This window comes from Leopardus geoffroyi, chromosome C2 (assembly GCF_018350155.1).
Source record: "Leopardus geoffroyi isolate Oge1 chromosome C2, O.geoffroyi_Oge1_pat1.0, whole genome shotgun sequence".
In the NCBI taxonomy this organism is placed as follows: Eukaryota; Metazoa; Chordata; class Mammalia; order Carnivora; family Felidae; genus Leopardus; species Leopardus geoffroyi.
Genome location: NC_059333.1, coordinates 143082638 through 143226816, shown reverse-complemented (window position 1 = coordinate 143226816; position 144179 = coordinate 143082638). Strand labels below are relative to the sequence as shown.

Sequence of the window (144179 nt, the reverse complement as noted above, 5' to 3'; positions counted from 1 at the left end):
CTGGGGTTGGATTGTTGAGGGCATATAAAACCAAAGTAATAAAATTCAACTTTATTTCCTAAACCAAAAGAAGAAGACAGGACTTATGCACACACAATCCATGACCTCCATTAATGGAGAAGCCTCCAGAATGATAGGCCCTTGTCTCTTGGTTTCACTGAAGGAACTGACAAAGAAGGCAATGATTTGTCTGGGTCCACACTGCTAATTAGTAGTTGTAAGTAGGACCCAGATCCTCTGATTCCTGGTCTTGCTTGTATTATGCTCTTCACGTTACTTCCCAAATGCCTAAGGGTTTGCAGCTAAATTTGATTGAGAAGCAATATGTCCTAACATAGCTGGATCTTGGCTCCTCACCATCATGTCTGTTTACTTAAAGGGCTGTCATCACCACATGATGTCCCCTCGACGCTTTGGTTGGCAGTGTCCTGGGCCAGCACTTTAAGAGACCCAGTTGGGTATGGTGTATTTGATGACACAGTTTGTCATTAATATAAAGAAACTACTCCATATTGGGGGAGCAAGAATTCTGGGTTTTTTGAAACAACAATTTCCGAGGCTGCAATCACTTCTGCTGGTTTGAAAGAGGACTTACGTGGTCTGAAATGTGTTGGGCTCTTCCATTTCCTCTGGGGCTCTTGTCCCATTGTTCACTCCATCTAGTGGTGTATCTCCTTCAACAAGGACTGAAAAATGGAGTTTACTGAAATCTCAATCCAAGACCTTCAGGCAGAACTTAGAAATAGTGATGAGACATAGGCATCTAGCTAAAACAATGTAACACAATCACAAAATTTTCTCCCTGGGAGAGAAAAGTCAATCATTTTTAAGCAGTGCAAGAATTCTGTCGTATAACTTAAGGCTTGTGTAGGTGTTAGCTTCAGTGAGTCTAGTGTAGAGAAACCATGAATGAAGTCCATATGGAAAGGATCACATAGTAGTCTTTTAGAAGAACACCTCCTATCAGTGACCAGAAGGAATGGTGATAAAGAGCTAGATATGAGTGGGGAAAATATGGAACCAGGGAAGGAGAGCAGAGGGTGGCTTACTGTTGATTCTGCAGCCATATAGAACCCAGATATCACTTGGGACCTTTCTTCCATCAGAGATTTTGAAAAATGTGTCTCTGCTTGAAATGTCTGCAGATTTCCAGTCACAATTCCTTCTGGTCCCTGCACTTTGACCTGCTCTGTTCAATTTAGACACTGCTGAATTCTAGCTTGTTCACTTCTATCCTCTGCCTATCCTCAAAGCTTCTTGGAGGAAGACAACTATGCTTAGTAGAATCTTGTAGAATCCTAGGAGAAGGAGGGACCATCTCACAATACCCAACTCATGAACCTCCCTGCTGAATGTGTGGCCCATTCAACCTCCATATATCCTACTTACCCTCTTATCATCTATGAGCTTCCCTTTCCAGGAGATAATGGAGTCCACAGCAGTGCTTAGTTGTAAGTAATGGGATGGTACACTGGATATAAAACACAAGAAACTGCCTTTTTAAACAATGGACCCAAATTTTAGCTTCATTTTATTTGATGTACAATGTTTACCCTATCTCTCCCCTATTTATCTTCAGGAAAGATCACTCTTTAGTGATAGTCAGTGACCTCACTTAGTCATTTCTATGCAGTGATTTACCCCCAAAGCAAATTATTAAACAGGTAAAACATTACCTTTCTATATTGTTTAAGTGTTTTTAAGCTGCTTTAGAATCATTTCTGAAATGAAAAATGATACAAATGAATAAAAGAATGAATGAAAGCCAAAACATGAGTACTTCATCTCTCCTCCTTTACCTAACACGTGAATTTAAATATACAAAGTATTATTTAAAAATATTTTTAAAAATTTTTATTTATTTTGAGAGTCAGAGAGAGAGAGAGAGAGAGAGAGAGAGAATCAGCAAGCAGGGGAGGGCTAGGGAGAGAGGGAGAGAGAGAATCCCAAGCAGTCTTCACACACCATTAGCACAAAGCCCAACGCGGGGTTCAATCCCACAACCATGAGATCATGACCTGAGCCAAAATCAAGGGTCAGGCTCTTAAACAATCGAGACACGCAGGCGACCCTATTTAAAAAGATAATTTTAAAGTGAAGTCAGTGTAACATACCTTTTTATTTCTACTGTCTTTCTACCTCCCCCACTTCCAAAAGCACCATGACATGTATGATGAATGTTGATACACTCAATATAGGGCAGTTAGTTCCAACAAGAATCCTGGCTAATATTTTCCATTTGTTATTCATCTGTGGTTGTATATATTTTCTGTCAACACTATTTTGAGAGTTTTAATCCTTTTAATACTAACATTTTACCCATAATTCTGGGTGCAAAAAGAAAAAAAAAGTTTTCCTTGGTGTTTTAAACCCTTGAGGTGTTGATACAATTCAAATTTTAAATAAGCTTCTAGGGGCGCCTGGGTGGCTCCGTCGGTTGAGCGTCCGACTTCGGCTCAGGTCATGATCTCAGTCCGTGAGTCCGAGCCCCGCGTCAGGCTCTGGGCTGACAGCTCGGAGCCTGGAGCCTGCTTCAGATTCTGTGTCTCCCTCTCTCTCTGCCCCTCCCCCACTTGTGCTCTGTCTCTGTCTCTCTCTCAAAAATAAACATTAAAAAAATTAAAAATAAATAATAAAATAAATAAGCTTCTATTTTAAGAAGCCACCAGAAGGTAACTGCTCCTTCTTCATATATTGGAGACCATATCCCACCTATGGACTCTACGTCGGGGACAGATTTTGCAAGGTGTGGAGGGTCTTGCTTTACAAGGCTTTGGGTGTCTTCGAGGAATTGCTCCTGATATGGACCTAAGACCACCATAGCTAATTTCACTGCCACCGGGGGGCTGCTCCAGTTTGGATTTATGTGAACGCTGTCCTCTTTATTCCTTCACAATAGAATGAGTCCCAGTAAGTATCCCCTCAACAAATATTTATTCATTTTTAAAATACACATTTATTCCCAGCCTGGTTTGAGCCAGACTCTGAGGTTAGCACTGAGGACCTAAGAATAAGAGTAGGTCTTATAGGATTAATAGGGATTCATGAGGAGAAAGGAAGGAACAACGTCTTGAAGTGGCTGGACCAGTGAATTTAGCATCACTTCCACTGGGACCAGGATACAATTATTCTCTCTTGCAAAGTTTCCTTCTATCATTCAGGAACATATTTGACTACGGACATGCCTTCTGGAGGAAAGGTATGTTTTGTTCTTTCTCCCAAAGATGTTTGCTTTGTAAGCTTTGTCTCTTTGGAACACCTTTGTCCACTATGACAGGATTTTCAACCAATAGGCACAGATTTCAAGGTACTTATGTCAAGGCGCTGAGACCCTTTCCAAACTTCTTTCAATTACATACCATAAAGGAACTGGTCATCTTTCCTCTGGTACCACAGGACATGGGTCCAGGAAAGAAAATCTCATAGCCTAGTGAATAATTTTTACCTATTTTGGGATCCAAGCTTTCTAATAAAGAGTCTAGCTTGTCTTTGCATACATTCTTGGGTACTTTTCATACATTTTCCCCCTGTTTCTTTTTTGGTGTTTAAGCTTTTTGAAACCAGTATGTTTATCTAGAATGGAAGCAAGCACAAACCTCCAGTGGAAAACAGTGTGTTTTTATACCTGCTAAGTGCAATCAGTCACATTGATGACCAAGAAGGCTTTGGTTGTTTTTAAATATCACTTCAATAATTTGCAGGTTTGTTTTTGGTAAAGTTTATGTTGTTGCTAATACTTTAAGAAAGAATATTCTTAACTAGAAAAAGTATTTAATTGTTCAACAAATCCTTCTTAGGTGCTACAGAGAATTTTTTTTTTTTTTTTTTTAGTTTTTCCCTAAAGCTTTCATTGCTCCTTTTGTCTACTATACTTACATTAGTTTTCCTTTGGAATTCACTTCTTTCAAATTCTGAGGAATGTAATTTGGATAAATTTGGTCATACCAAATTCCAGAAAGATTGGCTTAAGCCCTACAGCATATCCCAGCCCACTGCTCATAATGTATTTGTTCACAGATGGGCAAGTGACTGAAACAGGGAAGAAGATTATTCCTGGGGCTTCTGGATACAAATGTTTTTTTCTCTTTCCCAAGAAACATTCTCTCCTCTTCAGAATGCTCTATGTTAGGGTAGGAGGTATAGAATTATTGCACTCTTTCTATACCCTAATTGGAATTTAAACTTAACCAGTAAAGGCAGAGTGAACAGACAGAAAGAAACTAGGTACTTGAAGAACTCTTTCTTGCTTCTGAATCAAGCTTCACCCGCAGCTACACTTATGTCTAGATTATGAAAACTTCTTTTATTGTTTATGCCAATTTGAATTGCATTTTTCACCACTTGCTACATTAAAAAAAAAGCCTAACTCACGTTCATGTCCCTTAATAATGGGAATGGGGCCACATAGACAAACATGACATAGTCTTTGACTTCAAATAATGAACAACTATTTGAAGGAGAAAGAAAAAGCATAGGGTGATATTTACAATACTATGTGGTAAGTGCTGCTGTAAAATTAATGTGTAGCATTAAGACTAAGCCAGTCAACATATTTAACTGACAAGAATAATTCCTTTCAACATGGTTCGGCATAGAGGGAGGTTGGCTGTAACTTGACCCTGAATTGAGCTATAGTTTTGGGGGAAGTTGACTACAAGGACCAAATTCCATTGCCATGGATCTTTCTGGAGCTGACCACTTATGTTGCCTGGTGGACAACCTCTAGTTGAGTTATAACAATCTCCATCCTTTGGCCACCTACTCATTCTCTCAGAAGAATGCTGTAGAATTCCAAAAACCTCTCAACTGAAAGCCATTTGTCCTTAAGAGGGCATTATTTCTACAAGATTATGACAATTGTTGTAGGTATTTTCCTTTCAAGAGAAAGTAGATCAATCTTTGTTCCCCCCCCCCACACTTTTAAAATGATAAAAATCATCTACAAGCTGGGCCATTGACTAGATGTTTTGCAGATAAAAATAGAAAACTCCCCCCCCACCGCCCAGTCACCAGTTTCCATTTCCCCCCTTCATCTCCAGATCCAAAGAAGCTGAGAAGTCTTGAAGCATCCTATAACCCAAATGCCACATTCCATTGCAAGGGAGACGGGATTGCATGAAAAGAAGCTGTCTCTTTGAAAATTCAGAAAACACACACACACACACACACACACACACACACAACATATTTCTCTAGAAGTTTCATATGGTATATGTGCTAGGGTGGCTCTGCACAGAGAAGCAAAAGGGAAAAAGGAAGGAGAGGCTGATAAAAGAGAGACCACAGAGAGAGGCTGAAAATAGAAAAAGATAATGAAAAGCACACAGAAGGGAAGTAATAGGGTAAGATAGGCAATTATAGGCATAAAACAAACTTTCAGATTGTGTGCACATGCTATTACTGTGATGGCTACTATTCCTTGATCTTCTTTTTAATGCAGCAACACTTTTAAGCAGGATAAAAAGACTTTAAATCATGTAGTGTGTTAGGCATCTTGATGGAAAGACCTGCGTTTTGAGAAGGCAGCAAAACATTATGTGGCAGAGAAAAGCTTTTATGAAAGGTTCCCTTTGTGTTGATTGAGGTTTTGCAAATCTGCCCCTAACAAGAGGATTTGCAGTTGGATTAGCCAGATCAACTTGCTGAGCCAAGGAATGGTTTCTTCTTCTAGCCTGATTTTTTTTTTAAACCTGCTGTTTAAGCCCAAATCCTAGAACGTTCAAGTAGAATTTGTTGACTGGTGATTTAAAGGAGAAAAATTCAATGACTTGAACTCAAATCTGGGCTTCAGGAAGAATTTTTTTTTAAAGGCTGGCAGATGGGTGAAGGGTTCACTATTAATTCTTAGTGCAAATGGGACTGTTTCCAGAATCAAAGGACAGCGATTTTAAGGAAAGTAATTTTTTACAAATGGTCCTTAGCATCACTAGAAACGCACATGTAATAATAATGAGAAATAAAATGAAATAGGAAATCATTAGGAAGCCGAACCTGGGCTTCACTTTCGTGGAATGAGTGAAGTATAAAAATGACAAGAAGGACATTAAAGTTTAAAATCCTTTCCCTTTTGAGTTAGCAAAGATGCTATTTATAAGACAAGATGTTTTAGAAATCTGAGAAAACTTGGCTCTCCCTCCTCATCCGGGCCGGCACCAATTCTCGTCCACTCTGGAGCCCGCTGGGTGGGGGAATTTCAGCTCTGGTTATCTGGTGAGATTCACCAGGCCTGTCACGAACTAAAGGGGCGAATTTCCACAAGCTGTGCCCTCACCATTCCACTGGAGGGAGAGCAGGAAAGGCTCCTAGTCCCCATTTCATGGCAATGAGGCCCACCGGGTAGTCCCATAGTCTGGGCTAGGGCCGTGTGTCTGATTTTCCAGAATCATTGGGTGGCTTCACACAGATGACAGCATTTAGAGGTGCCTGTGAAACCCCAGGATATTTCACAGTCTATTCTAATGTCTTCCAACCATCTTCCACACACCGCCATCTTGCAGTCAGCTGACCCAGGTGGGACCCACCACGTTTCCAAAGCTTTATTTTGCCTCCTATATTTTATTTCTCAGCCCCATTTTTTTCTTCAGTTTTACTTGTCATTCCTCAATCATTGCAGTCTCCTCCTGTCAGTTATTGTAGCTGTCCCCCGGGACATTTTACTCTCAAGGCTCTTGGAGACTCCTATCAATTGTACCCCACTCTCTAGGTGAGACTTAGAGCACACTCAGACCCTGCTTCTTTTTAGATGTGTAGCTTTATAGCCAGAAGACGGTCTAAGAAACCTGAGGGCATCTTACAATTGTTCTTTTCTCCTGGGGCGCCTGGGTGGCACAGTTGGTTAAGCGAACGTCTTCAGCTCAGGTCATGATCTCGTGGTTCGTGGGTTCGAGCCCCGCACTGGGCTCTGTGCTGACAGCTCGGAGCCTGGAGCCTGTTTCAGATTCTGTCTCTCTCGCTCTTGGCCTCTCTCTCTCTCTCAAAAATAAATAAACATTAAAAGAAATTGTACTTGTCTCCTGAACATCATCCTGTGCTCCCTACCCATAGCCATGATCTTCCCTATATCCTTCCCAAAAAAGTGTCATCCAGCACCAGCTTGACGGCCCCCGGCAGGTGGGGGACTCACTAAGGGGAGTGGACGCTCAAAACATGTGCGGTGTGGTCTTTTCTGAACAATGTATTCCCCTGTGGGGCCGCTCTTTTCCAAGCCAGACCTGCCTCCGACGAAGTGACACCCAGTGGCCCTGGGACACCTTTCCAGAGTCCTACAAAAGTGGTTCCAACCCACTCCTGAATAAACACTTCCTGTATTTGAAAACCATAGCACAGCTTCCCCTGGGCTCCCCTCTTTTCCAAATTTAACCTTATTTGTAGATTTGTTCTAATGGCAGCCTCCTAAAGATCTGTGTTTTGTCAGTGTTTCTCTTAAAATCTTTGTCCCAGAGATGAACATGCTCCAGATGAAAATCGACCAGTGAAGAAGAGGTGGACAAATCTGGCTTTGGCTCTAGACTCTATATTTCATTTTGCAGCTGGTTGCATTAGTTATAACTTCCTCACTGCTAGATTGTAAATTCCTTAAGGCCAGACACCCTGTCTGATTTTCTGCATGCATAGAGTCTAGTGCTGTACTAGACCTAAGTTTTTTAAATAATATTATGAATAAGTGGCCGCAACGTTGCCATATTTAGACTTAATACACTCTTGCATTCAGCTATTATATGTACATCTTTTACATTTATTAATCCTGTTATATCAAATCTCCCCACCCTACACTTGTGCAATTGATTTCTTGGACCTAAGGTGTGGAATATTCTAGGTATTGTATTAGAGTTTATAATTTTAGATTGGGTCCTATGCACTGTGTGTCTTTTGGATCCAAATCCTTTAACCCCTTTTATTGGCTGGGCAAGTGTGGACTAGCTATTCTATGGTGTCCCTGTTCACATAGTTCTATTGAAGGAAGGAGAACATGGCCTGGAATGTGTTCCTGGGAAGATTTGACAGCTAGAGGACCATGAATTGACTTTGAATTTCTGTTTTATCAGCCACATCTCCACCCTTGAGGGTCTTGCCCTTTCCTTCTGTTTCCCGTGTGCACTTACAAACACCTATTTTTTTTTTTAAGTTCATTTATTTTGAGAGAGAAAGAGACAGCAGAAGAGGGGCAGAGAGAGAGGGAGAGAGAGAGAATCCCAAGCAGGCTCTGCACCAGCAGCCCTGAGCCACACATGGGGCTCGAACTCACAAACCATGAGATCATGACGGGAGCCGAAGCCAAGAGTGAGACACTTAACTGACTAAGCCACCCAGGCACCCCACGAATACCTTCTTAAAGATGATTTCCAAACTCATTGCTAAGAGCCTGCACAGTCATTTAAAAAGAAAAAAGTTGCTCTATTGACCACAGAATAACTAGCACAAGTGGGACCTAAATGCAGGGACCCACAGGCCACAAAATTGTGGCACCTTGTAGCTCTTGCAAGCAGGGGCTTTAGACCTGATTATGCAAGTGTGTGGTATTGAGAGGGGACACGATTTTCCCCCAGTTTTATTGAGCTTTAACTGACACATAATTTTGTAACAACGTGTGCGACGTAATGATCTGGTAATGTATATATTATGCAATGGTGAGATTTTGTTTTTGTTTCTCTCTCATCATTGGTGGGAGAAAAAGGGGCTTCTCCCTTTTTCTGACTAGACAGTTGCTGACTAGTACACATGCCCCCTGGTGGCTTTCTGACAAGAAAATAGACTAAAGCCTTGCTTCTCTGAGTGTCTTCCGTGGGCCGGCATCATCAACATTACCTGGGAGCTTGTTAGAAACACAGAATCATGGGCCATCGCCCAGACCTGCTGAGTCTGTGTCTTCATTTTATCAGCATCCACAGGTGATTTCTCTGCATATTAAACCGTGGGAAGCAATGGAGCTATAGGAGTGGGACTTGTAATAACCCAAGAAACTTAAAAAAAAAAAATACTGATGCCTGTATTCCTCCCCTATACAATTCTGATTGAATCAGTCTGACCTGTGACCTGGGTGGTGGCATTTAAAAAAACAATTCCCCAGGTGGTTCTGACATGTGGCTCAGTTTGAAGACCATTGCCATCAGTGGCATAGTTTCTGTAGGTCTGCTTGTTGCTACAGAGGCTTCCCCAAACTCTCAAGCTTCTGAGGAATTGAATCTGTGCTACCTGGGAGCTTCCTGATGTGAAAATGCACCAGAGATGTGATTCACGGTGGTGGGTTCACACTGGAATCACCTGGACTGACGCCTGGGTCTCACCCATCGAGATGCTGAGTTAACTGGTCCCACCCATCAAGATGCGTGAACATCAGGACTTCTAAAGTTCCCCCAGGTGATTCTAATCCTGCAGCCGAGATCAGGACTCCCTGAGTTAGATTCTAAAGGCCACTGAGCCCACAACGTTTTGTCTTAGCCACTCTTCCCTTCCTCCCATTTACCCACTTCCATTCCCTGTGGGATTGCCCGCAGGTGCCGACAAGGCAGACCTGCTACGGAGACTTTTCTCCATTTGGAGTAAGGTGAGCACCCATTCTCTGGGTTTCAGGCTCCTGGGGCCTGACGCAAGGCACTGGCTGCTTGGGCGGGGTTTTCCATTCGCTATTTGACTTGCTGGTCATCCTACACACCAGGCCTACTTTGATTCTTCTCTATTTGCTTTTTCACACTGACGGTCAGTTCTGTAACTGAAAACATAACTGTTAACCGCAGAAGAAACTCCTTCCCCCTCCCTTCCTCCTGCCCCCAGGTTGGTCCTCTAGCTATGATTTGTGGGAAGAGATGTTGGCAGGTTGGAAGAAATCAATCTTTCTGTGTTTTCCACCGGGTAGTTGGTCTCAAATAGAAGCTTCTCCCTACCTAGTGCTGGAGTTGAGGGTGCTGTTTCTGCCCACTGGTGATCAGGAAGTAAGGGAATACCTTCTCTACTCAGTGGATCCCAAAGAGGGCTTAAAAATTCCTTAACTGAAGGGGCTGAGGGAACTGAAGGAGTAGAGAGCTGAGGTAGGGAGATGGGTGCATGGCCACCCACCCTGTAGCCAGTTGTAGGTAATATACATGAAACAGGTAATAAATACCTACCAGCGACGGACCTTCCTGTTAATTGTTTGTTTTTGTTTTCTTCCCACTTCCTAAAGTGTTCCCCCTTCACACTTTTTCATTCAAGTGTCTCCACTGTCCTTTTTTTTTCTTTTGGGAACCAACAGATTTGCCAAGAATATGATCAAGAATCTTAGTCTCCGTCTGTCGCTCCTAATGTCCTGTATAGCTTACATTCTTGAAAATTGGTTGACAATGTTTTTTATCCTCTAACTGCCATTGCTCTGGTCTTGGCATCCAAGGCTCCCACAGTGAGGGGGGCTGAGCCTACCTCCCAGGCGCTCAGGGTGGGGAAGTTGGGAAGAGAGAATGTTTTATTTCAAGCAATGGATGGTTCTCTATAGGAATATCTAAATTCAATCCCGTCACAATACTGCAAAGTTGAATTTCCTTCCTGGATTCTCAAGTCTGGACAACTTGAGAAAAGCTATTCCTCATATTAATTTAACTTTGACTTTCTTTCTTACAAACTAATAGCTTGGCCTTATAATGACTAAGAAAGCATTCATCACTTTCCCTGAGTTATATAAAAAAAAAAAGCATCTCACATTTCCATGACAATGAGACTTTCTAAATCCAAATCACAAATCCCTAAACCCTGAAAAGGCTCAGTCAGTGCCACACAATGTTAGTCATCTCAAGTTTCTAGCTAAAGAGAGGAATTATACACTTCAGACTTTTTGGAAATTGTGAGATATTGAGGCAAATTCATCAGACATAAACAGATAACATTGTCAGTTTGGTTTAAAAATGAAGTCTCCGGGGGCGCCTGGGTGGCACAGTCGGTTAAGCGTCCGACTTCAACCAGGTCACGATCTCGCGGTCCGTGAGTTCGAGCCCCGCATCAGGCTCTGGGCTGATGGCTCAGAGCCTGGAGCCTGTTTCCGATTCTGTGTCTCCCTCTCTCTCTGCCCCTCCCCCGTTCATGCTCTGTCTCTCTCTGTCCCAAAAATAAATAAAAACGTTGAAAAAAAATTTAAAACAAATAAATAAATACATAAAAACATGAAGCCTCTGTTTCAAAATAAAACTAGAGAACAGTGTATGTGTGTGTGCGTGTGTCTGTGTGTGTATTAAAAATTGGTACACAGAAGCTATTTGTATCAGCCATAAAACATTTTAAAAATATCAGTAAGTGGCTTGTATCTTTCCTATCTTCAATGGAGTTAGGACAGTTTCTCAAAATGTAAAAACATATTTTATTCTGAAGGTTAACGAATCTTTTTAGGTTGCTAATGTGATTTGTCCATTAATCCAGGCTTTTAAGACTATATTTCAACTTCTGATTCTAATATTTTGACATGGAACCACACCCCCAGAGTAGGAGAGAAAGAATTTGGCTTTAAGTCTTTTTCTAAAAGCACGACTCCTGGTTTTCTATTTCTATAATGGGATTTTTTTTTTTGCCCGTTTGAAAGGTACCATTATTTTTTTTTAGTGATCGTATTTTATGTCACATTTCAACTTCTGTGCCTCAGATATTTGTCACCTCAACATTGCTTTGTCAAGTCTTCGTTACACCATGGCTCCCTTTTTAGTTTGCACATGATGAAAAAGAACATCAAGGGAAAACTGACACTTGTCGAGTTTATCCTGAGGTAGGGCTTCGTTTCCACTGTATCAACGATATTTTAGTATCACACCGAGTACACTACATTTCACAGATGAGAATGTGCAAAGCTGATGATGTTGCCCTTCGATAGAAAGCTAAATGGGATAACACTGCCCTCTCTTTTCACAAGCAATCCTTTGATTTAATTGGTATACTTGGAGCATGACCATTTGTTTTCAAAGCTGGCGAGCATTTCCTGCAGCATAACATGTCCCTATTCATCCACATTTTTGCTCTTCTTTCTGAAAAATAAGTTGCAAGAAACACGGAAGGAAAGCATGGGCTTCTGTTCATCCAGCTCCACTCCCAGTTGACTTGACTCCTTATTGACTACTGAGCTCAGCTTTCCACCTTCCTCACCAAGCCATCAACAGCTCCTCCTTCCCACACGGAATTCCTCCTTGCTCTTTGATTCCGGGTTTTGTCTCCTCAAATATACTGCAGTCTCCGTAAGCCTAGGGACCATATTTTATAATCCTTACACTCTTACTATGTGCTAGGTGCACAGTGAATTCATCTGACTTTAGCATTCATTCATCGAATCGATAATTCATTCAACGCATGTTTGTTGCAAGCCCTTTAAATGTGAGTCATCACAGTGGGGCGCCTGGGTGACTCAGGCAGTTAAGCATCTGACTCTTGGTTTCCTCTTGGGTCATGATCTCACGGATTGAGCCCCCTATGGGGCTCTGTGCCGAAAGTGCAGAGCCTACTTGGGATTCTGTCTCCCTCTCTCTCTGCCCCTCCCCCACTGGCTCTCTCTCTCTCTCAAAAGAAGTAAATAAACTAAAAAAAAATAATAATAAATGTGAAGCCTCACACCAAGGGCTATGAAGGCAGCAGGGACTATCACTACATCTTATCTAGTATAATGGTTGAACTCTTAGGAAGCAGTGACAGTCATCTCCCAGGAGGCTGAGACACAGCCAACGACTCTGACATGTCTGTGGATCATCCCCTGAGTTCACCATGGGGCCAGACCCCTTAGACATGTTGAGAGGATCATAGTGACTATGAAGCCTAACTTTTTATTCCTTTTTCTTTCTTATATGGGCCACACGGAGCAGGAATCATATAGGCCAAAGACCCCTTGGTTTCTTCCCAGCCCTGATCCTCACTCCTCTCCCTTGGTTTCCGTATCCAAACGTCAGCTCTGGGTAACAAAAGACAGAGGATGGCCACCGCTCTCCTTCGAGAAAAAATTAGTTAAAAAAGGTTCCTAAAAGGCTGGAGAGCAACCTTAAGGTTTGTTTTTCTTGAAAATTAACTACATCATTTACCATTTGTTATTTGCAGTGTGTTAGATATTTGTTTTGATGGTCTCTTCACCACATTGTTTTTTTTTTATTTTTTTTTAACGTTTATTTATTTTTGAGACAGAGAGAGACAGAGCATGAACGGGGGAGGGGCAGAGAGAGAGAGGCAGACACAGAACTGGAAGCAGGCTCCAGGCTCTGAGCCATCAGCCCAGAGCCTGACGCGGGGCTCAAACTCACGGAGTGTGAGATCGTGACCTGAGCTGAAGTCGGATGCTTAACCGACTGAGCCACCCAGGCGCCCCTCTTCACCACATTGTTAAGAGAGAGATTCCTGTGCTATAGGGATGGCCAAACACAAAACAGTCAACACTGAACAGACAAAGTTGACAGCTGCTTATTAATCACATATCCTCACACCCAGGGGAGGAGAACACTGCATGCCATGCAAGGTTACACAATGTTGTGCTTAGGGACAGAGTGAAAAACCAGAGATCGTCAGAGGCAGGTTTTAAATATCAAGCAAGTGAGGTGCCCCTGATTCCCATGGGAGGAAGTGATGGGTTGCTTGAATAATTCTGTGGGCTGGCAGGAAACTGTAGCTCACTGTTTAGGGTAAGCAAGGACTGTGTCCTGTCCCTGTGATAAGAAGTGTTATTTGGCTAGGTGATCTTGCCCATGCGAGTGGAGTGGTGGAGAGAAGAGCTGGCACTTGGGCCATTCATGTCCCTCCCCGTTTCACCAGATGTCAAAGCAGCACGCAATATTGAGCCTTAATCTTAGGTCTTATGTCTAGATATCTTGACACAATAGATCTCATTTCACCCTTCTAATAAGCCCAGTAGATAGTTATTATGATTTCTCACTTTACAGTCCAAGAACCTGAAGTTCTTACTATTTAAGTCACCAGGGGTGACTCCCAGGAAATGGAAAATTCAGGATTCGAAGCTGGTTCTAGCTCACTCTACAGCTGTGACATATGCAGTGACTCAGCTTCCGAGGGACACTTTGCAAATCCTAAGAGGCCATACTTCCAATTAACATTGAATTTTGACACCAGGATGTGAATAGGAAAGTGAGGTGGAAATTCTTGATTCTCCTGCCACATACTTCTCTTCTCAATGAGCTGCAGCTCCGCTGATGGGAAGCCCTTGGGGACAGTGAGCACCTTGGTCCTCAAGCGAAGTGCTAATTATCTTGCAAAACCTCAACACAATCCATTCCCCATGGGTTACATGTCCTTTGAGTTTTATGACTTGTTCAGGCCCATCTCAGGGAGACAGTTTAGAATAAAACGTAGATGCCTGATTTGCCACGGTTCTAATCAATCTTATATACTGTGATTTCGGGAAATAAGCAAAACGTTTCCTGATAGTCATGCCTACCGTCATTGGCTTTTGTGTGAGAATCAGATGGACACATGAAGGTGGGATTTTGGTATTGATGAAGGATTTGCCCAAAGAAATTTTACAAAGGAAGGGTGTGGATTTTTTTCTATGCACGTCACACATAGAGTGCATTTCCTCTTAAAATAAAGCATGCCTTCCAGGCTTAAAATGCAGTAACACTGATCTATTTCTCCCCATTGATGTTGGGGGCCATTCACTTACAGCAGTAGGCAGAATCCTTGAGGGCACTTTTTGCTCATCCCTTTACCTTTAGGTGTACTTTAAGGGTATTTCCTATGGATTGTAGTGGTCAGCTATGGCTGCATCAGACTGTATACCAAAGAAACTAAGCATCTTAATGAATCAAAGGAGTGTTATGGAATGAATTGTGTCCCCTTAAAATCCATATGTTGGAAGCTCTACCCCCCCAGTGTGATGGTAGTGGGAGGTAGGGCTTTGGGGAGCTAATTAAGATCGGATGAGATCATGATGGAAAGTCCTCATGGACAGGGTTGGTACTTTCATACGAATCCTGAGAGAATGTGCTTCTTTCTGCTCTCTGCTATGCACAACCAGAAGATGGCCATCTATGAACCAGGAAGTGGGTTCTTACCAGACACCCCATCTGTTGGCACCTCGATCTTGGACTTCCCAGACTCCAGAGCTACAAGAAATAAATGTTTGTTGTTTAAGCCAACCAGTCTGTGGTCTTTTTGTTACAGCAGCCCACACGGACTGAGACAAAGAGGAAACATTTTTATTTTTCTTGCTCAAGGTTCTGGAAGTCAGCAGGGGTGACCCTGCTTCAACCAACCAGATGATCTATTTTGGGAAGTTCAGGGAGCTTGTTTCATGGGCCTATCTGCGCCTTAGCCCAGTGGCTGAGATATGCTTTTGTCATGGCAAGTAGCAGAGGCGTAAGAAGATGAGCGGAAGCATTCGATGCCTCTTTGAGGCATAGGCTCTGAATCGGCACACTGCTACCTCTGCCCAGAAAGAGGTCCTGCAAGTCACTTGGGACTAGATAAGATGTGCTGGGGGCATGGCCCAATCTATTACGGGAGTACTTGTTTTCCTCCTACTGGCTTTTGAAATTGCACCTTCTAATTCATATAATTTATACAAAGGCACTTCAAAATGTCATTTAGGGGTACTTGGGTGGTGCAGCCAGTTAAGCGTCTGACTTTAGCTCAGGTCATGATCTCGCAGTTGGTGAGCTTGAGCCCCTCATTGGGCTCTCTGCTGTCAGCACAGAGCCCACTTTGGAACCCCTGTCCCCCTGTCTCTCTGTCCCTCCCCTGCTCATTCTCTCCTCCATTCTCTCTCTCAAAATAAATCAATAAATAAAGAAATGTCATTTAATTGAGGCAGGGCTAAAACCCTCGGAGGAAAAAAAAAAAAGGACTAAAATCACGTAAGATTACTTCATCCCCAAAGCTGCTATTTTTCTTCTGATTTTTTTCAGATGAATCACAAAATTGTGTTTTGGAGACATCTATCATGTTTAAGGAAAAAAAAAAAGTCATGCTTAAGAATAATTTACTGCATTCTTTCCCAAAGAGAAGAGTGTATGTTATGGTTAAAGCACCCAACCTGTCATAGAGAAGAACAAAATTGGAACATTCATGAATTAGACTCAGCAGCTACCCATAATGGAATACATTACAATTTATTGTCTTAACTAAGACCCTTTACCTTGACTGTGGCTGTTAACTCTTAACACGGTTGGTAGCTTCTCAGCACTGGCAGTATACCGTAAGATGGGTGAAAAACAGACATTCATGTAGGTATTAAATTGTGTAGTCTATTACATATGATGACTAAGAGTGATTAAAGAAAGGCAGCTTGGGGGCGCCTGGGTGGCGCAGTCGGTTAAGCGTCCGACTTCAGCCAGGTCACGATCTCGCGGTCCGGGAGTTCGAGCCCCGCATCAGGCTCTGGGCTGATGGCTCAGAGCCTGGAGCCTGTTTCCGATTCTGTGTCTCCCTCTCTCTCTGCCCCTCCCCCGTTCATGCTCTGTCTCTCTCTGTCCCAAAAATAAATAAACATTGAAAAAAAAAATTAAAAAAAAAAAAAAAAAAAAAAAAAAAAAGAAAGGCAGCTTGGCTAAAACATACAAATGATTAACTTTGATGAAATCCAGCGTCCCTTATTTTGAAAGATGGCTAGCTCCACCTCCCCATGTTATTTGGTAGCTAACAACCAGGCGTGACAGCACTGAAGACTTGGAATAGGATAGGGGATGCTGACCACCAGGAGGTTCACTGCAGCAGTCCTCTGTGTGTCGGAAAACTGAGTTCATGGTCCCTGTTCTCCCTTACTAACTCGGGGACCCTGATCAGTCACTGAAGGTTCTTTTGGTGTACATTCTTATAGCATGAGGATAATAATGATCCATAATGTTCTTGGGCTTAAGTGAATTAACCCAAGAGTTAACTATCATGATGATGAAACCGTGGACCGTGTCCTCCTGGTATAGAGCAACATGGGGAGGCTACCACTTAGCTGTGTGGTCTCTGGTGTGGGATTGGGGGCACTGACCTTCCTGTTATATGAGGACCTGACCTTCCTGAAGGCATGAGCTCATGTGAATTCATCGTCCAGTTTACTCATCTGTACAATGTGAAGCGTAACAGTATCTGCTTTAGAAGGTTGCTCTGAAGAGTAACCGAGCGAGAAAGTCATGAAAAGTGCTAAGCGTGACACCTGGCACACAATGCTTGCTTAATACATGTTATCAGCTGAAATGGTTGTTTTCATTATTTTGTGGCATTATGTGTTACATTTCTGCAACGCAAAAGGATCCCAGAGAGTATTTTATCATCCTGAGTTTTTAAACACAATATACTTCCTCTTAGTTTTGACAACTAGACATTGATCCTTTATAATGTAACATTTTTGATTGGCCTTTTGAACTCCATGATGTGACCTTTGAGTGGCAAGGGGAAAGCATATATTCCAGTTGTTTCCCTCCACTCTTTGAGAACATCTCCTTTTATGAGCTCAAGGTACAAGCACCTCACACCCTAATCTCCTGAATAAAAGCGCAGAGATTTCCCAGGCCTCCCAAAGGACAGTTCCGTGGAGATGTGGCAGGAGCTAGAAGGCAGAGATTCCAGGTGATTATGATTCTCAGGTCAAGGATTAGACCAGAAATTTAATAAACTGCATTAACATGAGCTGAGTCATTTCCCTGCAAGGTGGTAAGCGTTCGCAGTGTTTAATTTAAAGCCTTTATTAAAAGAGGTCTTCAAATAAAATGAACTTTATCCTTTTCTGACAACCAGAGGAAAAGATGGATGATCATTTAATCTGTGATGCAGCTGAAATCTGACCTATTTTGGGCTACATGAGGTTGAGCTCAACAGTGAAACCATGTCTCCTGGCTACAACAATTAGGCTGGTTTTTTGAAGCTTCAGTGATTCCATGTACTTTCCTTGATGCCGTTATTGTCAGGTATAATCATTAAACCCTAGGGATGGAGCCCAAATATAGCAATAGCAACCACCTTGGTGGTGGTGAGGATGAGGAGGAGGAGGAGGAGGAGGGAAGGAGGAGGAGGAGGAGGTGGAAGAAGAGGAAGAGGATGACAGCATTTACCTCGTGCCCGAATGCCTCTCCCAAACATGTCCTTGGATCCATCTGCTTTCTGTCTCCACTGCCACAATTCCTGCCCAGGAGAATAGCTTTTGTTTTAAATCTGAATTTAGTGCCACAAATACCTGGGTTCCTCATCTCTGATCATCCTGTGGCTCCAGGCAATTCCTGCTGACCACATCTGCTACTTAGCTTCCAGAAATGGAAGGCTGATCACGCTCTCGTAGCAGCTGTGAACTCTTCAAGGAGTCTCATGAGAGGCAGAGGCAGTTTCCAGGAATTCATGACGGGAGAGGCAGGAACCTAACAGATTCGAGGGGTGGAGGCAAGAGATCATGCTGGAAAACTGGACAAGACTGGTCAAGAAGGGCTATGTTAGCATTAAGGGGTTTGGCCTGGGCATTACTGTAGGGGAAAACCATGAGCCATGGTGTCTGAAGAATGTGCATTGGATGTCCCTTTTATATAAAATTTTGTATGTGTATGTACAGAGAGAGACGTCCAGAAGAAAGTTCAAAATGTGAAGAGCCATTACTTCTGAGTGCTGAGATTTGGAGTGGTTTATACATTTCTTTGTGTTCTTTAAATTACTCTCATTTTCTACATGATTCTGTATTCTCAGGTTTTTAAACATTATGGTTATTTTCATCATGCAAACAAAATAAAACGAGTCCTTTTTTTTTTTTTCTAACCACACTACAAGGCCGATTAAAACACTGGGTTAATCGGGCCCCTCCGCGCTGTAGGCTCTCACAGTAGCTGAATCTGTGGCGTGAGAACCTGTGTTCTAATAGGCTTCCCACAGTCGTTGGCTTCTAAGTTTCTTGCCTACAGAAGTCTTTTGAGTCTCTTACTAGCTGAACCATGGTCTCTGCTAGGTGAGGGGAGCCAGCTGTGTGCAGCAGCTGCTAAATGACAAGCCAATGCCAATTACAATGTTTTTATTGCTCTTTGAAAGGCGAGAGGCAAGGGTCCTCGTCTGCCACGTTGGTCAAAGTTTTCAGAGCCCCTAACCAGAGAAGTGATCGTTGGATTGTAAACTGATCTCCTCTACTGAGAAATTGCTGTCAAGGAATGGATAAAGCCTCCCATTTTTTAGCCCCTGCTCTTATGGACAACCATCGTAAAGGAAGAGTTGAGATTTTTTGCTCTGAAAAAAAATTTCCTAATGAAGCTGGGGCAGGGGGTGGAGTAGGGATTTGGCTGCAATTAAATATAGGGCTCACAGATAATTATATCATTCTTCCAATTAAGATGGTTTATTACCTATGGCCATTTCCCCCTTTAAAATAGTCTTCGTTATCTGGAAATGAAGCACTATCTGATCATTTATTCATTTTGTCTCTTTTGTTCTCATATATCTGCATGAAAGTCCTCATTTCTCAGAGTTATTATGCTTACTCTTCAGTATGGAGCATTTCCAGAGCAAAGAGGCAGATCCCTTTCAAAAGCAAAATTGTCTCTGAAAACTAAGGGCAACACAGAAAGATCTGGATACGGGATGGCATTGATTAATTAGTTGCATTTTCTAAAATTTTCTTACGTTGCCTCCTAAGAAAACCTTCCAAAATACTCCCTAGAAATCAAGGGTTAATAAAACGTATTAGTCTACTAGGGCTGCTATAACAAAATACCACAGACTGGGTACCTTAAACAATGTATATTTATTTTCTCTCAGTTCTGGAAGTCAAAGATCAAGGTGTCAGCAGGTTTGGTTTCTTCTGAGGCCTCTCTCCGTGGCCTGCAGAGGGCCACCTTCTTGTTGTGTCCTCACATGGCCTTTCCTGTGGGCACCGGCATCTCTGATGTGTCTCTATGTGTCCTATTCTCGTCTCCTTATAAGGACACCAGTCAGGTTGGATGAGGGCCCATCCTCAAGACCTCATTTTAACTTAATCATTTCTCTAAAATCCCCATGTCCAAGTACAGTCACATTCTGAGATATTGAGATTAGGACTTCAACATACAACGCCTGAGGGGGCACAATTCATGCGATAGCATGTGGCGTCCATTGAAAAGAATAAATGGAGAAAGAAACCCAATGAAGGACTAAAATATTGCTGGTGGTTTTATAACATCAGCAACAATGACAATATCATCTGCCAACTTTGAATAGAGATGAATATGAGATTTTTTTTATCCCAAAAAACAAGTGTCCTGTGGCACCAGATAATTACCCTTCTCCTTATAATTACCTGAGGCCTCCCCAAAACTCTTCATGCCTCCAAAGTGAGAAATGGATAGAGCATGAACTTTAGTGTCAAGAGAACTTCTTGGAAGTCTGAACTCTTTCACTTATTACCTTCTTGGGCAGTCATTTAGCATTTCTGGGTCTCAATTCCCACATTTGGAAAATGATGCTATTATATACTCTACCTCCCTCTTTCCATGGTGGTTGAGGGGATCACATGAGCCAGAGGCCATTGAGGGGTTGTGAGATTCTGGGCTTTGAACTTGTGTTAGATCCTGAATCTTGTTGATTAGGCATAGGTTCATAGCAAAGGATGACTGGATATCAAATATTTTGGGCACATAAAAGCAAAGGGAAACACATGATAAAAAAAAATCAGAAATTAAGCAGTCCTGAATAGGAAATGAGTCAGAAACAATCTATAAATTTGAGGGGAATGTAAAAGGCAGAAAATAAACATAAATGCGTTCCCTGTTTCATTACATGAAGGGTTTGAGGGGTCTTAAAGAATACTTATAGGGGCGCCTGCGTGGCTCAGTCGGTTGAGCGTCTGACTCAGGTCATGATCTCACAGCTCCTGGGTTCGAGCCCCACATCAGGATCTGTGCTGACAGCTCAGAGCCTGGAGGCTCTTCGGCTTCTGTGTCTCCCTCTCTCTCAGCCCCTCCCCCACTCACACTCTGTCTCTCTCTCTCTCAAAATAAATAAACATTAAAAAAATAAAAAAAAAGAATACTTATAGTAAAATAGAAACATGCATATGATACATTTAAAACAATCAGAATAGCTAATTACTTACATGTGACCGCAGGTCCAAAGTAGAGAAAACTAAACTGTAGCTAGATGGACTATGAGATCAGATATGGTTACTAAATTAGAAGTGTAGACTTTTTTTCCCTCTTAATTGTCTGGCACGGGAGGCAAACAAGGGAAATTTTATAAAGGATTCACATGACATTCATTCTCCATGAGGGGATAGCTGTTCACGTTTTTATGGCAGCAAAGCACAACGTCTGAGAAGAAATTTCTAGTGCAGAATGTCCTCTAGGTCAGAGTTACTACCCTGACTGGCCACCCTAGATCTCTCAGGAAGAGAGGAACCATCAGCACATTCAGAGGCCACAGCCCAACCCTCAAGGTTTCCAGTTCAGCTGGTCTGAGTGCGTAAGTATTTTGCAAAGCGTTGATGGGGGGTATTCAGGGATCTTAGTTTAGGTTTTTCCGACAAGCAGGCAGTGAGACAAGGATTTGAATGCAAAGTGTTTATGCGGGAGGTGAAGGAGGCACAGATAGGGTAGTGGAGAAATGAGACAACGGAGGAAAGGCAGCGAAAGTAGCACCTCGCCAAGCCCATTAGCCCAGTGGTCTAGCACAGCTCCATCCTGCTGGGGTAACAGTAACACAGAGTAGGACACATGCTTCTGAGAGTGAAGGAGCTGGGTGTTTATACACGAAGTGCCTAGCGGTCGTGGGTTGAGGGCTGCTCCCAGCAGACGGCAATTCCCTGGTGTCCCTAACCCTCACGACCCTCCTGGGAACAAGTGACCAAGGGTCATTCATCAACCCCACGACCCAGAGCTATATTCGCATCTTCCCTGTGCAACAGCATGGTTTACTTTATGCATACGTGGGGCTTCAGAGCCGGGCACAGAGGGATGGGTGTAAGATGGGAATGGACCGCTGCAGTCCCCGAACACCAGGCCCGGCCCACTGGCTGCGTCAGCTAACCTCATTTCTCTCCTGTGCAAATTAAGAAAATTGACTTGCCCTCTCTTCATTTATTACCACGGGACTTAAGACAAGACTTCATGTAACGACAGGGTGAAGCGTAACTAGGCAGTGCAGCTTAGGTAGAGCAAAGGACGTGGAGGAGAGCTACACCTGGCTCCACTCTGGCACATTCGCTGTGGGAACTTGGGCAGAATACATTCTGAGCCTTAGTTTCCTCATCCGTAAAATGGGAACAATGATAATATCTACTGGGCAGGGATGTTGTAAGAACCAGGGAAGGTAGAAACAGAGCCTCGTACTCTGCCAAGTAAATGATAAGTGCTGTTAAGGAAGGGAGAACTGTTGAACAAAAGGTTCTTTTGTAGGATAAAAGGTTCTTCATCTGTGACTTATACACAGGGATTCCTCAGTTCATGTTTCAATGGGAAGATAGAAGGTCTTGTCCGTGGTAACGTGCGGACAATGTCAGTTTAGGTCCGTCGTGTTTGTTCCCCCAGAGCCTTCCTCCAGGTAGCGCTCTCCCTGGTTTTTCTCCTTCGTTCTTCATCTTACATTCTCCTCTTGTCAGTGCAGCTTGCTCCACAGAGAGTCAGGGAATTGGCAAGACAGTCTGTGAGGATGAAAAACTTTGAGAGCGTCTTTCATATATCTTCCTTCCAGAAGGAATGTGGACAAGCCCAAGGAAGCTGGATCTGTGTAAATTAGCCCCATCCCACTCCCTGTGGGCCATTTTATTTTAAAATCTATTCAACAATCAATGCCATTAGCTCAACAGATGGCTTATTAATCTTCAGACCAACAGCCAGATTTTAAATTGCCTTCCATTTTGCAAACCCGTCTCTGAAGAAAAAAGTACATGAAATATAAAAGGAAAAAAAAATAGAATTTCAGTCCCAATCCCAGGGAGACCTACAATGTATTCATTTCAGGCCTGGTTTTTAAGGTCAGATTCGGCAAACTTTTGTCAGTCGGATGCTCGTATGTCTACAGGCAAAGAAAGTAAATGCATTGATTTGTTTTTGAAAATAGTGAGCAAAATGCAAAACATTTGTCAGCCAAAGAAAGCACACAGCTCCCCAACCTGATTAACTCAGTTGCCATTAGTGATAAGCATAAATATTTTCTCTGAACTTGGGGATAGCCTTGAAAATACATCTAATAATTTCCCTGGAAATCCCAAACTTAGGCCATCCCTAGACCAGATAACCGAAATACTTTGTTTTCGGTGATCTCACTATCTCTTTTCCTGGTGTTTTTAGGGGCCAATTCCCCACTGTATTACCACAATGTGCACAACACACACACACACACACACACACACACACACACACACACACACTTCTTAATTCACACTAGCTTCTGGTTCTATGTTAAATAAGTTAGAGCCATAAACAGAGGTGGGTTTTCTTTTACGGTCTCCCACCCATGATACCATGGGACTGTATATCCATACGTCTCATAGTCGCAAGATCATAATTTCCCTGAGTTGGCATTAGAGTCTTGGACCTTAAGGGGTGTCCCCTGCTTATTCACTTGGGGCATTTGGGGCCATCCATCTATGGGCAAATGTGGGATGAGGAATCCAGGTCTTTCTTTTCCCTAAGTTTCTATTTAGATTTGGATTTGGAAAAGGGTTGGGGAGGGCATTTACACATGTGTGGTTAAAGACTTGGCCTTTGGTTTGCTCTATCGGGGTCAGACCAGCCAACTTGATGAATCAGTGACATCACATTGGAAGCAAGACTGACAAGAGCTCTGGAATTGGAGACCATAGGGTTAAAGGCGGTGACTCCCCGCTCCCCCCTGCCCTCCGCCAGCAAGGCTGTATTTGACCACACAGGGTTTAGGCAGCAACTCAAGGAAACAAATGCTCATCAACCCTCCCTCCCCAGGAAGCTGCATCAAGATCATTTTCTCCATCTCTCCCCTGGGAAGCCAGATCATGCATAGTGTTGAGCATGTTATCTGGGGGTTGTTTGTGAAAGGAAAATTGATGACCTCAGTCTATCTTGGGGGAACAAGAAGCTTTTTAGAATCACAGATACTCTTCATTACAACTCTGTGACAATGTAGGAGCCGCGACTGCCTTCTGACTCCTCAGAGAAACTGCTACTGATTGCTGGGGCATCTTCGTGGTGTATATTGTTACATTGTTTTGTTTCTTTGAAGACTGGGGGATGGTTCATCAGGAGAGGCACTTGGTGCCCTGTGAAGGACACTGGGTGAAGAATATGGACACATGCACGCTAATGTCCACGTCTGAAGGGTTTCCATTTCAGCACCTGTCAAATCAGTGGGTGAGATCATCTCCAGAACTCTCCCAGCCCTGAAATTCTAGGAGTTTGCCTATTTCTAGTAACTTGAACATTTCATTAGGCAGAATTTTCCATTCTCTAGCTGTGCCAGATAGATGAGAAAACTTACTGAATGAATTGAAAGTCTCGAGCCAGTAAGGAAAACCTACCCACATCTCAGACTGCCTTATGCTTGTTGATGTCAGAACATGAATTATTGTGGGTAATCATCGAAGGACGTAAAAAAGAACAACACGTACCTGGCAGAATTTGTATACCAGTGCATTACAATTTGCCAAAGTGTTCTTGAAAGTTAAATCTTCCCTTACATAACTTTTTTATCACTTTCCTTAAAAATGTTCCAGTTGGGCTGGCACGTTTTATGATTTGCCTTGCTTCAGAGATAAGCACATTGTCAATGATTAGACACAACTTCCCAGGTACTTTTGAACTGCAAAGGTTGAGGTCGGGTGAGTGATAGCAAAGGAGAGGGTTGAGCACAGAAGCTGTCAATTAAAATATTTAAAAAGCAAGATGGTGTGTATGTGCCTCAGATGATAAGATGATAGTGCATTTCAAAAACCCTACAGTTCTAAAAGAGGTAGCTCTCCTTGTATATATACATTTACGAGAGTCCAGAAACTTTAGCATGCTGGGGTTGAAACTGACGCATGCATTTTGGGGCTTTTCCTGTACAGCCAGCCACGGGCCTCAAAAAGCCACTCACTGGCCTCGTTCACTGTTGGCCCAGCGGGGTGTAACATCCCTACAAGCGGATGGGAAGTGTGTTTCCTTCCAGTTCTGGTCACGAAGGGGCCTGATAGCCTGGTATCTGGTGTTGTTTTTGTTTTTGTTTTATTTAAAAAAAAATTTTTTTTAATGTTTATTTATTTTTGAGACAGAGAGAGACAGAGCATGAACGGGTGAGGGTCAGAGAGAGAGAGGGAGACACAGAATCTGAAACGGGCTCCAGGCTCTGAGCTGCCAGCACAGAGCCCGACGCGGGGCTTGAACTCACGAACCGCGAGATCATGACCTGAGCCGAAGTCGGACGCTTAGCCGACTGAGCCACCCAGGCTCCCCTGTTTTTGTTTTTTAAAGAATTAATTTTCTCCTCCAGTGGCTTAACTACTCCAATCACAGAAACCTAACTTAAAGTTGTTGTTTTAAAGCACTCACACTTATAGCCTGTTAGCTGAAAATCTATACACAGAATCTAGGCAGGGGAATGATTATTAACCTAGGGTGCACCTCTTAACTCTGTGTACACAGAGAACTACAAACCCAAATGTGGGAATTCAATGTTGCCACATCTGAACCAGCCTGCCACTGTGCTGCAACACTCTTCAGAGATTTTTTTTTTTATACGTACTCACACTTGACCAATGCAATCGGCCATTAGGAAAATAAACTCTTATTAGCAAGAAATATGAAAAGGCTATTTGGGAAGCAGCAACCTGAAGTGGATTCTGTGATTTGTGAAAGCTTTTCTAAAATGAATGTGACTCACCCACTCAAATAAACGCAATTAATTTTTTAAGGCTTATCCTTTGCAATGGCTGGACTTTCCTACTCTTTAGTTGGCGTGGGGTGGGGGGAAGGTGCATTCAGTTAGGCATCTCTCTGTGGTAGTACTTACAGAGATATATTATCATGTTGTCCTCCAGGGGGCGTTAAATCTTCAGCAAAGCTCCAATTCCTCTGGAAGGCGCTCAAACCCAGTTCGCAAAAGCAGACAGTCTGGCTTCTTTCTCACTGGGATGCAGAAGTACTGGGGCCCATATTCTGAATTTCACCTCTCAGACTTGTGGACTAGGTCTTGCATTTTTTTTTTTTTTTTTAGTAAGGCTAGGAGGGGTGTGACAATCCCATTGCCCCGGGGTATATGCCAGTGTGGCCTTGCCACATTGTTCTGAATGCTCTACTACAGGTATCAGAGTGGCTGACCCTCATGACCCATGTCAGGAACCTCTTAAGAGACTATTGATATGGACAGGAACTGTGGTGCTTTCCAAGGGCAGAAATGTGATTCCTGGAGGCCCAAAGTTAACCTAATGTGGGTTGGAGAAGGCTCTGTGGGTCAAAATTGCAAAGGACCCAACCTTCCTATTTAAGCCCTGCAAAAAGCCACTGTTGCTCATTACTGTGTTAATGAGACCATCACTTGGGAATCTGCAAGCCTCTTGGTCTGGGGAACCAGCAACTTCAACAGTAAAGTGAACGTAAAGCAATGCAGTACATTGGTTAAGAGGTCCGTGGGTTCTAAAATTGACTGGATTTCAGTATCTGCTGTACTTCTTATAAGGCCTAGTTTTCTGAATTAATTACTTACACTCTTGTGTCTCTGATACCTCATTCACAAAAGACTATCTCATAGGGTAATTACAAGGACTAATTAATACAACCCAAAGAAAGTACTTGGTGCGTTGTAAGTGCTCCATAAATTCTATTAGTCATTCTTACTCCGGAGTCCAGAATTGAGATCCCCATGATAGGGCTCCAGCTTTGTCTTGCACTTCTCCCCGACACAGATTCCTTCATCCCAAACACCACCCTGCATTTTTACCGCTTTCCTCCCCCTGCTTCATCTACCTTCCTTGCCTGTATCACCATCTGATGAGATCCCACCCAAGTTCCAAGGGTTATCTGTAATGGCACCTTAAAACCAAAACGAAAACCAAAAACCAAACCCACAATTCCCTGCTCCAAGAACTGAATTAGCTTTCTCCTATCTCAGAGCAGTTTAGGGACACAATATCTTGATATACTGGTACATACATCTGTCAAAACTTATGGAACTGTACCCTTAACATGGCCAATTTTCTGGCATGTAAATCATACCTCTCCAAACCAACCCAGCAGGAACATAATGAGAATGTCTCAGCCTTTGGAGAGAGGAACACTTGGTTCAAAGTCAAGTTCTAATACTTTCTACCTGGCACTTCGTTGGCCTTCTTTCACCTCAGTTTCCTCTTATGTAAATGGGGCAGTTGTTACATTCTCCTTTTGCAGTGAAGGTTTAGAGACTTAATGATGGTATAAAAATGCCTCGCACACTGTTGATGCTGTATTACAGTTAGGACTTTCCTTTTCAGCATAGCTATTTCTATGTTTGTCACCTACACCTGCCCACCAAAAGGTGATCTTCAGGACAGAATATGTGCTGTCCTTTTCTTGTCCATGTATCTGGCATAGAGTAAAAGCAGTGTGTTTAGCTAGATATAATATAATATAATATAATTAATATAACAGCTAAACACACCAACTTTTAGATAGCGAACATCTAGCGGCATCCCAGCTGAAGCCTCTGCAGGATGCCGGACTGTGTATTATCACTCGGGTTTGCTAAGGCTCAGTATTTTAAAGTCTGACAGACACTTTCCTTGGTCGATCATTCAGCTATGGCTTCCCCGTGTCCAGTAGGACTTAATAACACATCTTTCACTATATAATTCTTTAGGCTCATAAGGGTTGTCGATTTCTCTTGAAAGCAACGGAATGACTGTACTGTTTTCTGGACCAATAAGTCACTCTGTTTTCCATGGTTCAAAGTTAAGCTTTTATTTGGTTTTAAATTAAAAAAATAAATTTCATTATTAAATAGTGAGATGGATCTAACTTATGTCCAGATAGTAGCTTACTCAGGAATATACCACTGGGGGTACAATTAAGGGGTGGGACACCTAAACTAAAATTATCTGTTATGTTGTCATGTTTGTTAAAAGCTCGACAGTGGCATAATTCAAAAGAAAGGGAGATACAAAGTTTTAGATGTTTACAACGGATGGGAAAAGTAAACCACTTAATTCTATTGCAACTGCAAACGAATTTCTTTCTCGGTGCCAGTCTGTTTGGACGCTATACCACAGTGCTAATGTCATCGGGCTCATCTGCTTTCTTCTGCCTGCTGGGCAGGGATTTCAAGTATTCAAGGTGTCTCCGGGCATCCTCCTGATTTTGCCTCACGTAATACACCACATATGAGATCACCATGGTGAACCAGCCAAACATGGTGACCAGCATGGCATAATCGGTAGTCTTTTTGGGGAGGTTACAAAGGTCAGCATCATTGGCAGCATTGAGGAATGGTCTCCCGGCGTGCTCATCCAACACAGAAGTCTTACAGATCACATTGTGGGCTGTCTCGTGGTTGGATGCCATGCTCCTCAGAACTTGCTGGAGAGTACAGTCGCAGTGCCAGGGGTTGTTGGCGATTCTGGCCCTGGCCTTCAGGTTATTGAAGGCATTTTTGTGCACGCTTTGAATCCGGTTGTCAGACAAGTCCAGAGTCTGCAAAGTTTCCGCTACTCCTTTGAAAGCATGCTCATCGATAAACTCAATGCCGTTTTTGGACAAGTTGAGAACTCTTAGTTGATGGAGGTCCTTAAAAATCTCATTGGGGATAGATGTGATCTGATTGGAGTCCAGATACAATAAGACTGTTTCAGGAGGAAGATCTCTAGGTATTTCCTTGAGATTTGCATTGCTACAGGTGACATTTAAACCCCCAGAGGAAGAACAGAGACAGCCCTTGGGACACATACTGGCTGAATGAAAGCACAGTATCATAAGAACAAAACTTTGTAGGAGGAGACACATGGAGAGGGAACGGGTTAACCACAGGTCTACCAGATTCATGCTGGAATGTCAGCATAATCACAAGCCCATTCCTCATTCACTCCGACAAGCAAGCGTGGCAACGGTTCCAGCCTTGTCCACACTGCTGATTTCCTTCTTGCTTATTTCAAAAGGTTGCAGCTAACACATGTGTCTCTTCATTATTCCTGTCCTTGCTTGGGTACCTAAAGGAAAGGGAAGCAGAGACAATTAGCTTTTTTTGCAGAGAGAGCAATTAAAAGTGCTCTCAGGCGTCTGGCATTCTATGTGGGCAGGAGAGGTAATTTCCATTGATACCACTGGGAGATGTCTGCATAATGGGAGTCTCCTGCTCAAATCCCAGGTGCGTGGGGAAAGGTCTGTCAATAAATGACATTTCCGAATCATGCTGCCTTGTTTTTAGTTGTGCAGAATTACGGCAAACAGCCTAGAATTCTGTCATCTCTACATCCTGAACCCCTTCTAAATTATATAGCAATAAAATTTAATTATGCCTTTCCTCCTTTCTACAGTTGCAGATGCATGAATGCAGTTTAGACCTCCTCTTGAGCAGCAATGAGAAATAACACTGATATTTCATGGTTAATGACCATAGATAGCAATAATTGTCATGGCTCCTGAATGGATGCTCAATTGGAATATTTTCTCTAAAGAAACATCTTGCTTGAATTAAGAAATGAATAAATGCATTCCAACCTTTACAACAAAATGTTGCTAGGGACTGATAGAACAGAATCCCCAAAAGGGTTGTCTCCCTGATTCTCTCTGTTTTCTAAACAACCTATCCCGTCCCCAATAGGTCTTCAAATATGACACACACCTCCAAGACTTTTTAAAATATAAGGACTAAAAAATATTAGCCTCTAAGACTTTCCCAATAGCTTATTTTTTTCTTTCCAATCATTATATGTATATACTATTGCTGAAATGTATATATATACATATACATGATAAATTATATATATAATAAATTACATATATAATAAATACACAGTAAAACCTTGGATTGCAAGTGACTTGCTCTCCGAGTGTTCTGCAAGATGAACAAACATTTCTCATAAATTTTAACTTGATAAACGAGTGATGTCTTGCAATACCAGTGGTAAATGACACCGAATGTCACATGATCACAACGGAGGCAACGGTTCTTGAAATTCACTTTGATATACAAGTGCTTTGGATTACATGTATGTTTCCAGAATGAATTATGCTTGAAAACCAAGGTTTTACTGTATATATATAATATTGTTGGAAGGGGCTTCTGAAATGTAATTAAGTAATATTTTAATATTAAGTAATATAAGTAAGGATACAAGCTTACTCAGGAACAGAAATTAGAGTATTAAGTGAACCCTCCAAACTCTTTTCTCATATAGAGAGGACAGGCATCTTTGGGACCAGTTCACAGAGGAAGCGAGTGGATTTTGGAGAGATTATGTGATTCGCCCAAGGTTATAGCTCGTAGGTGGCAGAGACAGGACTCAGCCAAAGGCTTTATTCTGACTTATTAATCTCCTAACACTCTCTACTACCCCTACAATGCTCTCCCAACATTATCTGCTCTATAAAGACAGTTGGGATCAAGGAAGCATTGCTTGTTGTGACTTCTGATGCTGTTATGTCGAAGCTCAACCCCAAATTCAGTACCCCATGGAGCTCGATGTCTGATTTCAAAGTGTCCTCTCTCAGGATGTGAGAAACAAGGGGAATATTCCTTCCTCTTACCACAGTGAGTAATAAATGACTTTCTGCATGAGCAACAAATGAGTCTCTGCAAACTTATCTTTTCTAAAGATCCCAGATGGATAAATACAGGGGGAAATGACTCCAAATGTTACCAAACTCACAGAAGAGAAGATTAATGTGAGCTGAAAACATAATGAATGGGGTTGTTAATCATGGAAAAAATGAGATTAGCACTAGCAGAATGGAGTGGATGTGCTTTTGGAATCCTGAGTCCCTTAAATGCCAGAGAATGCTAAAGAAGGACCTCTAGGCTTACTGAGCCATCCATCAATAGCTCATTTCATTTGCAGTGAGTTTCCCTCCCTTCCATGTTTTCCTTGAAAACTGCATTGCACGACATTTGGGACTCTAGTGATTGTCTAGATGGGAGAGAGGAAAAAATAAGCAGGTGTGGAGGGGAGGGCATTCAGAGAGAAAGGAGGGTGGCAGAAGGATAAGATAAAGGATGTTAGGAGGAAGGCATGAGAAGGACACAGGAGATGGGGGACATGAACATGATTAGAGAACACGAAAAAAGTCTATGCGATCAACCAACCCCCATCAACTGAGGCTGTGCAACCAGCCTAAATCCTGCTGAAAGGTGGGAAGGCTTCTCTGGCAGACCCTCCACATCTCTCCAGAGACTGATTAAGAGTCTACCTGAAGAAAAGTGTTCACCAAGTTAGACCGTAAGTTCCATGAGGGCAGGGGCTTGTTTCCGCCTCATGCGGAAACAACAGCAAACAATTAAAAAGTGCAAAGTGCAATTAAAAAGTATACTGGCGTGTATCCCAGCTTTAATCCTTATTAGCAATGTGTTCCTGGGCAAGTTATTTAACCTCTCTAAGCCTTATTTTCCTTATCTTTGAATAGAAATGATAAAAGAACACAATTACAAAGTTGATTTGAGAATTATGTGGGATAATCCACATAAAGCATTTAACCCAATGTCTAATAGGTAGTAAGAGCTCCATACTTGTTAGCTATGGTTACTGCTATTATCCCAGATACGTTCCCAAATGCTAGCATAGTGCTTGACATGTAGTAAGGGCTATACAAACATCTATTGTATGAATGATCAAATAACATATTGAAGCATATAGCTTTATTTTTTCTTCCCTAAGATAATTATTTTTATTTTTAATATAAATATTGGCTCTTCCAATGTCTATTGGTTTTACATGTCAACATGGTGGTCTTTGGAAAAATCATGAGCGCAGGCTCCTAGCTGATGAAAGGAAGAATGGAGCTTTTCCAGTAGGCTTCTTGAGACTTAATCTTGGTTTCTCCAGGATGATCGGCCCAATGGTCATGGTAACAGACAAGAAATGATGAGAACACATCTTGAGTTTTCAACAACAGAATGAAATACCTCTTGAGATGGAATCCAATGAAATGGTTTCACCTTGAAACCTTGAAATGGTCCACCTATACACTGAATAGAACGCCTATTAGGAATACAAATACAGAGTATCTCTTGCATTCAGAGATGCTGGGCTCAAACCAAGTATTTCATTTTCTTCCTGTCATGTTGGAGAAGAGGGAAACAAAAGCTCTGGGACTGGCTAGATTACTTGGCTGCTATGACTCAGCCTCTAGTGCTCCCATGCTCAGCCAGGACAAAGTGACAAGAGATGCAAGGAGTAGAGAATTGAGCCCTTGGATGTCTAGGAAGCAGACAGCAGGGGCCAGAGTTATTGAGTCAAGGTCATCTTCAGCAGGGAAGATGGAAGAACGGCCTCTCCACTCTAATATGCCGAATTACTATTTTCCAAATCCAGCTTGACATTGTCTTAAATTGCTGGAGAGGTCAAAAGAGGTTCTTGGAAAAGAAAGACATGGGAGGTGTGCCTCACAGTGAAAAACATAGGTATTCTTCTGACATCAGCTACCACCCAGCAGAGTATAAAGCTAAGGAGCAGCTCAAAAACTTAAAACTCCCTCCTGCTCTATTTCCAGTCAGATCTACCCAAATATGCGAAGCAGCAAACACAATATCCTGCTAGAAAAAATAGAGTGTCTCCTTTCTAACTTCAGGAGGAGTATATAGAACACCAGAGAAGGGCTGGGGTCACACTGGTGATGGCAAGAATAGAAGCAGCATCACTGCCTGTCCTCCTGATAAGGAACAAGATCCAATAAAGGGACAGAGCAAATTAAACAGTGCCTTCTCTACCTCTTGACTCCCCCCTGCATTTCTCAACTCATCATACTACCCTATCTTCATTCCCTTTAAATATGTCTGGGGCAGTCAGGAAGCTACTGTATTTTTGGAATGTGGTATTTAGGTATGAGCTGTGCTCCCAAAGGGGGCTATTTTATCCCTGGACCCATGCCTTGCCCACATTTCCCCATCACATGGGTCTCCAAGGTCCAACAATTAATGCCCGGATTGGGTAGTAACTATCAAATGTTGTTTCCAGAAGAAAAAAAAAAAAGTGTATTTAGCAAACTGCCTGAGAAGACAGATCTTTCAGTGGTTGATTAACAACTCCATCTTGCTTCCTATTCCTTTCTTCTCATCATTAGGGGATAGATACTCAGGGACACTCAGGGCTTCAAACCCAAAGCTTTCATTAACTCTTCTAAGATCAGTGAGCACACCAATTCAAGAAGAAATAACAGACTGATTTCTCCCAATTTCTTTCCATGCAACACTGCTACCAACAAGGATTTGATTAAAGAGCACAATACAGCAACACAGGAAGGCCCTTTGATTCGGGGTAGGGGAGGTGGGTGGGTGGGTTCATTAATTTTCAAATTAATGAAAAAAGAAAAAAAAACCTCGTAAGTTTAAGTACTTAAAATTAAAACTTCCATAGGGCAAAAGTAAGACCATACACAAAGTGAAAGGGCAGATGCTAAAACAAAGGGTTGATTTCTTTAATATATAAGACATTCTTACCAAGGGATAAGAAACTGATCCAACAGAAAAATAGGACAGAAAAACAATATATACGAATGACCAAAAAAAAAACCCTATGAAAAGATCCTTGATCTCACTGACACAAGAATAAATTCAAGTGAAAGTACCTAACATCTTGGTTAAAATTAGGAAAACTAGGGTCAGTGTAAGTGTAAAAAACAAAGCACTCTCAAACTCTTGATGAGGGGATACTTGGGACACTCTTTTTGTACTAGCAATGTAGGAATATCTATTCAGATTTTAAAACATGAGAACAAGTTAGACTGACTTGTACTGATGTAAAGATCTCCAAAGATGACCTCAAAAAGCAGCTAGGAAAAAGGGGTTTATAGTATCATCCTGTTTGTGTAAAGTTTTAAAAAGAGGACACGAATGTGCAGCTATAGGTATATAACATATGTTTGCAAATGCATAGTTCGTTTCTGAAAGGATCTATATGGAAGGAAATGTATATGAAACTATTAATAGTGGTTAACTGAGGAGCAGAACTCAAGGGGCTGATGGGGAGAAAAGCAGTGGTCTTTTTATTTCATACCCTTCTAGTGGATTTAACTTTTTATGATACAAAGGTGTTTTTGTTTACATAAAATTTAAAAAAAATTAGTGCAAAAGGACCAGAACTTAACTGAAAAAAGAATCTGAACATAATGCCTCAGAAGACAACTTTTGAGCACCATGAAACAGTTGGACAATGGCGGCCAAGAGGGTTGGGTCAATAACAAGACGATAAAGTTTAAAAAGCTGAACGTGTTTCAACCTGAGAGACTGAATACACAAAGGGACAATGGTGAGACCACATATCAAAACAGAACTTCAACTCACAACCTGCTTAAACCAGCCCAGGAAGCCAAACTGCAGCCTCTGTAGCAATTGTCCCAACTCAGCCAGATCAGTAACTGCCAGCTTCCCTCATTTTCCCTCCTGCTTCCAATTTAGGGTTAACCAGGGAGAGCCAAATCTGCTCCCCTAAGCAACCACATAATGAGGTTCTGGGTCTAGTTAGCCTGCTTCCAGATTCCTCATGCCAAGAGCCACCAATCAGGGCACATCTGAAGCCTTTCATTTGTCCCACGATAAAGCTTTTACACTCCTTGCCTCCCCATGAGTCTCTGCCGAATGCGAGGGATCAGGGCTGGCTCCCTTGCTATAGAAAGCTTGGGGAAAATGGCCTCTGCTTGTTCTCATTTGGGTAGTTTTCATTTACGTCCACAAAGACTACAGTATGTGATATTTTCAATGTAATATTTCCAAAGTTAGCTTTATAACTTATAGAAATTATATAGGGATTTCTTTACATGCTCAGGTTTTCTATAAACTAAGTATTGGTTGCATAAAACATCAATGTGTATACTTCCTGACCAAAAAATGAGGGACAGTTGGGATCTGAATAATTCAGGTGAATGAACTATATAGATAATTTTGAGATGACGTTCACAGGTATGACACCTTACTTCGCATCTTCAGCATTGAGCTCTGCCATGAACTTTAGTTTTGCATTTCCACTCGCAACCACCTCTCACCAAAAGATTCCACCTGGGCTTCACAATGGGCATCCTTAAAAGTAAAATCACTTTCGCCCTTTATCCTCACCCAACTAACTACCTTCTACCATAAACTACCTATTCTTCCCTCCTGATTTCTTGGGAACCGTTTCCATTTTCATTCTCCCTGCCCGCTCTCTTATGCTTTGTGTCCCCTTTTTCTCTCTCCTGTTCAAAACACTATCCTCTTGCACCAAAAGGAAGCCAAAGCCTCCTTCCCAGCCTGCCTGTGTGCAGCTTCTGTTCTCCTTCCAATGTCAGGTGCAAGTAACACTTTGACCATGCATTTCCACTGGCCAAAAAGCTTTCACGAGCCCCTGTTGTTCATGGCAACCCTCCTTTTCCAATCCTATGTCCCACCACACTTACTCACACAGACACAGAAACCTGAGCTCAGGAAACAGAGATCCACAGTTAGAAAGCTGATGATGAAGAGCACTTCCTTCCACAAGCGTGAGATTTATCAGAGGTCATCCCAACCCTCTACAGCTTGGATTCGCTTTCCTGGTTTCAAATCCGACGATGAAGATCTGGCCCAGGAGTCATTCGGCTGGTTTATAACAAGCAACTATCATCATTTAGTTAAGGATATGAACTAATAAGGCCAACAAGTACAGGAGGAACTGAGGATCATTATATTTAGAAGGAGTTTAATCTGCTTGCAGACCCAATATGTCATAACAGGTTAAGCCAGGAAGCACCTGAAATCTCAAAATTCTTGCTTTTACAATTGAGGATATCGGTTTATTTTTGCTACCAGACCATGAGCTTTCAGAGGGTAGGGGTCAATGTCTTACTCATTTTTATATTCTTGCATCGCCCATAGTAAGAGTTTAATAAATATTTATTGAAATGAATTAGGATCCATCCTCATTTCATCATAAAACAGCTACTGTTCGCTTGGCATTTATTACATGCCAGGTATTTATTAAGTGATCAACTCATCTAACATGAGTAATGGATGGTGAAACTGAAGTTCTGATTAGGTTCCTAGTTAAATGGATATAGAATTCCAAAGTGAGGGCTCAAGGTGCCATGTGAAGGTTGGGTGACATGTTCTGTGAGTCTAACATCTCCTTGTCCACTTTGAGGGAAAAAGGTGTCAAGAGGCATCTATCTTATCACCTCCCCAAAGAGAGGAGAGAGTTATTAATAGGATTCCTGGAGCTGGGGTGGAGGTGCAGAATGTCCTAGCACAAGGTTGGCCATTGATTGGTGGTAGAGTTGGGTAATGTTTTGATGTTGGGGTGAGCCTGCACTCCCAGAGCTGTCAGACAAGGGATAGAAAACTACTCCCTATCGGTCAGATATGGCCACCCGAGGGAAGGAACTCCCCAGTGAAAAGTATCTTGGGTCCTTTCTCATGGTCCCATAGGATTCCCTGGTAGGGCCAAGGCATGTGAGCAACAAGAAACTGAAGGGCAGATGTTTGGATTCGGGGAATATAGCCATCTGGAATGTATCCACCACAGGGACCAGGGGAGTCATATTTCGGGGCATCATACAGGTGGGTAGGGGGCACAAAAGAGCTCCAGAAAGAAGCACCAAGCCCATCTCATTCTACCTTCCAATGAGCCTCTGAGGAGAGCAGCTGAAGCCCAGTTATGCTGATGGCTGGGGTGGGGTGAAAGGGCAGAGAGAAGAAACCGAGCTACCCACCATACCTTCTTTCCCTTTCCTTTATGCCTGAAACAAAGAAGAGAGGGGAATAGTTGAATATTAGATGAAATTCAGTGTATTGGCTAATCTCTTGAATTAGACGCTTACATAATCATATTCAACTTTTACTTTGGCTTAAGTCAATTGACTTTGTGACTTAAGGTAATGGTAGGACAATCCATTATCTGAGATTGGCACAGAATCACGGGGCTGACTGATGTGTTTCGTTCAGGGACTAGAGGAAGATGGTCACTTGCACAGAATAGAGATTAAAGGAGTGGCGAAAACAGAAAGTAAGTTGCCTTCTATTCTGGATACACATATGTCGCCTTGCAAAATCCTCAGGACAACCCTGAGCACTGGGGGAAGCGTTGCTGAAAAAGAAGACTAGCGAGATAGCAAGAGGGAGGGAGAAAAGGTGACACATGCTTCTGAAGGGGTTCAGAACAAGTCTCCCCAGAGAGCACCGCTCTGGCATGATGACTACTTTGAACTGAAGACGATCAAGTCCCAAAAGACTCAGGAAGAGCTTGGCACCTTCCCCTTAACTGCCTGGAAAAATTCAGACAGAGGGCCCAGTTCGGGAAGAACAGGATGGGCTAGAGGATGGCTGGAGGTCCGCAGAGCCTGTTGGTTCAGATTTCTTTCTGCATCCCATTGTCTCTGCATGGCACCACAGACATTTGTTTACTAACCGTTTGGTCTTCCCATCGTTCTGTGAGTTGGCTTCCTCCCCTTTGAAGCCTCCTATCCCTACCCCCTTCCCGTTAACTCAGAATGGCAAGCACACCTCAACTGCCTGTCAGGAAGCCTCTCATGGTCTTTGTGGGGCTCCCGCTCCATAATTAAAGTTTTTTTCTGTTAACCTGTTTTATGTCAATTTAATTAACAGACCAGCCAAACAAACCTAGAGATGTGGAGGAAAAAATTTCCTCCCTTACACCTCTAAACTGAAAGCTCTAACATGACACATTTGCCTTACGTTTGTGAACTACATTACATTAGATGCCGGCGGGGCAAGTCCATGGATATACTCTTATTTAATTATCTCTAAGCAGCCTTTTTAGGGAAACATGATAAACATCATTGGTCCTACTTTAGCACAGTAGAGGAACGCACCGAATGGAAATGGCTTAAAGTCACACCCTGGTTAGCAGAAGGACAAAATTTGGATCCTAGGTGTCCCACAGGGTAGATTCCATTCAACACTCAGTGATTTATAGAATCCTTCTACTGGCCACATTTAGATACAGAGGGTCTGCAAACACAAGTACTGAGTTTCAAATGCCAAATCAGTCCTCTGTTGACTACTTTCCACAGACTTTGGGAAGGTCAATAACGAGAAGAGAAACTCCTTTTCCTGCAAAAAATCTTCTAAGAGCTACTCATATAAAACTTTTATCAAAACGACATGATGTCCATCTGTCCCAGATCTCAGTCATTTTAGGCACTGCTTTTCTTCTTTTGAAACCTATTTCACAAAATAATTCTTTAAACAAACCCTGAACTTACTGGGGGACAAACGACTCTTATGAATACATTGCCTCCTTTCTACATGATCTAATGCCCATAGATCTCCGGAGTAGATGTAAAAATTCTTCCCACCCATAAACCTGCTTGAAAAACAAAGCAATACATAAACAAAATCCACTTTTTTTTTTTGACATAGTATCTCTCTCTCTCTGGGACGAAACACAGAATAAAGATAAGACTATGTCTTTGCTTACATCTGTATTTATTATTCAACATGCTGCAAGTTTACAGGGAGATTGAGTGGGAACCCATCTATCTCAGTTTCTTTCTGCTTCTCTATTATTATTTCTCAGCAAGTGCCTATGACATTTAACAGTGAGAGCTTTGCAAGCTCTTAACACATAATCTACATAAATGTAGGCTCCCTAAAACTCAAGAGGGTCCTGAGGCAACCTGAAAGCTGCTTTTAGAGCACACTAGCTTATGCTGAATTCAGTCGAATTTCTGAGTAGGCTGAATGACTGTTATCATTTTTTTTAAACCCTTGTTTTGTTTAACCTTATTCATTGATTTGGTGGGGAAAGTACAGGATTGAGATCCAAACCAAGGTCTAGAAACTGGATTCAAACCCTAGCTTCTGATGAATGAATTCCAGGAATTTAGCAAATCACACACACTTCTAAGCTTTATTTATCATAGACCTATAATGAATAATATTCACCTCCCTGGTCTCATAGTTATGAGGATAAACTGAAATAAATATATGTGAAATGCGCTTCAGAAGCCATCAATGGCCACTTAAAGATTATGCTGTATTGTGGGTTTCAGTATTTGGCTGTTTTGCTCGAATATCAGATCATTCTTTTTCCAGAGCCTTACGTGTCTTTTTCTTAAGCACAACCAACTAGGATGCGATTCTCACATAACCTATGATAGTATTCATTTCAAACCATATTTAACCTGAATCTAATCATGAGGAAAGGATTTGACCGATCTGAAACTTGAGGCACTTTGCAATGTGACTGATCAGGACTCTTCAAAGGGTGACTGAAGGGAAACAAAACAAAACAAAACAAACACACAAAAAACCCAAAGCAGTCTGCAGAACTCTTCCTGATTAAAGAAAAAAGATGTGATAACCAACAGCAATGCAAAAGACTGACTTCTGGCTGTAAAAAAAAAAAAAAAAAATATGCTAGCAAAGTGCATTATTGGAACAATGAGGGGAAACTCTGATTACAACCTATATTAGATATTATTGAATCAAATATAAATTTCTTGGGCTTTTCATGATTTGAGGAGGAAGGAGAGAATCCTTGTTCCTAAGAGGTACATACTGAAGTGTTTTGGGGTAAAGTGTCATGACAACTGCAAAGGGCATGCAAAATACCCAGGAAAAACAAAACTATATTTTTATGTGGAAAGAGAGAGACAAAGGGGCAAAAGATTAAGAACTGGTAAATGGAAAGTGATCACCTAGAAGTATTCATTGTACCAATTTTCCATCTTGTCTGAAAGTTTCACGTTTCTCAAAGGAACATGTGGAGGGGAGGTTCTAGGCTTAAAAAATAAACAACAGCAACGGAAAGAACTTCAAGAGAAAAAGAAATCCCTTCCTGATGAAGGAAGAGAGTTTTAGGAATACTCATTTGAATGTGGCCTATCTCCTCATAGTGACACTGAATAGAAACCAAAGGTGAAATGAGAAGGACTTCTTCAAGCTGTATTTTGTGGAGGCACCTGAGTAGGCTTAGCTGGTTAAGCACCTGACTCTTGGTTCCAACTCAGGTCACGATCTTGCGGTTCATGGGTTCGAGCCCCATGCTAGGTTCCACACCGACAGTGCAGAGCCTACTTGGGATTTTCTTTCTCTCCTTCTCTCTCTGCCCCTCTCCTGCTCATCCCCCCCCCTCTTTTTCTCCCCCCACCTCTCTCAAAATAAACAAATAAACTTAAGAAAAGAAAATTGTATTTCTTGTATGCCAGGACTACCAAAGTCCCAGCACACGGACAGACGTCACATGTGCAGCATGGGCCTGGTTTTAATTGGGCAGCATGGAGATCATGGCTTAGCCATTTACTAATTATGTATCCTCTCTTCCCCACAGTTAAACATGGGGGTATTAATAAGTTCTATCCAAGGGATTTCATGAGGATTCACTGAGGCGATACATATAAAACACTTAGAAAAGCTTCTGTTACATAAGAAACTGTCCATGAGAGTTTACTATTACTCACTCTACCACTACGATTATTGTTACTATCATTACCATCATCATCTTAACACTTTGTCTTCTCTCTGCTAGGACAATGGAGGACCAGAGTGATGTACCCTTAATGCAATAAAGGGAGTAACTCCGACAGTGGCTGACATTTCTTGGACATGTACTATGTGTAAAAACTTTACTTTGAGACGAAGAGGAATTTTGTCCCAGGATGGATCATGCCCAGAGTCTCCTCATATCTGCTTTGGATAATCTGGATGATCTGGGACTTTTGAGCTGATGATCCTCAGATGAAATTTTGGATTTTTTGAATTGATGCCATAATGGGCTGAGACCTCGGTAATGTTGGGATAAGATGGATATATTTTGCATGGGGGATGAATGTGAATCTTTGGGACCAGAAGGTAGATTGTAGGAGGCTGAAAAATGCCCCTCCCCCGCCCCCGCCCAATACCTAGGTCCTAACCCCTGGAACCCATGCATGTTACCTTTTATGGAAAAAGAGACTTTGCAGATATGATTAAGTTAGGGATCTTGAGATGGAGGGATCATCCTGGATTATCTGGGTGAACCCTAAATGTAATTATAAATGCCCTTATAAGAAGGAGGCAAAGGTGTAATTGACGTGGGAAACAAGAAGGCAATAGGACTCCCGAAGTAGAAATTGCAGTGATGTGGCTACGGGCAACATGGCAGCCCCCAGAAGCCGGAAGCAGCAAGAAACAGATGCTCCCTTAGAGCCTCTGGAGGACGTGGGCCCAGCTGACAAACTGATTCTGATCCAGCAAAACTGACTTCAAACTTCTGGCTTCCAGAACTATAGAACAGATGTGTGTTGTTTTAAGCCACAAAGTTTGTGGTAATTTGTGATAGCAGCCATAGGAAACTAGCACCACAGTAAGTGAAGAATAGAACCCACAGTCCATTCTGTCTGACTCTCCATCACACTGGATAAAGGACTTTTGCTACAACTAAATACCTGGCTTAGCTCTGAGTTTCCTGCCAAAGGAAGAAGACAAAAATGTCAAATTACAAAATGCTTGCTATCTAATGTAGTGAAAAATGACTGGCAAGCAGAGAGAAACTTTCAAATTTCATGATTAAAATTTGTTTTAGTATTTATTTATTTTTGAGAGAGAGAGAGAGAGACTGTGTGTGTGTGTGTGTGTGTGTGAGCAGGAGAGGAGCAGAGAGAGAGGGAGACACAGAATCCAAAGCAGGTTCCAGTCCCTGAGCTGTCAGCACAGAGCCTGATGTGGGGCTCGAACTCACAAGCCATCAGATCATGACCTGAGCCAAAGACAGACGCTTAACCAACTGAGCCACCCAGGAGCCCCTCAAATTTCATAGTTTTTTTTTTAATTTTTTTTTCAACGTTTATTTATTTTTTGGGGGACAGAGAGAGACAGAGCATGAACGGGGGAGGGGCAGAGAGAGAGGGAGACACAGAATCGGAAACAGGCTCCAGGCTCTGAGCCATCAGCCCAGAGCCTGATGCGGGGCTCGAACTCACGGACCGCGAGATCGTGACCTGGCTGAAGTCGGACGCTTAACCGACTGCGCCACCCAGGCGCCCCCAAATTTCATAGTTTTAAAAAGATTCTGTGAAAGGATGACCACACGACATAACGGGCAAGATCTTTACAATTGCACTAATGACGTACGCAAACTCTCTTCTGGCTCTAGGCGGAATGTGAAGTCACTGCTCTGTGAAAGGCTTCCTAAACCACAGAAAGCTAAATTCTCATGTCGGATATTTACTAGAGATGCAGGATTAAAACAGGGATGGGATAGAAAATATGATAGAACAGGAAGGTTAGCATGCCCCTTATAGTGCAGGGGTCCAAAGACTTAATCAGACAAACCAAGTCACCTCCGACAGTGAAAAGCAGTGCTGGGAACAATTGTACGGGGACAACAGGGTCAAGCAACAACTGTCCCAGAAAAATGAGACACGTGGTCATCTTGCTAATAGGCAACATCCTTCAAAGTGAGGAGACAGCCTAGCCAGATCTATACTATGCCTTTTCAAAGGCACTTTGAGACAAAAAACAGACTTTTGTTCAAAACTCACATTCTTCATGGGGCACCTGCGTGGCTCAGTCAGGTAAGCATCCAACTCTAGATTTTGGCTCACGTCATGATCTCACAGTTTGTGAGTTCGAGCCCTGCGTCAGGCTCTGCGTTGGAGCGGATCCTACTTAGGATTCTCTCTCTCTCCTCTCTCTCTGCCCTTCCCCTGCTTGTGCATACTCTCTCTCTTTCAAAAATAAATAAACACTAAAAACAACCTCACAGTCTTCCTCGACGTCCATACAAATTATCTTCTGTGAACTAGTAACTTATTGAATTTACAAATAATATTATACACCAGATATGTTTTCTAAATGAAACAGACTACCTAGAATTCAAACATCTAACAAATTAAGTATCTTATCCTTCCACGCAATTTTATAATTGCCATGTTAGCATAGGTGACAATTTTGTTTCTTTTTTTAAGATTTTAATTGTCATGTTCTTCATCATTTTAATACCAGCACAATGCCCCAGTTATACATTAGATCCCCTCAATCGTTATTCTTTTGCTAGATATTTTGATTTTCTCCCATTTTTGCTAGTAATTTATCATAAATAATATGCAATTGAAATAAATGTTTCAGGGTGATACATTTTCCTCTTGGATCATTGCCTTATGATAAATTCCTAGAGGTGAAATTTACTCAAGTCCAACTCTGCATCTGAATTCTGTTCACTGTTTCCATCACTGAAAGGGCCAATTGCATAAAATTATGGGCAAGTCTTTAAATGACAAAGCGTTGGTTACACCTGTCCATTTGTATTGAGTATGTGTCCATAGCGTCAAAACCAAAATATGTAACGTTGTTCCACAGGGCAGGTAACAGCTTCCAGAGTCTGAGTCACCCTCTCCTGGTTTTAGTCATTGTGGACCTTAGTCAGAGTGGCATTGGATAGGACCACTGGCTCAGTCCATTTGCCCTCTGGTCAGAACAGAGCTGACCAAACAAATAGAATACTGTATTTGGTCCAAAATTTGTATTTAAAGAAATGTTTATTTACAGCTCATTAACACTTCCTTGGCAATGGTCCACTATTTTTCCTAAGAGAGGTCACCGGGGAAAATGATGTTCTGCATTGTTTTTGCTTTTTGTTTTCCATTAAACATGTAACCGCGCAAAGATATAGGTATAAGATTGTTTTTTCACTGAGACACTGTTTGCTACAGCAGAATTTTTTTTTTAAAAAGAAGGAATTAGGGGTGCCTTGGTGGCTCAGTTGGGTAAGCATCTGACTTCGGCTCAGGTCATGATCTCATGGTTCGTGGGTTTGAGCCCCGCATCGGGCTCTGTGCTGACAGCTCAGAGCCTGGAGCCTGCTTCAGATTCTATGTCTCCCTCTCTCTCTGTCGTTCCCCCACTCAGCTCTCTCTATCAAAAATAAATAAAGATTAAAAAAATTTTTTTAAATAAATAAAAAAGAAGGAATTAAAAATACAACTATAAATACCTAAAAGTCCGTCACAAAAATTGATTAAATATGGTTCATAAATACAAAAGAAAGAAGCAATCTATAAATCCTGATTTTAAAAAAAGATGTCAAACATATATTCAGTGAAAAAGGTACATGTACGATCTCACCTGTGTAAAACAAAATAGAAAGATCTACACACACACATACACACATAATTAAAAAGCTACAGGAGAACAATAAAAAATGATAGTCTTACCCTCTAGGGGAAGGTTCTGGAGCTAAAAAAAATGGCGAAGAATCTTCACTTTTTATCTTATACCCTTTCCTAGTCTTGCAATTTTTTTGCCATGAGCATGATCATACCGATAAGTAGGTAATAAAGGGGTTGGCCAGGAGGCATTGACAGATCATCTCTTTTCTGTCAGGAGCTATAGGGATTACAAAAATGTGAAACATAGTGTCTCTTCTGAGCGGCTGAGTCACCACGGGCAGTCATTTAAACTTTCTGAATCCCAGGAGAGTGTACAGGAAACATTATAGGCCTGATGTTAGATAAAACCAGGTTTAACTCCCAGTTATGGCACCAGCTTCTCAGTTTCTTCCACTATAAATAAAAAAAACAACAACGCCTATTTCATGGGTTTCTGATAATGCCTGGTCCTGACAGTGTCTGTCTCAAAGCAGAGGCTTGACAAATACTATTGACCTTCAAAGGGATGAGAAAGAATCCAGTTCAGATTTCCCAAGGGTTCTGCGGAATACTAGGTATCTGAGATTTCTACCATATGAATATTCTGGAGTCACATAAGTCGGAGAAATACCTTCTTTGAGTGCCACAATGGGCGCCAGCCTGTTAAAGGTTCTGAGAACTTACATAGCAAAGTAACCGATTACCTCATAATTTCCCCAATACTTGGTCCCCCTGCCAAAGGCCTCCCCATACCCCATTATTTTTATAGCATAAACACCCACAGAATGCATTGGCTAAATTCAAATTAATTAAAGGACATTTCATTCTCCCTCCGTTACAATCACTAGTCATATATGGTCACAAGTTTTGCAAATGCGAATTCTATTTGTACTTGATCCCTCTCAGGCTGTATAATATAGAGAAAGAGCCACTGCCAACTGATGCCTATTACAGGTGGAGATGAAAAAACTATCCATAGCTATCTAGGGTGGTTTTATTTAATTAAAGAAATGCCCCTTGATTAAAACTAGTCATGCCTATAAGTAAATGAAAAATGGGTTATTATTATCTTTGAATTTATCCTCTCCTATATCTTTTTCCTCAGGCACCACTTTCATTTTTGACGAGATCATTTAATAACATGACCCCCAAAGACCTTGAAAACCTTACAGAGTGGGGGTTTCGAAGGACTTTGGAGTTAGACGTGCCTAAGTTTGCCTAAGTTTGTCATTCAACCACTTACTAGTTACTAATCAGTGCTAGTAAGTTACTAGTCGTCAGTTTGTTTTTCGGGCATGCTACTTAATATTGGGCCTCAATTTTTTTCATCTATACAGTGAGCATGATTATACTTCATTTCACGTGCTGTCGTAGCTTATTTTCAAACGGTTTCCGTTACTTCCCACCCCGTAACATCCATGTCCTTTTGCAAGGTAACCTGGAGTTCCTTCCATGAAGACATGGGGTCCATTTCTCCCTCCCTTGAATCTAGGCTGGCCTTGGAAGTCCTTTTGACTACAGACGAGGCAGAAGTGACATTATGCCAGTTTCAAGCCTACACCTCTCCAAGAGGCCATCCATGCTCTTGCTTTTGCTGTGGGAACCCTCCCCCACCGCAAGCCACCATAATCCTTGCCTAGCCTGCCGGATGATAAGCAGTCATACGAAGGAGGGGCCGCCTGGCCCACCTGGGTCACTCTAGCCTAGAGCTGGCCACACTTCCAACATGCGAGAAAGGCCAACCCAGATCGTCAGATACAACTCTCTGACCTGTAGCTGACCACAGATTCGTAAGTGAGCCAGAGTCGAGACCGGAAAAACTATCCAGCCACCCCATGAATTTGCGAATGACAAAAACGACCCTGGGTGTGGGGTGTGCTTGTGATGTAGCAAAATCCACCTGATACACGTGACTATTTTAACAATTTAAAAAGTTAACATGTTCTGTTTCTTATGACACCTGTTTGACATTTGCTTCATGCATATATACTACCAATAGAAGAACATGCTTCTTCATACAAGAATCACAGAGACCTCATTCAAGAATGTTATAACTGCTCAGTGCTAAAGGACACCAGCAGTTACATTATCAATGGAAACCAAACTATATATTTGCTGACTATGACTGTCAATAATATTCAAAATTGTTATGGTAACCTCCAAGTAGCCCAGAAAAACTGATACATAGATGGAAGACATCCATCCAGTTCCTAGGTCAAATCTGAATGAGACGCTATAATATTGTTTGCTTGCATATTCCTCGTGCCAAGCGCAGGGCCAGCATGGAGTCAGGGCTCTGCCAGTGCAGCCCGGGGTTAGGAGCAAGGGCTCAGTCTGAGTCCCAGTTCCTTCCCTAACTTTGCCTTGCCTCAGTTTCCTCACCTGTAAGTAAGGATTACAGAAGCACTTACTGCTTCTTTTGTATAAGGATTAAGTGATATTATTTAGACGACGTACCTACATGGCACATGGTACACAAGAAATGTTAGTTATTTCTCTTTGCGAGTGTTTTTTGTTTGAAACATCCTCCTGGAAACAGAGCCCGTGTGGTAGTTCTGGGTATATGTGAGTAGCCGCCCTTGGGCTTGCTGGATCTCGCAGGCTCTCAGAAGCTATCCTGCAAACACAGAGGCAAACATCAAAGAGACAACTAAAAGAAAGCGAAGTTTCTAGAGAGTCAGTGAAGAATTGAAATGTCATGTCTTAGCAATCGCGATGAAACAGAACTGAAATAGGTAACATTTTATTAATTCAGGAGCTATAGCGAGCCTGTAGACACTCTGAGGCTCTTCCCTGTTGTTTTGTCTGCAAAAGGTTTCCACCAAATGGAACCCACTCTCCATTACAGGGATCTCAGTGGATCCCTGAGGGTCCACTTCACCAATTTCATTTTGGCCATTTATCCATTAACAGGCCTGCCCAGACCTGGGACCTCGTAGACATTTTCACCGAATGACCTAGGCTGATGACCTGAGGCTAACACCTGAACTCTGATTTCAATGAAAGGTGAGCAGAGAATTTATTTGCACTCAGATTACCCTTCCTTCTAGAACCTCACAGTTTCTCCTTTCCAGAACTGCTGTTTTATCAAAGCACATAGAATTGCTACCCCTCCAATCTGTTAGCAGAAACTAAGTGGTAGATAAATCATTCCAATCTTCACGTAAATTTGCCCTTGATTTCAGATTTAGATTCTTCATTCTGTTAAGCTCTCTAATGTACACTTTCAAATTTCATCTCCTCAGTGACCACCTGGGGATCATGTAAGATAGAAATTTCTTCATTTATTTTATCCTGTGAAGTGTATTTTTCAAACAACAACAACAACAACAACAACCCTTAAGTCCTCCCTAAAGAAGAAGACAGAACAGAAAAACAAACCAGTATTTGTAGAACAATAAAGTAGTACAAAGAACTTGCCTGGATACGATGGATGGCAGTTTAATTTTAACAAGAGGATCATGGGACAGGCTGCCTACTATTTACCTAATTATGCAAATGCATGAAAGAGGCAGCCCTTTTTAGATCAATGGGTTGTATCTAGTCTAGAAATGGTCTTACTGCTTCCTGTTCTCCACCTGAGCCCTTTATCTTTTCAGTTAAACGTAAGCTTCTATCAAATGTAAAAAATCTTCTTTTCATAGTAAAAAACCAAAACAAAACAAAACTCCACAACAAAAAAGAAAAGAAAAAAAAAAAAAAGAAAATCAGAACAGAGATCTATGGTTTTTCTTTTCCATGCTGTGTAGTTCACTGAAGTTCCATAGAGAAATGCGTAGCCCTGAGTTGGCTTGATTGTCCTTTGGGAAACACCCGGAAAAATCAACAGCTACCCAGGGACTTAGCTCCTGTCAACAACAAAGCAAATCAGACTTTCCAAAGTCATTTAATTGTCTGCAGGATGTAGTAAGGCTTCCCCTATCTCCTTGCTCAGAAATAATATGCCAGTTTAAATAAAACTGAATTGGTATTCTCCATCCGAGCATTTACTCTTATCTCAGTGAACCAACCAGCCAGGTTATGATAAGTAAAAAAGGTAAGGTCAGTCCAGGTGAAGCTAAGAAAAAGTCAACCAGAAGAGAGACAGCCATTTTCAGAGAAAAAAAGATCATCTGAAATCCTATCTTGTCTCCTCTAAATGCTTGCACAATTAAAAAAAAAAAAAGGTCATCCCAATATTAACATGCAATCACAAATCTCATTGCCTATAGGATGGTTTCAGGAATCATGACCGAATAGCTACTGCTTATACATGTTTGGCTCAAAAAATGTTTGGTTAGGTCAGAAAGTATTGTTTATACCCAACCTGTTGCTTTTTGCCTTGCACGGAGCCTCAGGATATGATAACAGGAAGGGTGGTGAGGCTGGTCTGGTGTCCCTGATCCCCTGATGCAGTAAACTTGGTCTAAGCATGAGCACACAGCCCATTCACCCCCGACCCCTGGCACTCTTTTCCTTTTCTCTCTTTCCACTTCAGCAATTCTTAAAGTCACAGAGGGAAGAGCTGGACAGAGCAGAGCCAAACTCCCATGTTGTGGTGGGCCTCTGGACCATCTGAATGTCTCGACTGTGGGCATCCCCAGAGTCACGTTAGGGACAAAGACACAGGAGGTGCTCAGGACATGTTTGCTCAGTGAAGGGCCAGATGACTGACAACACACGGAAGCTTCTCACAAACCTAACCCTGACAGGGTAGGGGCTGGGGTCCCGGGGATGACCCACCCTCCCCTCACCAGTGCAGACTTTTCCACCTCTCGTCACTGTGGCAGTCCACGTGGAAATGGAAGAGGAGGGAAGGAGCCCCTAATTAAGAGCTGCTTCGTATGCAACTGGGTTCAGAATAAAAGCAGAGCTGCTGACACTGGGGACATGGGGGAGGCACCATCCAATTCATGAAATCTGACACCTAGCCAGATAAAGGAGGATGACACTTCTGCTCCCCACAAGTCACCCAGAGATGCCCATGGTCACAGGAGGTCAGGCTCTGGGAGGGCTCACCATTGTTTACCATTGTAAACAATGTAGGGATGTAGGGCTACCATTGTAGGGCTCACCATTGTAGGGCTACCTGTAGGGCTACCAGGATGTACAATGTAGGGCTCACCATTGTAGGGATGGATCCTGGTCACTGGGCCCGTGACTCTGGCCTGGCCCATGATTTTCAGAAACACATAGTCAAAACACGAAGATAAAATATTTCTGCGGTGTGAATGGCAGAAAGAGACTGTACTGATTGTACTAATGTACAGCATTTCCCTCTTTGCCTCTACTTTGCCTCAGCTCTAGAAGGGAAGCCATCATTATCAACCCTTAGGGAGATGGGGGCATCGGAAGAGTCTACACATCCTGCTTGTGTGCAGCTGCTGAGAACTCTGTGGAGTCCAGGAAAACGTGGTAGAGCTGTGGCCACCAAGTTCTGTGCAGCTGCAGAAACAGATGGCACTCCTCCAAGGATGGAGAAGCGGAGGCCTTGGTCACATGACACGCTGATTCTTCTAGTATTCAGGTATTAGATCCTTGTCATCTTGGGGATCCAGGTAGATCTGATCGAGCCAGCTAACAATTATACAGGCATACCTTGTTTTATTGCACTTCACTCTGTTGTACTTCACAGATATTGCTGGATTTTGTTTTGTTTTGTTTTTTTTATACAAATTGAAGGTTTGTGGCTGTCCTGAATCAAGAAAATCCATTGGTGCCATTTTTCCAACAGCATTTGCTCACCTCGTGCCTCTGTGTCACATTTTGGTCATTCTCACCATATTTCAAACTTTTTCATCATTCTTACATTTGTTATGGTGAACGGTGACACGTGATTACAACTCACTGAAAGTTCAGATAATGGTTAGCCTTTTTTAGCGATAAAGTATTAAAAAATTTTTTTTAACATTTATTTATTTTTGAGACAGAGACAGAGCTTGAATGGGACAGGGGCAAAGACAGAGGCAGACACAGAATCCAAAGCAGGCTCCAGGCTCCAAGCTGTCAGCACAGAGCCCGATGTGGGGCTCAAACCCATGATCTGTGAGATCATGACCTGAGCTGAAGTCAGAGGCTTAACCTACTGAGCCACCCAGGCATCCTAGCCATGAAGTACTTTTTAATTAAGGAATGCACATTGTTTTTTAGACAAAATGCTATTGCACAATTAATAGACTACAACGTAGTGTAAACATAACTTTTGCATGCAGTGGGAAACCAAAAAATTTATTCGACCTGCTTCATTGCAGTGGTCTGGAATTGAACCCACCATATCTCCAAAGTATGCCTGTATATGGCAGAGGCCATTCTTGCCCTGCTAAAGCCAGAACTAAGAGAGAGTGGTTGAAAAATATGCTCCAGGCAGTAATTACGGGGGTGGATGGGAACGGTCATTATACTTCACTGGTGCTGACAAATACTCCCCGACTAAGCTGGTCTTTTCCCCACCAGCACAGAGAAGCGGCAAGTACTATTTTTTGCTCCCTGTTCTCCTCCGCAGGCAAGCATTACTCTGATCTGCTGACCAGAGAAGGACAGACACCCAGGTGTCTGGAAAGGGCCGTGGACAGAGTTTTGAAGGTTCATCCCTTTCCTATCAACCTATGATCGTACAAAGTCCATGTTATGTCTTCCCAAGTGCACTTGTGGATACCCGAGCTTTGTCCTGAGATGACCAAGAGGAAAGCTTCGATGAGTTGCCTTTGTCGCGTCAACAAAAGAAGAATCGGACAGAAATCTTTCCAGAGGCCACTTGTGGAGCGGCTCCGCATTCAGTGGGCTCTGTTCAGCGGCCACATGAGATACAGCGGGGCGAGGGGAAGGGACCGAGGTTAATTCTTGAGTGTTCAAGGTATGGACTCTCTCAAGCCCTGGGTTCTCCCCCACTTCCATGGGCCTCCTGGGCCCCCGGTCATTTTCACTGCTCATTACCACCAGCACCAGAGGGAAGGCAGGGGAAATGAAGGCAGATGAAATTCAAATGAATCCATCCTGCCACTTGTTAGCAGCTCAGCTCACAAGTACACAAAGGGGGAGGAGGCTGCAGTTCTGTGGGTTTCAAAGCTCCCTGCTATTCTCGTCCCTCGTGCTGCCAGGCAATATCGAGTGGGCTGTATGGAAATGATCTGTGGGATGAAAGAAGAAAGGAGGGGGGAAGCAGGCTCCATCAGTCGCTTCTTCGAATAAAAGGGAAAGGAATTATATGCTCGGTGGCAGCGTGCCATGCAGAGTAGCCCAAATTTTATTAAACAAACTCGTGTTTGGAAGCATCTTATTCCCTCAGCACTGGAGGGAAAGGGATGCTGAGACCGTATTTAGAGCAATTATAATGCAGAGGATGCACTGACGGTCATAGCAGCAAAAAGAAAATGAGAAAGTATTCTTGAGAGCTGCTTCCAAGGACGGCAGAGGCAGAAACAAGCAAGGGCCATATCAAAACCTTAAAGGATAATGAAAGGCAAGAAAAATACAGTAATCCTTTAAGCCCTCTCCCCCTAACACAAATAGGCGGGCAGGGAGTGGATGGAACTGTGTTGCAGAAGGAGGTGCCCTCCTCTCTGAGCTTATGGAATAGGAAGGAGGAGGCCTGTGGTTACCACGGTCCTGTCCTGCTCTGTGGTGGACGCTGTGATACGCCATCCAAATGCCCCTCTAATGAAGGGCTTGTTCCAGCTGCTGGGAGTGCTGAGGGCAGAGAACTTTGCGCTGTCAGCTTCTTCGGGGCTTGTCTCTGTGTGGCAGAGGGTGGCTCTGCCCTCCAGGGACAGCCTACATCCAGTGACTGACCGATGTAGGAGGATAAAGGCCTGGCCTGCTCAGCCCAACCTGGGGCAGCTCCGAAGGGCCACTGGAGTGATACAGCGGGGCGAGGGGACTCAGGGCTGCCTGAGGGGTTGCCTGAGGTTGTCGTTGGGTATGCATTACAGCTCAACTTCTCTCTCCAGTCCATCCCATCCCGCCCACAAATGTTGATTCCCAGGGTACTTTTTTTTTTTTTTTTTTTTTTTTTCAGAAAGAGAGAGAGAAAGCCCATATGAGCAAGGGGGATGGGCAGAGAGAGGGAGAGAGAGAACCTTAAGCAAGCTCAGCGTGGAGTCAGACGTGGGACTCAATCCCATGACCCTGGGATGGTGACCTGAGCCAAAATCAAGAGTCAGACGCTCAAGTGATGGAGCCACCCAGGCGCTCCCCCCACCAAAGGTACTTCTTAACGAACCTCTCACATATAGAATCCCATTTCCAGAGTCTTCTACCCTGGAAGCTCAACATGCAATGGTCACTACTTTTTTCTTATCCTGCCTGGGATGTATAGCTTATCACTTTCTCTGAGCGAAAGATTTACTTTTATGTACGATGCTGGCATATACAGGAAGAAAAGTTATGAAACACATCAAAGAGAGACAGGTTGGAGAGATAGGGGATGGAGGAGAGAACAAGACCGTGAATGAACCAAACGGGAATAGAACAAAGAGACAAAAAATAGAATATTGAGCATGAAGACGTCACAACTACATCATTCAAGATAGTTGTATGGCACCCGTAACAGGTCCAAGCACTGGGGAGACCAGGGAAGGGCACAGCATGAGTTTACCTGAGCAAGGCAAGAGGCGGAGTCTGTGTGAATCCTATACCATAACTGAGTCCATCAATGGGAACATAACCTGTTTTTTGCGGTGTTTTTTGGCTAAGCCTAAGAACATGATACCTTTCATTTGGAGGAATTATTGGCAATACAGTCACAGAGAATGCTTGCCACCAGGTAAGATCATAACAGAGAGTTTGGACTAAATTATTATTATTTAAAAAATTTTAAGTTTAGGGGCGCCTAGGTAGCTCAGTCAGTTGAGCGTCCAACTTCGGCTCAGGTCATGGTCTCACGGTTTGTGAGTTCGAGTGCCGCATCGGGCTCTGTGCTGACAGCTGACAGAGCACTCCAGCTCAGAGTCTGGAGCCTGCTTCTGATTCTGTGTCTCCCTCTTTCCCTCTATTCCTCCCCCGCTCACGCTCTGTCTCTCTCGCTCTCTCAAAAGTAAATAAAAACGTTAAAAATTTAAAAATAAATAAATAAATAAATAAATAAAATAAAAAATGACTTAAATGTATATATTTTAATATTTATTTTTGAGAGAGAGCAGAGAGAGAGATGTTTATTCATTTTGTCTCTCTCAAAATGAATAAACATTAAAAAATTTAAAAAACATTTTTAAGTTTATTTATCTATTTTTGAGAGACAGAGTGAGAGGGAGAGAGAGAGATCCCAAGCAAGCTCTGCACTGTCAGCAGCAACCTCTGCAACATCAGCTCAGCACCGTTCAACCCCACACAGGGCTCGAACCCACAGACCTTGAGATCGTGACCTGAGCCGAAATCAAGAGTCAGACACTTAACAGACTGAACCACCCGGGTTTTCCTTTGGACTAAATTATTGATAGATCTGAACACACTTCCCCATTGAATGGTATTAGACACAGCCTTTAGACCCTACATCTGAGAGGAATAAAGCAGGGAATAGCTCAACAAATGGAGATTCATGAAACCAAGGTTTTCCTGAATTGTCTTATAGGAATTTTTCATCACTGGAGGAACTGCCCGAGAAAATTAAGATACAGCAAAAATAAATAAATAAATAAAATAAAATAAAATAAAATAAAATAAAATAAAATGTAACCAGTTTTAAAAACAAGGTGGATACACACATACATACACATGCACACACCCACACACATAAAGTCTACATTATTAACAACAACAACAAAAAGGCCAGTTGCATAACAGTGTGTGGTGGTGGTATAATTCCATTTGACTCAGCAAATACTTATATGGCCTCAGGTACACCTGATAATTTCACAATTCCCAGCTCACTTAACATGCCTAACCACCTTCTGGGGAATTTACAACTCTTGTCCCTATTTCCAGGTGGAGGAGTTGAAGAACAGACAAGTTAACTAATTTGCCCAAGGTCACAGAGTGAGTAAGTCATTAAGCCAGGATTTGCACCAATGCAGAATCTATGTTGACCGCCATGTTGGGCTTTCTTTTATCATGCCTGCACAAATAAAGAACATAGAGGGGTTAATTTAAAATCTCTTTCTCATCACCAAACTGAAGCTGGACCTTGCCAAGAGGAAGTATAGTGCCATCTGTATGGGTTTATCATGTGCTTTACAGAGGCTGGGCTGCCATTTCAGGGCCTCACAAAATTCTCAGTGCTCCTTCTGGAAGGTGGTAGGATTGCACTTCTCCTCCCTCTTTGAGGTTAGCTGTGCCATGTGATCACTTTGGCTAGTGAATTCCGGGCAGAACTTAGGCTCCCCTACCTCCGTCTCCATCTTCCTGGGTCAGTGAATAACTAGCAAAAGCAGATCCCCTCCCTGACCCATGTTATGTGGTGTGAATGAAAAAGAGGCTGTTGTCCCTTTATGCCACTGAGATCTGGGGATGATTACAGTTGCTTTTACCGTCCTTCCACAGACAAAGAAATTGAGGTTCAGGTACTAGTAAGATGGGAAGCAGTTTGACTGGCAGAGAGTGAGGGGCAGTATCACTTCGGGAAGGAAGACCAACTTTAGCAGCGTCGAGAAGGTAAAAAAGTATACTTCAACATCCACAAATATCCCTTCCAGTGTGTGGGGACAGAGAGCTCAGAGCAAAACTCAGAGTTCTGAATGCCAAGTGAATATCAGGTTCATTCTGAACTCATTGGATATGTTTACAGGAAGTCAGCAAGAGAGCTGGAACAAAGGACCAGAAATTGTCAGAGGAGAGAGAGAAAAGTGTAGAGCACGGATGGAGCTTACACCATCATCAAGGCCAGGACATTATCAAGATTTTGCTACAACCTGCCCAGTTCCTAACACTGCATGGTCCGTTGTTCAATGCCACGTAGATTGAGACTCTGACTTGATTGCATGGGAAGCAGCTGGACTGACCAGTTCCATGCAAATGGCTTTCACCTTTGGTTCCTTTGCTGCCATCAGAAAACGCAAAGCCAGGGGTGCCTGGGGGGCTCAGTTGGTTAAGTGGGTGACTCTTGATTTTGGTTCAGGCCATGATCTCACGGTTCATGAGTCTGAGCCCCGCATCAGGCTCTGCGCTGACAGGGTGGAGCCTGCTTGGGATTCTGTCTCCCTCGCTCTCTGCCACCCACCCCGCTCTCTCAGTCTCTCTCTCTCTCTCTCAAAATAAATAAATTAAAAAAAAAGAGAGAGAGAGAAGAAAATACAAGGGGATACAAAGTGGAAATCTAGCGAGCCTGCCCTCTTGACTCAGAAGAATGGATAACTTCTGGGTTAGCAGACTAGTGGAAGTTGTCCTGCTTTGAGTGGGCAGTATTTCAGGGATGGAATGTGGGATTCGTTTCACCGCTTCAATAGTGTAGAGTCTCAGTCACTCTCGGATCCACCTAGTCTCTGCCCTTCCGTGTTGGATCAGGCCTTTGGAAATTCCTGACCTGCAGCATATAACACCTGGTGGGGCCCTGCCATCAACTTCTCTGCTCCTTGAAATCCAACTCCCTGCATATTCCTGCCAAGTCCCTCTTCAACGTGGGGATTCCAGCTGGGTGTCAATGCATCCTCTAGAGGATGCCAGTTTTTACCAGGCCTCTAGAGGTATGATCAGAACTGCTGTCCCCTTCCCAGATGGGGTGAGGGAAGCCCCATATCTTCATTAGCTTCCCTTTCCTAGATCCTGACCTTTCCTAATCTCCTCCTATTTCCAGAAGGTGCTTCTGAAGTTCCCGCATGCCTGGTAACTAAGCATGACTAGAATACAAAAGACCTCAGAAGTGAGTTACTTGGGTTTAACTGGTATATAAAAAAAAAAAATGCAGACAGAATTGTTTTTGTGTGTCATTCTTAATACAAGCTGCAGAATGCCTGTGCAGAGAAACACAGGGTGTAAATTAGGAAATCTCAGATGTTGCATTGTTTTGGGTAAACACCATGGAAAAGTGAAATAGGAAATACAGAGCTAATTGATGTAGAGGAAGGAAAAACAGCAATCTTTTGATGCTAATGTTCTGTGGGTGAATGCCACATACAATGCGCAAGGGGAAGGGGACGCACCATCGCACTGGGGTAATAATGGCCCTGGTGTGACAGCCTTGATGTGCGGGACTGCATGGATGTCTAATGATGCTTTAAAGTGAACAACGTCACTACCAAAAGGAATGTTTAATTTTTCTCTAGACGGGGGATGGTCTTTCCAGTGGCACACAGCCAGGAAACACATTTTCCCGTCTCCATGACAGGACTTCCTGGGGGTAAATAAATAGCTCGTCCCACCAAGAACAAAAACAAAAGGAAATGTTGTTACGCGGTAAACCAGGTGACAAGAGAGCAACCAAAGAAGTTCTCTTCTTCAGCTGATCATGTGTGTGTGCACGGCAGGTGTGGCACAAAGAGAAAGGGCGAGTGAACTTGAGAGTCTGCGAGGGAGAGGTGGCAATAATGGGACACACACTATGTGTAGAGGGGTCTCAATCCTGGGCAACGTGTCAGGAGAACAAAATAAGTGTGAAATAAATGGGCTGGACAGAGAGGAGATGCCAGCTACACAATCTTTGCCAAGTCTTGAGTAGGAAGGGCTTGGGGTTCACCGTATGACTTGGCTGTACCATAAAATGGATCTGGTTAATGGCTAAATGTGGTAAACACATTTATTACGTGAAGTATTTTGTGTTTGTAAGTTTTCAGCTCAAAAGAGGCTTTGCCCATTTCAGAAACACTTTTACTCATACCAAGTTCATCAAACCATCTGGTTGCTAATCTCGTGCCAGACAGTGATTGACATTAATGATCGTATGGTGATAAGAATGATGATTATAACTGTAGCGGCTGACATTTATTTAGCCTTTACTTTGGACTACATGCTTTATACACATCGTATCATTTTATTTCACACGCAGAGCTACCCAGAAATGTGTGAGCAACTGTAGCTCCTTTTATAGATGAGGAAATCAAGGCTCAGAGAAGCTTGCTTGAGTCAGGTACACAGCCTGGATTTTGACCCAGATCTGCCAACTCAAGAGCCTGAGCTCGTAAACATTATGGAATATCATCTCTTGGTGGGCAGAACTGATGGGGTTTGTATCTATTCCTCCCTACTGGGCTGTGAGAAAGAGTTTCATGTGCTACAAATATGTTCTCATAAATATATTTAATTCAGCTTCAGTTTTCAAATATGTTCCCTGTTACAACTACGTGTTCAATATTACCCTCTCTTAAACCACAAAATCAACACCTATCATTGTGTTAACACAGCTTAGTGGGATCCCAAAGGATTGATGTTAGATTACCTAAATCTAAACAAACTTCCACGAACACAAAAGAACAACAACAACAAAAGGACAATGAGTAAATGCCCATGAGAACAGAAACCATATATTAATTATTTCACTTTCCAACCTTTCCCTAACTGCTTTCTTGCTCCCTCAACAGCTATTGTTTTAAGAGCCTGACCCAGACCACCGTATTTAAACTGTCTTGGGTAGTATGTAAGTGACAAAAAACACATTTGGGAGAACAAAAGAGTCATTTTTCCTTTCTCTGTCTAATGGTGCCTTTGGGTTTTAGCTTCCAAAAGAAAATTTGATGATTACTAATGAAATAGGAACGATAAAGCCATCTTTCTGGATTAGGATACTTGTCTGAAATATTTGGAAATCTGTGTTTTAAGATACACCAAGGTAAGTCCCCTCTCTGAGCTGAACTATATTTTGATTCTTTTAACCACAGTGAAACAAAAGATGTTGAGCCCAAGAGGGGAAACCAGCTACAGTTTCCTCTACCAATCCCAATGCCCAAACAATCTCTGCATATTACCCATAGGCTCTCTGCATTCTGTTTAAAGGTCTGAGAAGTCAGTTGTTTTGAGCAGTGCTGGGCTATAGGGTAGGAACTCCATGTTTGTGATTTGGGGTGACAGAGGAACTTCAGAAGTGCCTTATATGTGACATTTCTGGAATGATCCTCCAGCAAATGGATAGGATACAAAATCCTATTTTGTAGGCATTGGGAAATTTGCAGCCTCTGTCCATGGCATTAGACCTCATCCAGAGAAATCCTAGCAGAATCTCCTTTTATTTCATGTGTGAAAGAAGGAATGGTCAACTCCTACATAGATTAACAAGGCATATATTTAAAAAATACAACTTAGTACAATTCTTAAACATAGGAACTTCAAGAGAATTTATGCATGTAATTTTTTTTCCCTTGGGAAAGTTCTTGGAACTTTGGGACAGTAACCACAATTTATTGATCTGTTTGGATTAATATAAAAAGGAAAATCTTTGATATGGCAAGAAACAGGAGATTCAGCTTTCTAATGGAAATTTTTCCAAGGATCTCCCATCAATTTCAGTGAATACTAAAGCTCTGTGCATTCCTTTCTCAATAAAAAAAGGAAAAAACATAGGCCTAAGTATCGAGTACATTTGACATTTCTTCCATAAAAACAAAGTTGTCATCCTACCCTTGAATCTGCTAGTTATCATCTATAATTTTCAGCAAGTTACCTTATCCTTTCTGTACCTCAGTTTCCTCATCTAATTAAATGGGGACATTGATTATTCCTACTTCCGGATTGGCTTATCTACTTCCACAGTCTCATTCTACTAATTCTCAATTTGACTCTTAGGTAGAGTAGTAAGGTAGGTGATCCAAGCCTGCAGGTGAAATGGAAGAGAATCTCATACTGGCCAAGTAACCTCTGATACTTTTGCAAAGGGAGTGCTCAGAATACCCCTCTCTCAGAATAAAAAAATAATGTGCAATGAAATGGATCTTTGTAGCCTGCCCAATATAACATGGTTGTTACTTGTACTAATCTAGTAATGCAAGTTATACAAGTTACGGACTTTTATGCTGGATTGATTGTGATGGGTAGGTAGTAAACTGATGTCTGGTTTCTAAATTCCAGTTTTTAAATTATTCATAAAGTATGCCTCTGGGCTGAGCCTTGCTTCTTTCTTGCATATCTGGTTTGGGAGAGGGAGTGGTCAAGGAAGGGCTGGAAATTTCAAGTAAGGAGTCCAGGATAAGGATCCAGGCATGACTTTGTGCCTCTTGAGTTGGGGGTGAAGAAGAGAATAAACCTCTGGAGGGGACAAGGAGGCTGTAAAACCCTCCTGGAGGGAAAGAATGTGACATCCACTCTCTTGTTAGCAAAGAAGTCCCTGCGTCCTGGGAGTCCAGACTATTCTCCAGAAAATGAAATGCTCACTTTGGCAGATGGTAATGACATTCATTCACTCAACAGCTATTTACTGAGGGCCTATTATGTGCCAGGCACTGACTAAGGAGCCGTGGATGCAGAAATAAAGACAACAGAGTGAGCCTCCGCCTTCACAAGGACTCCAGACACCACGTAAGCAAGATGGGCACCGCCTGGTTGTCTGACCATGAGTTCCTGTGTCTAAATCTGAGCGACAACAGGTGCCACGGGGAAGATGAAAGAATTTGAGTCCAGGCTCGGCAGTGTGATTCTGGGAGGATGACTTAACCTGTCTAAATTTCTGTGAATGTATTTTCAAATGAAAGCAAAACCATATGGTCTCTAGTGCATCTTCCTTAATCTTTACCTGTTAATTATAAATGAAATGCAGAGAGAAGCTACTTTCTTGTTCTGGCAGGAAAATCTTCGGGAGGACTATCGATACAGAATGTTTAACACTACAGACATAGGATCCTTAACACTATCTAGCACATAATCATCATTTCCTAGAGGGGATTACCCACCAGCACACCTCACTGGCTACCCCAGGACTCTGAGATTTTCGAGAAATTATCCAGTCACGCTAGCACTGCACCAAATGTCTAACCAGACCGTCACAGTGGGTATCATTTCCACTTATCAGTAGAAACAGAGTGAAAAGGATAAATAACTCTTTATAAATTGATATCAAAATGCATTAAAGATCCACCCAAATAAAAAGCTCTTATGTTACTTTGACTCTTCAGTCAGGATGAGACACACGGAAATTGAAATTACAGAACTTGAAAAAAAAAATGTTTATTTGATTATTTTTCACCGAGAAAGAGAGAGAGAGGGATAGAGAGAGAGGAAGGACCCCCATGGGGGGCTCAAACCCACAAACCACACAAGATCATGACCTGAGCGGAAACCAAGAGTCAGAAGCTTATCTGACTGAGCCACCCAGGCATGCCCCCCAAAATTACATAACTTTTAAGGGGCAAGGAGGTCCTCGGACAAGCAAAAGAGCTTTTTTCCCCCCTTGAAATTCAAAACGACCCCTGGGAAAACACGGTTTATTTTTGTAAATAAATAAAGTCAAGAAAATGTAAATCCCAGAATTTCAGGTAGTCTGGGTTTTGTCATTTTATAGTTTCCTTGACCTTTAATAATTTTTTAAAAAAAATCAAAAATCCCATGGAATTAGATCCTCAGGAGGACTCATTCAGAGGGAATTTACCTTAAGGGCCCTGGGGGAGAAGCCGATTCCATTGGCAACTTCCTCAGGTTTTCCCTTTTGCCTTTTGCTCAAGGCCCCACCCACCTGAGGCCCACAGGTAGGGAAAGGGGTGGGTGGGGCCAGGAGAGGGGAAAGGGCCCCGGTGTGGCAGGCAGCTTTGTTACCCTTGTCCTCCCCTGGCCCACGGAGCAGCAGTAATGGCGGCACCTTCCAGATTCGTGGAAATGCAGAATCTCAGGTCCCACCCCAGACTTCCTACATTATGAGCTGCACTTTCACAAGGTCCTCACCATGGAGGAAAGTTCAGGGACCCCTTCTCCCCTGGATGTGGCGTTTCTTTGCTTTCTCCCCACCTCCAATCCCACATCACTCGCTTTCATTCGTTCATCTGGCCACTCAACAAATATTTTCTTAGAAGCCTCCTCTGTGCTAGGCACTGTCCCCTGCTGCGTTGAGGGTACGGCAGTGCACGCAGCAGACCAGGTCCCTGCCCAAACAAAGCTTGGGAGGGGGGAGGGTGGAGGAGGAGGAGGAGGAGGAGGAGTGAGATGGACAGGAGGCAAACACATAAAGAAACCATTTAATGTCAGGGAGTAGCTATGAGTCATAATAAAGTAGGACAAGAAAAGCCTGTTGTGGTGGGATGGTGCTGTTTCAGACAGGGGTTGGGGGACGCCTCTCCAAGGAGGTCACTGTTGAGCAGAGAACTGAGTGAGGAAACCATTCTGAAGGTAGTTGGGGAACAGTGTTCCAGGCAGAAGGAACAGCATGTGCCAAGACCCTGAGACATCTGCAACTTCTTTGAGGAAGAGTGAAAAGTCTAGCTTGGCTGAAGTGAGGTGGTACAGTGGCAGAAATAGGTTTGGAGAGGCCAGCAGGGGCTAGAGGTCAGCAGGTCTTCAAAGACCATAGTGGGGGGAGGGGGTTGGATTTTAATTTATGCACAATGACAAGCCACTGGAAGACTGTGAGTAGAGAAGCAAGATTGTCTGATTTATATATTGAAAAGATTACTCTGGGGGCACCTGGGTGGCTTAGTCAGTTAAGTGTCTGACTGTTGACTTTGGCTCAGGTCATGATCTCACGGTTTGTGAGATCAAGCCCCACATGGGGCTCTGCACTGACAGCGTGGAGCCTGCTTGTGATTCTCTCCCCCCCCGCCCCCACCCCTCCCCTATTGGGCTCTCTCTCTCAAAATGAATACATAAACAGGGAAGGGGAGGGGAGGGAAGGGAGAGGAGGAAAGGGAAGATTACTCCTGCTGTTGTGTTCACACCAAGGCCACCAGCCATCACCTCTTCTAAAGAAGCATCTACAATGCCACAGATTGTCCATCTCTAAGGGTTTGTACCCCCTTGTTCAAATATTTGATGACTGAGTCAAAAACTGAATGAATGATTGAATAAATGGTTCCGATTGCCCGTATTTTGGCTACCTGAAGCAAATAATCTTATGCTATGCAGTATTGATCTTTTCTCACCATATCTATGTGGATTTGCTATAGGATAACAGACACATTGTCAACAGGAAGTCCACCCAAATATTCCTTCAAGATCTGAGGTTTTTAGAGAATTCCGGATTTCACTTTGTTTCTAATGGGAAACCATGGAAAATACGCATTTCTCTCATAGGCAGACTTAAGAAGGAAATTCATAACCATTCCTCTTAGGAAGCTCGTCTTCCCCCCTTACTCTCAAAGACTTTTATAATAACCCTCAATAGAATATGAATTGCGTATTGGACGACCTTCGAAGTCACTTTTATCTCTGGTTCTATGAATCTACGATTTTGGTGAATCTTGACTGTGGTGCTTTTCCAACCTTTCTTCCAGAATAAGCATCAAGAACGCTGATCATGATTAGCATATGGCTTTGAGGGTTAGGTGCAAAATCTGGTTCCTTAGACACCAACACTGACCAACAATCTCTACTTCTGCCAGATGTTCACAGGTTTCACCAAGAAGCCCTCTCTTGTGCTTTTGTATGTATCTAAAACAACTTTTAAAAATTCTAATCTGGCCATATTGGTAGCTCAATTTTGGCTGGCAGTGAGAATGCATGACATGTGTACCTGTGTTTCTTTGGAATTACAGCGTTATTGTCCTTACATGCTCTAAATAACCTTCACATTTTTATAGCATTAGCACAGAGGTGCTTCCAGTGTCCCTCAGCCAACTGGCCCCCTAGTCAATCTGCTCTGACTCACACAGACGATCCCTTCTTTACATACAAACCCCTAGCCCCTCCAGACTGGGTCAGGACCATGGTGGACGAGCCCGTCTCCTGACAGACAGCAGTGCTAGCTCCATGACAGGTCCATTACCTAACTCCAACCACCACCCACCATTGTGATCATAGCCCATCACTAGCCAAACCTCCCTCATATTTGCCCTCGCTTGGAAGCCTATCGGAAGTGCAATCTCTGCAGCACAAAGCACTGGTGGTTAAATATTCTCGAAATCAACCTATACACATCCCCACTCCCTCAGAGGAAACTATGGCTTCCTTATATAATTAATGACTTATTTCTGCATGGTACTGTACAATTTTCAAAGTGCTTCATGCACATTTCTTTTCTTTGATTGTTCAACATCCCTGCGGGGAAGACAGACACGGTTTTTATCTTCATTTTGCACATGAGGTTAATGACTCATCTTCACGACCAGTCAGTGATGGAGCGAGACTGTGAAGCCTGCTTTCTGACCCCAAGACTAGCGCGCCCTTTTTATTCCACCATGACACCTCACCCAAGTCCAACTTTATGCTGCAACTTGGAAGCACAAACATCTCCAGTCTCCATGCCCATCCAGTCAGAGACTGCAGGGAAGCCTAGACTCCCATCCTCCAAAACCAAGCTTCCACACCAGTGTTCGTGGACGTGCAAAATTTGAAGATGAAATAAACCAAGGACTGATATAGTACGGTCGCATTTTATTGTGTCAGCTACCACCATTATTTCATAAAAGTAACATGGCCACCAGCATAATAGAAAGTAAAACATTTTAGAATAAGAGCTAGTCTTTCCTAAGAAACAACCATTAAACCATTTGCACCACTCTATTTTTAAAAATATAATTATATTTTTGGGGGCACCTGGGTGGCTCAGTCAGTTGAGAGTCCGACTTTAGCTCAGGTCATGATCTCACAGTTCGTGGGTTTGAGCCCCACGTCAGGCTCTGGGCTGACAGCTCAGAGCCTGGAGCCTGCTTCGGATTCTGTGTCTCCCCACCGCTCTCTGCCCCTCCCCTACTCGCACTCTGTCTCTCAAAAATGAATAAATGTTAAAAAATATATATTAAAAAATAATAAATAAATAAATACATATGTATAAAATTATTTTTTCAAATCTATAATTAGAAAAATGAAAACAATTTTCCTTTAACTATGCTTTATATATATTAATAATTGACACAGTTTGTCAATCTGAGTGTGTGTACATATATATGTGTATATATATTATATACATACATATATACATATATATATTTACCAATGCAAGGAAAAACAGTTATTTCAATTAACTTCATTTCTGTCAATATTACCAAACCTCCCAGTTTCACATGCTATTTGATAAAAATGGAAATAACACTCACTAGGGCTTCTTCACATAGCTTAGAATATTCTAGGCCAACTGAAAGAAGTGGGGAATCAACTGTTTCTATGCCACTGGCTTCTTTTCTGCCTCTCTCTCTCCCTGGAACTCTAGGAGGACAGTGGGTCGTTGGCAGGGTGTGCATCTGGCTGAAGGTAGCAGGTGCTGTAGGAAGGGGACTGCAGCACCTAGAGCCTCTGCTGAGACCCAGAGTTGACGGCCTGGGCCTGATTCAGAACCCTGCCACTTGCAAATCATCTTATTGGGGTATCACAGGCACTTGTGTTACAGATCTGATTTTAAGAATCACTGGCTTTATTTACATGCTATACTTGAATGTCTCCATTTTATTTTAAGAAAATAACGTAAGTCCCTACCTGTATGGCATCTATCTACCTACACAGGTATCTTCTTATATGCAACAGAAATTAGGTGGGGAAGGACTCCATAGGGAAGACATTCTACTCAAGTACAGAGAAAACAGATATCAAAGACTAGACGACAGGGGTGCCTGGGTGGCTCAGTCGGTTAAGTGTCCGACTTCAGCTCAGGTCATGATCTCATGGTTCTGGAGTTCGAGCCCTGCACCGGGCTCCGTGCTGACAGCTCAGAGCCTGGAGCCTGCTTGGGATTCTGTGTCTCCCTGTCTCTCTCTGCCTCTCCCCCACCCATGCTCTATCTCTGTCTCTGTCTCTCTCTCAAAAACAAATCAACATTAAAAACAATTTTTTTTAAAGACTAGAAAACATTAAGATAAGGATTTCTTGGTCTTTCTGCTTGCGATACCCCAGGTGTATACAATTATTTCAGATCAAGTCATTGAATGTCAACACAATAGCCCAATATAAAATGATGCTAAATCCATTTTAGATTATATTTATAAGCTCATGCTCTTTGATGGACAATCCTGATGGACAGAACTTGAAGCATGTTGACACTCAGGTCAAACCCTTTTCGTTTCACTGAGGAAGAAAATGCGAGGAGTAGGTTGTGGGTTGAAGCACATAAGGAATGGTCAAGTTTGAGCTCCTTTCTAGAAATGCTCGTTTGATGTACTTGTGGGACTTTGAGGTTATGAGGTCTCATAGGTAGCTTATAAACCATTTATAAATCATCTAAAACTATTTATTATTACAGGTGACCCTTGAACAACATAGGGGCTAAGGGTACCAACCCTCTCCCACCCCCACAGTTGAAAATCTGTGTATAACTTGGACTCTTCAAAAACTTTATGAATAGCCTACTGTTGACCCCAACCCCCACTGAAAATATAAACAGTTGATTAAGACATATTTTGTATGTTTTATGTATTATATACTTTATTCTTATGGTAAAGTAAGCTAGAGGAAAAAATGGTAAGAAAATCATAAGAAAAAGTACATGTACAGTACTGTATGGTATTTATTGAAAAAAAAAAAAAACTATGTATAAGTGGACCCATGCAGTTCAAACCCATCTTGTTCAAGGGTCAACTATATATTTAATGACTGACAAGCCCAGCATTAGGTTCTAGGGATTAAAAAAAGAACACGGGCCCTGCTTCCACAGAGACCCTACATTTTAATAGCAACCATTTCTGTGTAACTAATAAAATGCTTTTATTCTTTGAGAAATCTTGTTTTTAAATATATAACTCATTTGGAAATTTTAAAGAGCATCCTTCTTTTTCTTTTTTAAGTCATCACCACACCCAATGTGGGGCTCAAACTCACAATCCCAAGACTGAGTTGCATGCTCTACTGACTGAGCCAGCCAGGCACCTCATCTTTTTTTAAATAAGAAAACAGGAATAGAAGTCAAGTGCTGCCACATTTACATAATTCCAACATTTTACTTTTGTTATTTTGATCTGGCTAAATTAGTCAAGAGCCTACATTTTATTTCAGTCCATTTAATTTCACCTTAATATTTTTCACCTTCACGAGTAAATGTGTTTGCTTTTGTCCTATGACAATATGACAAAATATAGTTACCAAATATTCATAATTAACCTGTTGAATTGGACAGCACAACCTCCCACAGACTTCAGAAAGATCTCTATTAATTAACTTTGGGAGATGATGAAAGTCACAGCCACATTTCTGAGAGTGCCACATCATGAATCCACAAACTAACCCAACATAAACCTCTCTTGTAAACTGCAGAGTGTGCTTGCTTCAAAAATTCAGGAGGTTTAAATGTTTAAGTGACTACCATTAAATCATTGAATGGACTTAGCCCCAAATCTCATCAGCAGCAAACCTATTTATTTCTTTGCTATCGCTTTATTATTATTTGTTATTTACAATCTCCACGAGGCCCGAAGATTGGGTCTCCTGTAGCTTGCCAGCTTTCCAATGTGGTGCACAATCCAGGGGTCATCTTCTAGAACATTTGAGATGTCTCTATTTTATTTTAAGAAAACGACCTAAGTCCCCACCCGTATGGTATCTAACTACCTACGCCGGTATCTTCTTACATGACATAGACATAGTAGAGGGCAAAGTAGCCAGAGAGGAAGCAAGATAGAGAGGACAGCTTTTACTCCATCCTGTGCCAGAGAACAGCTCCCCTGGAATTCTGTCCTGTTTGTAGGCTGGGAATAGATGTGGAACAGGCAAGGACTCACTGGTAAGTGTCTGTATCCAATCCACAGGCCCCATTGCACTGTCCCATTTACTAAATGTCCCTAAAATTCTCCCTACACAGCTGAGAAAACCTTAATAGAACACATTTTCATAGTACCGTGGCTCAACTGTGGTGCCATTTTTTTTCTCCACTATCTACATAGTTTGCAATAACCCCTTGAATATCGTTGGGTTTCCATCTTGCACAAAGTGTATCTAAAGACACAGCAGTACAGTTACTGCTTGAAATGAAAACCTTAGCATAAGAGAAATAAAAGACTGCAGAAGCTAAGTTTTAGATACTTCATGTTCCCATTTTTTAAGGATTATGATTTGTACCAAGAAAAAAAGAAAGCAATCTATGAACACTTTAATTTTTCTTGGTTTGACATTTGTGCAGAAAATACTGCTCACCACTGCAACGGACCTTCTTTGGGGCTACGCAAGTGCGATCTCTAAGATTCACTTTATGAGGCAACGTTTACATTCGCCGAGGCCAGAACTGGAATCTCAAATGCTATGAAGTTGGGTGTGGTGTGGGACTTTAGAACAGTGAGTAAACCTAGTCTGCCATCCAGCATTCTTATATCATGGGCAGCCTTGCTCTAACTCACAGTCATGTGGTGTAGTCGCCTTGGTGAAAGATGATAACAAGTATCGTTAACCTTCCAAAAAGTGGCCCCTACAAAAGGTACGCTATGAAGTTGTTTCTGAATTAAGATGTTCAAAAAAGACCCGGGTGCATTCTATTCAAAATGGATTGATTTCAGAGACATGACAAGGAGGGACTATCAAATATGGTGAGTGCAAAAATCTTAAGTAGCTACTAGAGTAGCTGCTACTGTAATTTGAGCCCCAGATTTGAGGCTGAGGTTTCAGTCTCTGATGGAAACTGGATAACCAATTTGAGATTTTATGTCTAACGATAAAAATGTGAATACCAACAGCCTGACCGGGTTGGAGGTTGGGAGCAGGGACTCAGTATGAACTGCCAGTCCAGGAAATGCACGCTAAATCTAACGTTCTTTTTCAAAAGGCAGGTGACCTTCCCAGGGTAACCACCCAACTGAAGCGTCTTCTTCTTCTTTTTTAATTGTTTACAATTAGCTGAACATTGTGGGAAGATATTTCCATATACCTGTAATCACAACTAACTTTTATCAAACAGTTAAGAACTGACCTAGCAATTGAACAATGAAAATACTAAGAAATCAGGCTGAGAACTGCATGGCGTGTTGCAACAAACTTATCACCACCTCTCTCCTTCAAAATTGCTGACTGTGATTGCTAGGATAGCATATCATTAAAAGCTGTGTTCCCTCTTTCTTGATATGTCTTTGGCTCTGCCTTTTAACAAATCGAGATTATTCTCTTCAAAATGTGTTTTGTCTTCCAAAAAATGTACTCAATTTTAAATTTAAGGGTTCCATTTAAAAAGACTGGCATTGCCATATCAATGTGTATGTATGTATTATATCTTTTTATATTCAATATTTTTCTTATAAATCCAAAAAATATATGCAGAGTGACACAGTTGTTTACCCAGAAAGCAGGGTGTTTTCAGGGGACGAACATCTCAATTACTGGATAGCAATTTATTTCAAGTGGTTGAAACCTAGAGCTGGGAGGAAGGGGTGTGCCCAGAACACCATATGTTTGAAAAGTCTATAAAATGAGTTTCACAATGAACCATTGTTACTGTAGGGGCTTTTCAATTTTCTAGCAACAAAACAGATCTTGTGTTTAAAATCCACAACGTTTATATCTTGTCCTTTCTGGGAGAGTTTTCTGTTAGGGAAGGATGTCAAGCTCAAGTTTGCAAATACAGAAGAAGGAACTCTAGGACAGAATTTGAACACCTAGAATGTGGTCCTGGTTAAAATAATCTGCTTCATGTCCCTGAACTTCAGTTTCCTTTATCGGTAAAATGGGGCTAGTTTTGATCCTTTAAATATAGACATTCTTTTCGTAAGATACACGAGAAAAGGACTGTGTTCACTTCTCCCAGTGCAGATTCCACTATGATGCACCTGCCATAGGATGCAATGAACATAGCCTGAAAGGATTGAAATGCCAGAATTCTCCTTGCTATTTCTTTATATATGCTGATAAAGACATTAATGGTTACTCAACTTTTATTGTGCTCCAAGTACCACACTGAGCTCTTTATGTGAATTATTGCTTTCTATTTGCCTAATCTAATGAGGTAGTAGCTATGATTATCTCTATTTTATGCTTGGGGAAACTGAGACACAAAGAGGTCAAGTAACTTGCTCAAGGTGATACATTAGTAGGCTTGGGAATTCAATACCCAGGCTTGTTATCTCTTTGAATAATAAGGAAACAAATAAGAAACTAATGACTGTGCCTTCAGCTTTGTTAATAAAACTTTTGATTCCTGATATTTTTATAGCACTTGTGGTATTTCTTGAGATTCCCAGACAATCCTGGAATATCACGAGCTTTATTTGATAGCTTAAAAGGCCCAAAACTCAGGAAGAAGAAATAATTTGCCCAAGGATCTAAGTGGAGCAGTGAACAAGAATTCGAGCCTTCAGAATACTAATATGACGACATTCCCCTGGATAGTTCACCATGACCTTCTATCAAAAAATGGGGTAGAAGGGAGGGCACAGGACTGCGAACTAAATCCCTTCAGTTATTTTGGGAAACACAGTACTAACATGTCTCTCCATATTCTATAAAACTGCTTCGCATCTCTCACTTGTGAAAGTCAAAGTGATGAAGTGATTTCTCTTTAGAACAGAGCATCCACCAGGAAATGTACCTCCTTTCCTAAACACCCTCACTTCTCCAGTGATGAAAGAAACAGACTAATTAACAGCACCCATAGGATAAAAACAAACAGGACAAAGGAGATAAATGATGAGAATGAGGTGCTAAGCTGATGGCAAAACTCCATCAGGTATAGAAAGGACAGAAGTATTAATTCTTATCACCTAAAAGGAGAAGGCTAAGCAGGGTGGAGAGGGAGAAAGAGCATTCTATGAAGCTCAGGGAATGTGATTATATTTGGAATGTGCTAGAGTGGATGAGGAGGACTTGATTCTTCTCCTGGGGTGAGCACCCCCAAGTAACAGAACTGAACCCAAACGAACAACACCAAGCGAAACTAATGGGCTTGGAAGGGGCATCTGTGAGCACATCCTACTCATGGAAAATCCAAGAAATCACCTTTTGCTAGAGACTGTATAGCTTTAAGTCAGATTCAACTTTGGGGAAAGAAAAGTAATGAAGTGTGAAATAGTGTTTTCTTCAGAATGGCAAATAGGAAATCTTTATTTTCCAAATTACTGGGTTGCTCTCTTCAAATAGGGCAGATTTCACTAAGAGTAAATCTTAAAGAATAGGAATTAAGCAATTAGTGAAAGAAGGTTCATGACTCTCGAGGTTATCAAGGGTAAAATGGCAAAAGTCATCTCCTTATTTTACAAATGTTGGGTCACTAAAAATTTTCAGTGTACCATCAATGGTTGAGTCTTTCGACTCAACATGGCTTTGGACCTATCATTAATTGTTGCATAAACAGTGTTTTGGACCTATCATTTTCAAATAACTAGACGATGGAGACATATCTGGGTTGCAGTTAAATCCTAAAGAAAATGGATTTGCTGTCTTTATAATCTATCTTGGGAATGCATGGAATAGGGGAGCTCTCTTTTTCCCTCCATAAGTGAATTGGAGAGCCTTTGTTCCAGAGGATGTGTTCTGGGAAATGACTCGACTTTTTGAAAGAATAGTAAGCAATCAGGTTTATTAATGTAACTGTGGAAGAAGGACCTTCCAAACTATGTGAGCAATTTGCTGCTTCTCATTGAAAGGAGCAAAGTAAGAAGAGTGAAGGCAAAGGAGGTATTCTGGAAGCATGTGGCTGGCATGGACTGAAGTATGATATGGTAGAAACAGTGATGGCTCCATAAGTCAGTCATCCCTCATCACAAACACAGGGACCCCTTTGGAACATCAGTACATCGGGGGCCTACTATAAGGTAGTTGAACTTATTTAATATTCATTGACTGAAAAAATAACTAATGACAGCAAGCTACTCTAAATTCAGTAGTGCTTTTGAATGAATTTGCATTTATTAATCTCAATGAATAGCATCTTTGTATGTTTACCCTATGGTCGAACATATGTGTGTGTGTGTGTGTGTGTGTGTGTGTGTGTGTGTGACATATTAATTTGTTCAATCTATTGATAATGTTTGATAAGCGTACGGATTTGAGGACCCTTATAAGTAATTCGTGGCTCCCCAGGATTCTTCAGCTGCCAGATGGGAACTACTAAGCCCTTTCTCTTCCACTAAAGACTCCATGAACTAAAAATAGGCTTTTAGAAGGCATTCCAGCACGTTATCCTGCAAAAATTTGCAGTCTATCTGCATTGAAAAAGAGCCAGAGTATCAAACACTAAAATGGTAACAGTATTCATTGCTGGCTAGAATAGTTTAGGGAGGTTTATTTGCTTTTCTGTATTTTCCAAATTTTCAACAGTAATTATTTATTCCCTTTGTAGTAAAAACAAACAACAAAAAAGCCAAACAAAACTTAACAAAAGGTCCCCATGCCATGATTATCAGGAAGGCCCTACCTAGCAGTTCACTGTAAAGTTAAACACCCAGATTCTTGGAAAATGTCCCTAATAGCTGCTTCTACTCTTTCCTGAGGACCCATTCCTGCAAAGCAATGTGGGAAACTATGAGAATGTAAATGTGCATTCTACAACCATGACGTATCCCAAAAAACTAGGTTTCTGGCAAGAACAACTACATCTTCAGCACAAAAGAAATCCTGTTCTGCTTCTGTTTGACTTGGAGGAAAATTGCACAGCCTTCAAAGCTTTCTGATACTGCCTGCCCCTAACCTCTCTAGCTTAATGCTTAACCATGATGTTGAGTAACCAACTTGGGCTCTGTCATGGCATTTCAAAGCTATCTTGCTTACTAGTTCTTCAAAGAGTCTAGTTATTTCCCAGGACACATCCTCTGGAACAAAAGCTCTCCAATTCACTTATGGAGGGGAAAAAGAGAGCTCCCCTATTCCATGCATTCCCAAGATAGATTATAAAGACAGCAAATCCATTTTCTTTAGGATTTAACTGCAACCCAGATATGTCTCCATCGTCTAGTTATTTGAAAATGATAGGTCCAAAACACTGTTTATGCAACACTTAATGACAGGTCCAAAGCCATGTTGAGTCAAAAGACTCAACCATTGACGGTGCACCGAAAATTGTTAGTAACCCAATGATCTGTGTCTGCATCTACAGGAGGGATCATACAACATTGCTAAGTGTGGTGGAGACCACTATTTATGTCCCAACTCCCAGTATCACCTTCTTCTTTGGTAAGAGATACTCAATTTTTGCAGGTACGTGACCACCCGCAATAAAAATCATATGCCCAGCCTCCCTTGTATTTAGGACCGTTCATGTGACTAAGTTTCGGGCAAGAAGATATGAAGAGAAAGTGTTGTGCTGTACTTCCAGAAATCTTCTTATAAGGGAGAAGGCACACCCTTTTCTTGCTCCATCCCACTACATGCAATGTGGATGTGATGAACAGAGTTTTACCAGCCTTTCTGGACCAGAAGAATCAGGCCACACTCTCGGGATGATAGAATAGTGAGCTGAAGGGGGGGTTATATCCCTGAGTGAATAATTTCTTTAGCTTTGATTCCAGTTCTGTATTGCCTACTCTGAATTGTTTCTAGGTGAGAAGATAACAAATGTGTGCCTTCTTTAAGTCGCTATATTTACTGGGCTTTGTTTTGTTTTTTGTTGTGTTTTTTTTTTTCAGATCTCTGTACTTGCAGCCAAACCTTATCTTGAAGGCTATATGAAGTTTTGTATGACAAGCAGACATTTTAACAGAATGCAGAATTAGAACACTTAATAAACTTAAGTTAGGCACTATGTTCAGTAGTGAATATCAAGTGTTAGTGATCCTTAAGAATTCACTCAGAAGTTTAGCATCCTCATCAAATCTCCCAGAGGCTGAAGGGTCACGGGAATGGATATTCCGGTGTAACCTAAGGCTTGTTTCTTTCTCTCAACAGGGGGCCTTTAGAAACAGTGAAAACAAAATCACAGAGGCAACATTTCTAGAATTCAAGGAGCCCAGACATTGGTACAAAACAGTTCATTCTTAGTTTTCAATGTTGTTGCTGGCAAAAGTTCGTACTGATCCCTCTCTTTTCAGCCGAAATCTCTATCTTTGATGAAAGTGTTACAGTTGATAAATGTCTATTAAAAATAGCAATTTCAATTCTACAAATACCTAACCAGTACTCTGCAAAACTGCCAAGATCACGAAAGACAAGGAAGATTGAGAAACTGTCATGGACCAGAGGAGATGATAAGGGTAGTTTGGATACTGAATTGGATCCTGGAAAAGAAAAGCACTGTGGTGACATCCAACTAAAGTCTGGAGTTTGGTTGATAGTGATGTGCCGATATTAAGAGTTTTCATTGTGACAAAGCAGACTAACATAAGATGTAAACAATAGGGGAAAGTGACTGAGGGCATACAAAGAACTCTCTGTTCTAGCTTTACTTTTTTTGTAAATAAAATTTTTAAATGTTATTTTTTTTTTTTAATTTTTTTCTTCAACGTTTATTTATTTTTGGGACAGAGAGAGACACAGCATGAATGGGGGAAGGGCAGAGAGAGAGGGAGACACAGAATTGGAAACAGGCTCCAGGCTCTGAGCCATCAGCCCAGAGCCCGACGCGGGGCTCGAACTCACGGACCGCGAGATCGTGACCTGGCTGAAGTCGGACGCTTAACCGACTGCGCCACCCAGGTGCCCCTTAAAATGTTATTTAAAAAATGGTAATATCTTTGGTAGATTTGTTGTGTTAATAGGTTATAAAACCATGGACTTGTAGAAGGGATCCAGCAAGTGGTAATATCCTTCCTTCCAAGTAAACCCTTCATAAAATCCTTATCAACCACTTCATTATCAGACAAATTCTTTGATGTGTACTTCTGTCATGGCATAACTGAACAATCTATTCTCTTATTATGAACTTACACAAATTTGAAGATGGTTATGGGTTTTTTTGTCCTTTTCTTCACCATCAATTAACTATTTGTCATCAGCTTTTCCTCTTACACTTCTTTCTTCCATGAAGTCATTTTTCTGGTCTTTCTAAGTTTTCCACACATGACTAAATTTCAGATTCAGATCATACTAAGTGCTCTCACAAAGGCATGCTGACAGTAAGCTTTCTAAGGGCAAAAGTCCTCCTTCTCTGTGGTTCTGTCTCTTCCCTTTACACAGAGTAGGTTCTCATTATGTTTCTATTAAGTTGACTTAAAGTAATGAACAAGGAGTATAGTGAAAGAACCATTTCATGATTCTTGAGTGACTTATCACCTTTGCAAAGATTCTAGCATGATGTCAGATTTAATTACAACACTAAACTTTTAGCTCTCGCATATTTATTTCAAAGCACCAGGTTAGATAGATTTTCCACTACATCATGAGCTACTCTTGTGAACATCAGATGCCTCTGGGAGCTCCATGAACTTTTTCTAACAGCCCAGGATAAAAACTGTGGAAGGAAATCCTCTTTGAGTAAAATAAAATCATACCTAAGGTTTGACCAAAATTCTCACAATTGCCAAGATTCCTCACTTATTTCCAAAGAGCATCTAGAAAATCCACAAACTAAGCTCTAATTTTTGTTTTTGTTTAATTCTAGCTCCTTTCTTGTTGAGTTAGCCTATTTTACTGTCTGGTTGTTTATTTCTTAATGCTACACTTTTTTCTTACACTATATTTTTAGTTTGTTGCCTCAACTCTTTTCTATATTACTACACTCTACTCTTTTCTGATTAGATAATCAGAAATTTTGAAATTTGTTTTGGTACATTAAGATAAAAGAGAACATACAAAGAAGTCAGCTGGGAAGAAAAACATATCAGCAAGACAACATCCAATGGTGCTTCCAGGAAGTACTTTTGGCAGAACTTAATGAGGACAAGAAGAGAATCAACGATAAGAAGAGGAAATAGTTTAGTGAAAGTGTGATCGTCAATTACCGCAAAGTGAAATTTGATTTAGAAGTTAAATACTCACATAAGTCATCCTTCAAATTGGGATCTGGCCTTGGAGTACAAATGGGGCCAGCAGCACTCTGCCCCGGACAGCTCAAATCGTCTTGGGCATTAGTCTGGGCTCAATCCCTGAAAGGAGATGCTGTTGAAGCAATATCCTTATTCCCTTGGATCCCTTGATGATTCTGGTATGTCTTCATTGCTAGCAGCCTATATATCCACGCCCTTATTGTAGGATGACCCTCACGCTGCTGTAACTTGCTTTGCTTAAACCAGTGCTTCTCAAAATACGGTCTGCAAATCAGAAGCATCAGCACCACCTGGGAACTTGTTGAAACTGCAAATTCTTGAGCCCAACTGCAGACCCACCGAATCAGCAACTCTAGGGGTAGGGCTCAACAATCTGTATTTTAATAAGCCCTTTAGGTGATTCTGACACATGAGCAGTTTTGAGCTCCACTGACTTACATACATAGAAAGTCAAGTGACTGGGACTTTATTTTTTGGGGGAGAGGCAGTACCTGGCCAATGTTGATAGACGTGAGTGTATCGAAACCCCAGGTGCCCCACTTCTGGTGGGGACAAATCACAGGTGGGACCTAAACTGTCTCCAGAACTCTCTTGTAGAACTGAGCCAAAATTACCTTCTGTGGGACTCTCCTGAGAGCAGCCCATACTTGACCTCTTTACCTTTATATCCCTGCCTCACTGCCCTACTCCTTTACTACTTTTTCCTGGGACCAGTACCTAATAAATCATTTTCACATGAGCCTTCAGCTCAGAGTCTGCTCCTAGGGAACTACACAAGAAATATGTCCTTCAGTGAAAAAAAAAAAAAAAAAAAAAATCCACCTTCGTTGGTTATAGCCTGGTGACCCAGCATTACATTATCAATTGTTACTAGACTCCGGGCACCATATTACAGAATGGGGACAACACGAAAAATAGGAGTCTTTCTGCCCTTAGAGAACTTAGGGCTAGCAGCAATAGTGGTGGGAAGCAGGCACAAGAATGGATATTGTCAGTATAACAATAGTGAAATTCTCAACAGTGCTAGGAAAACATTTCCCCCCCAAATTCCTGAAAGGGGCAATAAGCCAAGCTAGCTGCTCAAGTGTGGATGAGGTTTAGCGAGTCAGGATAGGGAAAGTGAACAAAATATTCCAGCCCAAACCATGGACCAAAACATGAAAGCGAGCAACAGAGAAAAAAGTCATGATTTGGTGTTCGTGTGGTGTCAAGTTCAAATCGGAAAGGGGCAGGTGATGAAGCTGAAAAAAATAGGAAAGCATTGGAAGCACAGGAAGACACGTCCGTGCCCTGTAAAGTAGCATGGCCTTTTTCTGTATCTGCTGATGGCTCTGAAGCATGAGAGTAACTCTGTCAGAAGTGCATAGGAAGATCCTTCTGGCTGAATTAAGAGGGATGATCCTACCATCAGGCAGACCAAGTCAAAGACTCCAGGGATGGTTCAGGCAAGACATACCAGGGGCCCGAGCTAGAGGAGGATCTGTTAACACACGAAATATTTAGGGGGGTGAAAGTGACAAGAGTTGGACTGCATAAATGTACTGAATGACAGGGAAGAACGAGGCAAGGACAAATCCAGGTTTCTGGCTTAAGTGATGCAATTAACTTAGAGTCCTAATCATTTCCATTTTGTCAGTTCAGAATGAGGACTAAAACAGTCCTGCTGAGAACTGCTCCCCCACCTCAGGAAAGCAAGACACAACTGATATTCTACATCAACACAGTTGACGGAAAACTTCATCGGTGCCGACAGACACAAGGCGGCTCTGATTAGCACAGATACAGAATTGCCTAATCAACAAAAACACCAGGCACAATTAATACACAGGCCCTTTCAGTTAAGTGCAATTTAGGCATGATTACTTAAATGGAAAGTTTATGAAATTATCCAGTATTTCGTGAGTAATTAATACAATTCTAAGCCTTGAGAGAATCAGACGTAGAGCCATGTACAAGTTTACTAGAGAACCGGCAGTGAAGTAAAGATGTCTGTGTTGGGGTGCAGGGAGCAAATATGTAGTCACTGTAAGTGGTCAGCAAGGCAACCTGCAAAATGAAACCCTCGAATTACTATTTGGACAGGAGCAAGCACAGCACCTGACTCTGGTACGTAAATATTACCATTAAATGTGCCTCTTTTCTCAAAGCCAGAGCTTACCACCTGCACAAAGGGAGGAATTTGTAGAAATGACTGGAGGAGGGTTTACTGGTGCCTACAACACAACCCAGTCGAGCTCCATCCTCTTGCACACGATGCACTGGGAGCAAAAGTGACCGAATGGCAAAGCCAGCACAAGACCTTGGCTCCCCTTCTGTCCAAGTGTTCGAGCTCTTAGAAAGGCCCCCTGAGTAACACACATGCACGTATTCACATCTCTCCTTCCTTTCTGCTCTCTTTGACTTAAACTCCTTGGTATCCAAAATGAGGAGAAATAGCAATAGGAAAGACCAGTGTCAGGTTTCCCTGAAAATAATGGCGATGTCAATTGGCCTCATCATCCCACCATCAATCTGAGAATAGACCTCCTTTAAAGAAGTGTCTGGGTCGGGAGAGCAAGAGGCAAAGGCGAGAATCAAGTGATGTTCGTACAACCAAAATAGCTGCCTTCTTTCCAAGGAATTTATAGGCAAAGACCCCAATCCCAATTTGAATAGAGCGGAGATATGTGTCTATCTGTCTGTCTTAAGGCAAGCAGGAAACAGCAGCTACAGCAGAATTGAGAAGCTGCACGGCACAGAGATTTCAGAGGAGGGGCTGGGGTTGCCAGAACAGTAGGAGAAAGTCAGGGGTGAAGGGGGGCCTTTTAAGGGGACATAGTGGTAGAAACTATTTATTACTCAGTACTAATGCATGTCACTATTTCAATGACTGGTGTGCTGGTACCATGCGGATCAGCAGAGTATCAGTCCTAACAAACAAGAATATTGTTCTTTTATTAAACTCTCTAAATGTGAAGCACAGGTAGGGTATGGCAGAGAGTTTAAGGACAGTAATGAATTGAATTAACTATAATGATCAAGGGGGAGAAAAGATAAGGCAGGGTAGCTTTAACAGTTAGAAGAAATGACTTAAATTATCTAACTCAAGGGAAGGATAAAGAAGGGCTTTGACAAAAAGATCTGAAATGCATATTCCTTTAAAGGTGAAGTTAATGTGATTGGTTTTCTGGGATAGATAAGGGAATGCTGGGGTGACAGGTTAAGGACAGCAGCATTTCTCAAAGGAGCCTCAGGAGCCTTGGGTAATTACTAGAAGGCTCTGAGGGGTCACAGAGTTCAGAACCTATAACCCTGAGAACACGGTTATCTGAGCAAGATGAGTGACCCCTATCCATTCCAGACCTTTCTGTACCTTCCTGACCTTCCAGCCTTTAAAAGACATGGAGATGTCAGAGACTGACTTGGTCTTTGATCTTGAGCTGGGGGACTCTACAAAACATCAGGAAATACAGTGGGAGAAATTGATGGCAGTTGCATGAACCAACTTCCAACTCTAACGACTTGACATATTTGGCATATGCGGGAGACATGTGACCATTGTCACAAATGCTGCAACATCAGTATGACAGCTAAGAACTGGGAAAGCATGTGTTTTACTCTACAAACTTGGCCTGAAAACTGACAACACATCCATTCAATATGATGGTACACAGTCATTAAAATGATCTTTATAAAGACATTGCAATAATAATGTTTTTTAACATGCATAATGGAAAGGAAGGATATAAAAGTACCTGTACAGTATGACTGCAACTAACAACAAACACCTAAAGTCATTAAAAAACCCCCAAAATATTAACAATCTTTGGGTTGGGGATTGAGATTTTGAGTGGCATTTCTTCATCCTCTGAGCTGCCAGCACAGAGCCCAATGAGGGGCTTGAACCCATGAACCGTGAGATCATGACCTGAGCTGAAGTGAAGGGGTTTCTCTTAAAGATGCACACATTTCTGGGATGGCATTTCTATGGACTGGTTTGAAAGGCATTCCTAATTCATTCAGGGTGTTTTTGAAATCGTTCAAATGTCTAACACAAGTTCTTGCAGCCATTAGGGTCCCACGTGGATTAATAGTAAGTCAAAGATAAAATTATCTCAAAACTTGTCTTAACAAGTTTTATCATTTTTTAAAGAAACACATGATATTCCACACAACACATTAGTGTGGTCGCCACCACAACCCCTGAGGTGGAAACTATTATCACTCCACATAAGGGGGAGGCGGAGGCTTAGGCAAGATGAGTTAACTCACTCAGGGCCATGCAGCGAGGAAAGGAAAAAAGCAGGATCTAAACTGGGTGCTCTCTGACCTCAAGCCCTATATCTTTGACCATATCCTATACTGTCTGTATTTTTTGACTCCAGAAATACATACCTAGATAGCGTGGAAGCCAACAGTCCTCACAGACCGTCTTTCTTTGTCACTGTTTGCTCTAAAACAATACCAGAGAAAGCAAGCCATGTTCGGGAGCACACATACACATAGTAACTACTGGAGTTCAGTAACTACGGGCCACTTCTGAAATCTAAATGAACCCTATCTTAGAAGCTACACTTAAAGGAAAACGATGATGTCGTTGTCTGATGGCTCTCCTTTGATGAAATCAGCTTCAAAATGTTACCTCCTTGCACACATAAAATTCACTCTGTGAATTTGTTCTGTTTCGAATTTGCTAATTTATTTAAGAGAGCTAATCGTATCTAACACTAACATTTACTCTGAAAGACTTACCATGAGCGGCTGCCCAAAAGGAAACAATTCTGATCTGGAGAAATTGAATGAAATAGAATAACATTCTGGTTTAAAATTCACTTGCTTCAATTCCCTGACTTTCTGACCGAAACAAACAAACAAACAAACAAACAAAAAACAAAGAAAAAATTAATCTCTAATCATAATTTGTATAGTTTAATGATCAGGAGGCACCTCCATCACACTCATCCAGGAACCAGAGACATCGAAATCCTGGCCGCAGCAAACAAGAAAAGCCCCTGTGATCTTTCCTCCTGCCAATTCATATTCTCAAGTCCCCTGAATTCTTGGGCACAGGAGAGATGCAGTAATACAATTATGACCCAAGTCCTATCTTACCTCTCACTAAAACTTAGAGGGACAGAAATGGGTGCAGCTGGAACGTTAAAACTCTAAGTGACGGCTTTTGCAGAATGAGAAATATGCTGGCGCGAGACAAGGCAACAAGAAAAATCACGGGCTGAATCTGAGTGCAAAAATCTCTGGTGAAATGGATTTCATCACAAAACACCTTTCCAAACGAAGAGCTAAATGCTAGAGGCCTCAGAGAATCATTTCAATCCAGATGGGCTAACACTTCAGAGAAGAACCTGTAGGGAATATTTCACAAAATAGGAATGAATGAAATCAGCTGATGGGGCTTCTACTGGTTTTTAGCCTCTGCAGAACATTCTATTTTCAGAAGACCTAAAGAAAGCAAATCCAAAAAGACTTTTTTTTGTTGTTTTCTGTTTAAGTGTCCAGGCAAAACTAGTTCTTTCTGAGGAAGCAGCAAAAATATAAAAATAGAGACTCAGGAAACATAAGTTGGGTCTTTACCCGATGCTATTTAAAATATATACCAATGATAAATGATAACTGAATGTGTCCATCTGACCTTTGAATCTGTCTATACAGCAGTATATAATGTATATAATTTCAGTGCATTATCTGATCTCAACGTCCCAAGAATCCTGGGAGGTTGCAGGACAGCACTGGGCTCATTTCACAGGTGATGAAACGGACACAGAGAGACTAGAGGACTTCTCAAAGGACAGATGCAAATGGCAGAATCTGAACTTGAACCCTCACATCCTTGGTGTATGTGAGCCCAGGACGAGCATGATGAGAGAGTACGCTCGGCAGCCAGCCTGCTCAGATTCAAAATCTGAGCTCTGTTGAACTGGAGAATGTGCTTAATCTCTCTGTGACTCAATTTCTTTATCTATAAAAAGGAGACAAGGACAGGACTGTTGTGAGGATAAAATGAGTTAATATGAGCAAAGCTATACTTGTGGCTGTTATCATTAACTATGTACAGATATTTGGCCCCACCTCCCCTTTTAGACATAAAAACGTACTTATGAAGGTATGCCTCCAATATTTATATCTGGGTATCTCCAAACTCCCAATGTACTATGCAAAACCATTAGCAAGTTAGCATCTGATCCCAAGCCAGATCCCTAATTTTCTATGATCCCGATATTCACCCATGCTCTCATAGTTCACCATCCCTTCTGTTGGGTAATCGGTTGCAGTCAGCTCATAGCACCGCTCAGATGGAACGGGATCTGTTATCTTCCTGTTCACCGTCCGTGTAGATGCAACCTTAGCACTGGAGTGGCCTGAATTGCACAAACTCGTTCGGACCCAGAAGAGGCACTTTATAAAATACTGTAGATTAAAAAAACGTAAAAGATCCCACTTGCCTCCTGATTGCAATTTTTTTAGCTACTTTCACAATCGCAGCCTGGTTATTACTCCTTATCACAGAGACCACATCATCTGAAAATATTTTGTATAAAGAACGAGGCCTTGCAGCGCCTACCGGTTTGGCCATCTTAATCACCCTGAATTTCAACTCCCAGAAATTGAGTGTTGGAGAAAAAAATTCCTTGGAGAGCTCATTGTCATTTGCTATTTCTGATGAATGCCCATTATTCCCTTTAAATTTTAATACATTCAGAGGAAATAACCATATTGTATGGGCTAATGAAATGTACTACATGAGCAACATACTTTGAGAAAGCTGACGCTTGGAGTTTGCTTTTGGAATTATCATAACTTAATTTGACAGAGGTTTAAGAAACAGATAATAATAGTTGTATGCATTAAATATTAATGAGATGCTATGGGATGTTCCTAGCTTACAGCTGGTCAGTAAAAATGCTCCATAAATGTTCATTCCTTCCCCTTCACTGCCCCCCATCCAAAAAAAAAAACAAAAAAAAAAGGCTTGGTAAGAATGGTCTCAGCCTCATCAACTCCCCCACACTCCTCAAAATGTGGTATCTCAACCAGCAGCATTCCTGGGGAGCTTTCTAGAAATGCCAAATCCCAGGCCCCATTTCACACCCACTGCATCAGAATCTGCAGCGTAAGGGGATCCCAGGCGAGGGGCTCCGTTGGTGAAGCGTCCGACTCTTGGTTTCGTGTCAGGCCATGATCTCATGGTTCGTGAGATCAGATAGAGCCCCGTGTTGGGCTCTGTGCTGACAACGTGGAGCCTGCTCGAGATTCTGTTTCTTCTCTCTCTCTGCCCCCCACCTCCACCCCCATGTACTCTCCCTTTCTCTCTCAAAATAAATAAATAAGCTTAAAAAAAAAAAAAAGGATGATCCCAGCTGGTTCCCGTGCACGTGAAAGTCTGAGAAGCACAGGGCTACCTCTCTGCAGGACCTTTATTTGCAATTGTCTCTCTTACTGGAGGGCCCATTCAAGGAACGACACTTTGGTAGCTGTTCAGTGGGCAGGTAAAGTCAAGATTAGCCTAAATTTGATAGTACTACGATCCACCTCAGCAACCATTCTAGAACTAAAGGCAGCCAATCTCCCAGATTTTCTCTAATGTCCCTTGTTATTTACTTATGTAAGCTTGAAAAAGCAGATGTGGCCTCACCTGCAACAACCCAGAACAACAAAAGAGTGAGTCATCCCACTTTCACAACTCATAGCTGGGTGAGCCCAGGAATGAATGAAAGGCCAGGCGAACCATCCCTCTTCAAGACTCAGCTCAGAAAGCAACCTCTCACAGAATGAACTCGGTGGCTGGAATTAAGACGTTTCAAGAGATTCCAACAAGAAAAAAGAATTGGAAAAGGAAAATAACGTAATGAATCACTCTGATTTTGGCAATACTCAATGTAGGAAAGAAAGTCTGAGTCTGTTTAAGTGACTAACACCATCAATTCAGAAAAATGATTTAGCAAATAAGAAAGTTGGAATGTGATCACTTAGATAAAACACCCTCAAAGAGAGAAATGGGACCTGAATGAGCCCCCCGTTAAATCCCAGGGGAGTCAGTCACGAACTACTCTTGTACCAGCCCCCTAGTCACTCTGTCTTTGGCCAGCAAGTATATTTTAAAATTGAAGGTAACTCAGGGGTGCCTCGGTGTCTCAGTCGGTTAAGCGTCCAACTCTGAGTTTCAGCTCTGGTCGTGACCTCATGGTTTTGTGAGTTCGAGCCCCACGTCAGGCTCTGTGCTGACAGGGTGGGGCCTGCTTGGGATTCTCTCTTTCTCTCCCTCTCTCTCTCCCCCTCCCTTTCTCATGCTGTCTCTGTCTCCCTCAAAATAAATAAGTAAATAAATAACTTAAAAAAAATTAAACTTGAAAGTAATTCAGTAAGCAACAGTTGGACAGCAACTGCATACCTGGAACGTACGAATACCTGGTGGGGATTCCAAATATGGAGGTGATGCAGGGTGTTCGCTCAGGAGCCTACAGTTAGTTACTCACGGTGTGTGTTGAGAGTGAACATCTATTTCAATCTTTAGAAAAAAAAAAACATTTTCACGCATAAAGGCTCTACTTCAGCCAGGGGGGAAGGGCAAAGCACGGATCATGGGGTTCAGAAAGCAACTCCCCAGGTAATAGGCCCTTAAGCAGAAGTCCCCGATGATACCAAAAGACAAAACATTAAATGCTTTAATTATCTCCTTGACATTGAATGGTTTCTCCAACACTTTTTCATAGCCGATTCATTTGTATATGTTCGGGAAGCCTACAAAGAAGGTAAGGAGGTGCTTTTCCTCCTAACTTAACAGAAAAGGCCTTGCAGCTCACAGCTCAAATGAGTGAGTCATGCTTACATAGCTAGGAAGTGGCAGAAAAAAGAATGTGAACTTGGATTCCATATCTCAGTCTAGGTCTTTGCCTACTATTCCATGCTAAGTTGCATACAAAGCATACGCACATACCTTATTTCGCCTTAATTTTGATCTTAAATTACCCTGTGGAGTGGAAAAGCTCCAAGGGCGATTGATTCTGATTTTCAGATGAGAAACTTGCCAAGTGGCTGTTAGTAATGGGTTGTCAGGAAATGTCTGGGTTCCTAGACTGGGGAAGCTTTCCTCTGCTCCCCTGATGGGAGTATTCGGGACAATTCATTTCCTCCTCTTCTCGGAAACCTAGCTTGACGATATTTCACAGGCTTCCCTGCCATTAGGGTATCCGTGTGACTGAATTCTGGCCAATGGAATGGGTGTGCAAGGAACATACACCTCTTGTAAGGCCTGGCCTATGAAAGTATCCCATGTACATTCCTCTAAACCTCTTTGCTCCTGGCTGACTGCAATGGCAAACAACGACAACCATGCAAGCCACGCATGGTGATAACAGAGCCTCGGACAGCTGAGGTCCCTGAATGGCTACATGGAGCAAAGTCACCTTTCCCTCCCACCTTACCATCAACTTCAAACTGCCCCGGAAACTATTTGACTAAGAAATAAAACTTTTGGGGGCACCTGGGTGGTTCGGTCAGTCAAGCGTCCGACTTCGGCCCAGGTCATGATCTCACAGTCCGTGGTTTTGAGTCCCACGTTGGGCTCTATGCTGACAGCCTGGAGTCTGTTTCAGATTCTGTGTCTCCCTCTCTCTCTCTCTGCCCCTCCCTCACTGTATCTCTCTCTTTCTCTCTCTCTGTCAAAAATAAAGAAACATTAAAAAATTAAAAAAAAAAAGAAATAAAACTTTTGTTGTGTTGAGTCATGACATGATTGGGTCAATTTGTTTAAGCAGTTAGAGGATCCTGGCTATGATACACAACCAGCCTCCCTGCCTGCCAGCTCATTTGGGGCAACAGCAGCAGCGACGTGAGTCTTGCTCTGTTTCACAGAGACTGTCAAATCCCTCCCTGTGGTGATTGTTCACTGGGCTCGTAAGTCATTGAGCCAACTGGAGGCAGTGTAGAGAAGCAGATGAGATTAACTCTGTGAACAGACCTCAGTCTGGAGTCTAGCTCCGTCATTCCTCAGCTACGCAAACTCCGGCTGGCCCCTTAGTTTCAGAGTCTTGGTTTCCTCATCTATAAAAAGGTGATGATAAACAACAGTAATGTTCTGGTGAATGTTAAGCCACGTCACAATGTAAGTGACAGGCATGGCACAGGCCCTGGCCCGTAAAGGACGTCTAGTAACCAGCAGGCATTAGCGATCTTTAGCATGTGCACCGTGGGCTTTTCTGTCACCACAACACAACCAGAATGGTGGCTGAAGGTAATACAGGCAATTGGTAATAGAAAATCAGAGACATGAGCTCTCCTTCAACTTGGCATTCCAAGGAGGAGACAGCCGCAAAGGACAGTTACTTGACAACGAAAAAGATGCAGGTAGGTGCTGCCGATGCAAACAGGGCAGATGAATCGGTGAAATGAACAGAAGCGGGTTTGTCTCCAGCACTACTGGGTTTTACTCATAATCCTAGTCCTTCCTGTCGAGTAAGATCTATTTATCAGCAGAAGGCCTTAGTCATGCAATTGTAGCAGGCTCTAGATTGGATTTTACTAATAGTCTACATAAACAAAGCAGCATGTAACTCAAGATAAGGACATTATTATGTGTCTCAAAGGCTTTAAGAGAACTCCAGAGGGTTAGTAAGAATTACATTTCCTTCTCCTTTGGTCACTGGCTTTAAAGATAGGGTCGTAATGTTTGCTCTGTGACTGCAGGCTTATTTCCCTCATTACTTTCTTTGCCCAGCAGTTTCGAAACTACTTTGGAAAGTTTCCGTTTACCATAGTGCTTCGTGAATACAAAACACAGACACATATATGGACACCACAGTGTTCTCTCTGCTTCAAATCTAATCAGCCCCTCACCAAAATAAAATGTGCCCACATACAACTACAGCCATGCAGCGCACTATTTTCAAATTTCGTGACACTCCAAATTCTCATGATTCTCTTATTTGGTATTGTGTTAAAGACGACAACCACTAAATCCAACTGTATTTAGTTACAGTGTGTGTTACCAGTTAGGTTCATACACACCGAGAGCAAGGACATTCTTCCTGGGATTATCAAACCATCAGGAGCTGCCTTTTCTGCAGGCAAAATAAAAGGGGGTGATTAGATCTGAAGGAACTCTCGAAGATTCGCTGTCCTGATCTTTACCATCTTAGCCACATCCCTTGTAGGTATTTTGGCATTTGAGCTGACACGTGGCAGGCAGACTGGAGCTGCGTTCTCTGGGGGCAACACTGACAAAATGCCCATCACCCTCATGCAGAGCCAACAGGGGCCACTGGCCAAAGACCGGTGCGTCTGCCTCTGAGCGGTCTCATTTCCATTCCATCTTCTCCAGACTCATGGCCACTGCCCTGCTTGGTGCCGTTCTGTCTTTCACACCCCTTGCAAACCTTCCCTTTTCACCAAGAGGCCAGGCCTCGAAGTCGGACTCCTCGGTGGGTGAGAGTATCTATCAAGAAATGCCTTTGTTTTAGTCCTTTAGTTCTGTCTTAGTTCCTAAGGTTAAGCTTCCATTTATGAAAAGTGCTACTAGTTTTCCATTAAGGGAGTTGTGTAAGTATCAACGGAGATCCACATACATATGTATTCTTTGTAGATAATTTAAGTAAAGTAAGTCCATTTAAAGAAAAGTATTAGGAAATTGTGTGCAAAAATCATGAAGATGCAAGCTAATGACTAAAGTTGGGAGACGTCATTTAAAAGCCACACGAGCCTCCAAATGTGACGCAGAGTTAGAGTTTCTGCTTTCCCGTAGGCACTTTGTATACACCGGGGCTTTGTTCATTAAACACAAACAAACAAACAAACAAACAAAAATAAAACATCTGCAAAGAGGAGTCGGAGAGGCCTCCGGGAGCCTCTGGTTTCTGTTTAACATGCACAATGAGCAGTTTTAGGAAGCAGTCTTTTGGAGATGAGTGTGTCCGGAAGTGTGCCCTTTCGTTTCTTTCTCAGCTGAAACACAGTGGCCGGAAAGCAAGCTGCATTTGCCCGGGCTCATGCTCCACGGTGCACCGCCTCTCATGGCACCGAGGTGGCAGCCCGTCTTCAAAGGCCTTCTGGAAGAAGTGGCAGCTGCTTTTACCAAGGACAATGTGATTTTTCTCAGTTTTATTGAATGTGGAGCAACATTTTTTTTTTTAAGGTTTGCTTCTTGCGGTTTTCTTTTCTCTCTAAAATGGCCCCCTGGATGGCATGTGCACGTACAACTCAAGCTTTGAATGAAAACTTCACGTCTACCTCCGTGTCCTCACTCAAGTTGCAGCCTCACCGCCCCCTGCCTCCTACCTCACTGTCATCAGGAAGGCATTGGGTCCACAGACAAATACACAGGAGACAAGGTGCCCGGCAGGACTCGGAGAAAGAAAAGAAAGGCTTCTGCTCTCCTTTGCCATAGTTGACAGGATGCTAAGATATAACAAAATGGTGCCATTTTGTCAACAAAAATTAATTCTGCCAGCCACCGGAAGGCTTGTAACCCAGATGCCATCTGTCAATGGTTTAGGAAACGTGTTGGAGAACCACCTCCATTTTGTCACCCGTAAAGCAGGGTTCTTTTATCCGACCCCAACATCAAAGGGATATTATAAGAAACATTTATATGATATCTTTAAAGTGCTTGTGGTTCTCAGGGCACCCGAGTGGTGCTCAGTCGGTTGAGTGTCCCATTCTTGATTTCGGCTCAGATCACCATCTCAGGGTCATGGGACTGAGCCCCGCGTCGGGCTCTGCATGGAGCATGGAGCCTGCGTGAGCTTCTCTCTCTCCCTCTGCCCCTCTCACCTGCTTGTCCGCTCTCTTTCCCTCTAAAAATAAAATAAATTTTTAAAAAGGGGCTTGTGGTTCTCGAGGGGAAAAATTGGCGTTTGGGGTGAGGCTATACAATAAAGCATCCAAAAATGAATGAAAAAACAAACAAACAAACAAACAAACACCTTTTCTCTCTAATAGTTACCTCTGCCTCGAAAACTACACGTAAGATTTCATCAGCCTGGTAGTCAAACCCCCTTAATAGCATATCATGATACTCTATGATATTTTCTCCCACTGTTCCTTTACGCCTCCACGCTATAGCCAAAACCAAACAAAAACAAAAGCAAAAAATAAAAACTAACCACAAAAAAGCAACCAAGTTTGCACTGTCCCACTACATGCTTTCTTATCTCTGTGTTTGCTTATGCTGTTCCCACTGCCTGGAACACCCTCCTTACTGCCTGCCTAGGAAGCCTTCGCTATTTTCCCATCAGCATTTCTTATACTAATCTATAGTTGTGTATCAGAACCACCTGGAAGATATGTTAAACTACTGATCGTTCAGCCCCAGCCTTAGAAATTCTGATTTCATGTGTACAGAACATAGCCTGGAACTTGGCGGATTTTAGAAGCTCCCAGGAGACTCTGGCATGTAGTGAAGCTTGAAAACCATTGCTATAGATACTTACAATCCTCTCTAGGCCTCTGCTGTTGGACAGTGAACTTCTTAAGTTTGTCTCCCTTGGTACAGATGGATGTCAGTGGGAAAAGACTCAAGCATCTGGTTCAGCATGCTGAACGGATCTGGGCCTTGGCTTGCTAAAAGGTAAGGCTACCCTGGTCTCGTTCCAGGACACCTACATTTCTGATGGATTTTCGGTCTGCTTCTATAACATTATTGTGCAGGTTATTAGAAACAGACCACCAGGAACAGGAAGGCATCACAATTCAGCCAGGCTGTGGAGGGCTTCTGCATCTAGGAAATGTATCGTGCAGGCTATTTTAGGTTCTTAATTAGACATCGAAAAAATAGCCATCTGGTGCCACCAAGTATGGACACTATAAACTTCTTCTCCAATATCCACATGAACGTAACTTGCCTCTTAATAAACCAAACGCCACCCGTGAGATGAACCGCTGTTTTCAAGATGGCGTCTTTCAGTATGGCCGGGCATAACTATTTCTTGACACACACATGGGCACAGTCTGTTCTCAAAAACAAACAGTTCAGAGTGACTTTATATGAGTAACCTTATAATTCATAGTAAAATCTAATACCTGGCCCTGAGCAGTAATCAGATTGATTTAAAGGCCTAATACACCCAGCATGGTCAAGAGTTCTCAAAATCTCTGCGAGACTCAGGTTATCTTACTGTTGCTTAAGGGGCACCGTCAGCTTTCTTCTCTGTGAGTTCTTCTTTCTGACGGTTTACATGTTTCGTTTTATACTCCACCTCTCTCATCCTCCCAGAGGCTTAAATCAGTGAGAAATGGCATGTCAGTTTCTCCTAAAATATTATTAATGACAGACCAATTTCTGCAACATCTGAACTCACATGTATATCCAAGCCCATCTTTGAGAATATTTCAAATCAGTCTTTCCACCATATTTGTTACTCTGCCTGAAGAAAAATGACAGAAATTCTAGATTTCATGGAGAAACTGCCCCGATGTAGGCTGTGGCTAACACAAATTGGCCAAACTGAATGTCAGGGAGCTGCAAGTCATTTTCCTTTCATTCATTCCCTCTAATAACTTCTTCCTACCCCATTTTCCCCTTTCCCACCTATGTCTGTTGTATTTTTTTTTTTTTAATCCACTCTTTTAGGCACTTTTGCTCTCTCTTCCTTACTCTATTCCCTGAGCTGTGAGCACAGAGCCTGGTGCAGGGCTCAAACCCACCAGCCGTGAGATCATGACCTAAGCCGAAGTCGGACGCTTAACCGACTGAGCCACCCAGGAGCCCCAATCTCATTTTTTTTAATCTCACAAGCTCAGCCTCTGCTTTTGGGGTGACCTCTCCCTATGTGTGAATCTACGAGGGATGCTGTCATCCCTTCAATCTCCTCCTTGACCCTGGCCATGCCCTGCACTGGTGGCAGTGGAAGCCACAACTCCCTCCAGAAACAGATTCCATTACATTCCAGATACAGGCTTCTGCCAAAATAAAAATATGCATGCAGATGGACAAGAACTAGAAAGGGAGGAGCCCAGAAAAACTCAAAAATATTTTTTAGCATGGTGAAATTTCAGGAGATGCTCTGTTTATTTCCTGCAGTGTTGTTATAACTTTGTTATGGCAGGGTTTTAGAGCAGAAATTTAAACTTGTAATTAAAAATATATACACTTTTTAAAAAGCTGCCTTCAAGTCCCTAAAACATCTATGAATGGTTTGGGGGAAAAGTGGGGTTGAGGGGTGGGTAATTGACAGAATGAATATCATTGTGGAGGCATTCTTAGTGCATGGACACAGGAAACGGGCCCCTTCCTTGTGTGCAGTTGACTCTATGAACTCCTGGATTTCTACGCATCCTTTTCCCTGAAGACCATCTCTTTCACTCTTGCAGGGTTCGAGCTGACGTGGTTCTCCTAACCTTCTGAAGCCCTGCATTTAGTTCCCTAGCTCTTCTGTGCTATTCCCTCCGCTTCTGGCTTCCACCCCACTTCACAGCTGTGCGGTGACATCTAACACTTCCCGGCAGCATATGCTGGCAGGAGCCGATGCCAAAGCAGTGGAGACTGAGAAATGGAGAAGACCCCATGAAGGGCTGGGCTGTGCCTCCCAGGGCCCAGCTGTCCTTCCTCCTTGGGCCCGGGGACAGGGCAGACCCAGCTGATCACACTGATACTGGTCTCATTTCTAAAATTGCCTTTTTATTTTTTTTTGAGAATTCATTGAGATAATACATATTAAATGGCCTAACACGGTAAATTTTCAATATATGTTAACTGCTGATTACACATCCATCTTCTGAGTTAGGCCTACAGGGCCAAACAATGGGTAGAAAAGTTGGGGGCAATTTTCCATCAACTTCCAGTTTAGGTAAAAAAAAAAAAAAGCACTATATCTATGACCCATGTGAAAGTCTGCTCATTCTCCCTACTCAGATAAGCCCTGGAGAGAACATAAAGGAAAGGTCTCTGTAGGATGTATTATGACACTTCATTCATTCATTCATTCACCAATATTTACTGAGCCTTGATGTATGTCAGACTATCGTACAGGTGTCTAGGATATAACACTGATAAAGCAAATTTCCTGGCCCTGTGGAACTTGAGAGTAGCAGAGGACACACACACACACACACACACACACACACACACACACACGTACACACAATATATCAGTGCTCTGGAGATAAACAAACTGGAGTGGGAATAGAGAGTGGAGGCAGGGGAATGACTGCAGACTGTAGGTGGTTGATCAGTGGAACTTCTCTAATAAGGTGACATTGAGTAGAGCCTTCCATGGGGACCTCCTAGGAGACTGTCCTTCAGTAAAACAAATGCATCTGATACATAAGAATTCTTAGTATATATGACTTTTGGACTAAGTCATTTTTATCATACCCCTTCTCTATGTGAAAAAAAAATGATTTGTGGTGATGATCATGAAATGGGACAAATATATTTATTTCATGTACAAACTAAAATATGCATTCATCAAACAAAACCCTGTACTTTGAAGTATCCGATTGTTAAAAACTAACAAACAAAAACCACAAGTGGTCACAGAGGATGAAAGAATTAGATGAGAATTAGATGAGACTCAAGATCTATTCATTTTTACAATCATCATCCTCCACTGCTAATTCCAAATCTACTAATTAAATGCAAGAATACATGATCCCACAGGGGCTGGGGGCACAAGCTGTGCCTGAAACAAGGGAAGGATACAGGATCCGTTAAGTCCCTTTTGGTAAGTGGACACCTGAGGCCGTGTGGGCCATGCGGCATATTGGGATCTCTCCAAATTAACACCCGTGCATAATTCAGCATTTATTAGATAATAATAATAATGTGCTAATTTGGAGTTTACATATATTATTTTTTTTAATGTTTATTTTGTTATTTGAGAGAGAGAGAGAGAGAGAGGACAAGCAGGGGAGGGGCAGAGAGAAAGGGGGACAGAAGATCTAAAGCAGGCTCTGCACAGACAGGAGCGAGACCGATGAGAGGCTCAAACTCACAAACCGTGATATCATGACCTGAGCCGAAGTCAGATGCTCAACCGAATGAGCCATGCAGGCGCCCCTGTAGTTTACATACATTATTAAAATTTAACAGTAACCACAGCAACATATATTTTGGGGAGGAAAGAGTATTTTAGCACTGACGTTGTTTACATGTGCTAGTGTTTGGTGATAATAAGAAGAACCACTCAGCAGGTTTACGACAGGTTTAAATCCTCTGTGCACCTGCTTATTGCCTGCCCACGGGGTGTGCTACTCCCCCTGTCCCACCCTAGACAAGCCACTGATGGGATGAGCTGAGTGTCCCCACTCTCCTCACTTCCAGATCTGGTGTGATGCCATCGAGTATTCTTCATGGGCCTTTCAGGTCCCAGAATATGACAGCTCATCCCTCAGAAGTAAAGTGATATGACAAACAAAGCTTGTTTGATGAGCATAGAAATGGAGCCACCCAACCTTCATGTTTATGAGAAAGAGCATTACCTCATTCTTGATAGCAAATAACAGATACTGACCGGATATCTATAATGTGTGAGAGGGCAAGCTAGGGGTTCATAAAGTTATGAGACACAGTCTTGGAACTTAAGACATAGCTTGGATCTACACATTCAATGCAATCCCAATCAAAATTGCACCAGCATTCTTCTCGAAGCTAGAACAAGCAATCCTAAAATTCATATGGAACCACAAAAGGCCCCGAATAGCCAAAGTAATTTTGAAGAAGAAGACCAAAGCAGGAGGCATCACAATCCCAGACTTTAGCCTCTACTACAAAGCTGTAATCATCAAGACAGCATGGTATTGGCACAAAAACAGACACATAGACCAATGGAACAGAATAGAAACCCCAGAACTAGACCCACAAACGTATGGCCAACTCATCTTTGACAAAGCAGGAAAGAACATCCAATGGAAAGAAGACAGTCTCTTTAACAAATGGTGCTGGGAGAACTGGACAGCAACATGCAGAAGGTTGAAACTAGACCACTTTCTCACACCATTCACAAAAATAAACTCAAAATGGATAAAGGACCTGAATGTGAGACAGGAAACCATCAAAACCTTAGAGGAGAAAGCAGGAAAAGACCTCTCTGACCTCAGCCGTAGCAATCTCTTACTCGACACATCCCCAAAGGCAAGGGAATTAAAAGCAAAAGTGAATTACTGGGACCTTATGAAGATAAAAAGCTTCTGCACAGCAAAGGAAACAACCAACAAAACTAAAAGGCAACCAACGGAATGGGAAAAGATATTTGCAAATGACATATCAGACAAAGGGCTAGTATCCAAAATCTATAAAGAGCTCACCAAACTCCACACCCGAAAAACAAATAACCCAGTGAAGAAATGGGCAGAAAACATGAATAGACACTTCTCTAAAGAAGACATCTGGATGGCCAACAGGCACATGAAAAGATGCTCAACGTTGCTCCTCATCAGGGAAATACAAATCAAAACCACACTCAGATATCACCTCATGCCAGTCAGAGTGGCCAAAATGAACAAATCAGGAGACTATAGATGCTGGAGAGGATGTGGAGAAACGGGAACCCTCTTGCACTGTTGGTGGGAATGCAAATTCGTGCAGCCGCTCTGGAAAGCAGTGTGGAGGTTCCTCAGAAAATTAAAAATAGACCTACCCTATGACCCATTAATAGCACTGCTAGGAATTTATCCAAGGGATACAGGAGTACTGATGCATAGGGGCACTTGTACCCTAATGTTTATAGCAGCACTCTCAACAATAGCCAAATTATGGAAAGAGCCTAAATGTCCATCAACTGATGAATGGATAAAGAAATTGTGGTTTATATACACAATGGAATACTACGTGGCAATGAGAAAAAATGAAATATGGCCTTTTGTAGCAACGTGGATGGAACTGGAAAGTGTGATGCTAAGTGAAATAAGCCATACAGAGAAAGACAGATACCATATGGTTTCACTCTTATGTGGATCCTGAGAAACTTAACAGAAACCCATGGGGGAGGGGAAGGAAAAAAAAAAAAAGAGGTTAGAGTGGAAGAGAGCCAAAGCATAAGAGACTGTTAAAAACTGAGAACAAACTGAGGGTTGATGGGGGGTGGGAGGGAGGGGAGGGTGGGTGATGGGTATTGAGGAGGGCACCTTTTGGGATGAGCACTGGGTGTTGTATGGAAACCAATTTGACAATAAATTTCATATATTAAAAAAAAAAAGACATAGCTTGGGCACAGATTATAAAAGGCAAAAGCAAACAAACAAACAACCCATAGTGCAAATAAATTCAAGAGATAGAATCTTATTAAAAAGGAGAGATTACTTTAATCAGGGGTGGTCAAGGCAAATGTCTGCATTAGTGTTTGACCCAGGTCTCAAAAGGATGCAATGGCATTGGATGAGTAAAAGGAAGAGGAGAAGAGAAAATCTTCAGTGGAGACGACCTCAGGGGTGTAGAAAATGCAGAGTGTGTTAAACAGTCAAGCAACAGTTTGGATGATGTCCAACAGGAGCATGGAGATGCACCATGAAATCTATTAGGGGAAGTAGAATGGGGCCATAGGTGGGCTTGAAAGCCGGGTTAAGGGGTTTGACTTTACTGGCAGCTGAGTGTCACCAAATGCTTTAAGCAAGGGAGTAACTAAATCAAAGCGGTATTTTAGGAAAATATGAAGTCATATGAAGGACTGGGGTAAAGGAAGGGGGTAAAGAGAAGCAAATGTGGATACAGGCATAAAGTGATAAAAAGAATTTGAAGAAGTTCTCCTTCAAATACAATGGAATGGGTGACATTAGACAAAGGATCACACATCACAAAATTAAAACTCAGAGGCTGGGCTAATTTTTAACTTGGGGAATGTGAAGTATGAGACTGGGGAAGATAGTCACACAACGGGCATCTAGTAAAATGCTCTTGTATCTGCTGACATAGTATTCTAAGCTAAAGATTCTGAGCTAGATTCCCAAAGAAACAGTACAGAAAAGTCAGAGGGACAAAGACTTCTCTTTGAATGCTAGAGTTCAACTGCTGGTTTCTCCACAAAAACCAGTAGAAGCTTTCCATCCTCAAAAATAAGTTAAAAAAAAAAAAAGAATCACTTACATGAAGGTCCAATAAAATTCTGTCTGGTGGTTGGTCCTACCTGGGACAGCTGACCTTGAGTCAGACAATAGAATATGAAACCCTGAGAATCTTTTAGAAATTAAGATCTACCTTCTATTTCTAATTCTTTTCTTGGAAACGCAAGTGGCTTCAGTTGTAAACCCTAAAACAAAGAATAAAAATGAATCCTTATAACCAAGAGATCACGACCTGAGCCAACATCAAAAGCTGGATGCTTAACCAACTGAGCCACCCAGGTGCCCCATCTCTCATTTTTAAATAACTCTTCCTACAAGAAATCTTCAGCGCTCCAAAAAAGAAAAAGGCTTCACTCTCATTGGTGAGTTGTCTCAAGGGAGAGACGCAAGTTTAAGAGAGTCTAGACAGCCAGTATATTCATCTTTATCAGCAATAATTTGCTGATTTTAAGGTCTCATCCATATTATAAATTTTGTGTTGCAACCATGCATTCTTCAAATCACTCAAATTAAAAACAGTATAATTGAACTATTTTGCATCAAATATCAAAGCCCTCGTGCTATATACATTTATTTTTTTCAGTAGATCTGAGCATTTGTGTGTGTTTCTCTTGGGAGAAAAAGACTCCACATCCTAGGAGGTGAGGGCAGGATTTGGATCTTCCGGGGAGGCGGGGGAGGAGAAAACAGACTGGATATTCAGTCTCCTTTTCTGACTCAGTTTACCAAAATCCTTGCACTTTGAGAAACAGGGCGAACATCCATTTTGAGAGCTACAGGTGAAGTGATTTTTCCCAACATTTTTCAAGATTTGGTTTCAGTTTTTTAAACCAGAGGCTTCAATTTCCACTGAAACTTAAAGAAGCCCTTTGAACTGCCTGGGGAACTGGAGGGAGAACGGGGAGGGGAAAAGGCAAGCATCCCTGCAGACTGTGTCTACAAGGTGGCAGCAAGTGAGGGGTTTTCACCGCGAAATCAACATCGTTCGCTCCTTGATTCAGTCTCTATCAGGATTATTTTCACACTTCCAAAAACACATCTTTCTAAACATCATGAATAATGGATGGAGATTTCTGAAACCCCTTCCTTTCCCTCCATAATTTAAATCAAGCTCTTTCAAAGCCAACATACTACATCTTGATTGAAGCCTGAAAAGGTTATAAATAGTAAAGGTTGAAAATTTTCCACAAAGGTAGGTAGATGAAGAAGAAAAAAAAAAAGCCTTATACCATACACGGGCAAGATGTACTCAGCAGCTCATTATCAGCACTGTTCTCCTTCATCACTATGCTGCTGTCTTGAAAGAACGCGAGGAACAAAGAAGGGCCGCCGCACCATTGTGCCTGCCTCTGAGCTGAAACCTCTGCATTTATTCGTGCCTCCCCCAAACCAGGCATATGATGCCATATCCTTTACGCCAAACTTGGCACAGGGAAGCTGTGTGTAACTTGAATTCTTAATACAGTCTCCCTCTGATGCTGGCCATTGTTTGCTGCATGCTCTGTGCCCTCTAGAGGACTGAAGCTTACACCTGTAAACTGGTTGCTGGCTACCAATTTCCAAGCAGGAACTGTTTTCCTCTGTTTCAAATTCCTCTAGGTTTCATGTGAAACTCGTGCCGGGGAAGTATATCAGGAGTGAAATCGTGTGTCACAAACACCCAATCTCTACAGAAAATGCTGTACGAATGTGAAAAGGATATTTCAGGCGGAGGCACTGAGAAGGGGTGGTTCATGGATGAGGTTGGGAATTCTTCATAATACCAAGCGTCATCTGCGTAATGTGATTTAATTTCCAAAGGACTCTCAGAAACCCGAACCATCTGACCTTCAGAATAGCCCTGTGACGCTGTCCCATCTCTCAGGGAGTTTCCGGTAACTTCCATACAATAAATAATGTGCTGAGTAACCGGTGTGTGTTACAGGTGTTGTTGGTACACCCACTGGAGTCAAGGACTCTGCTCCCACGGAGCTCCGGGCTGGGAGGGAGAGACAGATAATAAACGGCAAACACAAATGAATCATCGAGATAACTTAAGACAGTGAGAGACGCCATGAAGAAAATCCATTGGGGCAGTATGTCAGAGATGGGGAGGCTGTTCTTGAGGGTGACACTCAAACTGAGAACGGCAAGGGGTAAGTGGCAAGCAAAGGGTGATCTGAGGGAGGGGCATGTCAAACAGAAGGAAGGGCGCGTTCAGCAACTTTGGTTTTGAGAGGCTGGGGGGAAGGAGAGAGAGGACCGGAGGGGTTCGAACTCATGAACCCTGAGATCACCACCTGAGCTGAAGTTGACCCCAGCGCCCCACGTTCAGCCACTCTGAAGCAGGGACCTGCTTGGCATATCCTACAAACCGTAAGAAGGCCAGCGTGACTGATGGGGGCTTTGGAGAGAATGGGAAAAGAGATGGGCTGGAAAGGTGGGGAAAGGGCCTTCCTCCTTGGAAGTACAAGACCATGCGTAAAGAAATAAGATGGAGGAGGAGGAGGAGACGGGGTTCATATTTGTCGAGTGTTTACTGTGGGCCAGACTTGGAGCCAAGTTCAGCCATAAGTGGTGGGGCTGGGACCCAAACCAGATTCTCTGACTCCAAATCCTGTGTGTCTCGTGCTATGCCATGCTGCCCGGCTCACACCCTGCCATCCGGAAGGCCAGCTTTGGTTCACCCAGGTGGAAGCGGGAAAGAGAAGGAAAAATGATATTCTGAATCCCACACAGGAGCCTTTTTACCTGCTGGCCTATGTCGTGAGCGTTTGCTTATGAGGGACATACTTTCAGCCTGAATTTTAAAAGTTGCAATTATCTCTAAGTGCGAAGCAACATCGTCTTCGTTTCCTATCTTTGGTGGCCTCTGGTCTAAAGAATCAGCTGACTGTCTCTACACTCTGAGGCAAATTCAAGCACTGAAGATAGAATATAGTTATCAGATGAAACTAAAAAGGTGACGGGAAAAGAAGTAAAGCATATTTAATGCCTCTAGGAAGTGAATCCAAATGGCTCTGGGTTGGCGTTGCGGGAAGAATGCAGCACAAGTTCCTTCTCTAAGCAAGTTTGAATACTCTCTCTGACACTGCTTTTACATGAGCTCAAATTGCTTTAGAAACCTGTCATATCGAATTAGCAAAAGAAGATAGTAATTCAGAGGGGTGCCAATGTGGCATTATTGAAAATTGCTGGCTGGAAGGCTTCCTGCAGCATTATTTGGGGACAATAACTCACTTTCATCACCATGTATCAGTACAAGCAAATGATGGGCTTTCTGTGGCTCTTGGATTAAACTTTTTCAAAAGTCCACCACACAGATGAAAATGCCCAGACATCTGCATTTAGCAACGAGAGAACGAGGACACAAGAACACATCCGAGTGTTGGCTCCATTCTGGTCAACTGGCATGAACCAAAACCAGAAACACAGACCCGTGGTAGCCCAACAGAACAGTCAGGCTTCAGAAGACGCTTGACCTTGACGTCAAACTCAAAGGCTGGGAGAACTGGGAATAAGCAGTACAGACGTGTAAAATAAAATACTCTTCCTTGTAATCTTAACGATGGGCCATCTCTTCAGAGAAACCTTCCACGACCATCCTATCTCACCCTGCCTCATCACTCTCCACCATGTTACCCTCAGAATTTTCTTTTTCTTTACAAGACAAAACAATTTCTGGAATCGCCCAATTAGTTTTCATTACTTGCCCGGCTATTCTATCCCTCCCATCCCAGAACATAACCTCCCTGAGAAGGAGAATTTTAACCACCCTCCACCAGCCCCTAGGAACAATGCCTGGAGCACAGTGGGTACTCAATAAATCCTAACTGAAAGACTTCTGACTTCACAAAAATCTCATTAGACAAGAGCAGAGGCTATTCTGTGTGCAAGAGTATTGTTTCATCAGCTGTTAACAGTGAAGCCTATGCAAGCTAGAATCTAGGCACTCATCATGAACTGTCTGCTGACCGGAGACTCATTCTATGTCTAACAGTCAGTTGCCAGAGGGAATCTTAGGTGTGCAAGAGCAGCAGGGCAATTTGGGTTCTCCTCACCAAAGTAAGCATGCCCCTGAGTAAGCTCAAAGAAAAGGTTACCCAACTCCTCAACACCTGCTTCCTGATCTACACGATGAAAATCTCACATTATCTCAGACTTCTCTACCTCAAAAAGTCTAATATTTTTCCGCGCCTTTTTCTTTTGCCAAATTTCGAGGTCTCGGCCTTCAGAAAGGGTGGGAGAATTGCACGATGGACGCTATAGACGGAGCGACTGTTAGATATTCTGTCACATTTGCTTTCCCTCTTCTTGTACATGTGAGTACGCATGTGTGAATGTGGGCACGTGCATCTGCGTGTATGCACACGCGTGCGTGCTATGTGGTACACGTAGCTACGTACATGTATGTATGGGCATTAGGTGAACATGTGAGTGTACGTGTATATTTGGCTTGAATTGAGAGTTTGTGGCAGACATTGATGTACTTCATCCCTGAATACTTCATCAGGAATCTCATTAGACCAAGAACAGTCGCCTCTACTACAGTTATCACACTCAGAAAATGTAAAATTTATAACTCTACGGTTCCCTAATAAGCAGTTGGTTTTCACAACCCTTAAACATCCCCAAATATCCTTGATAACTTATTTTCGACCCAGGGTCCAATCACGTATCACACATTATATTTAGTTGTGATCTTTCTTGAGTCTCCTTTAATCTAGAATGGTTCCCCAGCCATGTTTGTTTGTTTCTTTTTGGCCCTGTATGACACTGACATTTTTGTAGTGTCCTGGGCCAGCTTCTTAGGGAATTTCCTTCCATTTTTTTTTTTAATTTTTTTTTTCAACGTTTATTTATTTTGGGGACAGAGAGAGACAGAGCATGAACGGGGGAGGGGCAGAGAGAGAGGGAGACACAGAACCGGAAACAGGCTCCAGGCTCTGAGCCATCAGCCCAGAGCCTGACGTGGGGCTCGAACTCACGGACCGCGAGATCGTGACCTGAGCTGAAGTCGGACGCTTAACCGACTGCGCCACACAGGCGCCCTAGAATTTCCTTCCATTTTAATTGACCTGATTGTTTCCTCTAATTATATCTAGGGTGAAGTCTATCATTCTAAGTACCTGACATGACCAATGTAAAGTAGATATGAAATACCTCTGGTTCCCAAAAGAAATTTTTAGGCTGAAATAGCGAATCAGTGAAGGATAAGAACACTTCTGACATAGGCATCAGGTCTTGCCTGAGAAACAAGTCTCCTCAATTTGTTAAAATCCTCCTCAACGCAATCAGGTTAGTGCTTCCCACACATTAGTCACTCACATATGATCTTCAAGAATTTTGTTACACCCAAGTTCTACTTACATTAGCATTGATGCAATCATTTATTTTAATTCAACTTATTGAAACTGTTATCCTAAGAAATAATATCCATAACAACGGTTCTGCTGGGCTTGCTCTATTTTTCTAACACCTATCCGGTATACAAAAATACCGAAAACAAATCTGTGCACGTCTAAAACCATCTCCCATAACACAGTGGGGTTCTGGGGGAAACACTGAGTACAGTAGGGTCGCCCTGCTGTGGGCACACACGTGCGCGTGTGTGTGTAGACCGAGTTGGCATAAAAGGCCTTCTCAAGAACTAAGGAAACAAGAAGGTGCCCAGGTTGTCAGGCCAAGTCAGGGACAACATCTAAACAAATGACAAGGCCTGCATTTCCTGAGAGGCACAGCTGCTATCTCCAGTCCCCTGACGCCAGATTGATTGCTTGTCTATTCATTTCCCAGGCCCTCAACAGGCAAGATTGAAAACAGGCTCAGGAAAATGCTACTCGGGCAAACTCTGACACTGATGGAAGGAATCACTGTGTCCTCCAGAAGATCACTTTGTGGCCTATAAAATATGCATATGGATCACAGAATTCCCGAGGTTTCATCCCCTCTACATTTGCCAGAAAGAGGCAGAGGCCCGGAGACGCTGGGTGGGTTGTCCAGGGTCACACTGCTCGTTGGTGGCAAACCAGAAACTTCATCTACAATCTCAGATCCCTGAGAACAGTTCATTCCACACCCCATGCTGAGGCCTGAGCCTATACAGTTTTTGATGTATAAAACCATATATATACCATTACACATATAAAGCCATATTTATACACACACACACACACACACACACACACATAAACACACATACATGCAAAACCACATTCTGGCTTCCTGAATCCTTCCTAAATGCTCTTTCAACCACAAATGTGTTCAGCCCCAAAGGCAAGGGGCACAGGTTCATTCTCTGAACCTCACCATTGTCATTTTCGCTTCTCACCAAACAATCATCTTTCCCTGTGTCCCTTGCTCTGCGAACCATGCAGCCCCGGCCAGCCCATACGAAAATGCTTCTAGTAACTCTACCCATCCTAATTCCTGCCAGGGCATAATCATACTATAAAAACTCAGCATTTGGACCTCCATAAAATTATTTTAGGGCTAGACCTCCCACCTCCTTTACACCTCAGGTCAAAGCCTTGTGGAGCAGAAGGCCTGGGGAGCTCCGGCATGGGTTGGAGAACCCCCCACACCTGTTCCGGCAGCTGGTAGACACCCAGCTATCCATTGGCCCAGGACGCTCTCAGGGGCTCTCCCCTCTCTTTCATCCCAACAGCTGATTGGTTACTGAGTTCTGTGGCATCTGTCTCCCTAGAACTTGTCCCCTCCATTCTCTCTTCTCCTTCCCTACTGATACACCTTGGTGCAGGCCCTCATGTTCCTCCCCTACACTGTTACAAGGTCTCCCCCCTGGTATCCCTGCCTACTGCCTGCCTACCAAGCCACCCTCTACGTCAGTGGCTCTCAAAGTTTGGCCCAGGGACTCCTGGGGTCCCTGAGACCCTTACGTGAGAATGAGACTATTTCCATGATTCTGTAGACATGATTTGACTGTGAACATGATATAGACTATTTCCATAACAATACAGGTATAATATTAAAGATGCGATTTGCCTTTTCTACACTTATTCTGAGTGTACTGTGGAGTTTTCCAAAGGTTTTCTGACATGGGCTATCGGAACAGAGTGAATCCAGAAGCAGATCTGAGAATCACAGTCTTGTCTTAAGTCGGGTATTAGAGACGTGCAGAAACATAAAAGGATGTCACTCTTCTCACTGAATTTTTGTTCTGGAAAATAAGTTTTCATAAACATGTGTTCTTTACGTTAATAGGTAATGGGTTTGTTATTGTTATTTTAATGAATCAGCAATCATTTTTTTAAATTTCTCAGCCTTATTTTCTAATGGAAATTAGGGATAATATTGCCCACCTAAACGAAAACTGTTTGGGATCCTTCATACAGTAAATCCTTCATTCACGATAGCTCTGTTTCCCTGTTCACCTCATTCATACTAGGGTCTCCAGGCATCCTTCCCCTCCTCTCTCTTTCAGGCCAACCAATTTTATCTTTCCCTCAACGCATGCAGGGTCTCTAAAGCCCCTTTCAAGCCATTCTCATCAACTCACAGCCCAGGTAAGTATGACTCTTTTCTCCGTGATCTCCCTGCACCCAGAACATACACGTAGCACTCCACCTGTGATGCTTTACGAGCTCAGTTGTCCATAGATCTATCCCTCCCTCCTGTGTCCGCAAGCTCTCAGAGGTCAGAGACAGAATCTCACAATCTATATCTTTGTATCCCCAATCCCTGGAACAAATGCATATTTGTTAAATGACTTGAACACAGGGGAAGTGGAATAAACGGGACAGGGGGTTTCTAAACATCAGACATGGGGAAAGAGAATGAACGAGAAAGAGTGGGATCAAAGAATTCTGTCTGTCCAACTTGGGAGGGGTCTGCACAGAGCAGTGCTTTTTAAAGTCACTAGGCACAAGAATTACTTAAGGGGCTTGTTAAAATGAAGATTCTCAGCTCCACAGTTTCAGCTGTTCTGACTTAGCTGGTTTGGGGCAGGGCCCAGAACTCTTCAGTTCAACAAGACATAGGGTACAGAACACATTTTATGGACCACTGGCAAAAAGAATACATTGGGGCGAGGGGTAGTAGTAGATTAGGCTGTGCCAAATCACCTGGGGTGGGGAGGTAGGGACAACAAAGAAGACTTGACGAAAATGCAATTTCCTGAGCCCCACCCCAGCTCTTCAGAATCAGAATCAGAGGTGCGTCCAGTGGGGCTTACAGTCAGGAAACTTTGCTCCTGTGTTTTAAGTGCTTAGTCATAAGAACCTAGAGCAGGGGTATTAATTCTGGCCTTTGTCTAATCATCTCTACTCATCCCTGAACCTTCCATCTATGAAGCAGAGGCCATATGGGGCCCCTGGATGTAAATGGTAAATACCCACAAGGAAAGGCCCTTTGTGGGGGCGGGGGGTGGGGGGGCACGCATATAAATGGATGCAAAGGAGAAGATGGGGAGCTTTTGGAAAAATACTGGATTAACAAAAAGAACTGTTTCATAGAAAGGCCAAAACACTGGAAGGACAAGAATCTCCCAAGTTTTCCAGAGTTTAAATGTCCACACTGTGCCTATGGATCCCACTCCCATTGTTCCCCTGTATAATCGAGAGCATTCACCACCCAATGAGGTAACCACTAGTTACAGTGGCTACAGAGCACTTGAAATGTGGCTCATGTGACTGAGGAGCTAAATGTTTAATTTTACTTGTGACTAAACTTAAAACCTAATACTCCAGTCACCGGAAAACACTCAGGCATATTTGAAGCAACGTGGTTATGGGGATTTGCTTTCTCAACAGTTTTTTGAAATCTGAACACAGGTCAAGTGTTTCTGATGAAAACTCAGCGTCCAAAGGGCAATGGGCTGTGAGTATAAAATACACACTAGTGGGGCGCCTGGGTGGCGCAGTCGGTTAAGCATCCGACTTCAGCCAGGTCACGATCTCGCGGTCCGGGAGTTCGAGCCCCGCGTCAGGCTCTGGGCTGATGGCTCAGAGCCTGGAGCCTGTTTCCGATTCTGTGTCTCCCTCTCTCTCTGCCCCTCCCCCGTTCATGCTCTGTCTCTCTCTGTCCCAAAAATAAATAAACATTGAAAAAAAAAATTAAAAAAAAAAATACACACTAGATTTCATAGATTTGGTATGGAAAAAAAATCAATAAATTTTAACTTGATTATATGTGAAAAGGATAATTTTGGATATACTGAGTTAAGTAAAAAAAAATCATTAAACTTAACTTCACCTTTTTTCTTTTTACATGTTTAAAATTTCTTTGTTTAACACTTTAGTTTTGAGAGACAGAGAGAGACAGAGCATGAGCAGCGGATGGGCAGAGAGAGAGAGAGAGGGAGACACAGAATCCGAAGCAGGCTCCAGGCTCTGAGTTGTCAGCAGAGAGCCCGATGCAGGGCTCCAACTCACGAACCGTGAGATCATGACCTGAGCCAAAGTCGGACGCTTAACCCACTGAGCCACCCAGGCGCCCCTCTTTTTACATGTTTAATGTGGCTACTGGAAAATTTTAAATTCCTTAAGTAGCTAGCATTATATTTCTATCGAAGAGCGCAGTTCCATTCAAGACTATATAGAATGTGACTACTGAATGTTATTAAATATTTTGAAACCATCTTGGAACATTAGTTTATAGAGGGAAATGGCTGTTCCTCTATGAATTAGTCACCCCAGAGGACTGAAGGCTGATTCTAAGGATATTATCATTTTGGAAACTCAAATCTTTTCCAGACCTCATCCTTACTTTGCCTCCATCACAATGGATCAGATTCCAGGAGAGCTGATGAGTCCCTTCTGAAAAGAAGACTTAGAATTTTCTTTTTTTTTTTTTTGAGTTTTTTTTTTTTTCAATGTTTATTTATTTTTGGGACAGAGAGAGACAGAGCATGAACGGGGGAGGGGCAGAGAGAGAGGGAGACACAGAGTCGGAAACAGGCTCCAGGCTCTGAGGCATCAGCCCAGAGCCTGACGCGGGGCTCAAACTCACGGACCGCGAGATCGTGACCTGGCTGAAGTCGGACGCTTAACCGACTGCGCCACCCAGGCGCCCCAGAATTTTCAAGTCCCAATCTGGTGTGCACACCTGATAACCCTCTAGATTCAGCAGCCTTACTTCAAATGACTTTGGCTTATTTCAAAACACCAGACCCAACCCTAAACAGTTTAAGAATTAACAGACAAGACTATTCACAACAATATATCCCTGGCTCTCAAAGACCCCAAATGTCTATTGAATACAGGCAACAGCATCTCTCTCCAAAGAGACTAGTTACTAAACCAACCACACTCTTCAGGTCAAATTCTGGCATGTTTGTTAAATATATTACCAGGGGCACCTGGGTGGCTCAGTCGGTTAAGCGGCCGACTTCAGCTCAGGTCATGATCTCGAGGTCTGTGAGTTTGAGCCCCACGTCGGGCTCTGTGCGGACAGCTCAGAGCCTGGAGCCTGTTTCGGATTCTGTGTCTCCCTCTCTCTCTGACCCTCCCCCGTTCATGCTCTGTCTCTCTCTGTCTCAAAAATAAATAAATGTTTAAAATTTTTTTTTAAATAAATAAATACATTACCAGACAGTGACATTTTTTTCTAACTCCTTCTGTGGGTTTCATGTGTCTGAAAACTGCTTTCATTGTTATTTCCCACGTTATCAGGCATTCACTCGCACCTTGAGACAGAGGTTTTTGGGCTCCATGGTCCCCCACTGAGGCCATGGTTACAATGCAGGGGATCCACAACTATGGGAGGTCTTTTCTGATTTTTTTCCCCCACTCATCAACAACTGGAATCTGGCATTTTCTTTAATTTTAAAGACAAGCAACAGATTACAATACTGTTAATTAGTACCTGTGACATCACCAAAAAAAAAAAAAAAAAAAACCACAGCTTTTTTTTTTTTTTTTACATGGCAGCACAGTTGTTTAGAAATCCTGAAATAGGACCACCTGGGTGGCTCAGTCGATTGAGCACCTGACTCTTGATTTAGGCCCAGGTCACGATCCCAGGGTTGTGGGAAATAGCCCCTCCTCGGGATCCACGCTGAGTGTGGAGCCTGCTTAAGAGTCTCTTCCCATCTGCCCCTTTCCCCCAACTCCTACTCTCTTTCTCTCTCTCTCTCTAAAATATATATATAAAAAAATTAAATCCTGAAATATCATTTACGAATATCACAACTTTAAAATCAGGATAGTTCATTCCTCCTGACCACAGCCCCTTCTAACGTAGGGAGGGGATTACTGGTCAACTTCTCACCTGGTAGTCATTCAGCCACAAAAGGGAAAGGGTGCATCTTCTCACCCAGTGATCCAGGCGTCGAGGCTGCTTAATGGCTGTCCCTGTCGACATTTGTTTATTCTTCGTGGATAAATAGAAAGAAGTCAACCACTTAAATTATTTGTTATAGTTCTGCAAAGCCAGACAGCTTAAATGAGAAGGTTTAATTCTTCATAAGTTAGCACTGGCTTTTGGAATATGACAGGTCTGTGGACTACAAATCCAGACCAGGCAAGTTCAAACACATCTGATGGTAAAGCTAACTATCCAAATGTGTTATTTAAAGTGATTTTTTTTAAAACACTGATGACGGAGTAGGCAGTGATATAGGTCATGCATAATATTGTAAGTTCAGTGTGACAGAGATTCCCAGAATCCCTGAGAATCAGGGCATTTTGTAGGTGGTGGGGGTGGTGCTGTTCTTTGTAATTTTATGTACATAAATTTTTACATTTAAAATATTTCTAGACTTAATCTCGACAAATTTAAAATGTTAATGTTACATTTAAAAAATAAGAGAGAGGTGTAATGGTGCACATTTTCACCTGTTAAAGCCTTAGAAGCTGATGATGATGGGGAGGTTTTAGAGCTTGGGAAGCAAACAGTAACTTCCTAGTGACTCAATAAGTTACGATCAGTTTTTCTAGAAACCACTTGGCTCTTCCACCTGAATACGAAAAGTGGATTAAAACCTTGCCTGTTATTACTGAATCTATTTCCCTCAGTTAAGTACAATATGAATGTATATTTAGAAACACTGCAACACATTCCAGTTTAAAAAAAAAAGCTACGCTGGGCTTAGAAGGGTAAAACCAGGCAGGGCAGAAAGAAAGTGACGCACACCGAAGACCGGTATTTCTAGGCACTTGTTGTCCCAACATTTAGAAACACCCCGGCATCAAAACAATGCTGTCGCTTTTGAAAATTTTGTTCTTTTTCTTTCTTTCTTTTTTTTTTTTTGTAACACCAAAAGCCAGATTCAGCCCACAATTTAATATTGTCAATACATTTTCTTCATTACAGAACTGGCACCCCAACTGTTACCTAAGCACTTCACTCTTCAAATCCCACACCCACATGTTCTGAACTCATCTGCACTCAGATATGAATAAAGATGAATAGCATCTTGAGGAAATAGCTTCTCCATTCTCAAATGGCAAAAGCCATGAAGCAAACACGTCACAGTGTCTGAGGGATTTCTCAGAGGAGCAAGAAAGAACCTTAAAGCCACCATTTTGTTAGAAAAAAACCCCACATCCTTCCCTGGCAACGTGCCCACTAGGGATTTAAAGTCCAAAGGAACTTCAGAAGTTCCCATACTGAGAGGTTCTGTGATTCTCTTATGAAGAAATGACTTTTCTTTCTCCTTTTACTAAATTTCAGATAATTACATTTTGGTAGGTCAGCAGTCCAACTCAGCATCTCTTTATGGAGAATGGTTCTAGGAGACCTTGATGAAATTGCAAATGCTTGGAAATAGTCACTTGGTTGCATGCTGGGTAAATAGGAAAGCATGCTGACTGTATTTATTTTACTATCATTATGTCTCCGTGGGGTGGGCTAGTAAAAAAGTGCAGGCTGTTAACAGCTTGGTATATACATACACATACACACACCCCCCCACACACAGTATATTCTAAAAGAATTTACTTTTCCTTCATCTCAAACCGTGCCTGCAGAAAATCCCCCATACTTGCATGGTTTTCCAAATATTTGTTTATAAGTTGGATGGTTGTCACTTCGTTCATCAGTGTTCATTCGTTCAACAAGTTGTGAGTGAATGCCTACTATGTGCCAGGCTGGTGGTGAACATCACACACACTGGTACCAACACAGGCCCATCTTTGCTCAAAGGAACGTTTCACAAGGTGGCTGGGTGCCCAGACTAACCTATGGTCACCTCCTGTATCAGTCATCTCGGGCTGCCATAACCAAATACCAAAGCCAAGGTGCCAGCATGGCCAATGTCTTATGAGGAATCTCTCCTTGGGTTGCAGATGGCCACGTCCTTGCTGTATCCTCGCGTGACTGTTCTTGAGTGGGTGTGGTTGGAAAGAGAGGATGTAAACTCTCTAATATCTCTTCTTATCAGGGTGCTAATCCCGTAATGAGGGGCCCACCCTCATCACCTAATTACCTCCCCAAGGCCCCATCTCCGAACGCCATCACATTAGGGGTTAGGGCTTCAATACCTCTTTAATATCAAATGTGCTATTTCATCTGTCATGTTAATTCAATAGACCTAAGTCTTTCAAATCCATCTCAGAAGAGTGGGACTTTGGCTCCTCTGCCATTTGGCTTTCTGTAGTGGTTAGGGCTGAGGGCCTTAGACACCAACAGAGGATGAGAGCCACAGGAGCACCAGACCCCCCCCAGTCCTAAGGACGCAGGTGGTTTAGGGTTTGGAAGAAAGTAAAACAGGCTCTGAGGCTCTCAGGTCAGCATCTAAAGCAGAACTGATAAGATCTCCGCAGTGAGGTCGAAATTCAGAAATGATATGCTTTTTAAAATCCAGTATCCTTACTCCAAGGCCTGCCTCCCTCTTTGAAGTTCTCGTGATCAAGTTCAATCAGGCAGTACAGCAAAACAAATAAAAATAACACAAACTCAGAATAACAGCAAGAGTCAATGCGTTATCGTGAGGTTTTCACAAAACTGCAATCACAGAGCACTTTTCTCGGGACCTGAGGAAGTAGGGTAGGTGGGTATTCACACCCCACCCCCCAATACATTAAAGGCAACACCCACCAAGCTCAGCCCCTCCACTAGACGTCATTTGACTCTTCGAGGTTTGATCATTTCCTTAAAAGCCTGGATGATCAAAGCCAGCCTGGCACGCAAAGGGATCAAAGAGGAGAAATTACAGAAATCCAGATGCAGGTTTTGACTCTAAAACTTAGGGCAGCGGACTTCCTTTCAGACCATCCTCTGCCACCTCAAAGAAATAATCAGCACACGTCACAGAGGCTGAATGCACCTTTCGCCCTGGTCCTCGATCCATGCAGAAGCAATCGAGAACTTTTAGCTGGATCTCTGACATCCAGACTTCCAAAACGGAAGGTCAAGCTCCTTCCTGTTTCTAACAGAACGAAGGGGAAAAAGACACTCCTACATGTCTCTTCCCTCATCTAGTGTTAAAATTGAAAAAGTGGGTATCGTTGGGTGACTTAAATCGGGCTGTGCTGGATGGATGGTTCTGCCACAGCACACAGGGTCTGGGAATAATTCTAAGGCATCTCTCGTTCATTGCAAGGGCTTTTATTTCCATAGTACTAAAGGCTCCTCACAGCCACTGATGTAGGACAAGAAATATGATAGCCGTTTAACAGAAACCCGGGGCTCAGAAAGTTGAAGGGACTCTCACCTCTGGTCACACAGCTAATGGCAGAATCCTATTCAAAATCAGGAATTCCAAGGGCAGATGTTATCATCTTTACATGGGCTTGGGAACCTGGAAGTCCATTCTTCTGCAGGAGGCTGGACGTAGCCTGCGGATGTGTTTTGTATTTTGTTTTGTTCTGTTTTTAATTGAGCTGGTCCAACCATCAAACATCAGGAGGTTTCACATAAAAACCTGGATTTCTGTCTTCTGGGGGGGAAAAAAAGCTCAGATCTGTCCTCACACAGGGCAACCAAAGAACAGAGCTAAGAGGAGACTGTAGCCCGCTTTCCCATGGATAACCCAGAACCCAAACACGGTCAAAGACTCTCTCCTTCCACGGTCTCATGCTCAGCTACACAAAACCCTAACAGCTCAGGCTGTTCCCCCTTCCACGCCTGTGCTCACATGATTTCTCTCTTCCTGTGACGTCTCTGCCTGTCTTGCCAGTTTGGTATGTGTATGTGATCAGTCTTTCGGGATCCAGTTTGCGTGCCCTTGGCTCCAAAATGTCAGTTCTTGGTATCCCTGGAAGAACGAACCAGCCTCTGTTCTTGAATATTTTTTGTGTTTATTTTATTTATTTAAAAATTTTTTAAATGTTTATTTATTTTTGAGAGACACAGAGACAGAGTGCGAGCTGGGGAGTGGCAGAGAGAGAGGGAGACACAGAGTCCAAAGCAGGCTCCAGGCTCTGAGCTGTCAGCACTGAGCCCGATGCAGGGCTTGAACCCACGAATGGTGAGATGATGTCCTGAGCCAAAGTCGGATGCTTAACTGACTGAGCCACCGAGGCCTCCCTTTTTGTGTTTATTTTATTAAACGTCTTTTCATGTGTGCATATTCAGTGTTGGGCACATAGTAAGCAATCAGCTATGTTTTGATCTGTACTAAAAACAAAGAATTAAGTAGTACTTATCATGTACCAGACGCGGTTCAAAGCACCTAATACATATTAACTCATGTAAGCCTCACAACTCTCTATCCTTACATTCATCTCACCGAGAGAAAATGGATGTCTGAGGATATTTAGGCACATTAAAGGTTAGGGAATCTTCTCGGAGTCACTCACTCTGCTATTCAGTTGCAGAAGGGGAATTAGAACCGAGTCTGGCTACCTCTGGATAGATGGGTAGATGAAAAGACAGAAGGAAGGGAGAGACGGAAGAAAGGAAAAAGAGAGGAAAGGAGGGAGACCCAGTCAGGTGAACTGTTAGGAACGGGAAAAGGCACGTTCCGTGGCGGCAACTACAAGGTCCCTGGTGGGGCCAGGGCAGTGTCGTATGCTGGTAAAATGTAGCAACGGATTCTCTGCATCAAAAAAGCCCTGCTTCGCAGTGTCTGTGACTTTCTGTGGTGCCGAGAATCCTACCGTGGAGGATTTTGAGCTCTCAACGTGATATCACTGAATGCAGAGTTGGAAAGAGGAAATGGGACGAGTCAGTGGCACTACCCGGTACTAACACGTCAGCTCAGATACACCAGAGTGCAGGATGTACCTAGGAAGGCGACAGAGGAAGAGACAGGCAGGACCAGGTGAGGAAGGAACTATGAAACCCTACTGAGGATCGTCCTCAATACAACAACAAGGAGTAACCTGGAAGTTTTTAGTAGCAAGTGACACATCATACAGTTATGAAGACAGGCACAGTCAAACCTTCAGGAACCCCTCCTTCATCTTTCCTGCAACTTTCCTGAGTGACAGTTACTGCTGCAAGGAAACTTACGAATGGTTCTGCCCTTTGCCTACTCTATCCTTTTTCCCCTGTCAGCTGTCGTTCCCTCTACCAATCCCTCTGCCGACCACCACCATCCTCTTATTCTGGGCTCCTGGAAGTGCTCTGGGGGTCAACAGACCCTCAGGACTGGGGAGTCTCTGCCCATCATTACTGGTCCTCTGGTACGTCAGGGCTGGAGGGCCTAAGCAAAGAAGTGAGCTTGAACGAGCTCAACAGGAAAGCCATCATACGGAGTATTATCAGTAAAGCAAAGCCAGACACATCCTTGACATTAGAGACCACAGAGCTGGAAGGGGCTCTAGAAAGCCTCCAGTTTACCGGGGAAGTAGAGCAGAGGGCAGTCAACTTAACCAGCCCAAAGACATCATGCTGATTAAGGCCAAAGTTTGATGTAGAATGAGGTTGCCTCGTTCCCAAATACTCTACCTGCATAGAAGCAGGATGTTTTCTGAGATGTTGCTTCCCTCCTGCAAAGTCAAAGGCTTTCTTAGGAGAACTTTTTCTATTAAGCAGGTTCTACTTCACCAACTAGAACAGACAGAAACATGGTGATCTCCACGATCGGGGACATCCTGGCATCCTCCCGTGACACAGGACAGTATGAGCCATCTGTCTGGAAAACACTCCTATGACCACAGTCTCCTTTCTATCACTCATGGCCTTATTCATCAGTTTAAGAATTCAGTTCTCCAGACCCCGACCTTTCCCCCTGGGTCTCCATCTACCTGGCCTGCACTGAGGCCATTTCCTGATAAGCAGGAAATGGACAGGGAAAGGAAGTGAACCTTTAAAAGCCATTATAGCAGCTCTGCTTTGGGGAAAAAAGTGTTGGAGGGGAATTTAAAACTTTCAGCTGAAATGCACACTTCAGGTGACCAGCCAAGGCGACAGGGCACGTAGCCAAGGCAGCCAGCCATCGGGGACTGAGATACAGGCCAATGTTCACCTAGCCAGGAGCCAGATGCTGCTGCCTATTTTCTAGTTCTTACAGAGGCATCCCACAGCCTGCCTGTGCCCCTGATATGTGAGTCTCTTTCAGCTAACAGTGATTTTTATTTGCCAACGCCCGTCATTGTCTACAACCATGACCCCTAGGAATAGGGCAGGTAAGGCCAGTTCCTGGACCCGGAAAAGTGAAAATTGGTCCAGAGAGAGAGACGGAGAGAGAGAAGATCCCAGAGAGATAAAAGAAGCTGGGAGGACCCTGTTATAATCTGCCCAAGTCTGTTCCGATGTACTCCTACCGCGTTAGCTGGAGACACCGAACATGGGTCCAAGGTTTTTGGGGTCGCAGACCTCTAGGGCATTTATCAACAGAATGCAAGTGATCCATAAACTTGAACAGGGAAAAAGTCACAACTTTGTTTATGAACACTGCACTACAATTTAGTATTTCATTCCATCGTAAAGGCAGGCTACAATACTGCCTTTACGGTCTGCCACGTAGTAGAAGCACCAAAGACTTTGCCACTGACAGAAAGCAGACTTTTTCGTGTCCGAACACAGCTGCTGCAGGTGTCTCAAAGCAGCCCCGTTGCAGATCCCTACTTAGGAGAGATGGTGGCCATCTGTCCCACCAGATCTTGTTGTTACACATACATTAGGAGCTTACAATGGTGTGCGTGTGTGCGCACGCGTGTGTGTATCTAGTGTTATGATCTTCTGCGTTGCATTTGAAGCATTTAAACATGTCATTCTGCGGGTCCCTAAGTTTGGAGGACTGCCAAAGGGCCACAGGCATCAATGAGATGAAGAGCCATTGATTGGCCTGGTGGTAGAGAAGCCACATGAACAGGGGACAGGGGAATGTGGTTATGAGACCAGCCCTCTGGCTGAGCAGCCAGCTTGCCTTTCCTTTGACCTACACCTTGAGGAATTATTTGGGTACGTTATTTTTCCTTGTACACTTCTTCAGCCCTTTATCATCCCCATTAGCTTTCTGTACCTTCTTATTTTTATGCCTTTTAAATCTTATCCCTCATGTTTGGCATACTATCAAATCTCATTTAGTCTTCCTGTGCACAGAGCTGGGTTCTCTTCCTTCAGGTGGTCTGTTTTCTTTCCTGGCCTACCTCTCTCACCTCCTTTCTCTCCTTGCTGTATCCTGTTACCTCTCTCTTCGCCCCCCTGGCCCAGCTGGCTGTCAGTCCTCCCTCCTTCCTGGGTTCTGCAGCAGATGCTTCGGGCACCAAGCGCCTACAGTCCACCTTGCATTGGGGAAGGACATTTATTTTGTCTAGATGACACATTTCTAAGGAGCCACCAAAAAACAGACTGACCACCTGAATAAATGACAACCAAACGTTCCATGGGAGAAGGGTACCTGCCTTTGCCAACGCAAGCTTAAACATAATTTGTAGGAGGATGGGAAACACTCCTGCTCTGCTTGATAATCCCTGCTGACCAGATGTCTAGGGAAGGTCAGCAGACTAGACCAGGATTCTTCTCAGTGCATAAATTCCCAGAGTAGCAAAAGAGAAGTATACTGCTTAGTCACTGCTAACAGGGGGAGCCCTCTGTAAGCAGGCCTTTACCAGCACTGCTTTTCTAAATCAGAAGTGAAGAGGTTAGACTAGAGGGAAAGCCAGTGTGCCTTCATGACCTGTGTGCTTTCGCTCTGGACAAACATCCAAGTGTACTGCGCCTCCTCCCTGCCCTCACCAGGGGAAACATTTGTCCTGAAATAGCCAACTCTCCCGGCAAGGTATTGAAGGCTTACATGTAGACTGAAAACGTGTATCAATGGCCTAAAAAATGAAAGGAAGAAAGAACAAAAGGGAAGAAATAAAGAGAAGAAAGAGAAAAAAGGAAACGAATCTGCATTTGAAGACATGCTTCATTTTGTCGAGGGTTATTCTGTATTCGAGAATGGTTCACAATCTTTTATTTTTTTTTTAATGTTTCTATTTTACTTCTTATTCTAAAAAAAATGTTTATTTATTTTGAGAGAGAGAGAGAGAGCACATGCAGAGGAGGGGCAGAGAGAGAGAGGGAGAGAGAGAACCCCAAGCAGGCTCCGTGGGGCTCGATCCCACGAACGTGAGATCATGAGCTGAACTGAAACCAAGAGTCGGACGCTTAACTGACTGAGCCACCCAGGCACCTCTGTTTCCAATTTAATTCTAAGGAAAGGCACAATTCTTTTTAGAAAACTATCTGAAAGTGTAGTGACACTTACATTGGAGAGTTGTTAACATATGAAGCAGCTCAGAGAACTTGGGATAAATTGAAACCACAAATTTTATAAACTTCACTGATCTGTTCATTGATCCTCTTAAAGAAAAAAAATCCATTTTTATCAGGGTGGTTCTTTTTCAACACTTGTTCATTTATTTATTTTAAATGAATTATACTGCCCTTGCCAACAACCCATCCCCTTTGGGAAAATAGCATGTTCCAAGGCTGTTAGCTCTTGAGAAGACTGCAGACTTCATTCTCGCATAAAATTTCATACGCCATGTTACAATGTATTAATTCACTGGGCTTTTATAAGGGATATACAATTATATACTAGTATGTCAGATATAAAAGCTGCCATCATGGTTCCCAACCACTTGCAGAATAAAGCTCTCCAAAGTCACAACCTGCAGATAAAATAGTAGATTTATCGATCTTATGGAATATTCAAACTTAAGTGTAAATTAAGATAGTATATATTTATTTAAAATAAAATACACAAGGGTAAAACTTCTCAGGTTCTACTTAGTGAACCTTTTCCCCCTCCAACGTCTTCTTCAAACTCCACAGAAACTTATTATATGGCTTTTCTTGTTACTCAAAGTAGGTCAAGTTCAGATGCTCCGGTCCTTGATTATGTTTTTATTTTCAAATATCTCACCCAAACTGAGAATTTTAATTCATGCTATGTATTGCATAAATGCGTTTATTCATTGTGTTCTGAATAAAAAGGCTTCGGTTTTTTTTTTTTTTTTCCTACTCTTTTCCCCAGAACATGCTGTTTAATAGCAGTTTCTCTTCTGCCAACAAACTGATATCAGTTTATATGATTTAAGGTAGATACACGTGCAAAGAATTGTCCCAGCAGAAGTGCTGTGTGGGCCCTTTAACACTACACCACATAAAAGCCACAGTAAAACAGGTAGAAGGGATGCCAACCACGTAAACAGGATGAGGCTCCAGCTAAGTCTCCTATCATCCCTGAAAAGCTACAAATTGGGAACCAGGATGTCTGCCCAGATCAAAAAGGATTCTTCTTCCTGTGCTTCCTGAAAGAGAGACCATTTCTTTTGGATTTTGTCATACCTGATTTCAATGGTACATCTTTTCTCCTCTAACACTGCTGTGATCTCACTAGACCAGCATCTCCACTTTAATGTGAATTTTCATGGTTTCCCCTGAAGATTGGGACAGCTAGGCATATTTTGTTTTCTGACTTAACATAAAATAATATTCATTTCTAACAAATCCTCTAAAAATGTGAGTGCTCCCCTCGAGATAACAGGGGATTCTGGGATTCGGACCGGTCAACCCAACACAGATGGCAAACTGAGGTGGTGGGGAGGCGGGGAAGGGGAATGAACAGCATCGCTCAGTTCAGGCTCTCCATGGTCATTCCTGTCACCCCAAAGCCCTTTATCAGCCGACCTCCATCTACCCCCACCCCAGGTTCTTGACAGCAGTGATCCCTCACCTTCACCTTTTCCTCCTCCACCCCTAGTTACTGCCTGAGGGCTTCTGTCCTGGCTTTTCACAACATCAGGGATGCAAATCCTACCCCAGGCTACATAAAAGGCACCAAGCTTCCACCATCTGTCTGCCTGTAACTCTCACCCCTCTGTGTGGCTCTAAGAAATGGGTTTTTCCCAATCCCCCTTTCTGTTTACTCCAGCTGACTTTTTCTTGATTTGTCTCCAGGGGCAGGACCTCCTGATGCCAGTAGCTACAGAGAAAAGACATGGGATGTTCTTAGAAACCAAAATTCTGTCCTATAAGAATGGCTAGGGCTATATGACATCCCGAGGCTGCTGAAGAAGGTCCCTTTGTTATAAGGTCTCTGTGGGTAACAAAGTGTCAAAGGGCTATTTTCCCCCTCTCTGAGCCTCAGGTATATCCGCTAGAAAGATATTGTTTTGCCTCAGATTTGCAAAAGCCTAAAGTGTGACCCAACAGTCAGAAATTCAGAAGAAATCACACCAAATCACTTCACTGTATTCAAAAGAATTTTCCCCTCTGATCTACTATGCTTTCTCTTATTTTCCCAAATACTTGGGAGTGAGGCCAGACAGAGCTACTCCTCCTGACAAAAAGACTGCTACAATGATTGGGAATCCATTCAATTTTATTGAACGTCACCTAAAGGTTTGCATGGTTACTTAAACGCTGTTGATTTGAAGGCTTATAAGTATTTGGTTGCAATTTTTTGCAAATGAGACACATTTGTGATGGTGTATCCGTTATATGATAGTTATTTTTTTTCTGGTTATGCTGACTGAGGCAGTTATGAAGAATTAGAAAAATGAACTTTCTTTTAATAAGTTTTTCCCTAATTAATTTTAAGATGCTGAAAAACAGCAGTGGCCATAATCCATTTATGCATCAACATGGCTTATTTTGGCCAAGAGTCAGAAGACAGTGGTTCCAGTACTGGTTATGTTAGGAACACACAGAGTGGCCTTGAACATATCACTGAATCTCCTCCCTGCCTCTAGATTGGGGGCAGTGATATCTGAGATCCCTTTAGCTCTAATATTCTGTGGTTCAATCACTAGAAAGACACTGGCAAAACAGTTTCTACGGTTTGTGACTATAGATCTCTGCTCACGTTTGGATTCCCCCCTCTCCACTGCTCTTCATATTTTAAATGGGAAGGTCTACCAAAAGGTTCAGAAAAGAAGTCCATTGCCAGCAGCCAGTTCCCTAAATTTGCTTTCAGCACCAGGATTCCATTCTACCAAGATGTACCCCAACAGACTCTGAGAGAGGGGACATGCCCCATCAGCCTCCCACATGATACAGGCAAGGACTGGCGCTCCCACAGTATGCCTGCGGGGTTTGGAGTAAAGGGCTGGGAGACCTCACCCATACTTCCTTGTGGACAAAAGGTCTTTAGTACCAAACAGGGTCAGGGAGCTTGGGACACACCCAGTGTTCTCTACCCACAAGATTAACCAGCTTCCCCACTTGCTGGCTGCATGACAATGAACACATAACTTAAGTTCTCCACGGTTTCGTTTCCTCACCCATAAAATGGGGAAAAAAATAACTGTCCTCCAGGGTCGTTGTGAGGAGTAAAACTAACAGTTCACGCAAAATATCAAGAATAGTGCCTGGCACAGAGTAAGAGCTCAATAAACACTGGGGCGGATTATTATTACTACCTGTCTCCCCAGGATATCTCAGCAACGCGGGGGTGGGGGTGGAGGTGGGGGGAGGGCGGACGGGGACATTTTGGTGTGCAATTGAAGTCTTCCTTCAAGAGTTCCCCAGGGACATGTTCCAACCTGTTTCTCCATGCAGAGGGAAGTGGCCCGAGCGCAAACCCAGGTAATAGGCATCCGGAAAGAAATTGGCCCTGGGGTAGTTCTCGCGGGGTGAGGGACTGCATTCTGGGATCCTACCTCAGGTATCCAGGTAATTCGGCAGAAGCCAACGCTCTGTCCCCTGCGATGCCTGGCCTGTGAGGGTGTGGCCTTTGTGCTCAGGAGCCGCGGGGAGTCAGCGCTGAGGGAATCCCCGGTCCCGCTCCTCGGGGCTCTGAAGCCGGCCGCGGGGAGACTGGAGCTCGCTGCTCCAGGGGTGCCCCAGGGTGGGAGTGAGCGACCTCAGGATTCCTCCCCCGGAGCCCTGGCAAGTCGACGTCTCTTCCGGAAGGGTCTGGCCAAGGCGTGGGGCCCAGAAAAGGAGACTGCGCTGAGCTCTGCTTTCTCCCAGCTGGTTACGGGAGAGCAGCAGACTTATTATAACAGGGTAACCGCAGAGGCGGCTGTGCCCCGAAAAGCCTGCACGTGGGAGGCCTGGGCAAGGAGGGCCAGAGGGTTTTAAACAGCTCGGGACCCCAGGCAACCTCCAAATTCTTCCATGGGCCAGTGGAAACCCGGCACTGGACTCTCCAAGGTGCTGCTTGGAGAGGGGCGTGCACCTCCTCAGAGAGAGAAGGGTTAAACGAGGTGCTACCAGGCCTTTGGTAACCCACCTGGAGAAATGGAGCCCGGGGAGGGGGGGCGCCCCTTCTCTGCAACAGCAGTCTAGGCCCCCTCCCGCAAATGGTCTTCCATTCGAGACTGCTGGGGGGCAAAGGAGGAGACAGCCTCGCCTTCCCGCATCCGTTAAGGCGGCTGCAACAACCACAAGGACCTACCGAGGGGCCCAAACGTGGAAAGACCCACCTCTGCCCGGGGCCCCGGCCTGGAAGCCAAGTCTCCCCTCATCGGATGCCCACACCCCCTCGCCCTGCGTTTCCCGCACGCCCTCCGGCTCTTGGCTCCTGAGCCTGCGGGCACAGCGTGGGGCTCCCCCACTCCCTCGCTCCGCCCAGGTGCGATTTGCGGAAGGGCGGGGGGGGGGGGGGGGGGACGGACGGAAAGGTGGCTTCCCACTGCAGCCTCCGCCCCTGCGCTCTCCTCCAACCGGTTCGAACCTCTGTCTACTCGCCTGGCGCTGGGGACTCCCCCCACCGCCCCTGCCCGGCACACACGCCTCTCCTGGGGGCCAGGAATCCCCTTCCCACCCTGCGGCTGTGCAGACCTCCTTGACTCCAGAGCGCCCGGCAGGGAAGGTGGGCGTGGGTCTACGGACTCGGCTGCGGAGGTGGAAGGGTGTAGAAGCGGGTGCCGGGGAAAGGAGAGGACTCTGGTCCTCTTAGAGCCAGGAAAAGCATCCCTGGTCCATGATCTGACCACTCGGTCGCCGCCTGAGACGCCAACGCATTCACAATCTCGCCTGGAGGTTTGTTTCTCCTGGAGAGGAAGATCGCCCCGTTCCAGGCACCCAGAAGCCGGCCTTCCCAAGTACCCCCCCCCACCCCTCCACCCCCCTCCCCCCGGGCTCTGGCATTCCAGGGCTCCATTCTGCCTCTCTGCGCCTTCCCAGGTGCCCAGCCCCTCCCCCCATCTCTATTTACACACCCGGGCCAGAGCTCTCCGGACTCAAATCCTTTTTCCTCCGTGTCAGGTGACGGCTTGGACTGGCCCCTCGCCCACTTTAAAAGCGGAGCCCTTTGGTACCCTGTCAACCAGATCTACCCGAGACCCCCACCCCCACCCCTCCAGCAACATTTCTCTCCCCAAATGACTTACTTCACCCACCCGGATCTGCACTTGCTGTTCCCGCGGCACACAGCCGCAAGCCACTCCAAGGGTTTCATTACCGAGTTCGGGGTGGCATACGCAAGGGTGGACCGTGCTAGACTGAGCCCCAAGGGTGGCCGCAGCCTCCTCCCATGTCCCACCCCTCCTATTGCATTCTCTCTGCTCCTATCCCACCCTCACGAGCAGGATGAGCACTGCTGAGTCCCAAACCCTCGCCTCTCTAGCGGGAGCTGCAGGGAGTGAAAAGTCGACTAGCAAGAACACCGAAAGAGAAATGGGCAGATGCAAACGTCAGGGGTGGTAGTGGGGGAGGGCTGGGGGAAGGGCGCACGCGAGAACTAGACCTGCAACTTGCACGGCACGGGGTGAGCACCGCGCGGGGAGGGGGGGGGGCACAAAACTTTGCAGACTATTGCACAGCAGCTGGCTGCAAGCGAGCAGGGGGTCGACTTCCCCCCGCCAGGAGGGGTCTCTCCCAGGGTCTGCGCCAAGGGGACCGGAGCTTTGGACGTGGCTCTGACCTGGGGTGACAGTTCCCCTCTACTTGTTACGGGAAGGGACGGCCTAGGCACCCGGGTGGAGGGACGACACCGCGCTTTGCGAAAAGCAACAGGCGGCTGCACCTTACCTTGCGCCAGTCCCGGGCCGGGGTGGCTGCTCCATCCTCGTGGCGCAGGGAAGAGGCGTTGGATGCGTATGCCTGGGGGTGTGAGCTGCCAGAGCTGCAGCGCCCGCTCTTCCCACCCCGCTGCCAGCCGGGCTGCCCACCCCGGACCCGGCCGGCCGGGAGGGCTCGTTCCCCGCCGCGGCGGCGGCGTTAGTGCGCGGCGGCAGGAGCGCGGGACGCCGGCTGTGCGTGGCTGGCCGGCGTCCTTCGGCGCCTCCACCGAGCGAGGGTGCGGCTCCGGGCGGCCGTGCGGAGCACCGCTTGGCTCCCGCTTCTGCGGCGGCTGCTGCAGACCCTGCGCCCGGCCCCGGAGCCTTGCAGGAGGAGGAGACAAAGACGCGAGGGAGGCGAAGCGCCGCTCGCCCAGATGCGATCGTCTCAGTCACTAGAGGGGAATCGCCTCCAAACCCCGGCTGAGGATGAGGGAGGAGGGGCGAGGAGGCTGGGGACGGGAAAAGCAGCAGGGAACGAACGTGACAGTCAGAGCCCTGCCACCGCCTCTCCCGCGCTGCCCTCTCGCCTGCCGGGTGGAGGGTCCGGAACGGAGAGAGAGGGCGGGGGCTGAGCGTTTGCTGCGGGAGGAGAGGCGCCGAGGTGGGAGTATGGGCTCCCTCCGCCTCCCTCGCCTGCCTTCCTCGCACCCCGCCGGTGCAGAGCTCCTCTCTCTGGAAGCTACGGCCCCATTCTTTCTCCTGTTTATCTAACTACTGAGATCCGAGCTGAATAAAACCGGCAGAAGAAGCATAATGTGGTGATGGGTTGATTGTCCTCTAATGGGGAAAAGGCGGATGCCTAACATCTCTTCGACAAATGATGGCCTACTGGGTGCCAAGTGCTGTATGTAGTAGGCTGTTCCGGGGTAAGAGGGATAAAGTGAGCTATTCCCCGAAGGCTCTATGTTCCAATATCAGAATGATCCCCTGCGGTTCCTGAAGCACAAAGTTTTGGCCATGAGTCCTGGGCCCTGATCCCCACCCCCTACTAGTCCAGTTTCCCAAAGCAGAAGAAGGTGTTAGAATTCAATTTGCCTTCCCGTTGCAGGGATGACTTTCTACAGCCAAAACCAACACAAAACAACAACAACAACAACAACAACAACAACAACAAACGGCGTGCAGAGTATATATAGACCTTAAGAAAGTGTATGTGTGTGTGTTCATGTGTGTTTGCTAAGATTAACACAAATGACTGGTTTTAGTGGTTCTCAGTTCATGATTTAAATTATTTAGCAGATCTGCACCTAAATAAATAAATGAATCAAGAAACAAGCAATTGGGGCCAGAGGAACCAGCCTTCCCAACATCTACAAATACCACCTTCTTTTACAGCCCTGTTTCCACTCCAGCCCTCACCCCTCACTCCAGGCAGAATTACTTTTCCTCTTCTCTTTGCTATCACAAATTTGCCAATCACTTGCAGAATTCACACAGGTACAGATTTTTTTTTATAGTTTTCTATCGCATCACTCACCTGTATTACCTCCTTTTTTCTTCTTTTTTAGGATACCACTGCAACATCCAGACTTGTTTTGTGTCTAGTGGGTACTCAAGGAAAGCTTAGCCTGTTGAAAGTCATTTTCTCCTTTAAACACTGCTAAATCCCAGTGTGTCTAGAATTAAGGGAACTTGGATGATGAAATTTGGGAGGGTTTGGGGAAGGGGAGGGCACACATAGTTCTACTCCCAGCTCCTCTGACCTAGAAATGTAAAAGTATTTAATTCATTTTTTGTTTCTGGACACTTTTCTTTTCCCACTGACCAGCCTACGTCTGTTTGCTGAATTCCCATAAGCAAGGGAAACCAAGTTGTTGGGCAACTGCATAGAGCGAGTGATATGTACTCAGTTGCCCACACCTAAAGCAAACCCATTCCAGGCAGAGAATGACCAAAAAAATCTTTATCATTTCATGACCTGTGTCAAGTATGTTGACAGACTGCCAAGGTGTCCTCATTTCCAATGAGGCTCTCTTATTATAGATGCATTTTAGAATAGTTTGAAGAGTACTTCATTGCTGAGAGGTAAAAAAAAAAAAAAAAAGAAAAGAAAGTGCTATGTAGTTTAGGGATATTTAAAATTGTTCTTTATTTTCTATCCCCACTTCCTATGCATTGCAGGATGGATACCACCTAGATCGGGGATGTGCTAAGGAAAAGGTCCATAATGTGTAGGAGATTAGAAAACATGATTGCTAAGATATCTTCTATTTCTAAGATGAAACTGTGATTGGAAAGGTTGTGGTTTTTTTGTGGTTTAAGTTCTGTTTATTTATTTTGTTTTTGTTTTTTAAATGAAGTCTTAGGACTTATGGATGGCAGGTATGTAATTTGGTGTAACTTTTCTGAAGGGCAATATGATGTTACTCTTGAAAGCATAAACTTTTTGGAGGTCATTGTCCCTAAGACTGTACTTCTAGAAATTCATCATTAGGAATAAATAATGGATATTCAGTAAGATTTATATACAAGGATATTCATTGCAGTGTTGTCTACACTAGTGGAAAATTGAAAATAAACAAAACCAAATTGAAATTTCTCACAAGACTGGAATAGTGAAATGTTTTTAAATCTATAAATGGATACTGGTCAGACATTAAACTGTGGTTGTAAATGAGTTAAGTGAGTATTGTTATAAATGATAATTATAATTTTAGATGCAAAAAAATCAGATGCACAACATGAGAGACACAATAATAAAAGTTAATATCTGGAGTCAACAGATGTAGGTTTGGAGCTATACATTTCTACTTGATAGCTACGTAGAAATCTTAGACTTGAACTTCCAATTCCTTAAAGGTATAATTGGTTGATGTTAATTACCTCATAGTGTTCTGTTTTCATTGAAATTTGCAAAACACTTATTTCACAAATAAGTGCCTACTACACGGTAAAAATCTCAATATGTTTTTCTCTTGGCAATCATTACATGTATAAATGTGAATATATACATATGTTTAGGCTCGTGTCTAGAGTAATGTATACTCCAGTATTAACAGTGGTTATCCCTGTTCATACAGGGATTACAAGTATCTTTTAAAATATATAGGGTAATCAATGGGGCGCCTGGGTGACTCAGTCGGTTGAGCGTCCGACTTCGGCTCAGGTCGCGATCTCACGGTCCGTGAGTTCGAGCCCCACGTCGGGCTCCGGGCTGATGGCTCAGAGCCTGGAGCCTGCTTCCATTCTGTGTCTCCCCCTCTCTCTGCCCCTCCCCCGTTCATGCTCTGTCTCTCTCTGTCTCAAAAATAAATAAAACGTTAAAAAAAAATTAAAAAAATATATATAGGGTAATCAAAAGCAGAGGAATTTGTTTTTAAATTAGTTCTCTTTTAATTAAAACAAACAATTTCTACCTATTGACAGAGGAAACCTCTAGACTTGGGATGCTTTCTGCTCTACTTGATTCACATGCTCATCAACAAGACTTGCTGACCATTGGTGTCGCCCATGCTATAAAAAGGATAAATGACAGGGCATGGAGTTTGTCACCTCTGATATAAACTTAGATTTGTTTTGTAGCAACCAGGAGTCAAATCCAGCTCAGCAAAATATGCTGTTTAATACGAGGAGCTGATTGGTTGCTGCCCCTGACTTGTCTTGACAACCTATAAAAAAAGAGAAGAGAGGAGGTATCAGAAGCTATATTTGTAACTTGATTAGTGAATTAAGAAGGAAGCCTAGCACTGAAGGGCCACTTCATTCAATGACCTTCACATCACAGCAGCGGCCCCTCTGGCCCAGAGGGGGAGCTTTTGTAAAACTTATGGTGTGTATTACAAATATTACATTACTTACTGGTGTTTTCAGTTTAACTCTCTTTAGAAATAGGGGTAAGCAATTGTTTTAAAATCAATATATTCCAGTAATTTTGCAACTAAAGGAAACCTCTTGAAATTTTAATTGCATTTTCCATTTGGAACTCTCCAGAGAAATGGAAATGCATTTTTCCGAGCCCTTGAGTTGATTTTCTGAAATCTAAATAGTTGGGGTGACTTAAATGAATGGAATCAAGGCAAGAAGATGTTAATATCATGAATCCTTTGTGGAACGTGTTCCAGTTAAGTACTCTTCATAACAAATCACCCCAGAACTTCTTGGCTTAAAATAACAACAATCTTTTATTAGCCTGAATCTGGAATTTGGACAGGGCTCGGGGAGGAAGGCTCACTTCTGGCCCACTCAGCGTCAGCTTAGGGCCACTGGAATCAGAAGTAGAGGATTCACTTCCCAAATGGTTCCGTCACATGCCTGGCAGCGTGTGCTGGCTCTTGGCGTTCGACAGGAGCTGAGGCTCAGACCTCAGTTTCTCTCCAGATGGGCGTTCCCATGTGCATCTTTCCCATATCTCCATAGTTCCTCATGGATGTCCTCACTTTATGTCATTTGGGTTTACAAAGAGAACCCGATAAGAATCGGACCTTGCCTGGATAATGAAAATCTGAACATTATACAAACAATCTAGTCTTCGAATGGCATTGCAAGTTTTAACCCAGAACTCACTGGGCAATGTACACTCGTGAATCTAGCTCATCATTTGGAAGACTTGGGTACATGGATCAGTTTTTCTTCCATTTACTGAGATCATTTGGAACGCAAAGTAGTGCACCCACCATGGGAAACAACATGGAGATTCCTCGAAAAATTAAAAATAGAACTATTATACGATCCAGCAATTCCACTTCTGGGTATTTATCCAAAGAAAACAGAATCACCGTCTCAAAAATACGTCTGCACCCTCATGTTCATTGCAGCATTATTTACAATAGCCAAGACATGGAAACAACCTAAGTGTCTATTGATGGATGAATGGGTAATGAAAAATACATACACACACACACACACACACACACACACACACACACACACAAAATGACACTATGGAATATTATTCAGCCATAAAAACGAAGGAAATCCTGCCTTTGTAATAACATGAATGGACCTTGAGGGCATTATGCTAAGTGAAAGAAACCGGAGAGAGAGAGACAAATACTGTGTGATTTCACTTCTATGTGGAATCTAAAACAAAACAAAACAAAACAAAACACCAAAAAAAAAAAAAAAACAAAAAACAAAACTCTTCAATACAATGAACATATTGGTGGTTGCCAGAGGCAGAGGTTGGGGGAGATGGGAGAAATAGGTTTACTGTTTAATAAAAATAAAGGAATTAGAGGACTGGCCATGTATAAATGCATAGTAATTTGTGTGTGTGTGTGTGTGTGTGTGTGTGTGTGTGTATTTAATGACTGGTCCACATAGTGAAGACCAAATTCCCTATCATGGTTTTTTCATGGGCCTCTGCCATTTAACTTTCTTTCCAGCTCTGTCAGCTTCTTTTATCTTCTCATGTTTATCCATCTTATCTTGGCTTTATGTAGACTCCTATTCAGGCTAGCTGTTGACAAGTTCACCTCTCCTAGTAGACTTATCATAGGGGACTAAAGTTCCTTGAGAGCAGAGACTTTATTCCAATCAATTTATGCCCCCACAACTGTCAGTCGAGCCATGCAAGGAGTGGGTGCTTATACATGCTTATTGAAAAGATGAATAATTCAACACCCCTTGCCTTTCCAATTCAATCATTCTATCTCTAAAATGGCAATATTGCTCGTGAGCTGCTCCACAGGGGAGCTAATTAATTCTCTGAAACTGGAAAATGTTTTGAAGTTCCACAGTACTTTGGAAGCACTCAAGAACATTAATATGTGCAATAAAGACATTATTATTATTTCCCTGACACATAAATGGTGAATAATCCATTTTAATGTGTTTGTTTTGAATATACTCAACAAATTTGCAGGAAGTAATGTATTGTTGGCTCATTTCTACTAATGGACACCTTGTGTGGACTGAATAAGATGTGGCCTCTTCTGGCTCTATTGTTTGCTCATTTCTCCAGCTCTCAGAACCACTATTATACATGTTTTCTGCCAGAAAGGTACCCAGGATATGAGAATCAGCCTTCTTGGGGTTCCGTGTCTTGACAGGTCATATGGGTACCTATGGGATTCTAGGATTGCACTCTTAGTTCCCTAGCCATAAAATTATTGTGGGAAATGTCTTGTAGCTGAGAGATCCAATAGAGAATTCCTATCCGTAGGTGGAAATATCAGATTCTCTTCTTGGGAATTTTGGACAAGAAAACTGGGAAGACCGGGCTCATCTTTCTGATGACTAACATCGCAAGGTGTAACTCATAGGAGCCATGAGCAGGCATGATATCTGCCATGCAGAGAAAGCCACACTATACTGTGAGTGACAAAACTTCCACACAGGGACAAATGTGAGAGGCAGAGTGATTCCCTGTAGGGTCTGAGTCCCTGGTTCAAGCTATTTGGAAGTCCAGCCATGTCTCTGCTCTCCCCTGCTTTTATTCATCCTCTTTTTTCAAGAAATCACCTTTTTGCTTAAACTAGTTCACATTTAGTTTCTGTCTCTTGGGACCAAAAAAAAAAAAAAAGTCCAACTAATGCAACATCAAAGAAAGATTTGAGAAATGCTTCTCAGAATATGTTTGATTAAGGGTTGGAGAGAGTGCGCTTGGGGACACTTCGATATGAAGCTTATAGTTTGAGAAGTTAAAAGCCCGGTGACTAATATAAATTGAACCATATTTTTCCAGATAATAAAAATAGGATCTGACATGTAAAAGCAGGATCCCAGTGTTTTTGACTTACTGGAATGTAGGCTTCATGAGGGAGAAATCTGGATTCTTTACCACTGTTCACTGATGACTACAATACAATTCTGCACATGCTAGATAATTCTGCACATTATTTAATAAATATTTGTGGAATGAATGAATGCATTTATTTGTTGCATATCTTCCTTAGTCCTAGTCGAAATATGGAAAGTGACTCCTTATTGAATCCATACTACAAATCAGCCACTGTGCTCAGTGTCAACAAACATGTCATTTAGTTTATCACCTGACCTTGGAGCGGAAGTTGTGGGTGGGAAACGACTATGGATTCCAAGAACTTGTTCTAAGATGAGACAGTTTGTTCAAACAGTTTGCACGTAGATTCTATATGGTGGGGGTCAGGATTTGAACCCAGGAGCATCAGTCTCCAAAACGTGTGCTCTCTCTCACATACCACATTCACATATTAACATACAGGGCAGGGATCTCTTCCGGAGCAATAAACTAAAAGGGGACAAGGCTGGACTGGAATATTGCTTCATATACAACTCCAGATCTAATGATCAAGGATTTAGTGAACACAGAATTAGTCCTCACTCTACAGACAAGTAAGTGCAGGTCTATAGGGCTGCGTCCAGTATTCATCAGTCAACATCTACTCAGAAAGTCTCATTTTCAGGATGGAAGCTCTCTTCTTGTTCTCCTGGTCTCTCCCTGGAAGAGTTAGAGGACTTACTCCTTACCCCCAAGACCGATGGGAGTTGATGGATAAATACCCTACACCTTCCTCCTCTTTTGGTTTGACTCCAAGGCATGTTCCACACTGTCTCCAAGAGGTCCTCGATGTGACTGTGCCCCAATTACCCACAACACTAATTTGCTTAAAAGTATACCCTTTATTGGTTTCCTTTCCTTCCATGTCTCACTTCCCTTCACCTCTCCCCAAACCTTCCAAACAAACTACTCAAACTCTCGCCTTTATCTCAAGGTTCTGCTTCTGGGCTCACCTGAGCTAAGGAGCTAAGTCATATCTCCGGCCCCTTTATCCTCATCCTGAAGGGAGACTGTCAGATTACCTGATCGATGAGTTTGAAAGAAGAAACTGAACATTATCTATTACTTCAACTCTTTTGTAGAGGGCAAGTTCATAGGACATGCATGTTTGGACTACCCTCTGCTGTGGGCTTAAAGGCTTGCCTTCGTGGGAAGGTCTTCAGTTAGCAACTGGATGGATAAGTCAGTTTATTTCAGGAGTGATGTATTAGGACACTCACCAGATCCTTACAGATCTAAAATCATGCTCTCCAAACATCTTTATCAGCAATATTCACATGGTTCATAAAAGCCAAATGTGGAAACAACCCAAGTAAGCATCAACTGATTAATGGATAGACAAAATATGTTTATGGAATATTATTTGGCCATTAAAAGGCATGAAATATTGAGACCTGCTATAGCATAGCTGGATCTTGAAAATGTGATGGTAAGTAAAACAATACAGTCACAAAATATCACATATAATATTATTCTATTTATATGCAATGCCTAGGATTTCTGCAGAGGCATAAAATAGATTTGCCGTTGCTTAGGGCTTGGGCGTGTGGAGGGGAGTGGGGAAGGGAGGAGATAGCTGAAGGGTGTGGGGTTTCTTTTTGAGGTGATAAAAATATTCTAAACATGACTAGAGTTATCCATATCTCTTAATATACTAAAAACCATTGAAAGGTACACTTTAAATAGGTCAACTATATAGTATGTGAATTGCATGGGAACAAAGCTCTTGAAGTTGGGTCCACATTGTGATGCAAAATGTTAACATTAGGAGAGGCTGGGTAAAAGGTGTACAGGAATGGTCGGTCTGTACTATCTTGGCAATTCTTTTGCAAATGTAAACCTACTTTAAAATAAACAGTTTTTAAACTTGGGTCTAAACTTGGGAAGGTCTGAGCTTGGGAAGGGTCATAACTTCTCTGACTCAGTTTCCCTACCTTAAGGGAGAACAATACTACAATACTCATCTCGTAAAGTGGCTATAAGAATTATACACTGTCAATTGAGATAGTGTATATAACACTTACTATGTCTGGCAGATAACCTCTCTCTCTTTCTAACTAACTAACATGGGGACCTAGGTGCATAAGGCAGAATCATCAGTGCGTCTCAGGCATCCTATTTCCACCCACGATCTCCATTACCATCCTGTCTCCCTGTTACTTTTCTTTTTTTTTTTTTTTTTTTTTTTTAATTTTTTTTTTCAGCGTTTATTTATCTTTGGGACAGAGAGAGACAGAGCATGAACGGGGGAGGGGCAGAGAGAGAGGGAGACACAGAATCGGAAACAGGCTCCAGGCTCCGAGCCATCAGCCCAGAGCCCGACGCGGGGCTCGAACTCACAGACCGCGAGATCGTGACCTGGCTGAAGTCGGACGCTTAACCGAGTGCGCCACCCAGGCGCCCCTCCCTGTTACTTTTCAGATATGAGATTTGCTTTGACGAGGTTTGGTCAGAGGTTAACATTTATAATAGTACAACTTAATAGGGGTTTGGCGGGGGGGGGGGGGGGTGAAGCTGGGTGACATTAACAATTGATGCCAAAGTGGCCCTCCTTAGCAATTAGTTGTTCTTGTTTCTTTTTGCCTCCAATCATAGCTATTTTTGTTATTGTTTGTGCTTTGTGAAATGGTATCGTTCCATCAGACCCACATGTAAGCCTCAAGTTGCTGATGCAGACTTTCCTTTCCTCCTTCTGTAGCACTTATGGAAGCCGGCACAATATTTCTGCTAGCTGGTCTGGAGTCAGTTCCGTATCTAATTATGGGGTTGATTTTCTTCTTTTGTATTAAGGTTTTCTCCACCCACTGGGGGTGTTAGGGATTTGACAAGGAAGCTTTCCCTATGGTCCCTGTTTCATTGTAAGAAGCCAAGGGCGTGGGGGAAATGCCCTTGTTGGAGTAGAGGCTGGGGTTTCAATCCTTTCTTTAAATTCAAGGGACAAAGGAAGCTTCAGGCAAGCCATTTATTTCCCCAGGCTTGTGAATTGGCCTAAATCATCTCTTCTGCAACTCTTAGTTCCTCTTAGGACTGACATTCTCCAAAACACAAGCATCTTCTTGAAGCTTACTGACAAGTAGTTGCCAAACACCAGAGGAGTGCTGATATGTTGTTAGCTAATATTATCTCTCATCTGTTTGTAGCATCTTGATGGGAAATCATCCCTGGGGAGCAGCCCTCTTCTGCAGTCTGCTCTGAGAACAGATTTAGAGATCGCAGGAAGAGGGGATTATGGAGAAAATGGATCCCTCCAGCATGGACAGGGATGGTGTCATTCTGTTACCGTTTTGAAACAGATACAGACAAACCAACGGAAGGCTGGTCTCAGTGCCTGGAAAAGGAGTATTACATAAGTGCAATTTTACTTTCTGCGTTAATCTTTGCTGAGGTAATTGCTTTCATTCTATTTTCAGTGTGTTGTTGGCAATGCTGCGTGGCCTACTGACAGTTGTTCAATAAAAATAGAGATCATACCCGAGAGGAAAGGTGCAATATTCACACATGGCCAAAGTTCTTTGAGCCACAGTACTCAATTCCTCAAGAGTTACACGGCGAGAGGCACTGCTAGCGAGTTGTACCAGGAATTAAGATTGAGTTACATTTATAGGTTGTCGGGTGTATCTGGCACGCACCTTTGGACATAAGGAGTCGTGCAACAATTTCAGCGAGGGGCGCGAAGGGGCGTAAAAGAAGCTCAAAGTCCTATTCTTCTCTCTACTCACCACATAGTCACCCTTAGCCTCCCTATGCATCACCAAATAGAACTAAGTTTACCCCCTCAATATCTTGCTAATGGTCCACACCACTCTGTCAACGCCCCTCCACTGCTGGCTTGATTCAGAACATTATCATATCTCACCTGGGTACTCTATTACCCTCCGAAAAGGTCTAACTGTCCTCAACTCTGCTCTCAGCCCAGGAGCAGGAGCGATTCCTAGTCTGCAATGTGTTGGTCACACGCCTTGTTTAGAATTCTTCAGTGGTTCATAATAAAACCAGAACTTTATCACACAGCCCTATAAGTCTCATTATAATCTGTCTGCCTACTTCACTAGCCTCCTCCTCTTTGATTTCCTCTTCTTCTAGGGTCTAGCCAAGTTTAGCTGTTCATGGTTCCCCCAAATTCACTGCACTCTTGTGCTGCTTACTGGGATACTTCCCAGAAAGGATACTCCCAGGTTCTCCTTACCTTTTAGGTGTCTCTCACCAACATCCTCCCCAAATCACCTTTCCTAACTCACTAAGGACGATTTCCTTCCCATTTCCAATGCTCCCTACATACTGCCATATGGCTATAATCAAACTAGCATTTGCATGGTGAACTCAAGTGTGACCATCTAAAGGCTGAGACCATGTGTTGGATCTTCAACTCCCTAGCACCATACCAGACAAAAGGTGCTCAATAAATGTCTTAGGATGAGAAAGGAAAGAGCATTTTCTAAGCACCTAAGATACGACAGGCTCCGTGTTTGATTTGGGGGAGGTGCAGGACAGGAAGGGAAAGTAAGCAGCCTATGACTTACATCTGGGAGAGTGATAAAAATAATGAGAGCATGGGCAGAGATATTAATAATAATAAATCATGCATACCGAAAAGTCAAATAAGCCAGAAAGTCCTCAAGTCTTGGGTAAAATTTAATAAATCACGGAAAGGAAAGCAAACTAAGGGTAATATTAAGGAAATCAGAACTTTGACTCCAAATGACTCCCCCTCCCTCAGTGAATGAAAGGCCCCTGGAGTTCTCACCATTAAAGCCTCCTGGCATATTTGAGGATGGCCATGATAATCAAGCATCTAGCATAGGGGGTGGATTAGAAAATGTACATGTTCTGTAACAGGGGAATCCTAGTAATCATTTCTCATGATCTGTGGAGATATTGAAAGGAATTCTTAAGCAGATGGTTTTATACCTATAGAATTGAATCATAGGTCCCAGCAAAATCATTCTCTTATTCTCTGTAGCATTGAAGTCTGACTTTTAGTGGGTAGTGTTGGGAGGTGAAGCAGGACAAACAAGTAGCAGACAGGAAATTATAACGAAACTTGAAGACTATATTACGGAGTTAATATTTTATCAGGAACCACTAAAGAGTTTTGAACAAAGTATATCACAGTCATATTTGTAGGCTAGGAGTCTGACGCTGTATGCAGGATGGATGGGCGGTGTAGAAGGGTGGGGATAGGGAGAGCATTTAGGACTCTAGGACAATATTCAAGGTGAGAAATGTCAGTGTTTAGAATCAAGACAATAGAGGGGTGGATAGGGAGACATGTGCCTCTAGAAGGAGACAATTCTAAGGTCTAAGTTAAGTCATCTAATGCTATCTAAGTGACACATTATATGATGGACTCCAATTTCCCCTTCCACGTGCTAACTCAGTGGGGTGTCCCTAGCCCATCAAGATTTCTATGGCCAACAGAACCCCAGCCCCACTGTGACAAGTGCAGTTGGCTGCCCAACCAACTTTTCCTCCCCACCATTCTTACAACAGAGCCCATAACTCACTGTAGGAGCTGAAAACCTGCTTTCCCAGCAGACTTTGCAGTGAAGGATAACATCACACATGACTGCAGTCACTGGAAACTAAGGGGAAGCTTGGTGCCAGGAATTTTTTAGTGAAGGCCTTTTTCCCTATAAAAAAAGAATAGCAAGAGGAGAAATATCCCTCTTCTTCTACTGATCATGCCCTTTGTCATGCCTGTGTGTGATGCCTAGAACTGTGGCAACCATCCTGAGACCATGAGAGGAAAGTGTGAAGACAGAAGCCATTATGTCAAGGATCGGAGAAGAAGAATGGAAAGAACCTGGTTCTTTACTGATGTCATTTGAGCTTTTTAAACCCACCCTGAAACCACATGTCTCCAAACTTCTGTTATATGAAATAATACAAAGCCTAGTTTTAAAAGTTCTTGCTACTCAAAGGGTGGTCAGTGGACCAAGTCTCTCAATATAAACTGGAACCGGTTATAACCAGAGAATTCTGTTGTAACCACAGAATCTTGGGCACTAGCCCAGAAAACCTGAATCAGAATCTGCATTTTAACCAGATCCCCAGTGTCAGTTTAAGCTCCTTTCCATTGAGTATTGTGTTACTTTCCTTGAAGCATCCTAATTAATATATCATTACATACAGCTCCCCCTATAACTAGAAGTGATTGTGTTTTCTCCTCTTATTCCACAATGCTTGACCACCTCTCTGCCACAGCATGCCTTTTATTTTGTCATATATACGTAGTAGAGTTAGAACTGTCTGTGGCAGTCTGATCGATACAACGCCATCAATTCCTTAAGAGAAGGCCCTATATCCTACTGGCCTTTCTACTCCCCCTTCTGCCCAGCATTAAACTCCGTGAAAGCAAATATTCAAATATTTATTGAATGAAAGAATAAAAGGAGTAATAATTTCTTTGTAATTCTTCTTGCCAATGAGAATTTTAGAACCTCCAGTAGATAGACAAAATGGACTCAGAGGTATGCTCATGATCTGCCTTGGGCTATAAATGTATTTTGTTTTCTTATTCAACCATTTTTCCAGGTAGAGCCATGCTCAACAGAGCTCTTTAGAGGCAAAATGCTCCATAAATCTGGTTTTTTCCTCATGGTGGGCCACATCCTTGCCATCTTTCTAAAGCTTAATTGCCTTATTGTCATTGGAATAATGGAAGTCATCCCAGGGTTGGCCCTGTCCAAGTCACCAGATGCAGCCCTCTGGGGACCACTTTTTCCATATGCTGATTAATTTATAGTAATCAATGCCATAAATTAATCCACCATTTAGCATCGAACGTTGACCACTGAATATGGCCAGGAAAGAAATTCCTGGCCATCTAGAAATCAGGAAAAGCCAGAAAGAGGCAGGCACATTTAGCTGACTCTGCTTTCCTTAAAAGGCTCTGGCGGTGGCCAAGCTTAGAGAAGCTAGAAGGCAGGGATAAATATAGAAAATTGATTTATCTTTTTCATTTAATAAAAAGCATCCATAGATTCTATAAAGTAGAAACTCTGCATATAGGTCACCCAAATAGAGGACGCACACGGGGAATAGATTTTAGCCTTCTCACAACACATACAACAAATAAAGAGCCATGTGGTTTGACTTTCTGGTTTTTCCATGATTTTGTAAACACACCTTCACAGCCCACTGCATATCGGCATGCTGGCCTCCCCTCTCAATATCTGGCAAAATGGCAGTCACTGTAGGTGCAGTGAGCAAAACCCATGACCTAAGGCAAAGAGGCTTAGGATCTGGTCCCAACTCCATACCAGTTAAAGGTAAGAGGTAAGCCTATCCCAGCCTGTTGGTGCAAATGAGTGCCACCCGTTTGATTATGGACACTCCTCAATCCCAAATTTTAGGGTGGATAAGAAAAAACATATACTTATTTAAGGGAAATAGTTTCACAAAATTCACAGAGGTTGTATGAGATCATTTAGAAGAGGTCGTACTAAATTTTTCCATCTGTTCCAACAATTTCATTTATTTACTGACAGCCCTAATTGGGCAAAGGAGGGGAAGACGTGATGTAGCAAAATAATCCCTAGCAGTGCCTGCCATAATTCAACATTGTCCACTGAAAGCTAAACTTTATTGGACCAAATTGCCCAATAAGGCCCACAGAAAACCACACATGGACAGCTGTGGTTTTAAGTCCCCAATTGACTTTGCAAATAGGAAAATTGCAGAAGCTATTTCAGAATCTGGGAATGCTTATTAGCAAATTTTGCCTGTTCAAATTATGGCCTAGATTGAGAAAATCAGTCTTATAATTGTTGGGGGCATTTTTTCACTCCCAGAAGAAAAACTAATTTTATGTTTATATTAATAAGATTTTTTTGAGACACTGTTCATTTGAAATTGAGTGGAAGTTAATTCCCCAGAAAGGAGTTGGTTAACCAATTTATAGACTTACCAATTTGGGTTAACAGACATCTTACTCATACTTCTGATAAATGCACAGCAAGAAACAGAGCCCTGAGCAGTTAGTGGCTTGCCCAAGGTCACTCAATTAGAGGCAGAGCTAGGACCACAGCCTCATTACCTCTTTTAGACCAGTGGTACTCAACTGGTGGTAATTTTGCCCCCCTAAGAGACACTGAATAAGGTTTGGACACATTTTTGGTTTCACACTAGGAAGAAAGTACTACTCACATCTAGTGAATCGGGCACAGGAATCCTAGTACACATCCTATAACGCACAAAATGGCTCCCCAGCATAGTAGTGATGAGGCTAAGAAACCCAGGGGTGCAAGTATCATTTAAATAATAAGGCTTGCATACACACACACACACACACACACACACACACACACACACATGCAAACACAGAAATGGCCAGAAGATAAGATAGCTAGCTACATTACTTCTAATACTTCTTTATAAGCAAAACGGGAACAGAAATGACAACAGAAAACCTTCGACTTTTTCACCCATCTTACTTCCAACACCAGCCCATCCTGCCAGCTCCTCTTTCAAACAATATTCCCAAAAGGCAACTGCTTTGGGCCACCTCCACTGATACCTCCCAGACCTGCCACCATTCTCTTTCCCCGGGTCCACTTGAACAGCGTTCTCAATGATTTATCTTCAACCTTCCACCTGTTCAATCTGCTTTCTGCTCGGCAGTCACAGTAACCTTAACAAAGCAAACCTGATGGTGTCACTTCTTGTCCTAAAGCTTAGTCTCCACTGGGACTAATTCCATACATAGCCCAGTGTGCTACTGGAAATAAGTAGGGACGTATGTTGGCTTGTCCTAGTAAGCGGGGAGCTAGTAGCCTTTAGCTCCTGGGGGCGGAGGAAACATATTGCCCCTTCACAGGAGGGCTGTGAAGAACTGACTCACCCAAACTGTTGAGCGCCTCTGGTAAGATCCTGTGGCCTCACTGCCTCACCCGCTCGACAGGTCACTCTTGGTGCTCTAGCCAGCGCACTTGCCATTGCTCGAAACTTCCAGGTGTGTTCCATTCTCAGGGATCTGTCACTAGCTGCTCCCTGCCTGAAAAACACCGCCCAACATATCCATAGGTCTCGTTCCCTTGCTTCATTCAGGTCTCCACTAAATTGTCATCTGATCAGAGAAACATCACATCATAATCATATCTAACTTAGCATCCTCCTCACTAAGGTGAGGAGTTATTCTAATCGATGTTTCTTCCTTTCACTTACCAACGTCCGACACCACTGTACGATGTATATTTTTCAGTCTCTTCTGTTTCCTCTCTGTCTCCCCTTTAGCAAGTGAGGTCCAAGAGGGCAGGAGTTTTTGTCTGTTTTGCTCCTCTTTGTATCTTCAAGCGCCTAGAACAGCACCTGGCACACAGAAGGCATTAGACAACATCTGAGAAATGAATAAATGAATGTATGTCTTTACTTAGCCAAAAACTATCCTCTAGGAATGTGTGATCAGAATAGAGAGAAAAATCATACATTTCCCCTTAATTTGATGGCTGTATATATTTTTTAAAACCTAACATTACTGGGAAAAAAAAAAAAAAACAAGCCTGCATTCACCAAGGACTGCTTGGAAAATTATACTTAGGAAGCCGTCTTAACTGTTATTTTAACTATTTGGTCACCATAATCTGTCTTTGTGGACTGACTGGTATAAACAGGTCGAGCTATTTCTCAAGAACTTCAGGAATCACGGAAGAAAAAAGACCTATTCACATAAGATATCGTTGATAGCCTTATTAAGGGATGCAAAGATTCATGGGCTATTTTGTGCTGATGATCTTAAATGTATGAATTCAACAGGAATGGTGAAGTAGGAATCCCTCCCCACTAACTTTGATGGGAGCTGGGTGTCAGACAAAACCGCGATTGCCCTGAAGCCTAGTTTCCGGCCAAGAAACAAATGCTCCCCTCAGGGAGAAGGAGGAGTTTGAAGAGACAGTCCTTTGATCGGTAGGCAGAACTCAGCTTCCTCTCTCTGATCAGTTTCTGAGCTCTGACTAGCCCCCCCCCCCCCCCCCCCCCCGCGTCTCTGTCAGCACCCCCCCCCCCCCCCCGGGCTAAAGAACAACAGGAATGTAGCAAAGCAAGGAGGATGTTATAGGAGAAGTACCTACAATACTCATCACCATTTGAATTTGCTGACCCCGTGTGTTTTGGGTCATGTTCCATAGGCCCAGAGCCCCAGTGGGTATTTCTGTGTAAGTGATTTATTGGGTGCTCCTCTCAGGAGAAGGGCAATATAGGAAGCCAGACAAATTAGGGGAAGAAATCTAAGCAAGGATGTCATTTTTGGCTGGAATTTAGCTTCAGTCTGATCCCCTGGGCAGATGTGGAATACGAAGTGTACCAAGGAGTTGATCCTCCTGAGGCAAGGGGACCCGATTTTCACAACCCTTCGTCGGTCGGTCTTGGGCCTTGGAGTGCTCAACAGGGTGGGGCATGAGCCCCCTGGGGGCAGCTGTGCACCCTGGCCAGCCAACAATCACAGAGGCTGAGAGTGGGGTGCCCCTATCCCACAAGGGAGATTTAGATGAGACACCAAGAGCATTTGCTTTATGTCTGCCAGAGTCCAAAAGAGACATGAATCACAGTTTAAAAAAAAACAACAACCCAAAAGCACTTCTCCAAGTATCACTGCCTGGCACAGCATAATTCATAGTGGCCTTGAGAATCATGTCTGGCATCTTGAGTTCCCTTCGGAGGGAACTCTGCTAACGTAGGGCAATGTGGACACGGTATTTGCAATGCCGAATAACAAACATCTCCTTTTCTCCTTGAAATGTTCCAAGCATTTTACAAACAGCCATATTAATGAGTCTCAGACAACAGTGGAAGAGGTTAAGAAGAGATGTTAAAACGTTGAACTTCAGGATTTAAAACAGGAATTCATTTTATCAGCAACATTGAGTAATAATCAACTGAAACCACTGCAGCGAGTCCTTTAGAAACATTATTTGCATATATTTTCTTTTCACTTATTTTCCTTAAACCGACAAAAATACCTCCGAAGCAGCATGGTCTAGTCCAGGGTTCTCAATCTTAGCACTATTTACATGTGGGGACAGATCATTTGGGGTTGTTCGGTGCCTTTTAGGATGTCTACCAGCATCCCGGCCTCTACCTACCAGAGAAGTCAGTGGCACCACAGATCCCCCTCCAGACCCCACAAGGCCAAATGTGTCCTAGGGGCAAAATTGCCCTCCCCACCCCTCCCCCTGGGAGAACCATTGGTAAAGCCAAAGAGACACGGGATAATAACCTTTGGAATCACAGGAGGGCCATAGACTATGTATCTTGAGCTAGCTTTTTTAAAAAGTTATCGTAAATCTTGGTTTAATCATACGTGAAGGGAGAAAAATACCTGGCTTACGGGACCTGCTATAATGATTTCAATGAAGCACAGCAGTGTGGCCTGGAACCCGCCACACTGGTCAGTATGTGTGTTTAGTTCTCGTCCCCCCACTTCCGGAGTAAAATACTTCCAAAAGTGCTCTGCATTCTCGCGTAAAAAGTGAAGGAAGGAACACTTTGTACAAATTAGGACACAGAGTATGGTTGCGCTCCAAAGATCTGAGGTTGGTAGAGGAAAAACTAATTGGAAAAGATGTCATTCCCACTTGTCCCATTCAGTTTTTCCTGAATATTCTTTGGCGAGAGCATATTGGAGATTTAAATAGGCACTTACCATAACTAACCTTTTCTGGGGGGCGCCTGGATGGCTCATTGGGTTAAGCATCTGACTTCGGCTCAAGTCGTGATCTTGTGGTTTGCGACTCTGAGCTCCGCGTTGGGCTCTGTGCTGACAGCTCAGAGCCTGGAGCCTGCTGTGGATTCTGTGGGTGTCTCTCTCTCTGCGCCTCCCCAATCACACACTGTCTCTCTCTCCTTCAAAATAAATAAACATTAAAGAAAATAATAACCTTTTCTCGATGCTTGAATGTATACCAGATAGTATTCTAAGAACACTTTGTGGATTATCTACTAAATAGATACTAGCATATCTGCTCAATTCGTAGCTGAGAAGTAGGAGAAGAGAAAGATGAAGTGATTTCCCCAAAATAACAGTAAATGGTGGCTCTGGAATTTACACTGAAGAGGTCTGTTGGAAAGTGGAAGAGCCAGGTCAGCATCAACAAGGCCAGGTGGTGGTTTGAGAAGGAGAATACGGCAAGAAGGACGTCCACAATAAGTTGCCAACCCTTTGTTGACCTGTCTCTCAAGTCAGTCCCGCAGGCACACTTCTTCCTTAAATTAAGAACTTCGAGGCCCTAAGCATGGAAGGGTTGCTGCCACAAACCATATGCAATTCAAATTAAAATAATAAACACTATGAAATTAGGAAGCCCCAAGAAAGTACTAATTTTTCCCATGATGAATATCTTGATTTTTTTTTGAAGCATTTAATATCACATTTTTTGAAAAATATTTTCCCCATGTTTAGCTTGTCTATTGTGGGTATAGCACTGATCACTCTGAGTTTCTTCATCCTCCTGCAAATGTTTCAATATTGAATCAGTGATCTTGACCTTGACCTTGGACTGGAACACTTCGCTTTACTCTCCTAACCTTGGTTAGACCCCTTCATTGCTACGAGCTAGGGCAGACACCAGTAGAATTTTTTTTTAAAGGGCCAGATAGTAAATGTATTAGGCTGTGTGAGCCATGGGGTGGGTCTCAGTCACAGATAGTCAGTTCTGCCACTGTAGTTCAAAAGCAGCCATGGGGCACGTGGGTGGCTCAGTCGATTAAGCATCCAACTTCAGCTCAGGTCATGATCTTGAGGTTTGTGGGTTTGAACCCTGCATTGGGCTCTGTGCTGACAGCTCAGAGCCTGGAGCCTGCTTCGGATTGTGTCTCCCTCTCTCTCTGCCCCTCCTGTGCTCATGCTCTGTCTCTCAAAAATAAATAAACGTTAAAAAAATTTTAGAAAAAGCAGCCACAGATAGTAAATAAACAAACTGACATGGCTCTGTTCCAGTAATGTTATACATACACACACACACACACACACACACACAAACACACACACACACACACACACACACACACACACACACACAAAAGCAATGGTCCAGATTTGGTCCAGATTTGGCCATAGTTTGCCAATCTCTGATTAAGGATCCTGTTTTGCAACATTGTGCAAAATTATATAATAAAAATAACAAAGTTTATGGGCAAAAATGGAATTAGGAGAACAATAGTCAAAAACTTCATCACATATGTGTCAAAAACACATAGAAAATGATGCCGACCTAATTCATGCAGTGTCACAATTTATACATGTTAAATGGTTAAGCAATACACACACAATAGCACAAATGCTACAATAAATATTGAAAAATACCTGACGTTTGCCTGGAGAAAGATGCTTTGGAACCATCACACTTTGTGAGTGATTGTGAAGTGGTAGAAGGAGGGTCATGAGATGATTCAGAAAGTTGTAACACTAGATGTGGATAGGTGTAACTCCAGACACATGCGATTCAGCCCAAGGTAGCTGGTAGATGTGTGAGGTGTGTGTGTGGGGGGGGGGGCGGGGATCCCTTTGTGGCTTGGTTCAGCTGGGTACGGTTTTCTGCATTCGCCGAGTGCTTCTCGTGGATGAAACCACACATGAGCAAACACAAAATTCTTGTTATGCTCAAATTGCTCCTTAATCTATTACTATCACTGGAACAAAGTCAGATGTCTCACAGGCACCTCAGTGCCAACATGTCCTACCCTAAGGCGTCCAACTGTTTTTCTTCACCAAGTCTTGCTTTCTCCATAAACCTGCTGATGCCATCAACAGCTATCCAACTGCCTTGAACAAAAACTTTGACGTGATCTTCAGCAACTTCTGTCTCATTCACTACATTCAACTAGGCATCAACTGCTGTCGGTGTTACCCGATAAATATGTCTCAAATTCATCTTCTGTTTCCATTGTGTACTTGCTCACACTTACATCTTTTCATCTCTTGCCAGAACTCTCACAAGAATCTTTTTTTTTTTTTTCCCCATCTCCCTACACCTGATCTTCTGTGTATTCTGTGTAACCATCATCGTGATCTTCCTTGGAGCAAGGCTTTCTAAGAGTAAGGGCCTCGAATTTCAGTCCTTACTTTGCCCTGCTATCTGTATGATCTTGAGTAACTTACTTAACCTTTCTACCCCCTCAGCTTCCTCATCTAGAAAATGGGAATGATAATAAGTCTTGTGTCATAGGATTGATGTGAGGATGAAGCGTTTAGCAGACTGTCCGGTATACCATCATTATGATATGTGCTCAGCAAATGGCAGTTCTGATCGATACCATTATTCTAGTCGTTAACGTCACTGGTATTGTCATTATTGTCACCATCAGGATAGCATCATGCTGGGAGCGTCTCCCCAAGCTGTAAAGCTGCGCTTTTACCCTTTTTGTCATTCATTTGAACTCAATGCAAAGGAAGTGACATTTATTTAGTGACTACTGCATCCAAAGCAGCATCAGGATGGATACTCAGTTGAATGTTACCACCTAGGCTGAAAGAACATCGTATTAATATCTTTAATTTAGAGCAGATTGTCATGATGGCTATGTATAAAATGCAAAGGGAATATAGGCAAAGAGAGATTCTGGTGGAGGATTTGGGAAGCCTTTGGGGGAGATGATAGGATGTGATTGGTCCTGAAGGATGGGAAGGGTCTTGAGAGGCAGTTATGAGGGATACGTTCTCCTTTAGAACCATCCAGTGTTGGGTGTGGCCATAAGAGGGAGGGTTTTGAAAGGGCAGGTCATCCACTGCGGCTGCCCTATGGATGAGGAGGGAGGAAATGGGATACGACATGGATCGCTGATGGACTGGGTGGCGGGGAGGGGTCGGCAGGTACTGCTCAGTGGACTTCCAAGCGAAGTCCACGTCCACTCATTCATTTTCATTTCCACCATTAGGAAGTAGACTAAGGTGTCACATTCTCTGGGGATAAGGCATTCCTGGTGGAGGAAGGCACAGGCCAAACCACAGTGGTGGGGATGTGCTGTGACTCTTTGTAAGTTGCCTCCAAACTGGAGTGACTTGAGCGCAAGGTCCAGGGGTAGAAAAAGAGTATCTAGGAACAGGAAATATTATTATCTTTGTGATTTATTCGCACTTTTAGAAGGAAGAGTAAATGCTGAGAAGACGACGTCACGCCTAGCTCTCTCCAAGCCAGGTGAGCCAGGACCATCCTATGACAACGAGTTTCCAGAGGATAACGGTGTTGAGCTGACCACGCCCACCCCAGTGAGTGTGCCCCAGCCTGAGAGCAGCCCCTATATCTTGCTTCCACCAGTTTTATGCTGAGCTCACCAGAAATGTCAGCCCCAGTTTTCACTCACTGGAGTCCTTCTCAGTTGAGGCTCAACTCCAAGCATTCCTGAAAATGTGTTTGACATCAGCAACTGGACTTCTAGTCTCTGACGTGTGCTTGCCTCATGGATGATGTTTACAACAGCACATGTGGGAGAGACCCACAGAGGACAGGTTGTTCACCCCGAGAGCCTGGGGAACACTCTGTGTGGGTCACACAGGTGTCAGTGTAGGGGCAGACAGGCTCTGGAAAACAAGTCTCTGGTAGTACGGCCCAAGAGCACTGCCCTTTTCCAGAACTTGCTCAAATTACTTTCTGAAACAACTGGAGATATGTGGCTAAATACTGACCAAATTCATCATGCTCAGGGTGCCCGGGGGGCTCAGTAGGTTACGATTTCGGCTCAGGTCATGAGCTCATGGTCCTGGGATCCAGCTCCTAGTTGGGCTTCAAGCTGAGGATAAAGCCTTCTTGGGATTCTCTCTCTCCCCCTCTCTCTGTCCCTGCCCCGCTTGTGCGCCTGCTCACGCTCTCTCTTTCAAAATAAATAAATAAAACTTAAAAAAAAATCATTGTCCTCTAATTCCTAACTTCGGTAAGCCAGAGCTATAATAATTAGTAACCAGGCACTGAAATATGACAGCGAAGAGACATATTGGCAACGTTGCTTCCTCACACTGGAGAGAGAAGCAGACAGGGGCTGACAGGGGCTTGGTAGATAAACACCACCCAGCATCTGCACCCCTGTGCAGAGATAATTCTGAGGTGCCCTGCACTGTCTCCAGAGATCCCAGAAGGGCAAGTTTTTCACAGCCGGGCCCTGATTGAGAAAGCGCCCTCTACTGGCTGCCTCACTTCCCCACTTGGCCCGTCCTTGCTTTCTGGTACCTTCTGCCAGAAACTGCTTGCCCTCAAGCTCTCCTCACGTCTTCCAAGGGAATCCACCTCGGCCAGGAAACTTGTTAAGGGTAGAGGGAAGCTTTTATTGAAAACTTAATGGGAGCCCGGTTCTCTGCCTGACACTTGCTTTTGTATCCACATTCTTTACCCCCTCGCCACTCATGGAGAGTGCTCACCACAAATTCCTTCCATGCTCTGCCCAACGCTGCACTTTTCCAGCCATAGGAGTGCTCTGCTACAAACTGGACTCAACTAAAAACAAACAAACAAACAAACACAAAAAACCTGGACTCAACTCAGGGCTGACACAGAATTAATGCTCCTGAAGCAGCCCTCAACCACTAAAAGATGGCGGCCAGTCCCACATGCCAAGGGTGACACGGCTTTCGGGTATGTCTCACCCTATTTCCCCAAGGTCCCCACAGGCTTGAGTCTCCAATGCCCACGGCAGTGACCCGACCACTAACACGCACTTTGAGAGCTGCCTTTCCTTCCCTCTCCCTCTTCCTGGGTCCCTACAGTACCTCCTAAGACCACCTCCCTGATACACACTTGCCAGAGGATCTGCTTCTGGGGGAGGCCGGCACAAGACAACACACACCGGATGCTGATAAACAACCGAGGGTGATAATGTACTACTAGCAATGATTATTCATTTTTCTAAGTGCTTTCCACATATTACCTCATATCATTCTCACATCACCATAATGGTCTGGGTGTTGATATCACCCTCATTTATAGACGAGGAAAGCAAGGCATAAAACATTGATTATGATGAGGGAAACAAAGGCAAGAAAAATGTAGTTTAAATTAAATTCCCTTAGAACCTGCAGCCCACTGATAGATGCCAGAGACCTGTAGTGTGGAACACTCATCAAGAAGTTTATGGCTGCCTTAATGCCTTAATGTTTACATTTCCTTAAAAACTAAAAGCAACCTTATCTTGACAATAGCTAAATTCTCAGGGTCCTGTGAGACTGTGTTTTTTGGCATCCAGAAATTCCTCGGATACCTACGTTGTCTATACCTTTCCTCCCTCCACAAACTTAAAAGTATAGAATCAATCGCTCCTCACAACCCAATACAGCTCTTCCTGCCCACGGGTGCTGCCCCTGTGCTTTAATAAAATCACCCTTTTGCACCAAAGATGTCTCAATAATTCTTAGCCGTTTGCTCATGAATCCCACTTCAAATTTCAACAATTATCTTGCCCAAGGACACATGACTGGTTAGTAGAGCACCAGGTCAGGCAGCCTGGTCACATTTTCACACAAGGAACCTAGGCTCAGAGA

The 144179-nt window shown here is 43.1% G+C and overlaps 1 protein-coding gene and 1 long non-coding RNA gene across 5 annotated transcripts; both read right to left on the bottom strand.

Moving 5' to 3' along the window:
- Positions 1-27731: 27731 nt before the first annotated feature.
- Positions 27732-121605, bottom strand: LRRC3B (leucine rich repeat containing 3B). Of its 4 annotated transcripts, XM_045436351.1 has the most exons (3): positions 119990-120613; positions 85776-85815; positions 27732-28993 (listed from the first exon to the last, which is right to left on the bottom strand). In XM_045436351.1, the coding sequence occupies exon 3, from the start codon at positions 28827-28829 to the stop codon at positions 28050-28052; it is 780 nt and encodes a 259-aa protein (XP_045292307.1). In that variant the 5' UTR covers positions 28830-28993; positions 85776-85815; positions 119990-120613; the 3' UTR covers positions 27732-28049. The 4 variants fall into 4 exon arrangements, with proteins under 4 accessions (XP_045292307.1, XP_045292309.1, XP_045292306.1 ...); XM_045436353.1 differs by lacking the exons at positions 85776-85815; positions 119990-120613 and adding an exon at positions 121499-121605; XM_045436350.1 differs by lacking the exon at positions 85776-85815.
- Positions 121606-123327: 1722 nt separating this feature from the next.
- LOC123576198 lies at positions 123328-136025 on the bottom strand. The gene is made up of 3 exons (XR_006701217.1): positions 135887-136025; positions 135564-135716; positions 123328-123629 (listed from the first exon to the last, which is right to left on the bottom strand). It is a non-coding gene; the product is annotated as an uncharacterized LOC123576198 (long non-coding RNA).
- Positions 136026-144179: the final 8154 nt, after the last annotated feature.

Excerpts from the sequence above, each read along its gene's own strand:
- LRRC3B (XM_045436353.1), bottom strand. The coding sequence starts at position 28,829 with ATGAATCTGGTAGACCTGTGGTTAACCCGTTCCCTCTCCATGTGTCTC.